The sequence below is a fragment of the Simochromis diagramma genome, unplaced genomic scaffold (genome assembly GCF_900408965.1).
Source record: "Simochromis diagramma unplaced genomic scaffold, fSimDia1.1 OVJJ01000371.1, whole genome shotgun sequence".
NCBI classification, from domain to species: domain Eukaryota; kingdom Metazoa; phylum Chordata; class Actinopteri; order Cichliformes; family Cichlidae; genus Simochromis; species Simochromis diagramma.
This window is the reverse complement of record NW_024386920.1, coordinates 3,076,647-3,220,825: the sequence shown is the minus strand read 5'-3', so window position 1 is coordinate 3,220,825 and position 144,179 is coordinate 3,076,647. Positions and strand designations below refer to the sequence as shown.

The following is a 144,179-nucleotide window of genomic DNA, read 5'->3' as shown; positions in this document are numbered from 1 at the left end:
AGTTTTGCGAGATCTCGCAAAACGTTTGCGAGATCCCGAGTTAGTTTTGCGAGATCTCGCAAAAGTCCGTCTTAATTTTTTTTTCTCCCATGTCCCCTGCGGGGCTCCGTACTTTTTCATTGTAGCTGAAGTCCAGGACAAAATTTTCCTTTTCACCTCAATACGAAACCTGTAATATTTTCTCTGAATACGAGATGATTCTGTTTTTTACGGGATGGTTGGCAACTCTAATAATTAACCTATGAACAAAATAAAGTTCAACATCAGTAACATAGCACCACCCAGCTGTATAGAAACTCTGTCATGCTAGCTAGCACGCAGTACGAAAAAGTCAGCATAACGAAAATAAACTCCACCTAAACTTGGTTCATATCTGACCCAGATAGACTGCAGGTCATAACTTCTTACCTGAAGTTCAGTTCACCTGATGCTCTCGGACCAGCGGCCGCTTCGGGTCTCTCCTCTTGCCTCCCTTTTCCTTCATCCACCTGCTGGCCTCCACCACTTGCTAATGTTATTGAATCTGTGGAAGCTCCGCGATAGCCACCACACGAAGTAACGAATAACGAGCCTATTTAAATCCCAGTAACGAGTAACGCGTTCCTGGTTTTGGCATAATAACTAGTTACCGTGCTCGTTACCACAATAATAACGTAGTTACTGTAACGCGTTACTTAATAACGCGTTAGTCCCAACACTAGTGTTCAGGATACAATGATTAGAGAGAGCCTGGGCAAAAACTGCATCGATGGGAAAGTTGAGGTGAAAACCGCCGTTGACAAAAAAGAACACAAAGGCTCACATTTGCAAAAAAAAAAAAAAAGGTTTTGAAGACTCCAAAGGCTTCTGGGAAAATGTTTCATCGACTGACCAGACAAAAGTCAAACTTTTTAAAAGCTGGAAGTTCTGTTACTTCTGCTGCAAAACTGACACTGCGTTTATATACAGAAAATCACCAACGAAGAAGTTCTGCAAAGAACAGAAGGTTTCTCCTACTTTCTTACCTTCTGGAGATCTTTGGTTGTGGCTGACTTTCATGCATTTTCATCTTGGGCTACCAGGGTACTTGTAGCTGTCCTGTATAAGTACTATTCTGCTTTCTGGCAACTCCAGACCGTCATTTAAGATCATCTTCCCTCTCTTTTTGCAACCATTTGGTGACTCTTACCCAGTCTGAATAACATCCAAATGTCCTTGTTGTAGATCCCGGTGATCCTGATGGATCAGTTAGTCAACATCTCTCTCCCTTATGGCATATAGCTTTTTTGCAGTTTCTCTTAGCATTGCACAGACTTATAACCAGCAAACTGCACAAATCTCTGCTTTTACAGAAGTGCATTTGATCACCTGACTCTGCCAAACATTTATATTTTTACTACTTGTTTCAATTTGAGAGAATGTTAACATCTCAGTCTGGAACTCATTTTTCCAAAATCAAGTCACTATAATTGAAAAGCTTCTTTTAACCTTTTAGTGCTACCAGATTCCCTTAGCTTGCTATGCTAAGCTAAATAAAAGCTGCAATGCAATAGTAACTGTAAAGACAGGAGCAAGAAAGTCAACAATCATAAAATAAAGAACAAAAAGTGTCCCACTTCATTCAGTTGCATGGAAAAGTATGAATCTTTAAATCTTTAAATCTGGATGTGAACAGGTAATTTTGTCAAAGTAAGCTAACCCCCTGCTACTTAGTATGAATTCATAAAGAGTTCCTATCTTTCTACGTATCTAAATCTTGGCACAAAAGCAAATGCATTTAGAAATGTCAGTCTTTTTTATTAAATTTCAACTCAAGGTTATTTCAGCCCTTATTGCTCCTTATTGTAACATCAAACACAGGCAAAGAAACACCCTTCAAAACAAACACTAGTCCTACGGCACACTACACGGCTGGGCATGCCAGAGATACAGTATGATAAGGCCCTTTGAGTAATAAATGCAGTTCATGTCAGGAATGTATCTGGAGGGGGGCACACTGTGGAACAGACAAGATGGAGTCACAGCAAGGCAACACCCCTCACCACGGGGGTCTCCCAGCTGGTGTGACACCAGACCATCTGTGGACCTGTTTATCCCAGAGAGCTGAGGTGGTCATGTGGAACCGAATGTGTGTGTGTGTGTGTGTTCTGAATATTGTTTTCCACTTAGATTGCAAGGCTTCATCAACTTCATTGCCTATATTGTAATGCAACGGTTTAAGCTGAGGACTAAAATAGTTTCTCTGGTACATGCTGACCCAGTAAACTAGAGCAGTGCACAGTGTGCAAAATGGACTTGCTCCACACCTAGTTAAATGTTCCTGTATTTACTGAGCATACAACACTCACTTTAATGCATCCAGAATTTCAGGAGCGTGTTATCGGACAAAAAAAAGGGAAGAGCAGGGTGTTTCTGCAAAAAAAGAAGAAAAAAAAAAGCACTGACATTACTCAGAGCCGAGAATGTTTCCAGTACAACTGTGTCTCACAAGGGTGGAATCGAAACTAGCAAAAATCGCTTTTCCCTCTAATCCTCCGCAAGCTACTCCCACTGAGCCCTGCAGGAATTAATTTGCAATGCTGGGGATTCTGAGCAATTTATTTGCCACAGCAATCTTAACTGAGATTTGGATTTCATTATAGCAAACAAGAATTCAGAAACAGATGTATACCACTAAGGCCTTTTCCAGTGTTTCAGCTCTGTGCAAGGCTGCATAAGACATTACTGAGGGTTGCCATGATGCCATGTACATGATCATCCAGAAATGTAGCAGTGGAAAGCACGTTTACTGAATACTGAGTACAAATTTGAAATACTTGTAGGTATTTATAGTTAATGCACAAGGGAATGATACACTTAAACACACTGAACACATTACAAACACTGACAGGCACAGTGATAACTGTTGTTGTTCTCACTAAAACACAAAGATCTTTTGTAATATAACATTCATATAGACGTTACTATTAAAATTACTATTACAACCTAAATATTGTTGCACAACGCTCATGGCAAAAGCACTCGCAGATGGCAGCAGCCTCCCCCAGCAGGATAATTCCTCCACCACACCACAAAAAATACTCCAGGAATGGAGAGTCCAGGGTGTTGACGTGGCCACCAAGCTACCTAAATTCAACATAGGATGACCCGATGGACCCGATTACAACACACAGGAAGCAAAGAAGGCCATATTCCTTGTGCCAGACACTACAGAACACCCTTAGAGGTCCCATGTGACCCACATATATGCACAAAGGTGACCCACACAATTTTAGGCAGCAAGTTTTAATGTTATGGCTGATTCTTGTATAGTAAGCTTATTAAACCACAGACAGTGCCTCCAAACTATTTTAATCTTTAAGACTTTAAAAACAGCATCAACTACATGTCTATTGGTCATTTCAATTCCAAAAGACATAAAGAAGAAAATATGTCACCCCCAAAATGTTTTGAGTAGTCAAACATGTCTAAAAATATGAGAAGAATAAGACTGACTTATATATAAACAAAAGGTGAGACAAAGAGTGTGGTTGGGTTGGACAATAGGATGCATTTCTTACCTGCTAAACTAGTCTAAGATTTTGGGAACTATGCACTATGGAACTGGTTTGTCAGGAACAAATGGACGTCATTTTATTTAATCCATCTATAGCCTCCTGAAACCTGAGTGCTTGTTTGGCATGCATTTTTTTATTTCTTCTAGCTGTTGTTGGGACTGATAGTCACCTAAGAGCTGTTTGTCAAACTTTCCCAAAGTCCTTCTTTAGATTATTTTTATATTTGTGTGCAAATATAAAAAAAAATTAAAGTCATCTTCTCATTAAGACATGGCACAAAACTCTGCTGTGCAAAGATGTGCTTTAAGTTTGCAATGCTCAAAGCTTATAAAGTGAAGTTAAACCTCAGGGTTATCTTCCAGTGTACATGTACTATAAAAATGTCAGCAAGTGTTTGAGCTGTCACTCGAGAAAGCATCTCGCCAAAAACAAAAGAAATCCGTTTAGACTTGAGAAATAGAATTGTTGATGCTCACAAAGCAGGAGAGAGACATACAAAGTTATCAGAGCGTTTCCAAGTGTCAAGAACTGGAGTGAGAAGCATCGTCAAGAAATTCAAAGACGAGTACAGAACAAGCCCGGCAGAGATAGAAAGCAAAGGATTTCAAAGACTTCAAGCCAGACTGAACTATGCTAAGAAAAAACCTGTGGAAAGACTACGCATACTGGAAACGCTGGGTATGGATCGTCGCTTTGTCTTTCAACACGACAACAACCCAAAACGTTTGCTGCTCCTGGCGAGGAATTACCTCCAGAAGACCAAAGTGAAGGTTACTGACATGACTTTAATCCTACTGAAAATCTGTGAGCTGAACTGAAGATGAAAGTCCCCGCCAGAAGAAATTTGAGAGATTTCCCAACACGCCTTTCAAAGTAAAATAACGTAAGCGTCGAAAATGATACTAGGATGTTTGGAACAGCTGTGTTAAATATTCCTTGCTCTGCTTGACAGCACTTGGGGAATACTCTTTTTAACATGAATTTTTTTATAGGGAGGCTAATAATGCTGTCGTCATCTGAATTTTAAAGTATAACACAAAAAAATCGCAATTTTAATACAGGGTAAAACCCTTTATTAAGCATAGTGAAGTATAAGGTGCAGAAAAGTCAAAATTTAATATCTCCATATGCAGACGCAAGGGTCTCAGCAGGGCGGGTAAATGACTAAACCTGAAACGAAGCTGAGCATAAACTGAGAATTCTCCTCTCCTGGCCTCGTGTCATTATAATTAGCTTTCCAATCGTTGTTGTAACTGAATTTTCTTTTCATTGTGATGCTTTCCATGATTTTTGCATTCTTTACAACCACTGGATAAAAAGACTGTCGAGCAATGTTGACTTTTGAACATCAGACCTGATCAAAATGTGGGACACTGCCTTAATATGTGGGAAAAGCAAGCAAGGTATTAAAAGTTCTGAAATCCCGCTCTCTTAGGAACTAAAAGATCAAGCAATCACACTCAAATGTTAAAGCCCATCTCCATTTTAGCTAGCTAAAACAGGAACATGATATCAGTCGTTGCCTTTGTCTGTGCAATCAAGTCACTAACCAGAGCAACACTTGTTTTCCTTTATTATAGTGACACTAACCCAAACATTCCTCAAAATGAAGGACAGGCTGGGTGACATTTCTATTTGTGTGACGTTTCATTCTGTGACACATGACACACACAGAAAAAACAAAACCAACACACTCCACCCATCTTCACAGCCATGATGACAAAGACAATAACAGATCATAAACTAATCCAAAGTTTACTGCCAGTTTTAACCTTGTTACCCTTTGATAGGGCAGCACCACCATAGCCACTCACACACGCTAAATATTAAAGACAAGTCGGCATATAAGAGGTAATAAATAAGTCCATATCCCACAGATCATGTTCAACTGTAGTTTATTTTATTAAAAAGACCAGGGTGCAAATATGAAATTAAAAAAAATAAAGACAAGCATATAATTTTTAAGCATTTAATACAAACTTAACAATATAAACTATTTCAGTCCCTCTTGACATGTAAGACACTGACTCAAAATACTTTGTTATACCTTAATGTTTTTGTTTGTTTTTTTTATCAAGTATTGCACAATGTAGGTACAAAATTAATATTCATACGATTACATTTTGTCCATAGTATAGCAAAATCTTTTAACCTCTTAACAGAAAATACAATTCATCTTCCAGAAAAAGCAAATATTCCTACACTTTACTTCCACCACTAAGGAATACTCTGTACACAATCTTCAGAATATTTGATGTATAGTTTGTTTTTTTTTAAAGATGGATTTCTTTAACAATTATCTTTTTAAAAAAAGAGAAAGAAAAATAAGGAAAAGCTGCTGCAGCCATCACAGATCACTGGAGTAGTAAAAAGATATAAATGCAACACCATGTCATAGAAACAATATATACTCTGATATCTTACAAACTCTGTACTAAATTAAATTATACAATTAGAAAAAGACCAAGTAACCCCACTTAGAAGTGCCAATTCATAAAAATCAGCCTTGTCTTACTACCTGTAAAATACTGTAAGAGGCCAGAACTTGAAGCTTGTATTTTTTTATAATTTTTTTTTTTAACTTTATTTTAAAGTTATTTTCCTCAACATAGTAAAAAACTTTGTGCTTGGTTGGCAAAAAGAAATCAAGAAAAACAATGATGCATGTTGAATTGAAGTAACCAAGCTTGGATGTGTTTGTACAACAAGCTTTTAGTAGAAACTAACTCAAGGGGGCGTGGTCAAAACACCCTTGGGCACATGCGCTTTATTGACTAGACACTACATCCTTAAAGTCCAGTTGCTAAGTGTGCGTTTTGTTTTTCCTTCTTTTTGAAGCCACCGTCATTCATAAATAGCATCTTCTGATGATGAGCTTAGTTAGCCATGACTGGCTGGAATTGCTGGTTAGAATACTGCATGTTGCTCAGACTGAAGTTGAGGCCATCCATAAGAGACTTGTCGTTGAGGCTTCCGTAGGCTGCAAACATGTCAAAGGCATTGTTGTACTGCAGTGGGCCAAGCCCCAGGGAGCCCTCCCCGGGGAACACAGCTCCAGGGCTGGACTGGCCCTGGAGACTGGGGAACACAAACTCCTTGGCGTTGGGAGAGAGAGCAGAGGCTTTCTGCTGCTGCTGCTGCTGCTGCTGCTGACTCAGGCCGAGCCCGTACAGCGAGTGCATGGAGGTGGAGATGGCTTTCTGCTTCAATAGGGTGTTGACATTCAGACCAAGGTTGTTGGTAGGGGAGGTGCGGGCCACCTTGCTGCTACTGCCGCTGTTGCCGTTACTGCGTCCGCTGCTCTTCATCTTAGTGGAGCCAAATTTGGTGGCGGCGAAGGTGGCAGTGGTGAAGGTTAAGGGCTGGGTGGAGCGTGGCATAAAAGATGGGCTTACCGCAGCAGACTGCCCAAAAGGAGGGGAGGGGGAGCTGGACTCTGAAGAAGCCCCGACAGGGTCGTTGATTGGCATGAAGACCTGGGCCTCAGGATTAAAGCTGTTCTTGATCTCCTTGTCCAACTCTGAGCCATTTTCATTGTTATCATCCACATACAGCACCTTAACCGGTCCCTTTTCCCCGATCTGGTAGGAAACCTCAAACGGGTCAATCCACACGCTAAGGTCCTGAGGAAGATTATTCCGGACGTCTTCGATATCCAGCCCGCTCTCTTTGGCTGCCTGCTCCACCACGGGGTCCACCTTCTCCCCTACATGGATGCACCTGAACCCTGACCCTTTGTATGGCTTATCCGGATACCAGTGGCCTTCATATTTTTTCTTCAGCTGCCTCTCAAGCTCTTCGCCAAAGATATTTACTCGTCGTCGAGGGAGTTTGTTGTATAAATAGGAAATAATAAAGTTGAGGGCTACTTGAATTTCAAGCTGCATAGCTGCTTTCAGTGGCAAGAGGGCTTCTTTTACTGTCACAGGTTTGCTTTTTCCTCCCACAAAGCGTTGCAAAAAACCTCCAAGGCAGCAGTGATGAGTGTAATGAAAAAGCTCAGCACGCGTTGCCGAAACAAATATACGTCCTGCAGCAGAGTCGAAGTCAGGACCCTGAAATGGAAAGAAAAGGGGAGGAGTTATAGATGTGCAGCTGTTCACAGCATAACACAAGAAAAGCAAAACAGTTATCAGTTTGGGCCCATTTAAAAACAAAACAAAAAACAACATTTTAATCACTATCCACTTCCTCCCCCTCTCTCTGCACAGCAGTGCTGGCATCGCAGCTGTACAACAGCTATAAATACATACAGGCCACTGACTCAGATGGTGTCAGCAGTGCATGCTCCCCAGCGGTCTAGTGTGACAGATAAGTGCACCCATGGTTGACCTCTGCAGAGGGCGGTGGATGTAATGGCAGGTGTCAATAGTGAGACGGATTTTCGATCGCTTCCTATTCGCACTGGACATGTTTAGACAAACTCCAGCCTTCTTTAGTTGGATAAGCGTCATTTTAAATAACCCAGCCGGGCTATTCCAGCACTTTCACCCCTGCTGAGCTACAGTAGGTAGAGGAGCACGTACACACTCGCGAGGAGAATTGTTACATAATCATCATTCAAAGTCTAACCACGGCCATAAAACCCTCTGTTACAGCAGAGCAAGAGCGTACGTGACCCTGTCAGCGCTGTATACACAAACTGTCCGCTTTCTCACCCCGTCGGCTCTGTCGCTGTCGTCCACCTAGCATTAGCTGGCCAACTTAATGATGGGTGTGAACTGAAATGTGGCAAGCTAGCTATCAAGAAGGCAGATAGTGTTAATGTTTAGCTCGCCCAGCTGCTTATCAGCATTACCTCGCGGTGACATCGCGTGTGCCAACCGCAAGATATGCGCACAATGAAAGTCGATCGTAAGAGGCAGTCAATGTCACTGTTAACGGCAACATAAGATGGAAATTGGCGTTTTAGCCGGACTCTGGTCGACACCAAGCGGTGTAGCATTTTAATTAGCTAGGAAGCTACAGCTCGCATACTCGACAAAAATACTTTCGTTTAATAACATCACTGACTGCGACACTTAGAAAACTAACAAGAGATATAGGAGGAGTGATGCACGGCTGTGTCAGAGTCCGAGAAATTGACGTTACGTTAATATTTACCTTACATGGAATCAGCAGGTCCTTCTTGCACGAACCAGAGTCCGCTCCAGGAAACGCTAGAATCTACACAGCTTCTAGTGTCACTTTCTAAAGAAGATAGAAAATATTGTAGCGCTCCAGGCGATTTTCTTTCTTCCGTGGGGTTACAGCTGAATTCCGACTTGCAGGCTTCCAAGCTTACTCCCCACAGCCTGGGAGTTTTTACAACTCTGCCCTTTAAAACTTGGGCTTGTTTGTTTTTATAGTAGTCCTCCGCCACGGACATGGAATGGGGTGGTGATGCGGCTCACAGGGGTCAACACCCAGTAACGCGCTTCTATTGGCCGAGCGCTTCGTCGTCATGAACAACCACACCAACTAAAGCTGTGACTGGATGATTTTGTGTTCAGTCAAACACAGGGTTCTATTTACGGTAGTGGTTTGCCTTTCATCTGTTATGGACTACTTTATCGGAGAAAGGGTATTAACTAAAAACCATTTGAAACCCGTGCGGAGAAATATGATTTTTTTTTTTAAACAAAAACTATTAAAAATATAATACCTGCATGGCTGAAAGGTAAAGAACTGACACTGACGGTCTGTTTTATGTGACATATGCTCTTGAGGGTTCTACATTTCAGTGATTGTGCTCAGTTGTGCATAAAACGTACTGCTGGTTATATTTATTATGATTAGAATTTCGAATAGTCAGTATAGTTATTGCTGAGAGCGAGGAACAAGGCTGAAATGAGACCACACTTGGCACCACTTCTGCCACTACAGGGTTAAAGGAAGCTAGGATAACCACTGTGGCGGAGGGACACACCTGTCACTGGCTTTGTTCCCTGCTCCTCACCAATGACATTTTGATGTTCCTTGAGTGTAAACCTTGCTGAACAGCATTCTCTTACTATTAAACAACACAATTCAAACAAAACAGATTTTGTAATTGTAAAATTAAAATAATAATGCTATATCATTTTTCAATCTGTGTCCCTGCCATTGAATTCTCTTCATTATAATGCCTGTGGACTGTGAAATTCATTAGTTACACATTGAATCCTGGCTGCTCTCCTGCCTACGTGCAGGCTACTTGTTTTTAGCAGCTGTGCAGTGCGGGGCTTACACTCTCCGCTGTCAGACCCAAGGTGTTTGACGCCACACTCTGCTCTTACCCAACATGGGCTCCCGCACTCCCATGTTTGCACAATAAATACAATGCCACATGAATTATACAGCTGTGAGGGAGGGAGAGGGGCAGGAGAGTAAGAGAGGAGGAGGGAGAGAGGACAGACTGTTCTTTAGAAAGGGGGGAAATGACTGAGAAACAAAAGTATCTCTTCCTGACTCAAAAAATATCCCACTCAGTGCTGTATGCCATGTCTGTTAAATCTGAAAGCTGATTTATAGCTGCCAGCTGCTTACAGGCTCTCTAGAGGGAACAGCGGGGAAGTCAATATAATTTCAGAGGCATATACGATTGATCTGAATCAATCATAATTCATTTAGATAGTCTGTTGTTTGAGTATGTACCATGCCAAATCATATAGCAGTAATAAAAAATAGACACATTCCTGTTCTCGTTCCCTGTTCAGATATATATAAAATTCATTTCTAATAAAGTGTGTGTTTGTATTGCTGATTACTTCATTTCTTACTCGTGACTTGTTTCTAAAAATAATCTCTTAAAAATCACGTATAAGTTAACCCATGTGTCCACTCAGAGGTTAATTGTGGCTTATCAACAGGACGGTTGATGTTTAGCCCAGCATCACATCCCAGCACCGTAAACAGCGCTAGAAAATGCAGTCAGATCATAGCCAGAGGGCTGCAGGGTGCTGCGGGCACAATGGAGAGTTCTTCCAGCCTCCAGATTGAGACTCAGCAGGGGTGAGAGATGAGCCCCCACACACCAACGAGGAGCATGTGTGATGGATGACCTGACTAGAAACTAAACACACCGTGGGGGCCTTGGAGACACATCAAGGCCACCAGAGCAGGGCAGGCTTTGGGTTTTTTTTTTTTTTTTAGCCTCCCCTTTTCAAAGCACAGAAAATGTGCGACTATGACCAAATGTTCAGGCATGTTTCAATTTGCACTCAACTGCATCACTCTTCAGCAAGAAATACGTGTCTCCAGCGCCGTACCAAAAGAAGGGCCTGCCTATCCTCCCACTGTGTATACTCGATACACAAGTGTTAGTTTTGGCGGTGGACAGGTGGAAAAATAGCCCCACACCGTGCTTAACAATGACTTATTTGTTATTCTCCACTAGAGTATGGATCTGGAGCGCAGGGAAAGTTTCCTCCTCTTGTTGCAAGTCTGCCTGGCTGGAACCCGGAGGTAAACACAGTTAATGAAGTAAGATGTTTTAGCGTGATTCGTGCAGATTTTTTTTTTAAGTGAAGTCCACATCAAAGTTTTTCAGCACTTCTCTTCACAAAGCCGTGAAATCCTTTCTTCCTCTCTGGCTTTGCGGCTGCACACGAAATAAATTTCCAGATGCACTCAATGGATTTTAATTTGTTATGCGTAACCTTATGTGATTGATATCTGAGATAGAATGAAATGCAACACTGGGCAGAAGAATATCTGCCACTATTTGCTTCCTTAGTGCAACAATATGAATAAAAAAATGCTCCAAAGACCACGTTTTATGGGAAGTATGTGGCTTTTGGCACATGAAATTAATAGAACTGGCACAAAAGCAATGCTCATGTGAACGTGGTGTATAATGAAATGTTTCACAGGCTGCATTCATTTCTTTTGGTTATTGGACTAACACTGAGATGGCTTGGATAGATGTATTAGATCCTGTTCTTACCAGCAGACTTCAAAGCTCAAACACTCTTCTGAACAACGATTTACTCTTTCATGCCTCACACGAGGGCTTCCTTTCTATCTTGTTTTCTGAATTTTTACCTGTAGGGAGGAAAAAAACTGACTTTTTTATAACCCCTTTCAATCTCAAGTTATAGTAACTCTTTGAGCTGTATTTCTTTTTCAGCTGGTTGTGTTTTTAGCAGAAAATAAAAAGGTATCATTTGAAATAAATAGGCTGCGCTAACAACTACCGACTTTTACATTTCCATTACTTCTTCATTAAAGGCTGTGCCTCAGATTAATATCTTTTTAATTCAGCCTTTTTTTGCTCTTTTGGTAACAGCAGCATAAATATTGATGTTTAAACAGGAACAGCAACCAAAGCATGTTTTTTATTAAAGCAGCCATAATCAATATATTTATGTTAACAAGGGATTAGAGTGTGTGTGTGTGTGTGTGTGTGTGTGTGTGTGTGTGTGTGTGTGTGTGTGTGTGTGTGTGTGTGTGTGTGTGTGTACCCACCCTCAAGTCTTACTCTCACTGTCCCTCTTTAGTGTGATTTCTGGCAGAAAGGTATCTGTGTGAATTGAAAAAGCTTTGTTAGACTGTACCTTGTGATACCCATTCCATAGCAAATACTTAACAGAGCAAGCTGGTGACTAGCTACTGAACATTTAGCAACACAGACAGAAGTTATATCTCACTGGAGCTCATTGCAACCAACAGCTAAAGCATTTGAATACTGGATTTAGTGCCAAATAAGAGAACCTATAGGGTGCAAGCACAGCATATGTACACTTTGTTCCTGCAATGCTACTGTTTGCATTAAAGCGCCATGGAGGTGGAATTAGTGCCATCATGCAGTCAAATTGTATCCATATGATGAACTAAACTATCCTCTCATTGATTTTCTTAACCACTCATCCAATCCAGGGTCATAGGGTTCTTATCCTGCCATAGAATTAGGCCAGATAAACCCTGGTCCATCACAGCAAACCAAACTAATGACTGGTAAATGGTGAATGGATCAGTATGTATACTGGTATGTATTTCCACTTACATATGCAACTCAGAACTCTAAGTGCTTTTTACTGCAAGTCTCGTTCACCCAGTAACAGACACATATAAGTGCCTTTTTCTATACCTGAGCATACACACTTACACTTCATGTTTCAGTATCTTACCCAAGGATACTTTGACATGCAGACTGGAGTAGTCGGGAATCGATTTACATCCCTCAGAGCTATTTGTTCTTCATTAAATGCTGTGCCTCAGATTAATTCATTTACATGTTTTAATTTAGCATGGCACTTTCAACATGAAAGTTGCAGTTCATCCACTGGCCACTTGAGGCTGGCTTCAAAAATGAGTCAATCCACGCCCACAATAAAAAGATTATATCTTTGATAGATTTATCTGACAAATTTTTATGTCCTCGTGTACACTTGAACCTTTCAAGAAATCTGCATTTCAGTTAAATTCTTCCACTGTGTTAGTGTGGAGCTTGCTAACCAAACTTGCAAATATTAAGTGATAACTTAAGAGCACTCCACCCTTGTCAGTTTTGGCTCTACAAAACAAATATGGCAGCAGGCAAACGGCCAGCATTCGGGCTTCACAATGTGCAGGGCAGCGGGTGATGTCAAAGTGTCCATCCTTTATATACAGTCTTGGCATTAAACGCATTTTTACAAAGCTTGTTTACCTATGTTAGAGCGCAGTTCCACCTTATCTAATGATTCACTCAGCTGTTAGAGATGGCTCTACTTTCAAACATTAGCTCACTGGTTGATTTCTAGGAGATGACTGTCACAACCTTTTTAATGTGCTCAGCATTATGGCTCAATTAAGTGCGGAAAGATAAGCAATACCCGTGTGGAATTGTGGACCTATTTAGGTGTCTGTAAATATGATTTTGTTGCATATTTAGATGCTAAATAGATGCGATCCTCCATGGAACTGAAGTTATGCTGCCACGTTACTGAAATGCAGTCTTACCACAGAAGAGGAGGTGATGCTCAATTAGTATTCATTGCAGCTCTGTAGTGATGGCAATCTAAGATTACGCTGCACACTGGAATTTATAGCTTCATGCACACACGCACAAGCATCTGCTTTATTCTTCTTCCTAAATTCAAAGGAATGACAGTCTTTAAGCACTCCACTGCGATGAAGAAAGCAGGCAGAGCTGATTTTTACACGTGTGTTTACGCAGGTTAAGCATCTAAAAGTTTAGAAAATGAGTCCTTGCGGCAGTACGTGACAGCCTTCTTGAGGGTGGAGTGCGTGGGGATCAGGTATTACGTGCCGCTTCCTCTTGAGTTGTTTACAAATGTAAGCGGGGGGAGGCCAGAGAGTTCTTTTTCACACCAGTGCCAGGAATGTCATCAATATATGCACTGGTAATATTTGTCCCTCCTCCCTCCCCAGATGTACTCTCATGCCTACATGCATGGATAAACACAGACATTTCTCTGAGTCTGAGCCTCTAAGCTTACCATGCATCTGCAGAGTGGGAGGATGGGAGGTTAGGGGGGGTTAAGGCCATGTTTATGTGGAATAATGAGCATATTCATGCCACATAGCACCCAGCGGTTTCACATTTGAGCCGGGTTGCAGTGTTTTGACCCCTGGAAAGATTCATATCAAGCCATCTGGAGGACAAGGAAGGTTACACAATAGGGGATCAGCTGCACTCCTCCTATTTAAATACCATTCTGCTCTGCTATTTGGTTTCATGTCGGGGGATTATGTTTAGCATGCCGGGTGCTGTGTCATGAATCAGGCAGCAGAACAGAACAGAGTTGCATTAAGCTTAATAACACGGGCATGGCGCGGAGACAAGATCACTTTTTGCTGCCGGCCTGGCGCACGCGGCACGCTACATGGCAAAGCTGTGCCCTTGCAGTCAGATCGACTTTTTGAGAAATTCAATTACGCTCTGAAATGAACAGCCAAGGCTTGTGGATAGAATGGGTTTTAGACTGAGAGCCATCCATTGCAACAGGAATGTGCCACATACCCATGAATACTGAATGGAGTGTGCTACTGTAGGCAGGCTGTCCCTGTCATTTTGATTTGTATTTTAGCCCTCCTCCACCTCAACTCACCCGCCACTGCTCTTCTTCCATTTGGACTATAACCTTCTCCCCCACACCTGCTGCGCACTCCTTAAAACAGATTTCTGTCTTTTCCCCTCATCTACGTGGGTGAGATCCTTCCCTGGGCAGGCACTGCTACGGATGATGTCAGGTTATGTGAACACCGTGCATCATCATCGTCATCGGAGGATATTAACAAAAACATTTGCATCTACGAGCCTCGAAGATATCCTCGAAACACAGGCTGTTAACAAATATGCACAGCTCCTCTATTGAGAAGCCTTCAATTCTGTTTGCCAGAAATGATGTCAGTGTAGTCATGGCAACTATTCTTACACATTACCCCATGCTCTTCCACAGTTAGAGTAGCACTCAAGTGCTATTTTTCTGACAAATGTCAGATCTCATCTCTTAAATGGCAATGGGGATTTTTTTTTCACCACTTTGAAAAGCAGAGGAGGAAGGATGGGCCACGGAGACAAATGTGATTGCTTCGTTCTGCCTTCATAAGCAGCTGACGCGGATGAGATGGAATAATGAGCCTGAAGTCATGATCTTTCATGTGCAGAGAGGCCAAAGAGTGCTTCTGTCTATATAAGTGTTGTAAATGTCCATAACAGGATAATTATCATTTAAGAAGATAATTTTGCTAACGATAAACACGCACGGCATTGGAGTGTGCGTTTTTTTTTTTAACCTTCTCGGCAGCACAAGCAGCAGTCTGTGCTCTCTGACTTGGAGAGCTGACACAGTGCTGTTGGGGTAACAAGAGAAGGTGGAGCCATATTTCGCTGATGGATGTCCTTTCATAGAAATGGAGAAAGGTGATAGGCTGGGCGAAAAAGAGCGTGAGAACACAAAAAAGAGCCGCGGTGCAGAAAAAGGAGTGTTTCAGAGGCCCGATCTGTACTGAACGCAACTGCATCAGCAGCTCAATGTTGTAATCTCCAGGGAAAGGGGGAGGAGAGTAATTGTGACATTGCTCTTTGGCTCGAAAATGCTACTCTGTGCGATTCAGCCCAGTAATCAGAAAGCGCAGGGGTGAATAGTCAAAGCGGTCAATTCAATTCGTTTAGATGATTAATGGAAAAGCAACACCTCTCTGTATTACACCTTAATGATAAAGACCCAGTCCTTTAGCAGCATTTGGTCTAATTAGACTAAATGTTCATAACTTTATTCCGATGCTTGCGTAAACAATGCTTGTTACATGGTTGACGAGTCAATTCACTTATATTACTTTCAAACATATCTCTATATCGGGTGGTATTTACCCACCCATGCAGATGGTTTTGCGTGCCTGGGTTCTGAGATAGAGTTTTTGTTTACTTTCAACTGAAGAAATAGATCCTCAAAATGGTCCCGGGAAAAAAAATGTTGGCAGGGTATTATTTGTCATAGCTTTGAGCATTGAAAAATGACATTCGCCTCTGCTGTACTGCAGTGGTGGCAGAGACGGATTTCTCAACATTCGAGCACATAACACTCACACCATCTGCACACTGGAAGTTTAAGTAATGGTGTAACACTTGGGAAATGTGTTTTCTTAAATATCCGACCAGCGCTGAGGAGTAAGGATGGACCAGTCTCATGACTGCCGATTACATACGAGTACAGAGCTGGGAGGCAAATTAGCATAGGTTAGAGACAAATTCAAATAAAAAGTCCAAAAAAACCTAGACCTGTCAGGGTCCTGGATCTCTTGACCCAGTGTTTTGAGTTCCCTGTGTCTTTATAATTTTGTATTGTGTTTCATGTTTAAGATTTTCTTTGTTCATCGTGGTTTATTCCATAGTGTCTAGTGTTCTAGTTTAGTTCCCTGAATAGGTTCTCCTCGTGCCTCCTGTGTGTCTGTGTTTATATTGTGGTGTTAGTTCTGGTGCCGTGTTCCCACTCCTTGTGTTCTGTTTTCTCATCCCATCATGTGCTCCTCCATATTCTCTTTCTTCCTCCAGGCTGTCCCTGTATACTTCCTGTTTTACTTTGAAGGTCTGTGTCTTATGTTAGTGTATTCTGCTTTGCGCCCTTGTCTCGTCAGCTCTGATTTCTCCGGGCTGTGTTTCCCTCCCGTTTCCAGCTCCCTGATTGCCGGTTCATCTGTGATGTCTGCCCGAGCCTCACTGTTTCTTCCTGTGTTCCTTTGCATGTCATCCCGTGAGTTTTTCATGTGTGTAGGTTTTCCCAGTTTAGTTATTTCTTAGTTCCTGTCCTCACCATCTCCACTTAAATATATTCACTTCTCATATCAACTTCTGCCTGCACTTGGGTCCTTACTTCACCTCCACACGTCTGCCATTGCAGAAAAAACTATCACTTGTGTTTTTAGTGGGAGTACAGATGCTATTTTACTTTTTAGCATGGCTAACTAAGAGTTCATATATTTAGATGACATGTTTAAATTAACTCATTTGTATTTGAATCGTTCTCATCAAAAGAAAAAAGTTAGCTATAAATCATCAAACTAGTAAGTACATTATTAAAGAGAAAGGGATGTTTATGCTCATCATAAACCTGAAAGCACAATTTTTTTAGGTCTTCATTTTAGGTGAGCACAAAGAAAAAAGAAGTCTTTAGATAACTTTTTTCAAGCTAGAAGAATTTTTTTTTACATTCTCATAAATTCTCTTACATCTATCCATCTAGTCATACGTTTTCTTCTGCTCATTTAATTCAGATTCTTCGAGGGAATGAACGTACTCCAGCTGTCACAGGACGAACAGACAACCATTCATGCTCTCATTTATAGCCTAACATGCACATGTTTGGACATGCGTGTCCGCACTGCAAAGGAGGAACAGACATTACATTTCCAAAAGTATTTAATCACCATTCCAAATGATTGAATTCAGGTGTTACGATCACTTTCATGGCCCCAGGTGGATAAAATCAAGCATGCATTTTTGAAAGAATGTGTCACTCTCAGGAGATTAATTCCAGTGTGGTATTGTGATGGGATGACATCTGTGCAACAAGCCAATTTTCTCATTACTAATTATTCACCTTTACTAAATATTTCACAGTCCACTGTTAGTGGTATTATAACAAAGAAGAAGAAACGGGAACGAAACCCACTCAGCCACAATGTGGCCTTCAAAATTAGCTCAAGAACAGTGCGTGGAGAGCTCCATGGAATTGGTTCCCAGCCTTACATCACAAAGAACAATGTAAAGAGTCGGATGCAGTAATGTAAAACACAGTGGCACAAGTGTTCTCTGGAATGACAAATCACGTTTCTCTTTCTGGCAATCCGATGAGAAGGTCTGGGTTTGGTGGTTGCCAGGAGAACAGTATTTGTCTGACTACATTGTGCTAAGTGTAAAGTTTGGTGGAGGAGGGATTATGGCCCCTAAGTTCCAGTGAAAAGAACTCTTAATGCTTCAGCATGCCGAGGCATTTTCTGGACACTTTCATGGTCCCAACTTTGTGGAACTAGTTTGGAGATGCCCCCTTCCTGTTTCAACATGACTGCACACCGCTACAAAAAGCAAGGCCCGGAAAGACATGGATGAGCGATTTTGGTGTGGAAGAACTTGACTGACCTGCACAGAGTCCTGACCCCAACCTGAGAGAACACTTTTGGGATGAATTAGACCGAGGACTGCAGGCAGGGTGTGTGGGTCACAGCATGTAAGTCTAAATATTCCGAAATGTTACCTTAGTGGGTCAGTTCACCTTCTCCCATATCTCTTACCATCTGTTCCCAACGTCATGAGCCTCTTTGTTGCACCACATTCTACAATAAAAAAGGCTACTTAAGGCCAGTCCAGTACAATACAACTGAGCTGTGTCAATCCCACAAAGCTGCTGGTGTTAGGAAATACTCACATGGTAGTGGGACTGAGGGACTCAGTATCCGCATCAACAGCTTAGCTTACACTGTGAGGAAAGGGAAATTCCTGTGTCCTGGTTAGTATAGTAAATACTGCTGTATTAGAAATGCCACACAGTTGAACTTTCCTTCACAGTAGTTATTCATATATCATTAGTGGCATGACTCAACATGTAGCCTCAGCTAAAGAGAAATAGCTCAATAGCTACTGGACATTTCGTTCACCGTGAATATATCCCAGTGACGTTGGCTTTTTACTAGTATCACCATCACTGTTTTTGTTTGTTTTTTGTTTGTTTGGGGTTTTTTGTGTATAGAAACTTCAAAACAACTTTTACTAAAACATTTGTCCACACATTCATGTTCACTGTGGTGACAGCCACCACCTTGTATTCACGAGCTCTCTTGAGGTCTGTAATTAGTGACAACCCCAAACCTAATCCTAATGGTAACTAGAGGCAATCACAACATCTAAATGTTACTTAAATTATTCTCCCAACTGACACACATCAACAGCTATTCTTCCCCCCCCCCCCCCAAAAAGTCCTGTTGTCGTCACCAATGATGACTTAGGGTAGGGGAACTCAAGGGCTGGTGTCCTGCTGGTAATCAGCTGTGTCCTTGATCCATCACAGCTCATTTAAATGGCTCAACTATGTCCTTAACATGTCTTGAAGTTCTCCAGAGGCCTGATAATGAACTAATCATTTGATTCAGGTGTGCTGACCCAGGGTGATATCTAAAACCTGCAGGACACTGGTCCCTGAGGCCTGGAGTTCCCCAAATAAAAAGCTCCTTTGGTAAATGTAAAAATCCTAGCAGTCAACCAGAAGAATGTTGAGTAATTCTATAGTTGTATAACAAGCAGTGCCTGTCAAAGAAATGTATTCACAGCACAGCTTGAAAAACAAGTGTTAACTGCATGTGTTTAATAAGAGTTTGGTGTATGCCTCAGCTTACAGAGGTGTTAATAAATAAGCTTGAGCATATACACGTCGATGCAGCTAACCTTCTGCCTCTGAGCTGAGTCCCATCCGACTTTTACTTAGCACAGTGTTTACCGTCTGCTATGGCCCACACTGTGGGTGGAGAAATACCCACAGCCTTGAAATGGGAGCCTGGAAGGGGATTGGGAAAAATGTCACGGGAAAGTGGCAAATGATTTCATGTCCCTGTGAAAATCCATTAATCACATATTTGCCCCGATCGAAGCGAGAGGTCAAAGAACCCAAACATGGCCCTCTGTGCTGCCTCCCCCACCTCTGACCAGGTCTTTCTCTGTTTATTCCTGTTTCTTAACTCTGTTGTGTAAGCATTTTCTATTCGACACTTAACTCAGTAATGTTTGCCCTTTCTCCCTGTGACAGTTTGTTCATCTTATCTGTGCCTTTTTTTTCCATAAAATGTTCCGTATTTTCCCCCTTCTGCTTTCAGTCACAGCGTGAGTGGCTGTAGTCTGGAGCAATGCCAGTACAAACAGCTTGGGCAAACCTACTTTCAGAGCGGGGTCCGTATGAGTATTCTTTCCCCGGTATAGTCCACATGAGTGTGTGTGTGTTTGTGTGACATGGTCAAATACAGGACATAGTGCCATGAGTCCATGAGGTCACAGGCATACAATCTCCCTTCTGTTGGCTTAGCTTGATGTTGTGTGTGTCAGGAAACAATGCGCACATCCTGGCATAATCAGCTGTAATATTGATAATTGCTCCAAGGCCTGCCATTACTTACTAAAGCAGCAGTACCAGCAACACACAATGACCATTATCTATAGGAAAAGCACTTCCTCAGATGCAATTACAGGCACAATCAATATGGTTAGCAATAAGGGCAGGAATCTTATATTTACATTTTAAACCTGCTTGTTTATGTTGAGAATCTACCGCTGAGCAAGCAGGGCTGTTTAAGTTAATACATCTAAATGTAACATTAAAAAGTGAGGGTAGCAAAGATTTAAAGGACTGCATTGATGATCTACCTCAAGCAGCAAATAAATGTCATTATAGATCACTTGCTTTGTTGTCTGGTTTAATCTTTGTTTGCAAATCTGATAACAACATGTCCCAACATGTTTACAAAATTAAAAATGAAAGAGAAGAATGGGATTATTTTAAAGCTGCATTAGCTGTTGTTGGCCAAGCAGGTTAGTACAAGCTATAACCACTGTTAATGTAATCACAGAATAATAATGCAGGCCCAAGGGACTTTCCACTTATTTTCACATTTCAGAATTGGACACTGTGTCCATCATTATTAATAATAAAAAATATATGTTTGATGCTCTAATCAGAGCTTTTTTTTTTAGTCTACCGTATTTTTCAGACCATAACGCACAACAACGCATAACCCTTGTATCAGCCTGGCGGTATGGTTCGACCTCCACCCTTACCATTGAATTTTGACCCTCGGTGGATGATGATGCCCTACATGGACCCTCGTATGATACATTCTAAGGCGCATTAAGCAAAACAAAACAGTCAGATAAGTCAAACTTTACTCAGCTCATTCTTCTTGCATTGATTCATTAATGCTGTATTCTCTCTATTCCCATGTTGTTGCAGTATATTAATGACTAACCTCGTATTGTGGATGGATTATCTCAGTTGTTCTCCTGACTGAAGTTTGGTCAGTTTACAGCATCCTGCCATGCGATTGCATTTGTCTCTAACCATCGGGAACCCTCACCTTAACTTTTATCAAGTGGAAAAAAGTTAGCGTTCATCCTCCAGCTTCACTGTTTATATTATGCTAACATAGCTGTGTTGCTAGCGATCACGTAGCACATCATTAAATGCCAGCTAGCCCAACTTCAGTAACCCTACAAACGTCACTGCTGTTTAGTTTTCTGTCTTCATTTACGTTGGAAGTGATAACAGAGCTGTACGTTTGAATTTTTCCAAAATCTCTTAGTCAGAACATACTATATCATGTTTAGGTGGAAACTAGCGAGCTAACTTCTTGCTAACTTCTAACTCCATTAAATTTAATAAAAGCTGTTTTCATGGATTCCTGGATGTTAAACTTAACTGTTATACCTGGTAAAGCAGCAACGCTGACCATTTTATTAAAGATGAAAGAATTTAGAGTCTCAGTGATGCTGCAGTGTTCATTTGACTTTAGGACCTGAAGTGGACGGAGTTTTAGACCCAGATTACTCCACAAGGCTCCTGACTAGCCGTTATGCTCCGACAATCCATCAAGCAGTGCGTCTTCGTAAGTTACCAAAGCCGTACTAAAACATTTTCTGACACTTTTTTGAGCGCCATGTACCACATAAAATCGGTTTAAGGTCAGTAAGCACAACCAGAATTCATATATAAGGCACACCGGATTATAACGCACACTGTCGATTTTTGAGAAAATTAAAGGATTTTAAGTGCGCCTTATAGTGCGGAAAATACAGTTCCAGTTATTATTTTAGAGCTGTGTTTGCTCACTTTACTGACTGATTTTGTCGTCTTCTTGAGATTAGCAAACACGGTTGGACTGAAAAATCTCTCGATTGCATCTAAACGGTGAGCTTTACAGTGCCCAGATACCGGCAGCTTCACCTTTCCCTGGTGAACATTCCACCACTCAGTCAACCTGCTCTCTCTACTGTAGAAAAAAATAAAAGAAATACAAGAACGTAACCCAGGAGATTACTAATCACACACAGCAATCTGCGGTTCGTCTCCATATCTAAAGCCTGCATCTGTGCTCCTGAACGAGCCAGATTGCTGTTGTTAATGGCGGAAAATAAAGAAATAAAAATACAAGCATGTCACTCAAGCTGCTTAACAAAAACCACCTCCAACAACAGTGAGTCATCACGGCAAACTCCCTGACTAAAACTCCAGACTAAAGGCGTGATAGAGGAGGGGTAGAGAAAGAGGAAGGGAGGCAGATTGTCACATCTTTCATGCCTTGGACTTAAGAGTGAGATTTTGAATACTGTTAGTAATAATATACTCAAAGCTACTTTCTTTTGCTTTGAAGTTTGAGGGGTGAATTCTTAAACAGGCTCTGACGTAAGTTTCTCCGACACACCAACCCAAAGGCAAAAAGCAGCCCACGAGCCGAGAGAGGGAGCTTTATTCCCTTCAGAGAAACCAAAACAAAAGCGATGCTACATCTTGTTTCATGCAGCCATATTTTCAACATCTATTTAGGGGAAACTGGCCTGACGAACACAAGACATCACTGTGAAGCTGCAGACTTTCTCAGCAGGACAGTGGGCAGCTTATGCAAGCGGAGCTCCACTTTCAACAGCAGCTGTTATCGAATGCTAATTCACAATCCCATCTTGTGTTTGTGTATCCATGTATTCATTATTGGCACAGGACAGGCTGAGCACAGGATCATAATTGTATACAGCCACTGGTGCCGTGAACGGTTTCAGGCAGAGTTGTCCTCTTCAGTAGAGTGGCGCTGAGTTGCCACAATGCGGTATTGTTCTGCTACATGCTGATATGAGCTTTCCTGTTATCCATTTTCACCTGAGCAATAACAAAATATGGAGGGGTCGCATAGAGAAATCAATAATGTGTTTCTAGAGGGAATCAAAGTCTGTGATGGGAGAGGTTAGGATTTCACCGGGCCAGACTCGGGTGAAACTCCAGCCCAGGCCTGATCTCTGTGGGAAAGAGGCAGAGGCAGCACTGAATACTCCCTATTCATGGACGATGCCCTTGCTCTCTGTCTTTCTGTCTCTGAATCCCTGTAACATGTTAACTGTGTGATGTCCAGGCCTGATCCAAGAGGTAGCTTGGGGTGGGGAATGAGACAGAAGAGGCATATGGACATTTATGAATATATTTAAGGATTATAAAAATATGGATTTGTAATCATTTGAGAATATAGGCTGCATATAGGAGATGGTCCATTGGATGGATGGATGTTGTATATTGAAAGATGCCTGTAGTTTCATTGTTAGCCTTTGAGTTAGAGCAACCCCTAACAACAATGGCTATCTTACTGTTGCATTGACAGAAAACATGAAGTACAATTTATCAAACCAAAACATGTTTCATTATCAGTCAGACTGAAATTTTAACGTTATCATTTATTTATTTATTTATTTATTTATTTATTTATGTATTTACAGTGCTCCTATATTTTTAATTATCAAGGCTGTCATGCATTCTTAAACAGCCACTTTAGTCAGCTAAAACCTTTTTGATGTCTAATTTTTTTTTAAAGTACAAAAACTCCAAACATTGTGATGTTTAAATTATATGAAACTAATTCAATGCAAGTGAGCAAAAATATATTTGGATTTTTTTTTTTCATCTTGTCCTTAAGTTCTTGTGCTCACCCATTAGATTGATTAGAAACCTTAGGAAGTCCTTCCATAAGCATGTTTTGGGTTCAGCCATTTTTTTATTATCATTAATATTATTTTCCATCTTGAATAGACACCTTTTATCTTTAGTCCTTCAGACTTTGTCAATTCAGAATTTATTGAGTGCCATAACCTCTCCTTATATAATGTCTCTGCAAAAGGTCGTGGCTGCATGGCTACATGAATCAGAGCATTCATGTGGTGATCTTGGTTCTGTCCAGTTAGCCTTTTCAACAGTTTTTCACAACAAAAACAAAAAACATCCCAGCTAATGTCACAGATAGTACGAGATCAGCACTAGCATTAGCTTGTCTACTTTTGAAACACTAAATGGTTACAGCCAAAATTACAACTGTAATTATAAGCATGTCTGGACACTGACATGATGTTTGCAGTTTTACCTCTGGCCACCGCCTGTTTAAGCTTTGAAATTATAGTCTGCAAACTAGTGACTTCACAGTGGCTGCGTCCGTCTTTCATATACAGTCAGTGCTTAAAAAACAGTCTCATCCAGTCACAGTCGTAAAACAACCAACAGTGAATGTGGGTTTTTTAGATAACAGTCTTAAACAGAGCACTAATACAACATTCATAGATAAAAAAGTCTTATATATCTAAGCAGTAAAAGTACACTGTACACCAGTTGTGCTACAAATAGCGCCTGCTAATGTTATGTAGTATTAGCTAAGCCTTGTGTATGTAACTTATGTCTATAATGTAGCTAAAAGAGAAAATTTGCTGTATGAATTTTATTGTCAGATGTTTTTATCCATTAATTTGGACCAAGACGCTTCACCTGTCCATATCTGTCACTCCCAACACTAGCTTTAAGTGACACAGGCCTGCAAGCTAATACTACAGCTGTGTCTGGCAAACTGTACACAGTCTTTTATTATTGACATGTAAATATTTTAACAGTTTTATCACAAGATTAAGCAAGAAGTAAACTCGTAAATGCATCGTCTCATGGGATTTTTGTGTGCTTGTGTTTCTGTTGTGTTTCCTCTGCATTCTTAAGGGTCCAGAATGCATTCTGAGATGTAAGATTCGAGCCATTATTACCAATAAAAGTTGCTCACCCAGTGCATAAGGCTAAAATGGTTTCCCTGTTTTTTATTTTGCCTTACTTCCACATTATGCGGCCCACTGCCCATGTGGATTAGTGACTCGCTTCCTGGTCTTGCCCACTCAACACACAGAATTTAAATAGAAATTACATCATGAAAATAAAAATACCTTTCCAAGCAGTGAACCCGATTTTTGAATGCTTTCAAGCTTAATAATATTTATAATACAAGGAGTGAAAACTGAAGGCTGCCCTTCGAGTCGACCTGAACAGCTTTAACGTGTAATCTTTACAGCAATTGCACTGCCACTCAGCACCCAGCCCTCATAATAAATCTTTTGTGGTCCCGTTCCTTTCTCTCATAGCCATGCCGAATAATGATGGTATCTTTACAGCAGCTAAATGTGGGAAACAAAGTGGAAATATAATCCTGTAATTACAACTTGTGGCCAAAGTGGATGGTGCTCAGCAAAACCCATATTCACACATCTTTGGGCCAATTCGCTTAGCTAACAGTCGCCTATTCACACACACAGCACACAGAGTTACGCTAGTGGTTCTGGTCACTTGATCTGTACCGGTATTGCTCTCCACCAACTCCTCAGGGGAAAAATTTGCTACTTTAATTTCTAAACGCTCCACTGTTTTCACAAGTTTGTTGTTAACTTTGTTTTCAGTTTGTTCTGTGCTTCTTTACAAACCTTTTCATGCTGATGTAAAAAATAGTGCAGTAAAAAGTACTATTCTCACTCCGATCCTCAACAAGTACACCATGCACACGGGACAAAAACTTACAGAACAGGTAAGCAAAACATGCCGCATGCATATCAGAGAATGCATTGCACTCCCGCATGAGTCTGTGTGTGTATGCAGATTTCTGTACGAGACAGCGTGTCCCTACCGTGCTCCTCTTTAGTTTCCACCCTGTGCTCAGTTTCACTCTATTTCAGAGTTGGCTAATTAATCATGCATTATTGAGAGACAGAACCAGTGAGTGTAATAGCCTTCACTGCAGTCCCAGCACAACGCAAAGTCGGGTCTTAACGACCACGTGTGTGTGTGTGTGGGAGCCGCTCAAGGTCGGGTAGAGAGAAACTTTGGATTTCTTTGATTTTCCTGCCCATTTTCAATTATTTAAGGATGAGTTCACACAAATGTGGGTACATCAGCCAGCACCTGTTACCTAAGAGTCTGCTTTGTCTGTTCTACTCTCTGCTGTTCTGCTTTTTTGTGTTCTCCCACATTTGCTGGTGACTGGCTGTCTGTGTTTGCAGTGACTCAAGACAGAGCACTCTAATCCCTCTTCATCATCTTCCAGGTGGGGATTCCTGGTTAGGTGCAGTTAGCCAGTTAGTTTATTGATCCACGGCACTTGGACGTGGCATGGGTCACCTGCACGTTCCTCTTCATATGCTTCATCTCTCTTTTCCTCTGTCAGCAGGCACCGCGGTGGACGGATGAACCGGCAGACTGCCCTCCCCATCTCCTCCTCCTCCTACCTCGGTACATAACGTGGGTCGGCACACACGTGCACACTGAGCTCTGCCGCTACGTACCTTCCTCTCTCATTCGCCTCACACAAACGGACGTGCTCTTTCTTTTCCACACACACACAAGCACGCACAATTTCTTGGCAGGATGAAGACCTTGCTTCAAGGGTTTAATCACAGTCGAAGGGACTCTCGTCTGCAGGCAGCCGTTCTGAGAAATAACACATAAACCGAACGGCAGTGAGGTTCAGCAGCCCACTTTGCAATCAGGCATTTCAAATACTAATCAAACATGAGGCAGAAAATTTGAATTTAACTGAAGTGATGTTGAGGAGCCATCTGCCCATTGATTAGCAGGACACCGCAGAGATCAGTCTCCTCCAGGATGGCAGACGAGATCTGCATATTAGAAATATTATTGATTCGGCTGTTTTTATCATAAATTAGTGTGATTTCTGTGTCTAAGAAGGACACGGGTGACATTTAACACTGACTGACTGCTGCTGACCTCTCCCCCATGTCCCTTGATAGACAATTTAAAAATTGAATTTTATTATCTCAATTATTGTTGCGACGTTACATTAAAACATCCCCTAACCCTGAGTTTTTCACCAATCTGAATAGCCACAAACACTTCCAGGCTGGTTTATCGTCTCAGAAATAATTCTTAGGAAGTGCTCTCCAACCAAGTTGGAAAAGAAATAGTGAGAATAGTTACACCATTTAGTCACAACAATAAAACCACTGGTAAGTTAAACAAATAACACTGATAATGTCATTAGAATGCAATGTTCTGCTGACATGTACCACCCTCCTAAGCCGTGCATGGGTCCCTCATGGAAGCACAGAAGCAGGGAAGACTGGAAAAACTGCTCAGGAAACTGCTTGCCACAGCCACATGACCCAGAGGACACCCCCAAAGTGAACCTTTGGACCTGAAAAATACAGAAAGCATCAACAATTCCAGTTAAATTGCTTTCTACTTTCTACTCTGTAGCCATTTAAAGTACTTCTTATTACAAGCCATGTCTATCTGTTCATAAACATGCCTTCAAGTGTTTTCTTATTATCAAACACACACTCACACAGGAGCTATCTGGCATTTCGTATTTTGCCCATGGGCACTTTAGCATGTGATCTGAAGGAACTGAGGTTAGAATCGCCGCCTTCTGATTAATGAATAATCCGCTCTAACTCTCGAGCCACAGCCGCAAAGGATCAAAAGACCCAAAACTAATTTATCAAACAGTGGCCTATACTGGCCACATGTACTTAGACCTCCATGGTTTAAACTTCAAGACAACCAACTGCAACTATCAGGATCACCCAGGTTACCTCTCTGGGAAATGCCCATGCTGGACACACTCAAAGAGCTTCTGGGGTACAACCACAAACAGAGATCTCAACTACTGTATGTTTGTGCTGTAGACACTGCATCCACATCACCTACTGCTGCTTTCTAGACTCAAGACTCATCTAGTCTCATTTTAAGCTTAAAACTTCATTTCACTCTTGGCATGTTTTTTACTCTGGCAGCAGAAGTTGACATATTTTGAGTAAAGAGTGCCAAGCTTCTTTAAGAATCTGCATTCATAAACTGCATGGGACATTGCTTTTTAGTCCTAAACAATAGCTTTAGACGTGTGCACTCACCAAAGCTTGAATACAAACTTCTCGGGCTGTTTGTGCCACACAGAAACTTTATGTCTGACAGTTCCAATAAAAATGTTCCAAAAGGTACTGAAAGTACAAATATGGTTAAGTAGGCTCTGTCAATGACTCAAAATTGGCAAATTTGCAAATATATTTTATATATATATATATATATATATACATATATATATATATTACATATATACATACACATATATATATGTGTGCCATGTATAATGCTGTGATGTTGAAAACATTTTAAACATGGGAGTCTAAAAAGACGCTTTTGTTGCCAAGCACAAATGGTGATTAGAGGAACTGTTTTTGGCACTTGGACATTGGCTTCATTTTCAGCCCATGAGATTGCCGTTTGGTTTAATTACAGTCAGTGTGAGTTCTCAACAAAGTCTGACAGGAAAGGAAAAACCATAGGCGTGTGTTTTAAAGAGACTTTGGAAATGGACACGTGTTCTACATGTGCTGCTGTGTGTTGGGCTTCCAAAATCCAGCTGATGTCACCCTTAATACTGCGCCTGACAGCCTCTTATCACATTTACTGCAACTTATCACAAGTGATAGAGCATTGCTTGCAAAGCAGACGGCACTTGAAACCGTTGGAATGGAGTGGAATTTTCCTTTAACTACCAGCCTCGCTCTTTGATCGTGACTGGTGTAAATTTCAAGCTCCCTTGTTGAACCGTGTTAAATGCCCTCCCTTGTCTCACATGCAACTCGTCATACTTTTAAATTTAACTGCACTTTGACCCCTTGTGGCACATGATCCTTTGTTGCTATATGTAAGCTCTATCCTGCAGTTCTCCTCCCCGGCTGTTTTCTTCCACTTGTGTGCATTTATACAGCGCTAAATCTGCGAAATGCTGTGAAAGCCTCACCTGACCTCGCCACACTCTGAAGGCGTACAGCCCTGCTCAGCCCTGGATAATCTGGAGCCAAAAGGGAACAAAGTCAAGCCCACAGAGAACGAGCGAGATAGAGAGGGGATAAGAGAGAAGCAGCTGATCTATATGTCAGGCTCCAGTTACATGAGAGGTGAGCTCTCTTAATGCCTCACTGCTCCCCATCACAAGGAAGTGGTCACACAGATCGCTGACAGAGCGAGTGACCCGGAAAACGTGACTCGCTAATAAACACACTGCAGTGTTTGGCACAGTGATAACGTGAGAGTGGAACATAATACACTGCTTTTTTTCTTCTTTTTTTCAGTGACTAATCTGTAACCTCTGAGATCATCTACTGAAGGGATGTCATGGAAAAACCAACAGCTCGCTAATAAGCTGAGAAATCTCTTGTCTGCCCATCTGTCAATCATCCAGGTGTCTGGGGGGGGCACACATGCACATGTAAGATTGTTGTGAGGACATTTTGTTAAATTATTGTTTATTCTGAAGTTTAACCACCATAATTAAGTGTCAAACGCTTAGGTAAACCTAATTTTAACTTTAATCCTAAAACAAGTCTTAAAAACAGAGGCGACCAGGCCAAAAACTGGACAAACTTTCTTAAATTTGATGGTCTAAAAACTCAAAGTAGTTCAGCTAGACATTATTCAATATTCATTTATTGGATATATGTATTGTCATTGATTTTGTGTCTTTGGTTTCCTGTTACAAATGTCTCAGACTTGTGTTACTTGGGAAAGAGGTCCTCGAAAAAGCTGCAACCCACAGTCTTATGCACACATTCCCTGAGAGAGCTGAGTTTGAGAGACATCCTTACACATGTCCTGTTTTCATAAAAGTAACTTTTTATATGATTAATTAAAGCTGCAAAACCATTGCTTACCCTCCACTAGGACTGCCACATTTCAAAGCATCACGGAGGTGTTTTTCTGTCTTTTAATAGCGCAGAGATGGAGAGGGGGAATCCTGGTGGTCAGCAGAAGACTATTCCTGCAAGGGACCTCTTAGATTACAGCACAAGACCCCCTCAAGTGACTGCTGACATCCAAACATCAGGTGATATCACCTTAAACCACCCTGCTTGAGCTTCTTACGAGACTGTAAAAGATCGTTTATGGGGACTTGAGCAATAAAGCTGTTCAAGTTGGAACCTTGACTGGTAATCAGCTGTGTACAGCTGGAGGCAACACTTCAGACATTAATGAGAATATGATTGATCATATGGGGGGTAATTGAAATTGATTTCTCATTGGAAAGTTGGGACTTAATCCTTGAGGTCTCCAGGAGTTATGAGGGTTATGAGATAGTGGTGAGATTCTGCATTATCATGCACGCCGTAGGCATGCCAACAGAGGTCAGCAGAGCAGACTGTGATCAATACTAGCAGAGACAGACCTGGCGGAGAGTGCTGAGGTATTTGTCGACATCTTTGACGTGTACCTCCAGGATACAGTTGAGTTGATGGATAATGTGCCAGGTATGGACAGAGAAGTTGTTGTGTAATTTGATGTTGCATGCCAGGATTTGAAGATTTCAGCAATAAACACTCAGAGGCAGATATGTGCACACACCCACAACATCTGGCTCATCTGGCTCAGGCCCTGACAGGAAGTGGATTAGAGGAATGGTTGGTTTGATGAGGACAAGCCAACAGAGAATATCTATAATCTGCACAACTACAAATCCGATAGAGATCATGGCAGCAGCCACAAGTTACACTAACATCTGATTGAGGCAACCAGCTGTTGTGGGGACCCAGCGTATTCCGGCTAAAGACACAGCATAATGAGTGCATAGGAAAAACAGGACTCAAACACAGCAAGTATCTCTTCGCACCAATTAGCTCTTGATTCATGACATCAAACAAAGGTGCATTGTGACCATATGTTATCTGTGTGCAAACTGCAATAGCAGGGGACAACGTTAAATGCCCTCCTGGATTGTTGGAGCATCCATTTGCATTTTAGAGTTGCTGTGTTCTCTTGGCACATGATAGGTCCATGACTAAAATAAACCATCTGAAAGCTCTGAGGCTTACAGCCCTTCTGTCGCTCACATATTAGGTGGGCAGAGGCAATTTTTTAAAGATAATTCAAATCCTATTTGTCTAAAGCCTTAAACCTGAATGAAGAAAAATTCTCAACTAACAAAGAGATTGTAAGAGAATGCATCTCTTGCAGTTCAAGGATTATTTATAATATTTAAGGGGTTATTTCTGTCGGTGTCTATTCATCTAAAATTTACACAGGGTCGAGAAATGAGCAGTCAGTCAAACAGCTCCCAAATTATTTGAAGGTAAAACTGAGAGAAACTGCAGTCAAAATGTCAGATATAAAACTGCACTGCACATGAGCACAAAGTCTAATCATAACTGAGGTCAAAGTTAAGCAAAAGAAAGTTTGGTAATCATTTCCCATTAAAGTAAACACTTCTTAAGTCTAGGAGCTCCTAACACGAGTTTTTGGATTTCAAAAAGTTCTTTCAAGTCTTTCAGAACAAAAGATGAAGATTCCAACTGACACACATCACGAACTACACACTTTTCTTTCCCCAAAGAAGTTCTTTGTGTTTTTCTCCAAGAACATTGAGTTAGGGTCACTCAGAGTTTCCCGTTATTTATTACTTTGACTTCACATGGTCAAACTGAAGGGAAAAAACAAACCTGCACACCTATTTTATATCACGTCCAAAGTAAGACAACTGAAAACAAACAAAAGTTGAAAACCAGCACAAGATTTAGTGACTCAGTCAGTTACATATTCAGTAGACTGCTGAGGCTGGAGAACGTGAAATAGTAAACTCACCAAACGAAAAGTATAACTCGTGATTTGTCCAATAGAGTATTAAGTGTTAAGACACAAGGGGTGTGAGTGTTTAAGAACTCAGTAGGCATAAATGTCACTCTATCACAGTAGCCTCTTTTACGATGTGTTGAAGGTGAGAATGTTAACCTACAATTCTGCTTCAATGTTCTGTAAAAAAGGTATAAAGGTGAAACGGAGAGGTTTTATTGTTGCAGCAGATATAATGGTAACTGTGGGACAATGTGAGTTTATTGCACATGGGAACAATTTGCCTTTTGTTCACTTTATTTAACTTTGTAAAAGTGTAAAACTGAATCCGAACAATTTAATAAACTTACTCATGTGGTCTTTGTACTAAAACTAACTTCATAGTAACATAGTAACATAGTAACTCTATATTTTAACCTATATTTGAATATTTTTGATGTGTTTCAGTTAGAAGTATTATTTTTTTGTTCCCTGATTGCCAAGATTTGGGAGAACAACTTAATAAAAAAAAATAAAAAAAACTTATTCTGATTGGTTAAGGTTTACACATTTACACACTAAGCTTGTAGCAAAACAGCAACACAGAATTCCAAATTTGGGGGTTGCAAACGTCTCATCCAACATAAATACACACTAAACACGCGGCCTTTTTGCAAAAAATGTGTCCTTAAAAAAACACACTGTGACCAAAAAGCCGTTTGCGTCAAGCAAAATAACCTGGTCTTAATGTTTCTAAACAAGAAAAAGGAAGAAACAAAGATTTTAGGTTGATCCAGTTCTCAACAGAAGACAGCAGTGGGAGAATTTCAGAGTTTGGTCCAGGAGTTGAAGCTGTATTACGACTGCTTTCGTACATATTTCATCTGAGGAGGCAGAGAAATCATTTCAAAGAGTTGGGAAGAGTCTAGCTACGTGTCTGAGGTAAAATAGTATTATTTTATGATTTCCATGTCATTACAACAAGTGCATTTGTTACCAAATGTTCAGATTTGCTTTTGTATGTGAAAATTGTAATTTAAAAAAAAAAGAAAAATCTAGCTTTATCTGAAAAAATAAATTCCTGCAAATCTAGTTTATTGTCCTGCATGTCTAAACAATCACTGCTGAAGATCCCGGAGGTTTAGGAAAAGTCAGAAATGTGAAAAACGTGGAAAAGTCGTCTGCTGAATGATACAAGGAGAATCCCACTGAACTGGAATACAAAGTGCACAGAGGTATGGACTTTGGAAAGTTCATGTGTATGTAAAAACTCAGTAGCATGAATATGTTGTTAAATAAATGAAGAAGCAGTGGTGTGGCTGAAAGGCATCATGAAGAGGGGTATTCTGAACACAGTTCAGACAAACCAGCTATAAAAAGGATTAAGGCTTAATGTTGCAGGCTTTGAAGAATTCATAGTATTGACAAAAAAACAACAAATGTAATAGAAAAACCTTTTGCAAGCCTGCTCTTTGTTTTTCAGTTAAGATTTCCAAGAGCAATGGTGAAATTTCATGCTCAAGATCCCAGTCGTAATACACTGAAATCATCCTGTGTGAAGATCCAGACAGGACTGACTGCAGGCAATCTTCATCCAGCGTGCACAGAATCAGATCCCACAAAGCCGTGTGTTTTTTTTTTTTTCTTGTTCTCGCATATTTTTTGCAAAAATCATTTCCTGCTTCTGTCGCTTCCTCTCGTAAATCACAGCGACACTTCTTTTTGCCATTTCCCTAAAGCATGTTCCTCAAAAAGGCTTCCCTCCCTGCTTCTCATTCATGCCTCAGGTTTAATGTTGTCTGCTCTGTGGTGTTTTTTTTAAGCCTCAAACCACTGCTCAACTTTCCATCCTCCAACTCAAAACGAATACACTACGGGATGGTGCATTCAACAGTGTATCAGGATAAAAGTTTCATTTTTTTTACTTTTAAATAGAGTGAAATAGATGTTCCTGGCAGATGATGAAGCTTAAATGTGATTGATATTTCCTCAAGCACACAAAAATCAAGCTTGTCTCAAGTGAATAAGGTCTGCTGGAGCTGGAATAGATCTAACATGTATAGCAGGGCTCCAAAGAATAGGAAATCACTTTGAAGGCATGCATTTTCAAATAATATGGTGCACAGTCATGCTAAGTTTCATTTTAATGCAATGTACTGCTGTCCCAATTAAAAAGCTCCTTCAATCAAACAGCATGAGCCCCCAGGCATGTGGCTCATTAGCTCTTGGGCTTCTAAAGTTAGCTGTTCTGATTGTTCTTTTCAGTGATTTCGAGTTTAAAGTTACTTATAAGCAAGTACGTTTTTAATTGTTATCTGTGTTACTTTGTAAAAGCTACACTTTTGTATTTTGTTCTTATTAGGCACTGAACAGAGAGCTGAACAGTGTATTTTTGGACAATTAAAACTTTAAGAGACACCATCAGATTCTGAGACGATGGCAATTTGTATGACTGTATATTTAGGGCATTGAAATTTCATGCCTGCAGTGGTGAATGTTCCCTGGTTTTCTGCTTCTATATTAGCTTTGCAGTATCCTGTAGTATCTTCTTTACTAATCCCAAAAGGTTGATTCTGTTCATCTGGACGCAGCGTTTTCAGTGGGGGAAGCGTTTCATCACTCATCCACGTGACTTCTTCAGTGTCAGCTGACTGCAGGTTTCCCCCAAACTTATAAACAGTACACTTGCACAATGACTGAAAACAGCCCACTGAGTGAACAATGGGCTGGGAGGTCCATTGATCAGTGACCACTGATCAATAGCTATGAGTACCACAGAGTTCCCCAACTCACAGAGAGTTGGGGAACGGCTGCAATCACAGCATTGTGAGATGGTGAAAATTCACCATCAGTGGTTGTTGATCAATAGTCATGACAATTTGCATATTGATTAATTGGAAGCTGAAAACAGTTCACCCAATGACAAATAAAGGAGGACTCAACACTAGCCAAAGAACAGCATGGCCAGGATCAGTGTCCTGGCCATGCTATATATATTTTGCTATATATATTTTATACCATTATAGCATTGCAGTCAACTTAAAAATACTATAAATTTAAGAGGCTATTCCCTGTTTCTCTAGTGATTGATTATAGAAATTTGAAATACGTCTTATCCTGTCTTTTGTCCCCTAACCTCCACCAGGTGATCCCTGAGCCTGGTTCGACCAGAGGTATCTTCCTGTTAAAGGGGATTTTTTTCCTTCCCACTATTGCCGAGTACTTACACACAGGTGCCCGTGTGATTGTTGTTGTTTTCTTTGTATTATTGTAGAATCTTTGCTTTACAGTATAAAGCAATTTGAGGTCACTGATGTTGTGATTTGGTGCTATATAAACAAAACTGAATTTGCATTGGATTGGATTGAATTGAATTAAAATACCTTTCACATGGGAGTTAGTTAGATTGGACAACATGTAAGCCTTAAGATGAAAAGAGAGTGTGATGAATGTGGTTCCGTCTGATATCAGGCTATTAAAGCCTCAGGAGGAACATTTGAGTAACTAGAACAGGAGTTCTCAGAGTTTTTAAGACTAAGTGCCAATTAAGGGAGCCAGCATGTGGACAACGCAGACATGAAACACTTAGATTTAGTGTTTGTAATATTTCTGCTCCGAGACTGTGCTTATGCCTAAGACCTGATTTAGACTGGGGAGCGTCTTCGTAGAGCCTACAACATAATCTACACAAGTGACTGACATCGTTACCATCATTATGCTTGTGCTGATGCATCATCTGTTAATTACCTCGTGTTTACATCCTAATGTTTTATAGACAGTGGCAGTCAATTTTCTCTTTGTACATTCTCTCACATCAATTCTGATAGTTTCTCCAGCAAGTCCGGATGCTTTTCTTTCCAAGATTTTACACATTATATTTTCCCCTATTTATTTGGGTACCGGTACTTGGTTTTGTTAGCCCCAAGCATGGCTACCAAATGTCGGGTTCTAGCGGTTAAATTCTGTTGCGGACACGTAGTGTACATGGACAGCTGGCTACTCAGATGTGTAGTCACTCCTGTTACGGTTCTTTAAAATTCACCTGAAGGTCAAATGCATAGTTGGTGCATTGCAGTGTTGTGTCTCCATGAACAAATATGCACGATTACAAAAGGTTAGCAGGGGCGCAGATGTCCTCTCAGAGCTTTACACTCTCTATGTTACTTGGACCCAAGCTGACCTTACAATACTTGGATGCAGAAACTATAACACACTCTTTGGTTTCTCAAAGATGCCATTCACAAACATGTGTGTCACCAACAACGCACAATGGATGTTAACACTGTCTTACTTAATGGATATTCAGTTATAAACCAATCGCCTGATTAGACTCCATCAATGTAAAACTTTATGATAACCCACCAGTACTAAAACCGATCATGGCTATCATGTTTTTTTTAAAACCCAGATGTTTTATAAGGGTTATTGCTGCTAGAAGGAAAATATGGTTGAATAGTTAAGAGGTTATACAGTTATCGCCTTAGTTCTTTTCTGAGTCTCTAGCCCCCGTGAGTCAAGAGGATTGTGGAGCTGTTGTGGCTGTTAATAAAGTATTTGGTGTATATGCGAATGCATCAAAGATGGTAAAAGTTGGTTCTCATGACTCAGTTTTCATAAATAATTTTCAAGTTCAAGTTTTATCCATCATTGGTGGAAATGTCTTGAGACAGAGAGAGGCAGGCAGAGAGGAGGGAGTATCCAACTGTAGTTAAGGTGAACTGAGGTTTGTTTATGATTTTCTATTGCATGTTTTTCACTCGCTGAATGTATTCTTTTGTTATTGTCTGATCATGCTGTCTAACAAAAATGGACAGTAATACTGTCAAGGTTCACATTCCAAGGTGTTGGGGGGGAAAAAATCTCAATGCAATAATCGCCAGCAGGACTCTTTGTAGTTTTCCTGACAGTTTTACTAATTAAGTTAGATTAGTCTCTGAATACAAGAAATAAATATCTGCTGGCTCATGGTTTGATAAGCAAAACAACACTGGGCTCCCTGGAGGCTGTGAGTGAAGCTCTGTCTGGCCCATGAGGCTCACAGTCAACAGTCTGATTCAGGCTGACAGCCTTCTGTGGAATTGGTCTGAGGAAAAGAAAAACAGCACAGCAACAAGGTGAATCACAAACGCGACAAGGCCGTGTAAGGATACGATCAAACGGCAACACTCCCTTTACCCCGGCATGTCTGCGAAGGCCGCGCTGTAATTGGATGAGCAGCCTGCATTTGAAGAAATCCTCCTTCCTGATAGAAATGTTGAGGGACCCTTCAAAAAGGTGTTGCCTAATTTAAATTGCATGCTGGCAAAAAGCCTTAAAACAAAGGGCTTATTTAGTGCTTTAGAAATTTTTGAGGCAGTTCTCTTTTGACCTGTCAAAACTAATGAAACAAGTGACTCCAAAGGCTTGTTTTCATTCATATATGTAAATAGCTTGATCTACAGAGGAGGGGAAAAGCCTGAATAAGGAGTGCAGTTTGTTTTCAGCATCATTATTGCCTGTCAAATGAGGGCTTGTTCTAATACTTTAGATGTACAAAGAACTCAGTTTAAAACCAAAGTTTTTAAACCAGTAATCAAATCCTCTCTCCAGAGGAAGAATATGATTTATCTGGGTTTTAAAAAGTGAAGCGTCATGCGGGCGTTAGTATAACAAGTAACCAGTACAGCGTTGATGCCGTGCCTGCCAGTTGTCAGCTTTTACTAACAAGACAGCCAGCAGCTGATTCTAACGAAAGCCGAGTGCTTCAAAAAGCAACAGGTGAAGCGGACGACATCTGAGATCAAATCAGCCACAACGGCTGACAGAACCGAGCATTCAGAAGGATTGCTGCTCCTGAAACTGCTGCAGCATCGTCAGCAAAGTCAAAACTGAAATGATCTAATGCAAACGATCTGCAGCACTATCATCACACAGCGGGCTACAAGGGAGGCAACTGCTCATGCCAATTTTATGACCTGAAGTGTCCTTTATTTTGTGAATCTTTTTTTTTTTTTTTTTGTTCCTTCAGTGCAACTGGAAGATTTCAGCTTTGGAACTCGGGCAACTTGCACATTTGAATTTTTCCCTGATGTCCCCGTAAAGCTGTTTTCACGCATGAAGTTCAGACGATTTCAGGGGAATCGTTTTGGGATTTTTGCTACAGCTGTCTGACCCACATGTAGCACTCAGCAGGAAATAGTCCGCTTCAGATGCATTCACTATACTTGAAACAGGGTGAGGGAGCTCCCTGATAGAGTAGCTACCAGAATGTTGTCTGCCATAGAATCCACTTTTAGTTTTAGAATAACATTTCCTTATCTCCGTCATTGTTTATGGTTTATATTAATTATAAGTCGCCCTATTAGTATTCCTGATTTGTTAAACTCTGTCTTGTATCAGGTTGTTTATGACTCTTTGTTTAATCTGTCTTCACTTTTAGTTATTGTTATGTTGTATTCTGATATTTTGATTCTTCTGTTAGTGCAGGGCTCTCAAACTCCAGTCCTCGAGGGCCGGTGTCCTGCAACTTTTCCATGTGTCCCTGTTGCAACACGCCTGAATACAATTAGTAGGTCATTAGCAAGACTCTATAGAAGGTGGCAATTCAGCCATTTGATTCATGTTACAGCAGCTCATGAGTGAATGAACATGGTGCAGTAAAAGTACTTTTAAAAGTACATTTTTGAAGACACTTATATTTACTTAAGTACGGTTAGGGGTTGCCACTTCAGCATGCAGTCAAGTTCTATGCTCTTGCTAATTTTATTTTGGTGTGTTGCAACATGGAAGAGTTTCAGGACGCCGGTCCTCGAGGACTGGAGTTTGTTTGTTTGTTAGCTGTTAGCGTCAGAGATGTTTGGTTTTTGTATGTCGTAGTTTATTCTCTCTCTGTCTCTTTGGTGTATCTCCATGTTTCTTTTTAGTAAGCATTTGTCTCATGTCTTGTGTTCAGTTTTACTTCCCTCATCTCATTAGCGTCTCCTGTTCCTCATTTGCTCAGCTGTATTTCGTTCCCCTGATTGGCTTCTAGTGTGAGTATTTAAATCCTTTTTTCCCCAGAGTAGTCTTTAGAGTATCTCCTCCTGTTGTCATGTCTCATATTTGTGGGTCCCTGCTTTATATTGTGGACAGTTACTGACTTTGCTGGTCGTTCTCTTTCAGCCATAAAAAAGGTTGTGTTTTTATTTTATTTATTCTTTAAACCTGACTTGTAAGGGCTAATGTCTGCAGTGCGTTTGATTGAACTGTAACGTACGCCGCAGTTCAAAGACCTCTCTATGTAGCCTCAGAGCAACTGCGGCCTGAGAAGATGTTACTTTGATGTGACCTTCATCTACAGCGTGTGCTCTGTTAATGTATCCCACAGCTTCTCTTGTGATCCGTGCATGTTGCAGTCAGGGGTAGTTACTGTAAGAAAGCACAACGCGGTGCCACAGACACCTGGGTCATAATCTAACAAAAACAATTACACTTGAAGACATACCAGTATTTCATTGAGGCATTGATTAATCACTGGAGTGCTTTGACCTCATTTCTGTTGTCGTGTCAGCATGCACCTTTGGACGATATAAACAGTGATGTTGTGACATGTGATACCAAGTAAAGTTCAGGCTCTTATCAATGATACTGATCTGATACATTGTATTTAAAAACTTAATGTGTCTGAAAAATCAAAAGTAATATAGTTTTACATCTCTATAATGAATATAAGATATCAGGCTACTTGTGAGTTATTACTTGTGACTTAACTGTGAGTAGTTTACTCACAATCTAAGACTGCACATGGAATACATTACACATTAATGCAGTGAAGCATTATTGTACTAAAGGCAGTTATCAAATTAGATTTCCAGTTGTTACTGGTTCTTCAGTAACCAAACACTTGAGGATAGCAAAAGTATCAAACGTGCCATTTTCTTCCTGTGCAGCAATGTTACAATGTTACAGTTAGTGTGCAGGGAGGAGCAAAACAGTGCAGGGCTCTACAACTTTTGAACTTTCGGAGGTTTTTATTTACATTGCAGAAAAGGACAAGAGCATGGTAGTAAGGTGTAAACTGCATGCAAGAGAGAAATAACTGCATTATACTGCCGATGCAATATCAGCTCTTTGCATCAACACAGAGAGCATGCTAACACACAAGCAAAGAACCCGGAGTGAGTGTATGCTAACGCCAGCTGCAGCCTAAGGTTTATATGGTAACTGGTAATTTCAGCAAATGTTTTTGAGACTGTTCAATTGTAGTACTTCCATTAGTTCGCGTCTATGTACTACACTACATATTTATGGTCTGTGTTTGTGTCTGTGTGTGTGTTTCAAAAGTTAGATTCAGCTGAAATTAAATAAACCAAATTATGCACATACTGACATTTGGAATGACTGACTAGAAATACCATAATAGGGCAGCATTTGCAATGTGTTGTTTAGTGTTTGTGGTCAGAGGCACAGCACTAATTATAAATACTATTGTATGTGTTCTGCTAGAATATATGAGTAATTTTTTTCTTTTTCTTTTTGTAAGTATTTGTATTGTCAGTGTGACTGATTCACATGTTTGTGTCTTTGGGGTTTTGTTTTGTTTTATTTTTTTAGACTAACATGTAGGAGTGACCAGCCACTCTGCACTCCCAACCACAGAGCCTTGCAGCCAATGTGACTAAAATCAATAAGCTTTTGCTTACATTAGCACATAGCTAAGCTTAGCCTCTGGCAAAAGTAAATGAAACAATGGTTGAAAAATGACTGTGACAAAGCAGTAATGAGGAAAAGGACAATTTAGCATAGCCAACTGCAGTTCATTCTTCAGACAAGTCCAGTTTGCCCAGTTTAGGATTACTGACTGAGCATCATAGATATTCTTCTGACTTTTGACCTTGGGCTGCACATCTCAGATTTTATTTATGCCAAGTCATAAACTGCATGGAAGCAGAAACCCAGAATGCTAACCAGTGAGTGGGCCCTGTGCGTTTGCACTAGAAGAAAACCCAAACGCCTCGAAACGCTCCTACTTAAAAGCTGCAGGAACAAGCACAATACGGAAAACTGAAGTTGACTCAAGCGTGGTAAATATCTCTCAACCAATTCACACAATACACCATCCAGCCACAATTCCCCTGCCTCTCAAACACTCGTGCAGATATCCTGTTTGTGTAAAGACGGCGCGTCTCATCAGTGTGGCATTATACCCACAAAAGTCCACATTAGCACATGAATAGGCATTAAAACAGTGAATTAGAGCTCCCGTGATGCTTTCAACGTGTCCTTCTATCTCTTCAATCCACAAACTCAAGGCCCTCCTCAGACTCCTCTCTCTCTCTCTCTCTCTTTGTGAGATGAAAGGATGAAAGCGACGAGGATGAGGGGGTGGACTATTCCTGTCAGAAGAGGGCAAGCCTCAGTGAGTAGACTGTGCGTCACAGGTGTTTGTGTTTTTTCTGGTGCTTCTCTCTGGCTGCGCGAGAACGACATTTGTTTTGCTCTTTTTTTCAGAAATGCTGAGCGCATTTATTGGCTTGTTCTCACAGCACTCCAAGGAATCAAGAGGGGAGTGGGAAAAACAAGGTGAAGGAGAGCTACACAGAGAAATAAAACATAAGGGAGTTGGGGAGGCGAGGGACCGTGGTAAATGAGAACATAAATCATCCGAATGAGACACATGAGTCAGTAGGCAGAATTATGCTCTGAATCTTACCATCAGCAGCTTATTGCAGTCACTGGTTGGGCAGTTGCTACTGCACTTGAGTAGTTTGGGGGGTGGGGGTGGGAACCATCCATGTCTGGATTCCCTACAGCAATTACAGGCCAGGCTGAGTCAGAGAGAAGGACGATTCTGGATTCATATCACATGGGCTTTAGCTTTGTAGATGTGTTCATCATCCCTGTGATAATTGCAATATGCTTATAAGGAAGGCATCATGGGTGAGACGCAGCCATTTGCTGCAAGGCTGAAAAGCAGCAGCCTGGCTTCAAGTCTACGTCTTTGCTGCATGTCTTCCCCGAGTCCCTCTCCTGGTCCAACTGTGGACCCTCCAATGATGCAAAAGGCAAAAAAATAATATATATATTAAAAAAACAAAGGTGCCAATTGCAGCAAGGGTTCGATTTGCAGGCCCTTCTCTCCCCCCTGTTTGTCCCCCAACCTTACTGTCTGACTGTCCTATAAAATAAGGGCAAATATGTCCAGAAAATACTGTATCCACACACATGTGTATACATAAAAAATTGAAAGTAGAAGTAGCATCTCGTGCGTCAGCAACTTCTATCCACTTCTGCTCAGACCTGATTTTTGGCCCTTTCGAGATAAATTATTAATACTTGAGCAGTCTATGCTATCAGACATCTCTGTAAAATGCTTTCCAAATGCAGCCACAGTTATAGAAGCGCAAACATGTTTGTCTTAGATTGCAGACGTAAAGCAGGAGACAAACAGGAACAGCGATATTATCTCTATTTGTAGAAGTGGATCAGTGAATTCACCAAACAATAGGACAGTGCGCTGAGGAGGAATATTTTCAACAAAGTTCTTTTTGTGGTTATGATTTTTGAGACTACACCATAAGCAAAAAAAAAAGTACTGGGCCACTTACAGATTACACCTACGGGAGCTGCTCGGCCATGGAAACCCACGAAGCTCCCAGCACACAGTTTCTGTGCTGCTCTGCTTTGAAGCCTGCAGTTAGTGCGTCAGCAGAGCATCGCCAACCTATATGCACTATACACCATACTCTTTAACTTTCCACTTTGCAAGAATACCATTTACAGCTGATAGTGAAATACCTGGGAGGGAAGACATTGCACAAACTGACTTGTTGCAGCGGTGGTACCCTACTACAGAACCACACTCAGATTTAGCTCTTTAGAACGATCCATTCTGTCATACATGTTTATGAAGGCAGACTGCATGGGCTTGATTTTATGCACCTGTTGCAGTAGGACTGAAAACATCTGAATGCACTAACAGTGCGGCTCAACACAGTTCTCATTTGGTCAGTGTCTTCCTCAGTCATTGCTACAGAACCAATAAACTACCTTTAACTTAATAATCACCTGGAGTTTGTAGAATTCAGCTAAAGGAGAATGGTGACCTGTATTTGTGTGCACTCGCTTTTCCTATATATTGTTAGACTGTTTTAAACATGGCAGGTTTGGAAGCTTAAGCTCTAATTCCAAATAAAGTGACTCATATATCAAGCGAAGTGGTGCTTGCTGAAATCCATCTGAAACTTAAAACAGCAGCAGTGGTATGTCCTCGTGCACTTTTTAACCAGTATTTATGTCAGCTTGGCCTCTTGTAACCGTGCGAACAGTGTTTGTTGTCACTGAGAAGTGAAGCTGCCGTAGCATTGCATTGTTTGTGGTGAATGCTTGAGCGTACAAATCGCATGACTTTGAACCCAGACTTCTTGATTCACATTGGTCTGCTAGCAAAAAACCAAGACAAAGGTTTATTTCAATAGATGCATTCAACAAACACATCTGGGTGTCTAAAGAAAAATAGACTTGCTTTAATATATTAAGGCTTTTATATAAATATGTAAAAAACGGCTTTCTTCAGGAAAAACTTTGTCTGGAAGCCTTCAAGGTTAAAGTTTTCCACCAAACCTCAACTGATGTCAGAAAACATTCGGAAGGTAACAACAAGAGTTTATCTCTCCGGATGCTGAACGTATTTCCTTTACTTAGAGAGCAGAATAAGGTAGCCTGTGTTTGTGTGCACAGGATATATCTTTATGGAAGGGTTACTTGGTCAGCCATATCTGACTCTCAGCGACTGTCCCCCTCAGAGGCGAGTCCCCCTCCCTGGCAGCCAGTGCAATCCTCAGCTGGTGGGTAGAGAGGGATACCATGCTCACCCCAGCGTCATAACTTTGTGACCTGGAACTTTTTGATTGACCTTGTGGGGATTTGGGATTAAAGCGGTGTGTGTGTGTGTGTGTGTGTGTGTGTGTGTGTGTGTGTGTGTGTGTGTGTGTGTGTGTGTGTGGGAGGTGGTATTAAGGTAATCCTGCTGGAATCTGTATATAAACCGTACAAACTACACAATGATGGCCGAGCACAGACGGATAGACTGAGATCATGGTGGCTGTGTGCAAATGTTAAGTCACGAGTTATGTAAGAGATATATGCACACACAGTATACACCATCCCACCATCACTATCTCCCGCTTACCTTCCCCCCTCTCTCTCACACTCCTACACGTGCAGAGTATGCAGGACCCGAGGCTCTCGGAGAGGTTAATATATTTTGACCGATCGCCATTCCAACCTACACAAAAACCTCAAATAGACTCGGGACATGTAGCATGTGTACGTTCTAAAAATAACATCAGAATGAATGTTATAAGCTTAGGAGAGATGCGATCATATGACTGCCTCTGCTAAGAACACTGCAGAAATATTCCAGCAATTCTTAAATTGAATTATTGAAATTTCACCCTTACTTTCTGTTTCTTGACTCATTTCTTGGTCATCAAATAATCCTCTAGCATGCTGACAACACTCCATGACTCAGGGCTTTCAGTTTATTAATGCAGAAATTTAATAGGCATAATAAATGTAATCATCTAAATGAATCTAATCTATCTAATAAGAAATCAGATGATAGGTCAGTGGTTTTAAGATTGAATTTGGGGATTCTGCACATTGACGTGCTCTGTTTATGATCTGTTTAAAATCACAACAGACTGACACAGAGGGAGAAACATCAGTGGTTAGACTTCTCTCTTATTGATTGGCACCAAAAACTGTTTGCATTGTTTTGCAAAATTGTGTTTCTTGCTTGTCTTTGAGTTACGTTGGGATTGCATCACCGCTGATGATGGCTCAGACCTCAAAGGGCTAAGGCCAGATACCACAGCACAACCTCAGGGGTCTAGCAGAGCGCAGGGCTGTTTTGCCAGTAAAAGTTGGACTAACACAATATCAGGCAGGTGATCGTAATTTTACGCCTGATCAGTGCATAACGGATTTCTTCTCGAACGTTACATTGTAACTAAGCTAAAGTAAAGGCCTATTATTCATCCGTCTTCAGTTTGGCTTATATGCCACCATAATTTCAAGAAGATTTAGTGTGTATTTTTCACATTTTTCTCAAGTTTTGTTTTTGCAAGTGTTAAGGTGAATCCATGCTTTTGTATGATTCATGCTTCTTTCAGTAACTCAGACTAACGAGGCAGATAAGGCATGAGGGCAACCAAACAGATGGCTGGACCTGCCACCGTCCCCTAACTAATGGTGCATAAGATTTTCAGCTTTGTGTATGAGACTATTATTTCACATTAACCAGGAAGAAAGGAAAAAATGGATTATTCTTCCTTTTTTAATCAAACTGTAGATTTAATAAATGCACAAAACAGCTTTTTTTACTTCCTTGGCAGGAACATGATTCCAGCAGTGGCCACTAATCTTGGCTCCTGCGCCACAATCACTTCGTCATCCCATGTTTTCCTCTCTCTCTCTCTCTCTCTCTCTCTCTCTCTCTCTCTGGAGTGTTTTTGTGTGGGGTTACATGCTACTTAGCATGGCAACCTAGTGACGCTCTGAGCCTCTTACACAAGTCCATTAGCAAGCTCATGTGTGCATACAAACGCAGGCATACAAACGCACACAGGGATTAGCTGTCGTCACAGCGAGCAGAACCCGTCACGGCTGCTGGAATGGGTACAGGGTTTCCTCCTACGAAGAGGCTTAAATTAGGAAAGGAAATAAGAAGTGAAGTCAGGTGGGGGCTGAAAGGTTAAAGATACAAGAAAAGCCCTGACGACAGGGCAGCTTTACACTCGCGCACACATAAGAGCTGTGCATCATAAACAAGTATCTGAGTTGACCCCGGTTGGGTAAAATTAGAACCAGACACTCAGATGGCCACACTCTTAAATTGTATCACTGCTGTTGCAATCGCTGGCTTTAGTGATCTCGCCGTGTTAATAAACTCTGCAAAGAGTAGCTCCTCTCTGAGCTGAGAGGAGATTGATTGCAGCTTTTGTCCAGCAGCTCTTTACAGTGTTTGATATCTGCTTGTGTATGCAGCGGCAGTTCTTCTTTCTCCGCTCTCTGTCTTTGACCAAGGTGAAACACGGCTTGATGGGGTTTGCTCTCTCTCTGTGTCGGACTGTGACAGACGTGGATCGGCTCTCTTTGCTACACCGATCAGCATGGATGCGGCTCTTGGGGGTGGGGGTGAAACTGTAGCAACAGGATGGAATTTCAACCTCAAACTTGGCATCGGGTGATTAAAATAAAAATCTGTGCCGCGTTCTCCACATCGCCATCTCTGGTGATTTACAGCGTTAAATATGCTACAGTCATCCTGTCTCTGACTGAGAAGCTGCTCGAGAAAAACCTCACGTCGTCTTCTTCTCCCAGAAAAAAAGTGACTGTTTTCTGCTCGCTCCATTTGTTCCCTCACACTTAAATAGCCTTCATCGTTCTCTTCTAACACTTCCCGATTGTTCTCATGGGAATATTTAAAGCCATTACGACGGGAATCTTTAACCTCTCAGCACTGGTTCCTTTGTAATGTTGCTGATCTCGGTGTTAAATCTTTTTAATGTTGCACTAAGTCTATGCTCACGTACAAAAAAGATCTATAAACGAAGCTGAGGTGAAACAGTTTAGTGTTTGTGCTCTAACAGAGCATTAAAATCTTTATATTGCGTCATGTGACTCTAAGTTGGGTATTAGGGGGGTATTAGCTGGTGTTTACTACATTCGGGAAATTGCATAAACAACAGAAACGGAAGGTAAAAAGTTCAGCATGTAGCCATAACACAGTGATTTAGGGTTTGTACACTTATGCAAACATTTTGCAATATTAAAGGTTAGCAGCATGGTGAGAATTAAGCCACAATGCAAGCAAAATATTCTTTTCCACAGTTTCTCAAAGAGCAAACGACAGATGATTAATAATGAAAATATCCCTGCTGTAATTTTTAGATATTACAAGCAAGTACAAACAAGGCAAAGTGGGAAAATGCATCAGAGCGACTGGATGCTCTAGGCTTCCTGTGGCAATTAATTTGAGGTGTTTTAATTCTAAATCTGGCTTTTCCTGAAAATACAGGAGCAAGACATATTCCTGAACTCCTGCATCTCATAGGAATAAAAACAAAAATGAGTGAGGTTTGGACCATCAAATGAATTTGCAAAAAATGTAACTAGGCCTCGGTCAAAATCAGCCACTCTTGACAGATCAGCTTATTTCAAAGTATGGAAAAATCTGTGTGGCAAATCTCATACAGGCTGTGCAATTTCAGCTGCTACAGCCTGCACAGGCGTTGCACATCTGCAAGCTGCTTTGCAACACACATTTGCTTCAGTTTTAATTCTGAGTCTGACTTCATCGCTTTCATATCTGTTGCCCGCTCTGTGCTGATGTCTGGTTGCTCCCCCTGCCTCTGGCTTTTCATGCGTGCACATGAAAGGTCCCAGAAGATAGAAAGTACGTGGGGGGGATTCATTAATTCAATCTCTGGATTGATTATAGCAGCATCCTGCCTTATCTGCCCTGCCCTGCTTGACTCATCTTAAAAAATAGACCTGGTACTTCTGGGAGTTCTGGGTTACACCATTGCATGACTGCAGGAATCACAAACATTGTTTTGGGTGGGTTCAATCATCTCTAGTTGCCTCTGGTGGCCACATGTAGCCAGAATGTAGAGCAGCCATGTTCAGTGTTTCCCCAGATGTTGGTCAGGAGAGGTATATCTACAGTATATATACTATCTATGTACCTATGATTTGGACAGAGGACCTGGGCACTTTGCAGTGATTGGTCAGTATTCCGGAGTCAAATGTGAGGCCACTTATCCTGATCCCAAACAAATCTATAAAAGAATGACCGACAAAGAAAATAATTACAATGATCTAGTCAAACACTAGACCTCAACCTGATTGAAATGTTTTGATGGGACTTTAAGAGAGTTGTACATAAACAAACCTGCAAACTTCAGTGAACTGAACTAATGTTGTAGAGAAGGACGGGTCAAAATACATCCACAGTGATGTGAGAAACTGATAAACTCATACAGAAAACAGTTACTTCAACGTATTCTCGCTAACAATAGTTCTATAAACTACTCAGTCTGCACACCACTTTCAATATCTATATATCTACCACTAGTAACCTGAGTTATCCTCAGTTAGCTGAAGGTTTTTTCTTTGTTTTTTCCAGTAAAATTCCATTGATTTCCATCAGTGTTGTCTCCTTGTAGGGCTGACCTTGACCTGTGGTAAAGGAATAGGTCCTAGAAGTCTATGTATCTTTGCTGATGTGGCAGATTATCTAAATTTCATCAATATATGAAAATCAGGATCACAGCAAGTAATATGAGAGGTGCTAGAATTACTTTGAAAACTTTTAAAGAATCCTCCAATTTCGAGCTGATTGCTAGAAGTTATCAGTTAAGCACTGCTGGCATTGAACATGAGAGTTTACAGATCAATAGAGTCAATGGTGTGAGTAAAAACACAAGCACTCAGGTTGACATTGAAGGAGAGCCTGGGTACTGTTTTGCCCTGTTCTCTCTAACCTGCTATACAAACAGCATGGTGTCGGGGGGGCGGCCGGGACGCTGCAGCACTCTGTCGAGTCCTGGAGGACAGCACAAGTCCATCTCATCTCTTAATTACTGTTGTCCCTGAGAACCAGCCGGCTAATAACTGCCCCACTGCTGCAGCAGGCGGAGGACTCCACTGAGCACGAGCAGATGGAGGAAGAGAGAGAAAGCCTCTGCTTCACAGCGAGCCAGAAGAGAGAAGGCTCAACTAGGCCTTTCTTGACCATCTGGACTAGCATGCAAAACACAGTTCATGCGCACAAGCAGGCACGCACTTTATTTTTGTAATAACACAGGCCATGCTACACCCTGTTCCCAGTCACAGCTGATTTGTAAGAACATTTGTCATCATCATCACCTCTGAACACCTCCATTAGAGACGCCCTTGTCAGAGAGCCAGCGGCAGCAGTACCAGGTAGAGAAAGTACAGTACATATACTGCTCTATAATTAGCAAAACAAGCCCTGCTATTGCTGGTCCGTGCTATACGTGGATAGCCAGATACAGTAGCAGCCACACTGTAAATAGCAGTGCATTACTGTAAATACACACAGCTTTAACCTGGTCAGCGTGCAGAACTCCTTTTGCTGCTTCCTTTTCTAGGAACATATGTGCTGATGAGGATCAGTGGCAGATATGGGGCAGTATTAGCACGGACACTGATGCGGCTAATCTCCCTAACTTTCTAAGATGTTCTTCCCGTCGGCGTGGACAAGAGCGCGCACACTGGCACGCAAGCCGACCTCAATCCTCCCCTTTCTCTAGGCCGGTGGATCCAAGGGCACAGGTTTTATTTCAGTGCACTCTTGATGAAGATCTGGCCAGCACACCACTGCCACCACAGTGCGGGTGTGCAGTAGTCTTTTTCTCCTGTGTGACTGGGAAGACTGAGACAGAAGAAACACATTTATATATGAGGAGACTCTGCAGTGGAGAGAAATACTGTCCAGGCTGCAAGACTTTCTGGAGGCTTTCATCTCATCTCAAAGCACACACCATCCAGAATATTAACACTGTGGATTTCATCCAAACCCTAAAAAGAAAAATCTGTCAGATCACCGCAGGGGGATAAATGTAAAACCAGGAACACTTCGGGATACATTAATTAGAGATAATTAACACCTTCCTTAAAATTGAAGGGGATGATAAAGATGCTCACCGCTCAACGCTTCAGTGTGAGGGGATAAACACAAGGGGAACCTGCAAAGTATTAGACAGATGGTTTTAATCATGCAGCTCATTGGTGTATGCCGCAGTTGCCTTGTCATCTTGAGGTGAAAGAGGCTGAATAAGTTTTCAAAGTAATCTATGTTCTCCTGTGCTTTTGTGAGAAGTTCAAATGTGTTCTGATACTACAGGAAGGTAGGGAGATCGAACGACTAACTGCAATATCCAGATGACAAAACTCAAAAACTAAAAGCCTTAAAAACATCTTTTCTTCCTCCTGCCAAGTCTTTCCTTGACAAGAAAAGAAAGTCAGTGTTGCTGCCTTGCCAGCTCAGGTTCATCTCTGCTTGTTATGCGCAACCTTGATCAAACTATGAAAATAATTTATAAGACTGGCAATTCGAAGAGGCGAGAGCGCAGGCTTTTATTTTCTCCTTCCCTGCCAATCACGGCTTCTGAAGGAATTCTCGCCGTTTGCTGTTCAGCTGGTGTCGAGTCAGGTCATCTGTCAGTCTGCTGAGATTCCTGAAGCCCGTTCACCGCAGGTAAGGTCACCAGTCACCGTGGAAACGCCAAACACTCATTTACACGGATGGGGTAATGTTTTTATTTGGGGTTTCTTTTTTTTCTTCTTCTCCATCAACAGATGCTGACCGTTAAAGAATAGCATGCTGCCTGCACTGTAAGAAGACTAGTATCTCTCGGGTATAGTGAACTGAACAGGTGCTGCAGACGGTGACAGGAACTCGATTTCTGCTCACCTCTCTCTCTCTTACACACACACACACACACACACACACACACACACACACACACACACACACACACACACACACACACACAGAAAACAGTGGCCCGCACAAACAACAGCAGCCCAGAGGTAATGCAGATAAGTCCTATTATCCTTTGCACGCTCGCACTCGCTGCCTCTCCTCCTGTATCCCCGGCTCCACACTGTCCTTCAGTGTTTCCATCTCACTCATGAATGTTTGATGGTGCTGCCAGCTGCTCTCTAGTCTGAGGGCGGCACGTGCTCTCGCTCACAAACACAGGCTCTGTATTGTTTGTGGCCTCAGTGGCTCCTGGAAAACAACGGCTGCATGCATGTGTAAAATAGGCACTTTTATGATAACCGTGGAATCGCACAAGAGCGCTTTTTAAAATACACAGGAAAGTCATTGTTTTGTGTCCAAACGCGGGTAATGGCATGAGGCTCATTCATTGGTGAAATCTTATACAAATGAAGTGTGGGCAACTTTCCCTCCCACACAAATCACTCATTTGTCTCCTTCTTTCTCCATCCTCTTGTTTTTCCTGATTTTCAGAGTGCAGCATCCTCGGTCATATATTCCTGAGCGCCTGTTTGCCAGGAAAGATCAGTTGAGGAGGTAGTGGTGGCAGGTGGAAGGGTGGGGCTGTTGGCACACACTAAAACATTTGCACTGTGCATCAGGATGCTCGATAGCACAAAAGGACCAAAAGATTTCTCTCATTCGCCCCACCTTGCGCGAAACACTCAGCGAGAGCTTCCACCTTTTCTGACACCCTGAGGATTCTCTGAAAGAGCCATATGTCTCCTCTGCGTTGTCACAGCAACAATATCGTGCATTTCTCCCTTATCATGCAAATGAAGTGGAGATCCAGACCTACTGCCCTGCAGGGAAAATACGAGAGTTGACCGGTTGCCTTATGCTCGCATACTGTCTGGGCCATAGAAATAAGCCAGGTGTTCAGTTTACAACTTGCATATTCTCTCCTCCTATATTCATCCTTCAGTGGTGTTCATTTGTTTAGAATGGATTATAATCCACTCTTATTATTACTTTTAAATCCCTATCAGATTTGTCAGTGAAGCATTTAGATATTTCATCTTCTGGTTATGAGCAGCAGCTAGTTTTCTAGCTGTTTTATATTTATGTTAACACATGTGTAGTCAGACAATGAAACAACCTATACAACCAGGCTTTGCTGTATGTATTTTACACTTTTAAAATAATAATTAAGCTGCTTTAGCCGGCTCGCTATTCAAATTGAAAGCCACTTTGCAACCCACATAAACCCCAGCCGTTCCTTTCATCCTGTGTCCGACAGTGTCGTATCTGGTGTCACTGTTGGCCTCCGGTCTGTGCCTCTGGTCTGTGCCTCTTGCTTTCCATGTCTGTGTGTGGCAGGGCCGGCAGGTCCCAGAACACAGCCATACTACCGCATATAGATTAATGCAGGTGTAAATAATCTTCTCTTGACTATAGTTGTCCTAACTGAAATCTAATGAGCAGAAAACTGTTTCTAGTAGTCTGCAAACTTACCATTTTAAATTGTTTTCTATTTTTCTTCCAAATCTTGTTCAGCGCATTGCTGATTAACCTCGATTCTTTTCTGACACCAAAGCAAACTGAAAGTTTTTAGTAGCGAGTATTTCTGAGTCGTAGAGTGTGCATTTGCTGGCTTTTGGTACGTACAGTGCACCCTGATATTATTCAAGCACTTCACTTGTTCCACAGTTTGTCATGTTACAGCCTTATTCTAAAGTTGATCAAATAAATTTTTCACATCAGAATTCTGCAGCACTCCTCCAATCAGGCTTCTATGCTAGAGTGGCCAGACAGAAGCCCCTCCTCAGTGGCCCACCTGTAGAGAATTTCGTTTCTCATGATCTGAGAGTCTTTCGAGTGTTTTCTGGCCAAAATTTAACTCTTTGGTCTGAATACCAAGCGGCATGTCTGGAGGAAACCAGACAATGCTCATTATCTGGCTGATACTGTTCCTACTCTAAAGCACGGTGGTGGCGGCATCATGCTGTGGGATGTTTCTCAGCAGCAGCAACTGGGAGGCTAGTCAGGGACGAGGCAAGGATGAATGCAGCAATGTACAGAGTCTTGACGATAACCTGCTCCAGAGCACTATTGACCTTCCAACAGGACAACAACCCTAAGCACACAGCAAAGATAACAAAGAAATGGCTTTCGGACCACACTGTGAATGTCTTTGAGTGACCCAGCCAGAACACAGACTGTATTTGAACATCTCTGTGCACCGACCATCCAACCTGATAAAGCTTGAGAAGTTCTGCAAAAAACAATGGAAGAAGCCTAAAAATAGGTGTGCCAAGCTTATAGCATTATCTTTAAAGACTTGATGCTGTAATTGCTGCTGAAGGTGCTTCAACAAAGTAATGAGCAAAAACTTCAACATGACAAAATGTGGAACAAATGATCTTGCTGTGATGGATGAATATATAATTGTTTTATCTGCATGTATCTGACAACTTGTTCCAAGTCATGAACCAGCCAAGAAGAAGGCCAAGGACAAAACGCTGTAAAATTCTTCCCTACAGACAGTCTTATTGTTCACATTTAGAAATGTTTCTGTCTGCTGTAAAAGTAGTTGTTATCCACCCCTACAGCTGCTTTCACTATTCAGAAATAATTATATATATATATCTCTAAATCAAAGAGGAACCAGTCCTATCGTTATCCCTATGCTAAACTGTTTTGGATGTGAAAAGCCCAAAGAAATAAAATTTGAGGAAGAACTTTTTCACCTTTTGTATTACGTATTTAAAGTGTTTTGGACACTGACACTGGCTCCTTGACATTTTTCAGGGGAGGAAACTGCTTTTCTCATTTACTAAAGCAAAACACATATAGTTGCCAATCTGGGGAGCTGAAAGGAAAAATAACAGTGACTGTTTTGGCCCCCTACTGCCAGTGAAACAGGCAATAACTCATTAGTGTTATTTTAAATCTTTGCATTGCTTGAAAGCGGTATGTTGGGGGTATAAATAGCTATGCAGTACCCTAAATAAAACTCTGCTCTCTAGTCCAATGAAATCTCTTTTCTCTTAACCCAGTCTCTCATGTCTAGTGTTCGTCTCCTCAACAAACCTCCACTCAGCCAACTGTCCAGACAACAGGAAGACAGAACTGGGTCATGGCAAACCTGAGGCTTGAAGCTCTGGTTATGTTACCTCCAGAGTCGGGACCTCAAGGCCTTGAACGGGATCCAAACGTCAAAGTCTGGCTCCATCAGCTGAGCTGGTCAGCAGAGCTGCTTCCTTAGAGCAGTTAACAGAAATTATGATTTTTGGAACCAACTCTTGGGTCAATAACAGACTTTTCCAACTCTAGACAAGTGATTGCGTAGTGGCTCGTTCTGCTGATGTGAGCTCAGTGTGTTTTATTTGGGTCACGGTTGTGCAAACCTTTGGTCTGGGCTGCAGGTGTTCTAATGGTGATAGATTCACAGAGCCGAAATTTACTTAATTTTTTCCAAAAGCAAGTGTTAGAGGTTCTTTGTTAAAACCTAGTACGTGCAGTACAGTTATCAAACTACTTTGAAATCTGACACTGTGTAAGATCACTTTACAGGATTCTTGAGCACAAGAATACACAAATGGTTTTCAGCTGCCTATAGATCTTTGTGAAGATACCAGAATAGATCAAATGCAACAAACGTCGAGTGCGACGTTCGTGACAACAGCTGTGTGCAGATAAACAATGGATCACATATCGATTGTGGGAGAGAGTATGAGCGTGCAGCGTTTAAAGCGTGGAAGTACTGACCTTATTTTGAGTTTGATTCCATAAAAAGTGACAAAAACATTAGCGTCCGTTGTCTGTGGGAAGAAAACTTCTTTTTAAAGCGAAAAAAAAACCCCTAAACTTCCAAGCAAGCACCGAGTGCACAACTACGTAATGGGAAATTCACAGAGAAACTCGCGGATTCTTCCACTGACCGCTGCGGCACACCTGCACCAGGGTAAACCTCCGCCTACCCAACCCCTGCTTTACAGGTGAAAATAGAGCAACAGGACCGCTAGTCTTTGATTTTATTTATTTTCTGCTGCGTTTTACTTGCATCTATTTGAAAGACTGAGTGTAAACACAAAAAAAATTATTTTATGTGCTGGAATGTGCAGAAAATAGGTTTAAATATTAAACAAATTTCTTCCAGTCAGAGAATGTTGCATATAATTAAATTTTTGCTTGATGCATAAAGTTAAAAGATTAAAACTAATAAAACAAGTTTTAAAAAGGGACTATTCCATTTGATTACATTTTGTATGATGGATTATGTAGAAAAAGTAGAATTGGGCTGAAAGAGCTATCGCTTTATCACCTATTCAGGTTGTAAATCGTGTTTTTAAAAAGTAACTAAGTAATTAATTACTTTTGAAAATAAGCAGAGGTGTGGACTCGAGTCACATGACTTGGACTCGAGTCAGACTCGAGTCATTAATTTTATGACTTTAGACTTGACTTGAAAAAATGTTCTAAGACTTGTGACTTGACTCGGACTTTTACAGCAATGACCTGGGACTTGAATTGGACTTGAACCGGTTTACTTGAAAAGACTTGATATTTTACCCCAAATATAAAATTTAACATGCATATTATATAGAGATTGAAAATGTGACGTCATTCACGGGTAGAACCGCAAAGGATTCTGGGAACTCGTGGCAAGCGGTACTAGCGCACGCAGGCTTTCAATTGAAATCAGTTATACAGCGATAAAAAGAAACACAAAAATGTCAAGAAGCTGTTGTATTATTAACTGCAATAGCCGGTCGCATGACAGCCACGGGAAGCCGACGGGTAAAGAGATCGGTTGTTATCGGATTACGTCGTTGAAGAGAAATTGTTCGAGCCATGTTTCCGAAGTAACAAAGAGCCGACTGGATTGCAGCCATTCAAAGACAAAATATAACGTCCCAGAACACTCCAGCTCACAGGTTAGTCTGCTCCAAGCATTTCCACAAAGGTCAGTCTGCTGTTGTAGTTAATGCGTCATTTTTCTTAACATAATTGGTGATATAGGTTACAAGCAAGTCTGGCGCTGAACAGAAATTGTTGCGCTATGCTCCTTTGTTTATTGTGCATAAATAGTGAATTGTCCTGACACAATATTGTGTTTCGCTTCTGTTATTATGGTACATTGACAAAAACATATACTTTTATTCACAGGGTAAAACAGTTGTTTTGTATCACTAATTGTCCAGTGCGATTACAGCATACAGTATTATTGTCACTGCTACATTTCTGTGATGCTACCAGAAATTATTTCCACTGCTAATTAATTACCATTGAGCTCAAAGGTCCTATTAATAAACGGTTAACGAATGTGTATTTATGACGACAATTTGTGAGACTGGTAAACTTATGATACGTACAATGGTCTTTACTTTCTACACGGTGCATTTCAAGGTCCTGCACCCATCCGTCGGTAAACTGTACCTGGGCTTGTTGCAGTGACCGGAAGTTACTAAACTTCACGAGTGTATGCACTCACTCCAAGAAGCGTATAATTATAAATATGCATATAAATATGCTACGATGAGATAGCTGACTTCATCTAACTAGCAAATGTTTTCCAGGCTACGTTGGTGATGCAGTTTTTTTTTTTAAATGATATTTTAAAAAAAATATCATTTATTTATGTATGATATTTTTGTCATGCGATTTTAAAGCTGGTCCTACAACTGCATCCAAGAATAACATGCAGCTTATCTCAGAACTGTCGGTGAAAATTATTCTTGGAGCTAGGTTTAATTGAGCTGCATTTTAAAGAGGTGCAATTTCACAATTTGTGTATATTTTCTAAGTTCACTATTTTGTCATGTGTTGAGAAAAACACAGATTTAAAAATTACATGGTCTAATATTTACATTTAGCATATAACTGCAACATGCTTTTTTCGTTTTTTTTTAAAGACTCGAAAGGACTTGAAATTCAAAATTTCAGACTTGTGACTTTACTTGGACTTTTACACCAGTGACTTGAGACTCGACTCTGATTTGCCTGACATTACTTGAGACTTGACTTGAGACTTGAGGATAAAGACTTGAGACTTACTTGAGACTTGCAAAACAATGACTTGGTCCCACCTCTGAAAATAAGTGATCAGTAAAGAAACGGGATTACTTTTGGGGGGAAGTAATCAGTAATTAGTTACTGATTACCTTTTTCAAGTAACTTGACCAACACTGCTAAGGACCTTCGCAATAAAACGCTAATATATTATCAATAGGTGATAAGACATTGCAAGGTTTTATGATAAATATGCATGAGTGTAGTAGGGGTGGGTTTTTATAATCGATTTATCGATTAAAATCGATTCTGGCTTGGATAACGTAAAATCGATTCATTAAAATCCTGAATCGATTTTTTAATATTAATTTATTTTGCCCGAAATGCCAGAATCTCAGGTGAAAGATCACAAAATTTCAACAACCACCAAACAGCTAAGACAGTAAATGAGAGCAGGAACACGGCTTCTGCACAAAGACGTAAACACACAGCGCAGACCCGCGGATCAGAATCAGTGAGATGTCGCCTTTCTCAGCTGACGGTCGGGGCTGAAAGCCGACAGCTCGCTGATTCTGATCCGTGGGTCCGCGCTGTGTGTTTACGCCCTTTTTGCGCTGATCATATGGCTGTTAGTTTTATCTCTCTCCAAACAATATTGACCGAACCAGCAGCAAAAGAAGATCCAAACTACGCTTCACATAAACATCGTCATGAATTCCCTCTGACTTTTGCTGACTTTTCAGGATAAAAATCACACTTCATGCACAGCTCTCTCTCTCTCTCTCCTGCATTATTCGCTTGCTTGTTACGCACAAGTCTACCGTTGTTTACAGCGCTGTCGGCCGACGTTTTTTTTTCCCTTTTACTTACTTCCGAAAAGTAAACCTATTTTCTGCCGTTCAATACTGAACAAATTTAAACTTTTTAAAATTAAGCAAAATGCAAAACGCTTAGCCGTGTCTCTAATAAAACCGCTGTAACTTCAGAGGTAATGTTCATGTGTTGATTAATGGTTTTCTTTCGTTTTTGATGTACTGCAGAATATTTTTATAAAATCCAGGCCAGGAAAATCACCTTCATGTTTTTCTGTGTTTTATCTTCAGCTACTTTGACACAAAGGCCTCTGCTGTGATGCTCACACCTTTGATAAAGTCTTGCGTGTGTCAGCTTCCTTTTAATAGATACAAAAATATGTAAATGTACTGATCTGAATTATAATATTTCTGACTGTCAAAATTTCCCAGATTCAAATCGAATCGAATCGAATTAAATCGAATCGTGGATCGAATCGATTCGGGACCTTGTGAATCGGAATTGAATCGATTCTAGAAATCAGTGACGATACCCAGCCCTAGAGTGTAGCCATCTTTTACCCTTCTAGCAGACCCACAGCAACATTCGCAGTTATGAGCAGCTATGTTTTCCATCAAGAAAACCAAAATATGTCTGATATCTGCTCTTTTTTAATTTGTTTTGGTCTCATTTATAACTTATGAGAGAAATATCAGCTATTTAATGTCGACATTTACTGACTGCCTTTACCTGTATCCCATTTGTTCCTCAGTGAGAAGTGTACAGTGTGTTTACCACACATAGGTAGCATGACCAGGTGACCAGTGGAGTTGTCAGCTAATGCTAGCAAGCTGCATATGCAAACTCAGTGCAAGCAAACACAGACTTACATATAATAAAACCAGCTACAAGTTACAGTTCATATGAAAAACACTTTCAAGAGGTCCAGTTTAGTGTCTTGTACGAGAAGAAGAGAAGCTCAGCAGACAAGAATTGGCAACACTGGCCTGTGTTAGCACACCAGTACAGCTAACAGTACTAGCTAGTGTTAGCAGCTACACCCCATTACATGAATAGCATCCAAATAATGAGCTATGGAAAACACTTTGTTCAGTTCTTATTAAACAGGAATTATGAGAGCTCTCTAGTTTTAAAAATTTAGCTTAAAATTTAGCTTGTTTTTTGATAAAGCTTATGGTAGTGCTGGATCAGGTGACCCTGAACCTTCTGCAAAAGGCCTAGGTTGCTGAGGCCTTCCCATTACCCACCGAGTATTTCATCTTCACTCACCTTTTTTTCCCAACCCTATATGTTTATACACCACTCTGCATTTAATCATTAGTTATTATTTATCTCTGGAGTTTTTCCTTCCACTGTCGCCAAGTGCTTGCTCATATTTGGTTATCTGATTGTTGGGGTTTTCTCTATTATTGAAAGGTCTTTACTGCACAATATAAATTGAAATTGAGTGCAAAGGTGGGTTGTTGTTTTTTTGTGTGTGTGTTTGTTTGTGTGTGTGTTTTGAGTAGGCTATAAATGAATTATTTTTACAGTTGAAGGTGAGCATTTTTACATTGGAGTATATGGAAATACACTCACTTCTGAAGCATGGCTCAAGTGGCCATTAGAGAAACTGCTTTTTTTTTTCCCCTTTTTCCAGTCCACAGCTTGCCCTTGATTTATTACAGACAAATAAATAATTACATGGTTTGTCGCCAAGAATGGAGTTTTAGCTATTCGACATGAAGAGAAGACTGAAGGGTCAAATCATCCCTGTTTTAGGTTTTAGTGTTGTTAAGATTGACAACTAAGGCTGAACATCCCAGCAGTGCATGCTGGGATGTGTTTGATTCCCATAAACAAACATCAGCAATCATGTCACTGAGTGATGTTGAGTATGCTACAGCATATAATAAACTATATCTTCTTCAAATGCTGTGGGGAAATTGTATTTCACAATATGTAAGCTTATAGACAGGAGCCCAAATGTTCCTTAAAATGAGGTGATTGCCCATAATATTGCTCAATCAGTTAACTGATGCATTGCTGTGACTAAGCGGGCAAACATATAACTGAACAGTGTGAAATTGTGGTCTATTATTGCACTCCACATGCATAATCTTGTGTCATCAAGACTCCACTCTCCATGGTTATTTGCAGTATTTTAAGAGAGAGGTTTGCAGTCAAATCAGAGGTTGCTCACATCGATTAACCCAACAATCTAGATATGTGCTCATGCCCAGCTCCCCGTGGCCATCCTTAAAACAGTGTTTAAAACTTGTTGACTTTAAATTGGAGCTTCTGCACTGTAATACCATTTTCCTTGTTGCACAGCAAACATTCACTAAAGTTAAGACACTGTATACTTGACATTTACAAGGCCAGAAAGTGGACAAACCAAAGGTTATTGTATATAGTACAATCTTTTTTGAATAACTCTCTCTGCAGACATTTTCTCCCAACAAGGTTGCATGTTGTTTTCTAAATAAAGTGCTATGCATTTGACCTTGAGGCAAGGTCAAATGGACTGAAAATGACAACAGGAGAAAGTGTTAGTGTTACAGGAATCCTGATCTCACATAGCACAGATGGATCATTTGAAGATTGGTGACTTTCTTCCCCTGGAAAATGATCCATTAATATATGTCAGGCATGCAAAACAATTTACAGATCCAACAACTATGTGATCAAATTTCCAACAAACAACCCAACAACCCAACTAAGGGCACAGGAAGATGATGCAGTGGGAAGGAGGACGGATGGTAAATAGCCCAGAAAAGACGGCCGGGTACACACACACAGAGTATGTGACTAGGAGTTGTGTGTTTTTACGCTCTGTAGGCCAGAGGTAAGGACAGACTGTTTTCTTCTCTTTTACCCCAACTTCCAAAACAGCAGTGCTCCCTGCAGGCCTCAGTCGTACCTCACTGTGAAGGCAGAGACCATGAAACCCACGCACCGTCCTCAGAGAGGCCTTGAAGGCATCGAATACCAACCAAAGTAGGAAGTAACCATAACTACTTCAAAGCCGAGCGTTATGGACCCTGCGCTGCCTCCGCTGAGTGTATCTGTGACAGCACACAGCGCCATAGGATGGGTCAGAGAACAGTTCACCATGGCGACCGCCTCCAGGGTTCAAAAGAGCGGATACATTAGTGACTCTGCGTCTGCTGAGTCAGCCTGAGGACTAGCAGCGCTCGGTACATCTATACCCGCAGCTTTCTTATGAGGACAAACAGCATTGCATGTGATATGACACTACTGTATGTAAAAAAACAAAAAAGAGGAGCGGGGGTGACAGACGGATGATTGTATTTGCCCTCTGTGTGAGTGTTATGTAACTTATACGCAAAAATTCTCCTCTGAGGATTAGACTGAATAGAATGATATTCACGGTTTAATGTGGCTGAAAATTAAATCGACGAGAGTGGGAGAGACTCATTTTTGCTAATCAAAGGGACTTGAGAAGATGTAATATTGTGTGCTCCATGTCGATGTGGCGTATCATTAGATTACATTTGGTCACGCTGTGAGTGACGAATCACTGGGAGCACCACAATGGCACGCTGTGCAGCTGACAGGTCGAGTGCAGCTCTCGAGTGTTTGAGTGCGTGAACCACTGTGTGGATGAAAGTTAGAGCACAGCAAGGACGGTGTGTGTGTGCGCAGACGAGCTGTGTTTGACTCCACTGAGCCCAAAGGGTTTCGGAGGGTGAAGTGACTCATATCTCACCCTTGGGCTCTGACTCTCAAAATGCATTTATTCCGCTTTTCCCTTCTAACCTTTTTTTTCTCCAGTGTTCGTTTTTATATCTCATCAGCAAACTTCACTGCGATCTGAACTCGGGAGCGATTTAAAATCATCTTTCCACATCATGTTGAGTGAAAGAAGAGGGAGGGGGAGTGGGGATGACGAAAAGCGAGACAGACAGGCAGACAGACGAGCAACGGCGAGGGCAGAGAATGGAGCAATTGCTAAAGGCTCATTCATCCTGACAGTGTTCATGGCACCAGTCAGAGCGTCCCAAAAGACAGAAGGAGGATGGACCAGACCTCTGACACACAGACAGCCTGTCCTCGCTGACCGGCTTCACCTCATCTGAACAGGCGGTCGCATTGGGAAACTTATCCGGGTTCTGAGGAGAGGGTTGATACGACAGCCACATAGTTTTACAATTTGCATTCGAGCAGCCTGAGCATTTTCATAACCTTTTCATGTCATTTGCCTACATTTTGTTTTTCTGATGACTGAATTCAATGTAAGCCATATTTGAACACTTCATTTTCACTTTGTCCACATGTTCAGGAGCTACTTGTGATTTTTTTAGTCAGTTTGAGTGGCTACAAAATGTCAGTGTCTCTCTATGAAGACCTTCCATCAGCACGTTTTCATGTAGTACACTATGAGCACTATGTACTTGTGTAGTAAGTACATCTCATTGTCATTAGTCTTGCCATTAAATATAATAGCCACTGCTATTTTGTGAACTTTTTCCAATTGTCTTGCCTCTAAACAACATTAAGACATGATAGAAATCCTTCTACAGGGAAGAGAAAATTCAATTCAATTTTATTTCTACAGCGCCAAACCACAACAACAGTCGCCTCAAGGCGCTTTATATTGTAAGGTAGACCCTACAATAATACATACAGGAAGAAACCTCTGGCAGAACTAGGCTCAGGGAGGGGCGGGGCCATCTACTGTGACCGGTTGAGGTGAGAGAAGGAAGACAGGATAAAGACTTGTACAGTAAAGTGTGTTACATTACAGCTGCTGCTGTTAGCTAGCTAGCATTGGCAGAGATGTAGTTCTTTTTATTTTAACTGAACACAAAAATAATAACTAATACATTAATATCAAATAATAATACCGTCAGCCGAGACAGGACTCACATATTCTTATATCATGCCTGATCCTTCTGACTTCACTGCGGCACAAGTCACTTTAACACCCAACTTACACAATGTGCATTCACAAATTTCGAACTGGAAATTTCCAGATTGTTTTATTTTATTTAACTTACTTAATGTATATAATTCACTCACTTATTGCACATAATGTCCTCTTTATATATATGTACTTACTTACTGTATATAATGTTTTTCTCTCACTATTTTGCACAGTCGAGGAGCGTATTAGGTCACATTTCACTGTGTGTTATACTCGTATAACTATTCACATGACAAATAAAAGATCTTGAATCTTGAAAAATAAATATGACTGAATATTACACAAGCATGTGAACAAAAAAACACAAGGCTGACAAAGCTGGCCTGACACGAGGTACAGAAAATATCTACTGCACAGTCTATAGTCTGAACCCAGCATCACAGATTTGGGTTCTTTGATCAAACCAACTCTAGGTTTCCTTCACTTCACGTGGTTGATGGTACCTTGTCAATTAGCAATCATCACTTAGCCTTGATTTGTAGAGGGGTTCCTAATCAAACTATACAACTTTTTTTCTCTGTTAAAAGAAATCAAATGATCAATCGCTTATCAAACTGGCAATTAATCCATGTCAGTCAACTCATGCGTTAACTAATTGGTTTTAAGGGGAAGTAATGAAGCTGAGTTGTTTATTTGAGGTCAACAACTCCTTGAATATACTCAATATGCAATTAGGTGAATCGAGCCTTGATATGTTCTATTAATTGTACAGGTGAGGTGTTAAGAAATCTCCATAATTATCATTAAAAAACTGAGATTACAAGGCTTTGGGGGATACTTGCCTCATTTTTTTTTAAATAAAAAATATGACAGCTGGTATTAATCCTGATTTAATTGTCTTCCTTTCATGGGATTACTGATATCCTGTTTGAAATCAAAATTTCACTTCTCCTTTTCCCTTTTCCTCATCTTTCTTGTCATGTTATGAGAGCAGAGCACTCACCAGTGCCGCACTTTTTTCAACCTTTGCATCTAAAGCCTTATTATTTTTAAAAGCTACTTAACTGTTACATTTATGCATTTATCAGTCATATCAAATGTTTACATCTGCAATAGTCATACTCATGCATTTAGGGAAAAGGTGAACTTTCCATGTATCATTTACCTATCTACCTATCTTGTTAATAGATGAGATTGATAAATCTCAACACTACCTGCTAGATGTTGTCATATAAGGACCATGAAGGAAGGTGTACGTGGACAATAGCTTATACAGGTGGTGCAATCTGAAAGAGATACGAGAGTGCAAGATGGAGGCAAGGGAGAATGTATCTGGGCAGCATCAGATGGTAGCATGTAGGATGAAAACCAAGAAGAGGAAGTGAGTGAAGGCAGAGCCAAGAATTAAATGGTGGAAGTCGTAGAGGGAAGAGTTGAGACAGGCTCTGGGGAATAGGGAAGTGTTACCAGATGACTGGGAAAGTACAGCTGCAGTGCTGAGAGAAACTGCCAAGAAGGTGTTTAGTGTATCCTCTGGAAGGATGAAAGACGACAAGGACACTTGAATGAAAGAGAATGATTGTGGAAGTACAGGAAAGGACTCAAATAAAGAGGTTAGCAAAGAAAAAGTGGGATAGCCAGAAAGAAAGTAGACACAAGTACTGAGAGCCCAGGCATATAACTAAGAAAGAGGTGGGAAAGCCAAAGGAAAATACTTACAGTGAGTTATATATGAGGCAGGTCACTAAGAAAGCAGAAAGGGACGAATCAATTGGCAAACCAGAGAGATCAAGCTTGAAAGGATGTGCAGCAGGTTAGGGTGAAAATAGATCGAGATGGAAATGTACTAGCAAGTGAAGGGAGCGTGCCGAGGAACAGGTGAAGCTATGAAGAGTGGAACGGTGGTTGGTCCTGATGACATACCTGTGGAGGTATGGAGCTGTATAAGACAGAGAGCTGTGGACCTTTTAACAAAATTCTTTAACGTGATCTTACATGATCTGGTCATGCCTGCCTGAGAAGAAGTGTACTGGTATCGAATTTTCAAGAACAAGGCTGATGTGCAGAGGTGTGGTATCTACAGAGAGATAAAGCTAATGAACTATAGCATGAAGATATGGGAAAGAGTTGGTGAAGCTAAGCTAGGACAGAGGAGGACGCTCAGTATAGGGTGAGATCGAGGCATCCACTGTTGATCTTTTTAATGCTCTTCTTCTTGTCTATAATCAAAACAGTCATTTTCAGATCTCTCTTGCATTCATTCTCACTAAAAATCTTTCTTTTCACTAAATACACAGCATACATGTACAACAAATAAACTCTAAATAAAGCCTATGCTAGCCAACTACTTATGAGGCTTAATTTGCTGCTCAGTCCTCCAAAAATAGTTAAAATAGTTTCAGTGTTTCATAAATCAGTTGCATGTGATTCATAAAAGTTTGTCATGAATTTGAATTCTTTCATTCGCCAGGAAGACTCTTCTGCTGGACATTTCAAGTATTTATTTTGTGAAAAAGAACTGCACGGCACAAGGAACGAATTGACAACTTATTAGCATTTATGACTCAAAGACTCAATGCTCAACAGCTGTTAGGCCTGAATACAATACAAAGAATGCAACAGAAATATGCCTTTATGGGTTATTCATTCATTTATTTTAATTAAATTCCACATTTTATCAATCCTACCCTGTTTTCCTGTTTTTCATAATTTTAGATCCCATTTTTGGGCTGTTGAAGGAATATATTGACACTTTTTTGCCAGGAGTTTTCAATAGAAGATTTCTTTCATTCTATTTGTACAACGCAAAGCTAGTGAGTTGCCACCTGTGCAACGAGTCCAAACGTGAAATTTCCTCGCTACTAAATATTCTCCCGTCAACTGTAGGTGGTATTATAACTACGAACTTCGTGTACCCTTCAGATTATTATTGCCTTTCTGATGGGCAAGTCTGGGTTTGGTGGTTGTCAAGAGTACGGTACTTGTCTGACTGACTACGTTGTGCCAAGTGTAAAGTTTGGTGGAGGGGAGATTACGGTGTGGGGGGCTTTTAGAAGTTGGGCTCAGCCCCTTAGTTTCAGTGAAAGGAACTCTTAATGCTTCAGCATACCAACACGGTGGAGCCTGCGAGCCAGGACTTCTTGTCCAACATCAGTGTCTGACTTCACAAATGTGCTTCTGGAAGAATGATAAAAGATTCCCATAAACACTCCCAAACATTGTGGAAAGCCTTCCCAGAAGAGTCTACATCATATTGAGCCCTATGGATTAAGAATGGGATGTCGCTCAAGTTCGCATGCATGTGAAGGCAGACAATGTAGTGTATATGACAGCCAAAGTTCAAAGTCTGAGCAAAATAAATGCTGCAAGTTAGCATATCTGGAGGAGAGATTTGATAAGTGAAACACAAAGTGCATGAGAGGTTCTCTCTCTTTGTCTTTGCCTCGGGCTCGCGGATGGTATAAGAGAAACGAGAGTACATGAGTGTCTGTGGATTTGCATGAACTGAATGTGTGTGCAGACCTTGCGAAGCGTGTTTTCAAATTTATTTATGTAGTTCTAAAAACCAATGGAGGCACAACAAAAGACATGTGAGGCTTGGGTTTAATTATTCCTGATATCTTCATCCACACTGTCATCTCACACAAAGGGAAAAAGCCCCACTGATGAATGCGATCATCATGGGAAGGGAGACCTGTCGTCATATAAAGAAAAACACAAAGAAAGACGTGAACTAACAAAGTGGAGCGTGAAAAGAGCAATGAGAAACGTGGAGAGGACGGAAATAGATGGTGGGGCACTCCAGCTGTGTGTTTATCCTGCACCCGGGAAGGCTGTGTCAAGCCAACTGAGATGACATAGCACATGAGGGCCATGCAGCACAGGCGACAGACTGCGTTAAAAGCACACACTAGCAAGGTGGGTGCTTGTGTGTGTTTGTGAGTCACTCACGATTCATGCTGAATAGATGCACAACAGCAAATCTGTCTCGAGGAGATGGGAATTTTTGGAAAGCAGCAATTTCTACTTTGCACATTTGCCTTCTCGTGGCAAAACAGTGGCATTCAGCAAACTCAGCGCCCACCTCATTACACCCCTCTGACCTTCTTTGAAATATTGCCTGTGAGACCACAAGCACACACAAAGACGCGGTTTAAAACCTCATTTTACGGCATTTTCTTGGCTGGATTTCACCTCAGAGCAATTCTGTGTTACTGTAAACAGACATGTGCGGCGGTATCAGTAGGTCAGTGGACCTGGAGCATCCAGGGCAGCTGTTACCACGAGAGGATCCAGAGGTCATGGTAGTGATGAGACCTGGATAACCCACCATCTGGCTATTTTACGTAACTGTGGAATAGACTCTAAAATGGTAGTTTGGTTATGCAAAATGTCAGAAGAAAATTTCTCTCCCGTTTTCAGGCTGATATTAATGTTTGTGACCTTTTCAGGAAACGCATGATTGAAGGGAATATTAAAATTATTAATTTTATCATGTGGGCAGCTTGGTCTTAAAGGTTGCATTCTGGAGACTGAAACTATACAACTTACATGGCTTAAAAAAAAGGAAGAAAAGAAGATTTTTTCCTAAGTGAAACAGAAAGATTAACTATAAAATAGATTTGTTAATGTCAGTACACTCACAGGTTACAGCTTTCATTAGTTATTGTAAGCAAGTGTTAGATATTGCTGTGTAACTGGCATTATTGATCCAGTTCACTGAACAATATAAAGTTTCCATGAAGGGGCAAGCTTTAGAGCAGAGGTTTCAAAACCTACAGAGCTCCACAGGCCACTATGTAGTTGGCTCTGGAAATATGAAATATGTACATGCTAGTACAGAGAATGGTTTTAGTCTGTTTAGCTGAATTACACGCTCACTGAAACTAAACATTGTTTAGGTTTGCTAGCCAAAGTTAGCATAAAATGTTAGCAGTGAATCCTTACAGACACATTAGACATTACTAGCATTAGCTGGTAACGCCCATGCTGAACCCATACACAGTATGGGATAGATGTAGCTAATGAGTCTGTTTAGCTAAATCCCATGCTCACTAAAACTGCACAAGTTGTAATCTTTTTATTTAGCTTACTCATTTATATTGTATTAAGACCTAAAGGTATCCAATGTTTAGGTTTGCTAGCCAACGTTAGCATCAAATGTTAGCAGTGAATGCTTATAGACACAGTAGACATTGCTAGCATTAGCTGGTAACGTCCATGCTGAACCCATACACAGTATAAAAAAATGGATGTGGCTTATGAGTCTGAAAAGTGAAGACAGCAGAGAAGCGCCCTAAACCTGTATTATTTTTAATGACCACCAGGGGACAAGACGTTTATGAAAAAATGGCTTTTTAACTTGACATTTTAAAACACAGTCCCTCATTTAGGGTCATATCACATAAATTATTAAATGTATTTTGTAAATTTTGGTTACACTGCATTTTACAAAGGAGGATTATTTTTTATTTTAGATATAGCTAGAGTTGTAGTTGACATGTTGTTAGCCAGTGAGCAAGCAGTTTCACACTCAGACTCACCCTTTTCTCATCACATCCAGTTTCAAAATTACTAAATGGCAATAGTAGAAATGCACAGAACAGGACTTCAAATATCAGGGTAACTACATCCGTCTGTTTATGCCTCTATTTACCCCTCCATCCAAACATGTTAAGTTGCACAAAAACAAGATGTTGACTCAAAAGTTTAACCTCAACAGTGACGATGTCACAGTGACTAGGACCATCTTTTATTTGCAGTCTGTTTTTTCTTTGTTTGTTTCTTGTCAATAGTAGTCCTGTATTGCTAAAGGTTAAGTATTACTCTGTTTTATTAAAAAAAAAAAAAAAAAAACTGGTGTGAAAAGCAAAGAGTCAGCAAACCTTTCTACTCTCAGCAAGAATAAATATCCTTTTAAAATCTCTGGGTTTTACTAGACTGTTGTTTAGGCTGTACTAAGGTTAAGGCCACAAATATGAACCTTGTTTGGAACATACTTTTAATCCTTGGTTAAGTGAATTTTTAAAAATTCTACAATATGGTGTGTTTTTATTGTTTCTAGGATCCTATTTATATATTTTGATGGGCAGGTTACTTGAAAAAAACATAATGCTAAAATCTTTACATGCGATTTAAATGCTGTTGTGTAGAAGCCTTAATTTAGTGCGAATATACTCTTTTCCTTGAGCGCTATCGGTCCTCTCAGATAACTATTTAGCTGGGTTGATTTTCCCCCAAAATGTCAAACATCTAACTTAAGGTTACATCTTCCGTGCAACAGCTGTCATATTCTCTGTCTGAAGGTCATGACAGGGAGTACAAAATCAAGGTTGAGGGAGGGAAAAAAGGAAATCCGCTGTATATGCATCACTTAACCTCCTACTCCGCTATCATGACTGTGATCCATGACAGCCAGGCATTCTCCAAAGAGCTTGGGAAGAGATTAAAGCCTCTCTGTCTGTCTCTCATGCTGCTAAGCACCAGTTCCCCCTCATTCAAAGGGCTGAAACCAAGGCTTTGAATAGAACAGTCACGGACCAATCGCAGGCAGGGGAGGGGTGCCTCTGTCCTTCTAATAAAGTCACTGAGAAAACATTCACACTCTGTAGGTCGAGCACTCCACCTAGTGTTTGTGAAGAAACACAATCAGACTCTCTGAGGTGATACAAATGGGTAAAAGCAAACTCCAAATGTGCCCGCACAATGAGCACATTCAGAGAAACACAAGGTGATTAAAGGAAATCCAAAAGGGCTAAGGGAAGTTTTACAAAAACAGGGCTTATTCCAGAACCTGCCACTAAATCAGGCACCTCCATAAACAGCAGAATATTTTGGCACAACATCGAACATACCGAGGAAACGTCTAAGCTGGACATCAGTCAGCTTATTTAACTATTTATTTCGATAAATTAACACCCTAAATAAGTACGTTTGATGCCAAGTAAATTTGCTCCCTGGATTGTAGAAAGTGACATAACAGCCTCCATATGGTAAAAATGTTTAAAGGGCTTCAAACTGACTGAGAGGCAGCGCTGTCTTTATCTCAGCTATGTCTTTAAGTTATTAGCCTTAATTAAACCTGACTGCACTAGAAGCACCAACACTGACTAAAGATATTCCATTCTGTTTGTTACTTCCTTCAAACTGGAGAATGTTAAATGCTCAAATGTTATTAGATGCAAGTGGCTCAAATCCTGAGAATAAAAGAGGCATTTTGTCAGAGGTATCTTCCTCCCCACTGTCGCCAAGCGCCGTCTCAGGTATGTCCTGAGGAGTCAGCTGAATGGTAAGAAGAAGATCCGGGCGTGATCAGGTACCCTGCTGGGATAATAAGCTGGCCAAAGGAAGAGAAATATCAAGATCAGAATGCTAGTGAGTGTCAGTACCACAGTCTCGATTGAGGCAACAAACATCCATGAATACATCAGGAAGATGGCCAGAACCGACCGCATGCTCAGTGAATACCAAAGGCAGCAGGAACCCAAGAAAGAGGAGGAACCATCATGGAAGGACAGGTCCCTGCACGGTATGTACCACCAGCAGATAGAGGAAGTGGCTGACATCTAGAAGTCCTGCCAGTGGTTGGACTGTTAGACAGCACAGGAACAAGCTCTGAGCACAAGATCCATAGAGTCTGGGGTCTATCACACCAGCCAAGACCCCAGGTGCAGGCTGTGTAAAGATGCCCCTGAGACAATCCAGCACATAACAGGGCGCAAGATGCTAGCAGACAGGGCATACATGGAACACCATAACCAAGTGGCCGGCGTAGTATACAGGAATATCTGTGCCGAGTATGGACTGGAAGTCCCAAGGTCAAAATGGGAGAAATGATCGAGAATGGACTGAGCTAAGATCCTGTGGGACTTCCAGATACGGACGGACAAAATAAAATTAAAAGTCTAATAAAATTAGTGTTAATAATTACCAGATTTCTTTGTTTGTTTTAAACCAGCAAGGAGTCATTGCCGATCAGTGAGCCCATCCCAGGATGTCAAATACCGCCATTTAGTTTAGGTTAAGGTTACAAAGCAACTGGCATCCTTCAGCTCATGCCTCCTGTCACAGACATTGTGAGGTCTCCTTCCTAATGGCTCAGATTTGGATCTAAACCGAAATCTTCCCCTAAATATAAACAGTTTTAGTGCCTAAATGAAATGGGACAAATGGCAGCCTGCAGGTTCAGTCTTGTGATTTTTCGCTACCATCGGGCCAACAGTGGATACAAAATGAAAGCATCTTAAGATGGTCATTGCTGTAAACTGTTATGTCCCTTTTCATCACTACCTATTCGACTTGACACAACTCGACTAAAAGAGCTACAAATAACATCGAAACTGAATAATAATCCAAATATTACAAACATTAGTTCTAATGTTTAGCAGCAATACAAATAATATTACACAGATTACAAAACACGCAACATTTCATTAATAGTTTACTGTTGGTAACAAAAGTTCAATTAGTGATTTACAGTTTAATGATGGTGTAACTAAAGTGTTAGTGGATGGATGGCTCTTCACGTAGCCTCCTTTTACAATCATTACACTTGTGATGTTATAACCTAGTCTGGCCATGATGGAAACCACAGCACAGCCGTACCATCATGGTTCATCTTGAATAGAAGTGTGCTTTTCATGTATCCCAAATCTAGATTTCTGTTCGTTTCACTTTACAAGCAGAGCCACCATGTGTATAATAACCAATAATAATAATAATCATAATAATATACCCAGCAGACCAAACTTGCCCACAAAAGTTGCTTTAATTGATTGTTAAAAATAAGTAAGGCTATAGATGCTGCAGACGTACAAGATATTTGTACTGCAAACATGGAGGAGGAGGAGCCCCTGCTGGGTTAATGAAAGCAGTCGCAGAGGGGAGGGATGACACAGCTGTGTGGAGGAGCTCTGCTGAAGGCTCTACAACAAAGTTTCCTCTGTCGTGCTGTGATGGGATGGAGCCGTCCAATCAGTGCCTCCCAGACTTCAGTTTGACTTCATTTCCCACGCTGGAGGTGGAAACTGATGCGTCTGCTGACAGGCAGCAGAGCTTCTGCTTTCAAACACCCCACGCTCACTCCGCTTCAGAGGTGCATAGCTGAGTAAAGTCATACAATAAACAAAAAACCCAAGCCACATTCATGTTTCATACATATATATCATATATATTCATATTCCATGTACAAAGATACAATCTGAATTGCAAAGGCTCAATCATTGTAAATAAATACTGAAATGGCTAAATTGCAATATAATTACTCTTCTCTCCTGGAGAGAAGACGCACAAACACACACACGCACACACCCTCGCAAAACGAGAACAGGCCTCCGCTATAGTGGTTCAATACAAAGAACAAAACAAAAGTGCAGCGTGCTGACACGCAGGCCAGAGACCGTCTCCAGTGGACATCTGACACACTGCACTCAGTGGGGACAGACATGAAAAAGAAACGTTCATATGGAACATGGCAAACGGGGCTTTGCTGCCAGGCTGCGATATTGCTAATTGACACATATGTTCCAGTTTTGACCTCCTATTAAAAAGAAGAATTTTTGAGGGTGGTTGGGGGGACACGGGGTGATAATCCTCAGTGTGGCTTTTTTTATCCTCTCAGTTTTAGGTCCAGCAGCACATTCTCTTTTCCCATACCCTAAAAATATTCCCACATATCAAAGTCTAAAAATAGATCTCATCTATACATTAGGAATTCTGTTAGAAAAACTCACACAGTATCTACATGGAGGCAGACTCACATGCTGCAGAAAGGTGCCATCACTTAAACCAGACACAACTATTGTTTTAGCATGTGGAAAACTTTATATTCTTTAACCTTTGGTAACAATCAGAGCATTGTTTTGAGAAAAAAATTAATACTCTGTTACACTCAAAGCCTTTAAATCAGTCCTCACGCATATCAAAGAGCCAAAGGACTCGACCTCATCCTGGATTCAGTACAAGTCTGTGGTGTGTAAACCTAAAGAAAGTCCTTTCTTTAGGTTTATACAGACACAGCAGCTTCTGCTTGTTATGTCATCAAATGTTCTGTGAGTGAGTTAAAATGGTAGCTGCTACTGCAACTCCGTTAGAGCTGCAGTTTGTGCCTCTCATTCATTAACACTGGGTTCAGTCACAGAGCTAAGCATCGGATTTTCAGGAAACACAACAACCCCAACCATGCAGAGTCTAAAGACACGTCCTGGGAGGGGGGGAAAAAATCTCAAAATCAAATTATGTCCCAAGATTCATACAGACGAAGCAGCACTACATGAAGTGCCAGGAAACATTTTCAAGAGGACCGTGAATACCTGTGCAAAACGAGACATTTTATAGTTGTTATAGAGCAACATTTGCTGCTGCAAATGCTGCAAACTGCTGCTGCTGCTGCATCTATAAATTGTGCAGGTGTAACTACAGACACTACAGTAAGACTAATCAAATGCTAGAATTTCACCAAAACCAAAGCAGAAACAGCCTGTACCTCACAGCATGAAATTATTTGTCTGATAAAATTGGAAGGACAAACAGCACAAACATGATGCAGAAGTTCATTTCAGTGACTCGAAATTTGAGAATGTAAAACTCAGCAGCCTGATTGGTCACATTCCTCATTCAGCAGAGTCCAGAATTATAAGTTGCATATTTAAAAAAACAACAAACAAAAAAACACTGATTGTATGCGTTTGTGTTGAACGGACTAATTAGCTGTACAGGCTTCGAAGTTATTCATGGGTGAAGTTGGGAATAATAACATGGAAGTCTGTGGCACCTCTAGTGGCCATTAGAAGAACTACAATCTTTGGTGCTTCCACATGGGCTCCTTTTTTCCAGGGCTCGGTTCTGCAGCGTGGTGCAGATCTGTGGCCTGAATGTAGCGGCAACACACGAGGCACAAACTGGGCTACCATTACTGCAAAATGATTATTAGGATAGATAAACAAAAGAGACACAAACCAGCTTGATATGTGGTGTATTGCATTTGACCTAAAGACTTTCAAAAGCAAAGTTATCAAATGAAGGCTTTCCATTTTACACTATTATGTGGCCACTTTCTGTTGTGTTTTCATTGACCAATTTTACATATGCCGAGTCCAGCATGGGCACACAGTAACTGGACTGAATGAAGGGAACCTGGAAATGTCAAATACAACAAATCAAAAGTAATTCTGTCCTCAACAACCGCTTTACATTAAATAATATTAAAAGAGGCATTATAACAGATTACATTTCAAATCCATGAAATTAAAAAGAAAAAGAAAGAAAACAATAATAAAACAACATGCATCAAGGTTAACGTTGAGGAGGAGCTCAGAGCAGTTTTTGCTTGTTTTACTCTTTCTGTCCAGGACTGAGGAAGAAAAGAAAGTGCTGATTAAACTTGTAGAGAAGCCTCGCCCACCTCGACGACTCCGTGGTTTGAGGGAAAAGGCAAATCAGGCCTCGAGAGCTCAGTCCTGAGTCACCTGCCAAACGATAAGGTGGCTGCGCTCGGCTTTAGGCTGAAGTTTGATGGGGGCGTCCTCCGCCTCCTCCATCTCTCCGTCCTCATCGCCTGCAGACACACAAGTCGTCACGTTCTCCTCTACAACCACTGCGCCGTTACCGCCTGGTCTGTAAGCACGTCATGCAATAAACTCACCCATTCTGAAGTCGATGTAGCCTTCGCCTCCGCTCATCACCAGCATACACTTAGTTCCTTCCTGAGTTGTGGCATCTGCCGCCTTGTCTCCAGCTGCTTCTCCTGCACACGATGCAGATGCAGCTGCGTGACCTAAAAGCACAGAGGGACAAACTCCAGATCGCATCTGCTCAGCCACTTTTTTCTAGTTTTCACATTTAGCCCTTGTTAATTACCAGAATTACACCCAGTCAGATTTCAGCTCACTAGTTAGTCAGCTGTTTGAGAATGACAGCAACTATAACGAAGCATTGCCTTCCCTTTTTTACTAGTAAATAAAGGACCGAGTTGTTGTGTTAAAGCATTGGATTTATGCCTACTCAGTTTTAATGCAGAGTTAAGAAACAAACACGAGCAAGGACCGAAAGCCGAGGTTTGCATCACTTGTTTTGTCATCATTTAATTAGTGCTGTCAGCGTTAATCTCGTTAAAATGACGTTAACGCCATAACTGCATTAACCCGGCAAATCTCCGTTAGCGAGTTAGCGCTGATCGGCCCGTGCGTGGGGCTTCACGGAGCGAACGCGTTAATGAGTTAACCGCGCTAACGCGTTGTTGACAGACTGGCTGCGGTCCGTAATGTGAACTTGAACTTGAAGGGAGGCCCCTCAAAGAAAGAGCCGCAGGTGTCGTCACTGGCAGCCGCGACGCGGTAAGGGTCCTTCTGCCTTATGTTTGGGAGGGATCTAGAGTCCTTTCACTTTTCCTCATTGAATCTTTACAATCTCATACCACAATACTTTCATTTGTTAGATTTTAATGATTAAACTCCCTATATTTTGCTTTTTTCTATATTCTGTAACTATTTTGTTGTATCTTTTTCCATCAGGTTTCTGGTCCCTCCTGGTTGTTAGCAGGCCAGATGAGATATATAATCTCCTTGGTCAGTTCTGGGTGTATCCTACTCTGTGAAGTGGAGATTTACTTATTAATTTTCCAGTTTTGGGGGATTAGTTGACCTGCTGCTCTTTCCTCTAACCAAGAACAGTTTTGGAGAAAATGTAACTCTGCAGTAAATAAAGACTGCCGTAATATCACATGTCTATTTAACAACGATTTGACACCATTAATCACATTGTTCAACTAAACTAAACCCTCAGGTTGTGAGTGGTTTAGAGCAGAGGATTTGGGCATCTGCAGTTTGTTTAGTCCATTTCTGCTTGCTCACCTGGAACAGCTGTGAAGAACTTGACAGCATCACGGTGACCATGGAAAGAGAGCTGAGCGTGAGCCATGGAGCAGTACGGGACAAACGTCCCTGCTGTGACTTTGTCGCCACTGTCGTCACCATAAACATGGACTGCACTTCCTGGTTGGTTACCTGCTGCCTTGGTAACCTTGCTGGCTGCTAATGATAGAGCAGGAGTGAATCAACTATTAAGCAACATAATGTCATTACTACACTGCAACAGCTCATTCAGAGATCACACATAAAGGCAGCAACACATACAGAACAAATAAGCATAACCAAAGTCTCAACTAACAGGTTAGAAAAGAACTAAACAGATCCAGCTCAGACTCACCCTCTGTCAGAGGGATGGAGATGATAACGCCATTGCCAGTTCCGATCCACAGACGGTTACACGACACCATCAGAGCCGTGATTCTGACAAATGAGAAGCCCAGTTTGCCCGTGCCTGGAACACAGACAAAACCTTTATCTCTGCATTTTCAAAACATGCTGCTGTTGTCAAGACGGACGATTGTAGAACTGACCCAACATTTTGCTGACATAGGGCTCGATGTCGACATCCTGGAGGTGCTGGTAGGTGTGAGCGTGGAACAGCCTGAGGGTGGAGTCGAGTCTGATGGACACCCAGATACCGTCGCCGTCCCAGGCCAGCAGACGTACCTGACTGTCCTTACGAGGGTGGGCATCAAATGATTTCTGCAGTGTACAAAGACATTAGCAGTTTAGACATGAAGCAAAGGGAAGATTTCAGAAGTGCTAATCATTACCACGAGGTTACTGTACCTCTATCTTCATGGCTTTAGGTTGCACCACATAGATCTTGTTCCTGAAGCCACACCACACCTTATCATGCACTACTGTCATGCAGCGGATGGAGTGGTGAGGCCTCCCCAAGTCTAACAGATGGTAGTTTGTCAGGTCCCACTGTCCATCTTACAAAATAAACTCAAGTTAGACACCTGGATACTGTGTACACACGTTAAAGAAGGAAGTGGCAACAGCTCAACTCTCTCACCTACACCTCTGTGGAAAATGGCTAACGTGCCATCAGAGAGGCCGACTAGCACACGCCCTTTCACGTGTCTGTGGGAGGAAATGTGTGAGAATTACATGTTTAAACAGGCAAATAGGAAGGAAATAAACTCCAGCTGCCACCTGTCTGAATGCACTTACACTATGCCGAGCACAGAGTCCTTCAGCTTTATAGAGTGAAGACACTTCTTCCACTGAGCCACGGAGGAGTGCACGTACACACTGGAATCACAGCAGGTGCATCGATTTAGACAGAGGGTTTTTTTTCTGTTTTTAAATTCAGTCACATACAAAAGTGCTGAGTGAAAGAAAAATGAAAAAAAAAATCTCACTATCCATTCTGTGCGCCCAGCCACATAGTGGGAAGAACACTGCTCATTTTCTGAGCCTCTTCTCTCATCAGGTCCTGCTCCTCTGCGCTGGGGTTCAAGCTCACGCCATCCTTCAGCAGATCGCTCTCCCTGCTCGTCAGGGAACACAGTAAATACAGTGTTTACATCAGACGTCTGCACTGGGACACTTTAATCTTATGTGTTTGGACCCGAGTGTCCAAGAAGGACTGATTGTGTGTGTTTGTTGTACTTCAAAAGAGCAAAAAGTCAGTTATCGTCGTTATGCTTGATCACCAAAAGGACAAAGTTTTCTAAATGAGTCCTGTTTGTCGTCTGTCACTGTAAGTCTTAAATTTAAAAAGTGAGTGGATTAGTCACGCCGCTTCAATCAAAAGGAGACAAATAAAAATCTTGGACTGATTTTACCAACTTTCTTTTCAAGGAATAATGGATTAAATGTTTCACTGCGATGCACTGGGGATTAAGATACAGGACTGAGCAAAAGTCTCAAATGGTCCCACATTTCTTTCCCTTTTGCTCTCAACAAGCAGCCAGATTTCAAAGGGTCCGGAGCAATAGTTCTCCAAGTTTGCTGAAGATCTTTCAAAGTTCTTCTTTGCACATTAGCTGATTAACAAAGGAATAAAGTGCGTGCCGGATATGCAGCCATTAAACATGCAGATCAGACAGTATATAATTCAGTATAGATCACGTTTCAAGGTAAAAGGCACACAGTCGATGAGTGATGCAGAAACAGAGCCTGACCTGAAGCTCTGATGCACTGCAGTAATCGTTCACTAATGTTTACATGCAGCTCACGATACAGTAAATGGTTTACAGCAAGCTATTGTTGCTGCTCTGTGGTTTGTTTATGGCTCTGAAACAAAGTGAAGCTTTTATTAGCAAGACTGGATCACAACACCACTTTGCCTCTTGATGTTACCTCTGAGAGTAGTTGGCTGGCGTCTCTACTTTGTGCTGAGCTCCCAGTGGATCTGTGAAGACGTGCTCAGTGTAGATTTCCCGCAGGCTTTCTCGTTGGTCAGCAGATTCTGCACTGGTCTCTGTCGCCTCTGTGGCTTCTTCCGCTGGTCTGGATTCTGGGGGAAACCAATCATGCAGAAGCACAGTAGTTTTATTTTTGCAAATGTATCAGAAGAAGACTCCTTTGCAGTGATCCCGATAGCTCTTACCGGCTTCTCCATCTTTTCCTGCTGTCTGAGGAACAGCTGTTACTCCCTCAGCTTCACAGCCCACCACTGTGATGCCTCCCAGCACGCTATCGCCACCTGTTGAGCTGGTACTGGTTGCTGAAGAGTTGCCATCTCCCACCGGTCCCACCTCAGAGTTTGGAGGCACTTCTTCTCCAGCTGGGTAGTCTGTCTCTCTCGCACCTGAAGAAAATTAATAGAGAAATCGTGCTGTTCTTTATAACTGATGTGCGTTTTCTGCAGGCCAGTGAATTATCTCCACAAAAAGGACAATAAAAGAAAAAACGTCTCCAACTGTGGGATACAAATACACTGATTAACTGACCTGGCACGCTTGCGATGCAGAGGATGTGAGAGTTACAAACAAAGAAGCTCTCCAGGATGTTCCCAGGCTGGTTGGCATCAATGACGACAGCTTTAGTAGTAGACTTGGTGGTGGTGCAAATCCACACGAGTGACGACAACTCCTCCTGGTGCCGCTGCTCTTTCTGCTGGTCCTGGATCCACAAAAACAGAGAAGCGGAAAATAAATTACTTATTAACAAACCTTTAGTTTCCAAAAGACAACAGCAAGACCCATCGGAATTCAAATAAAGATTAATTTGAACAAAGTTACTTTAATAGAATCAAAGAATAAAAAAAAATACAAATTTGGAAGTCAGCATTTTAGGTCAAAGATCACATCAAAGTGTGTGCGTATGTACCCTGAGTTCTTGATCCAGCTTATCCAGACTGCTCTGAGATCCAATCTTCTTTTTCGGGCTCTCTGGTCCTGACACGTCACTATAAAACACACTGGCCCCGACTATTGAACCTCCATCTCTGGTTTTACCTCCAGAAAGATTCACACAGGTAGCACACCACAGCTGAAGCACAGACACACAGATACAGCAGTCAGACATATGAATAATAAGCTAATAATTTACACCACACTACTGAGACAAAAGTCTCAAAATGTTGACATTTCCTGTTGTGAACCAAATCTTTAAAACCTTCATAGAAGCATCTTTCTCATCTAGCGGTCTGAGGAAGACAGGAACAGGTAGACTCTTCGTCTTGCTCTCTGCCTGACCACCGTTAGCCTGAAAAGCCAAACACACAAACAGTCACTGCATTTAACGCTTTGTTCTAGTGTGAACTTCCCTTTGGTACAATTAATATTCTCCTTTCCTTACTTTGTACTTCTTAGGGAGGCTCCAGCCGTACGCCTGCAGTCTGCCATCCTCCTTCTGGACGTGGGCTTTGACCTGCTGGTATTGAGCCCTCTTCTGTTCTCGCCTGGATACCACACTATCAGCTGGCGCTCTGCGGGACAAAATAGCCGCTATTAACTCGACTCCATGTTGCATTTCCCCATCTCTCTTCTGCGCTAAACTTTGCTCCTCTTCCCCTGCTACATACGGTCACAGCCACTGAATGAAGTTCAGAGACAGCAGACAAGAAAAGTTATGAGAAATTATTGAACTCATAGATGACTAAAGGCTAAATAAAAGAAAAGAACATTTTTCTTAGATCATTTTTCTTTTTTCCTCTTCAACTGAAGATTTGCCTTCTTTCATGTCAGTAGCCACTATACTACCGCCTCAGCTCCTCTGCACAGTTTATGGCTGACTAAAGAAAGGTGACTACAGATCAGGGCATCTGCTTCTCAGTCAGACTGAGGTGCAGGTAGGCTGCTATGATTTCGAGCGAGGTACAGGAAACTGCTGAAACACTGATGACTTACTCCTTGATTTAATTACTGATTTGTTGTCCATTGTGTCTTTCTGCACATTCTCAACTTGTCTCACTTCTCCTCAACTCACATGTGTTTCTGTGGCTGCACTGACCAGAGCTCAAATCTTGACAGCCTAAATGTTTCATTTATCAAATGTGTGTTGAAGGGCAGCGAGGTGACGCGGTGGTTAGCAGTGCTGCTTTACAGCAAGAAGGTTCTGGGTTCAGCACCACGTGGCCGGAGCCTTTCTTGGATTTTGCATGTTCTCCTCATGTTCGTGTGGGTTCTTTCCGGGTACTCGGGTTTCCTCCCACAGTCCATAGACATGCAGTTAGTGGGGTTGGGTTAACTGGTGATTCTAAATTAACCATAAGTGTTAATGTGAGTGTGAATGATCGTCTGTCTTTATGTGTTAGCCCTGCGACAGACTGGCGACCTGTCCAGGGTCTACCCCGCCTCTCGCCCTATGACAGCTGGGATAGGCAACCCTGAAGTGGAAGAGCATGGATGAATGGAACATTTGAAGTGGGATTTTTATTTCCTAGTGTAAAAGTTCAATAGCAACGCTAAAACAAGCTGAATACTTTTGGACACTTGGATCAAAGAATTTATCACTGAAGAAAATATTTGGAAAAATTAACAATGAATATGAGTGGGATGTTTGTGATCTTTGGTCAGTGCTCCAAAAGTAATCTCAGCAAACACGACTAACAGCGTGTGTGTTTTCTGACTTACTCCTCATTGAGGAAGTCAAAGGCTTTGCTCTTGTCACTGGGCAGCTGCTGCAGGGTGCTGCTCTTCTTCTTGACGGACGGCTGAATCTGAGAGGTGGGTGCGTTGTACTTGACGTTTACTGGGGCCTCCGCTGCCGGCTTCTTGGCTCCTCCGCCCGACGAGCTGAACAAACGGCTGAAACTGGAGGTGTAAGGGCAGGGAAGTGGAAAGGGAAAAAGGGGGGGAGGAGGGAAAAAAAAAGCACACAGACAAACATATAGAGGGGCGGACACAAAAGCAGTAGCTCCAGCAACACAGGTAGGGTTTAAGAATAAAAAAAGGTTCCTCTCCCAGTGCCAACACGCCATGCTAGCTTTCATTCAAACCAGGGAATTAATTCGTCTTCTAAACAGAAAAGCATCAGAGCACCTGTAAATCCAGAATACTGGAGAGCAGGGAAGTGCGGGGTTAATACTGAGCACCGACTAGGATGTTAGTCAACACAGAGCAAACAGGCCTGACCAAAAACAACTTCACATTCCCACAACTCCCCTACAGTAAGCAAACAAGCTTTTTAGCTATCTACATGCAGTGATACATTTTTACCATTTTTCTAATTAACATAGGAAAATATCTGTCAATTAAAGTGGACCAATTATGCTTTTCTTTAGTGTATATATGATATATATAATTAATGTATGTGCAAGCAAATCCTCTGAGGCTGAAGCTGTGGCCTCACACTGCTCTAAATTCTTCCTTTCAGACTGTTTTCTTTCTACTTTTGGACTTTTGTCAGAGAGACTGGAAAACCCTAATATGGTCATCTCTGGAAAACTGCCCACTGTGAGCACACCAGCTCCAACTGCTATTTATATCCTTTGTCTGTAAGGGACAGCCAATCAGGAGAAAGCTGGCTTAAATGGATGGAGAAGGGAGCTAAAAGTGCTCGTTACACACAGTGGCACAGTACCAGATAAATAAGAATCGCTTTAAACTGTAAATCATGCAAAGCTACTTTAATTTTTTTATTTTTTAAATGTGGTGTTAGATTCTATTAAATCTATTATATCTTTAACTGTTTCAACCAAAACACTCCACCCATATTTCTGAGTTCCCTCCCCACTCTACACAAACCCTCCCAACACACCTCCTGCACACAGACGTCACAACATCAGGCAGAATAGAGGGACACACAGGAAAAAGGCAGAGATGCACATTTGTCAGATACGGTTTTATAAGTGCAGTTATTCCAGTCCCAAAGAACTGCTTCAAATAGTGCCCAGCCTCAAACCAAACTCAATCCTTATGGACTCTAACAAAGGAGAACAACAGCTGCCTCGGAAGCTTCTGTGGTTGATTTTTACAACCCGTTTTAAAACACAATCAAGAATCTACGACTGGTCTGAGCACTGAAATCAGAGGCACTGCTCTCTGGATTCCTCTCCTCTGTTAGGGGTTTGTTATAAGATGAGAGCTTCAATGGTCAGTTATGTTTATCATGTCAGATTTACCTACATCCTGGAGAAACCATTCAAACATGGAATACAGAAGAAGAGCAATAAATATCAACAATCATGGTAGTCGTGATTTAAGTCCTCAAGTTAAAAAAAAACAAACATAAAAACACTTGAGCTTACAACTGCCAGAGGCTGGACTTCTTTTTCTCTGGAAGAGTTGGGTTCTCCTTTGAAGCCCTGAAAGAAAAAAAACAAACAAAAAATTCTAACAATTTCTAACAAACTTCCTGTCTTAACATATATTTTACTGTGTGCAGAAGAACATTTATATATGGACTCAGATGATCATGTTACCGGATCATCTCCGTCCATCTGACGGCCTCCTGCAGCTCCATGAGTCTCTCCTTGTACTGGTTCCTCTCCATCAGCACTCTGGCCATCTCCACCCTGGTGAAGCGCTTCCTCTGTGCTGTAGGCACATCACTCTGCAGGCAGGAGACCAATCTTTACTTAAAGATAATCGATACTTATAGCAAGTCAAATACCTCGACATTCTACGCTGCTCAGACTTGTATACGAATGCAACAAGCAGAAATAACAAGCGCCAAGGACTCACATCATCCTCATTGTCATTCTTGACCTTCTGTTTGGCTTCGTCCAGCTCTGCTCGAACTCTGCGACCGAGTAACAAAGTACACACTCAGTCTGTCACAACTGTAAAAGTGCAGACCCTCGACTGGTGGGCAATTCATTTATACATTGTGTTTTGAAGCCGACTCACTTTTTAAGTTCTTCCTCTAATTCTTTGTTTTTTTCCTCCAGTTTGGTCTTAGCATGTGTGACAGCATTCAGCTCTCCTTGCAGTACCTCCTTCTCACACGACAGCTCATCCACACGAGATATCAGGTCATTCTTCACCACATTCAAAGCATTTCTGAAAAGTAATACATATGCAGAAAAACACACAATCTGCTGTAATATCAATTTTAAACACAAGGGGGCACCATCGCTCTGTTCCTCAATATTGGTTGTTTCTATATTCATTTATCCATAAACTGACAAATTTTAACTCTGTGGTAAAAGTCTATCAAGTAGAGTCAAAAAATGCCCAGCTGGTTATTTTAAAGGTGGAAACATGACTCCACTCATCAGCCATTTTTAAAATGAAGTAAAGTGGAATTTATGGTCCCGCATACGTGTCCATCCGTATACTCTTTTCGGTTGGAGAGAGTGCAGGAGAGAGATCCTGACTGCCGCTGGAAGGCAGATGATGAATCATGTATGCATCTGTCAAATGTTAACTGGTGCCAAAGTAGAGCAGGGAGTAATAGCACAGTTCATCGGGAATGGGAGAAACACGTACCTCAAAGATCCAAAAATAAAGCATGAAAAGCAGAGACAGTGGCTGCAGAGGACGATTTTCATTGTTTTTAACACTTTCAGCTGTTGCTCTGCTGCTGTTTCACTTCAGTGCTTTGCATGTTACAACTCCGCTCTTTTTTGCAGGTGCCTCACGGACCAACAATAACACGAGCAAGAAAAGCCCACAGACCGGCTGTAACCAAACCATAACTCACTGCAGACAGACAGGCGGACAGCGAACACACTGTCTGCATGACCATAAATTCATCTGCAGCCACATTGTGCCTCCTGGTGCACGCACAGTGACATATTGGACCACAGATTTATTAACAGCTTGTGACAAAATAAGACCCTCTTATGTCTTTAGAAATAAATAAATAAATAAATACTTATCTGGCTTTAACTAGCGAGGCACAGTGTCAGTTTATGACATGTCTGTGCTCACTGGTGTCAGAAGCTGTGAGTACAAAAGGTCCAAACTGTGGGCTGTAACTGAGTCCTCACACTGTATTATAACTGCACTGTTGTAGGCTCATTAGTGATTCTAAATTAACCGCAGGTTTGAATGTGAGTGTGAGTGATTGTCTGTCTGCAGACAACCACAGCGGCTCACCTGTCCAGGCGCCTCTCGCCCTGTGGCAGCTGGCAGGTTTGCAGCACTCTGGGATACACTTATTTCTGCTGCTCTTAATAGTCTGCATTGGTCACCATTGAAATAAAATACTTGTGTACTAAACTGGCACAGCTTGAACAGCTCGCCTCCAAAACTTTTCAGTGATTACTCACTTGGTCTCTAGCAGCTGGGTGTTCTCATGGATAAGGTGTTCAACTTCTCGCCCCATACCTGAAAATGATCAGAGACCGATATTAAATCAAAATATCAATCAAAATCTTACTGACACCTATTTTTTTTATTCTATATTGTTTAGTATTTTTAAGTTCTTACATGTGTATGTCTATCCTACACACTAACTCTCTCAGTCTTACCTAAAAAGTTGTAGTCTGAGAGTCATGCAAAGGGGAATAAGAAAGCGCTTTATGAGACTCTGCAAGTAGGTTAAGTGCTCTCATTTTAACACGTCTAATTTATAACATCACGGCTCTTCACAGCACAGTAGATGCACTATAATTTACTCTGCCTATCCAGGAAAGAAACGTCACAGAGGGGACACATTATACACACAAATGAGGAAATCGATGAGCTAGTTAATAGAGAGAGAAATTCACTGACACACACCAGAAAACTCATCTGTATAGATGATAATGCCCGACAGCCAAAGAAAAGACAATTCAGAGAATACGAGAGGAGGGTAAAATTGGTAGTAAAATTAAAGACTGAGGCTACATCGTTACTCCTGACAGAGTGAGACTTCTTACCCAGCAGGTCAGCTCCTTCATCCACATCTCCTATGAGGTCATTTCCTGCAGACGACAGCTCCTCAAACAGAGAGTCTGTGTTGCGGTCGAATGCTAGATTCTCTACGCCACCTTTAGTTGGTGTGCTGAAAGGACAGGTGGGACACAGAGGAAAGGGAGAAAAGGATTATTATCATGAAGAAGAATGCGTGATTTTGCAATACTTTAGCACTTTTATCAGCAATAAAGAGGACTGATAAGGTGAGGCTCATTAGCGAGGTTACAATGAATATGATGGACATGAGTGTAATTGTATATATATATTTTAATAGTTATGTAAAAGCTCACAGATAACCTGATGAATACATATAACTTCATATTATTCATTGATAAACATAATTATTGCTTATGCTCTTAGGTTACTGCTGTACCTTGTTCCTCTGCAGCCAGCGAGGTCCATGTCCAGCTCAGGGGTGGACTCTATGATAGCCTGCACCTCAGACTTCTCCAGGCTATCTGCTCCATCTATAACCAGCACAGATTTAATACTGGCACAGTCTTAACTGAGAACAATTACAAGGGAGTGCAGTCATGTTACCGCAACAGAGAAGCTGTGATAAGAGAAGCACTGACCATCCTCTTTAAGAGGTGTAGTATCAGACTCAGGACCCTTCTGCTGTCCTTCCTGCACCGCTGCTATGTTCTTATTGCTCTCTGGCTTTCCACTGCTCCGGTCCAGGTTTTTGTTGTGGCCATCTGAAGTTTCCTGGTCCTTTAAGGGGGTGTCCACAGACTCCATGGCAACATCAGAAGCAGACCCTCTCCCAAGACTAGACATGGGACTCATGCCAGTGGAACCACCATCAAAAGGAGACAGTGGTGTGGTGGACTGAGAATTATTGCTGTAGTTAGATGTGGGGGTGTTTGATTTAGAGGCACCCCCCAGCGAGGGAGTGGTGGATTTGGACCCTCCATCTTGTAAAGACACAGGTGTTCCGTTTTTAGAGACGCTTCCCTGGTTGGTTTGCGTGTTGGACCTGGAACTCCCACAGTTCAGTTGGGACAGTTCATCCTTAAGGTGAAGGAGGAAAACGGCAATCAGAAGACACGAGGTAGCAAAAAATAAAACTATGAGCCTCAGGAAGTCTTTAAAACTTTAAAATTCACTCCTTATCAACTGTAAAAAGTAGGTTATGTGCACCTCACTGCATTCATAACAAAGCCAAGCAAAGTTCACATAAAAATGACTGTCATTCAATTGTAGTTCCACTAGGACATCATCAGTAAGGATGATCTACATTTCCTCCATTCAAACAGAACATTATGTGTTAACCATGTTAAAATGGGAACATTTTACCATGCAGCTAAACACACGGATACACACAAAAACCCAACCCAGAATGCAACATGCTAAACAAACCCTTTATTCAATTAAAGCTAAAATATTACAATACCATAGACGAACAAGGCATCAAACAAGTCTAAAAAACAAGAAGAGTAAGATCATGGAGTGGCCGAGCCAGTTTCCAGACCTCAATCCTGCCATAAAAATCTGTGGACGGAGCTGAAGCTTCGAGTCGCCAAGCAGCAGATTTAAAGAGTTTCTGTAAAGACGAGTGGGCCAAACTCGTTACGGAGATGTGCGAAAACCTGGTGACCAACTACAAGAAATGTCTTACTGTTCAAAGTGCGCGCCAAACAGGATTTCTCCACCAAGTACTGTCATGTTTTGCTTTGGGATTAAATGCTTATTTCACTTAATGACATGCAAATCTTTTTATGACTTGTGTAATTTGATTTTGGGGTTTGTTTGTTTTTTATTTGTGGTTCATGTTCTTTCTCTTTCTCACTCTCCATTAAAATGAAATTAACAGAAAAACAGACTGTTCATTACTTTAAGTGAACATACTTACAAATTCAGCAGGATAGCAGATAATTATTTCCCCCACTGTACATATACTTCACTAGGCTTATACTGTAAATACGCCAAACTACTTTTTTCCTCTGTATTATGACTGTGCTCCAAGTGTTGTTGAAACTACTCCATCCTGCAGTTTTCATCATCTTGTTTGATGTCATCTTTACTAAAAACCAAAAATGTATCTCAATGACAGAAAACACATTTTTATTTTGGCACAAGCTGCTCGAGCTTTCCAGTCAATGGGCATGGGCAGGATTATTCAGATATAAGAAACGTCACTTTTGACTGATTTTCAGTTACTTATCTGACCTCACCTCCGACAGGCTTCAGTTTATACTGTATATTCCGCTACAAGGCATTTTTTGCTGCTGTAATTACTAAAAGTCTATAAAGGACATCAATCCAAGTTTAGTGGATGCCGCATGTAGTTATCTGCCAATTAACTGGATCACTTGATTACCAGCTTCTTGATCAGTTTTCTAGGATCCTCAATGCCAGGAGTGGTGCACTGTTACAGGTCTGGTGCAGAGTCCATTCTGCCTCAAAGAATCATTCCACATTTAAACAGGTTTAAGTTTCCCTCAATCTGGGATGCAGGCCCCAAACAGCTCAACTTCACAAATCTTTTAAAATGTCATTAAACCTGAATTATTGTTTCTAGTTCATTTAATAAAAGAGGCACTTCCCCTTCTGATACTGCTAAAACACTCTGTTGCTAGGCAAGCATCGTGCATTATCACTGGGACTTAAAGTATTTTTAGTTTTTAGCATGAGCAAATATTAAAACACACAAACACACACACAAACACACACACACACACACAGTGCAAAACCTGCAAACCACCTAAGACACAGAGCACAGAACTACATTAGCCTGGTGGATGCACAGGCTATAGTTTCTACCTGGTCCTGATCAACATCCACATTGGGAACATTCTGTGGTGAACTTTCACCTTCCACTGTGACTGGAGAAAACAGTTCTTCAAGCTGAGAAACATTGGAAATGAATTATTCACTAAACACACTATGTAGTTTTACTGCTATATAGTGGCCACGCTAATGTGAAACCACTCTAAGGAAGATGAAAAGCTCAAAAGCCAACAACAGGAAAAGTGTGGGAAAGGCCTGAACTTATGAAACATAGCAGTGAGTCCTGTTCAAGGCTTCCTTTGGCAGTAAAGGTCAAAATGTCTCTGTAAAAGTCAATCAAATCAAAACTTTCAAGTATTACGTTCGTCCTCTAAAGTTCACGAGCACTTAGCAGAGGCATTTCGATTTTCTAAGCCTCAATTGTTTTGATCCTCTAATGCCGGAGACCTCTATCCCATAAATAGGACAGTGCTGATGCAAAAGAATCAATCAGGACAATAACGCCATCATCCAGATCCCTCTGTCATCTTAACAAACACAAAAGGGATAAAGAGGCGTTCGCAGACAGTATTAGAGAATTATATCCATGCTACAGTTTCCTCTAACATAATCCCTCTTCCCTCTTCCCTCTCCGAGTCCACCTATTCTCCTCCCTCTGCACCGGTGGGAGTATTTCCTTTCAGGTTACTTGTCTGCACAATGGCGTCACTCCATTGTTGCTATAGTTACACTGTACAGCCAATTGGGGGAGAACAGTGCTCAACTGTTGACTGTGGCTCTTTCCTAAGCTTCCAAAAAAACATCTGCACACAAACACATACAAGCTGCTGAACGTGGCGGGAGAATGGGATCATTAACTCTAAATCTTCTGAAAAGGTCAACTAAGAGGACAAAACACAAAGGCGCTGCTGTGCAGCTGGACTAAGAGTGAAGTGTAAAACTGTGTCATTGTGTAAAAGCTAAGTTGGAAAAAGGATACACTGGGATATGCCAGCATTGCAAAACTTTGATAACTGAATGTTATTTCACTTTCACACTCTTAAAATGTCCTCTTGACCCAGTACTAGTGTAATAACTACAAATGAATACTTATTAGATGCTCATAAATATTCATGATGGAGCTTTGCTGGAAGCATGGTTACCAACAGCAACAATGTGAAGACACACTGTCCTTTCTACCCTCCCCTGAGGTTAAAGGCAGGCCCCCGAATGGTACCACTTTCCCTGTTTCCTGGGCTCCACGCCACCCCATCTCGCTCTCTCTCGCACGCGCTGTTAAAAATTCTGGGCACACTGAACAACCCTTTCTCTCTGGATGGAAATGTAGTCTTTCTTTGGTGTTTCTGCTGGCACTGGATGCTTTCGATTTAGCTTCACAAACTCTTAAGCGAACACGAGATGATGTCATGGATCTGATCCGTGGGAAGCTTGCTAACTTTACACTTTGGAATTGTTGATATGAAGAAAAGTCTTTCTTTGGAATGAATTAACAGTGCAAACCGTGACCTGCCTACGTCATACCTTGAGGCTGGTGTTAGACCGTGGATGGCTAAGGTTGTTGAATCTCCATGGTTCAGATGGGGTGTCCACGGGTTCTCTGTGGAGGTCAGGGGTCATGCCATCAGCTGCAGGAAGTTGGAACAGGCCCATGGAGACTGGACGCTCCTTCCTGGAGACGGAGAGACGCAGAAAGAGGGATAACTCAAACGTGATGAGAACAACTTTGGAAGGAGTGAACGATTTTCTAAGGGGCTGGTCTGTTAATGTTTTACAATTAGCCATGCCAACGTTAAAAATCCCAACTGAAAATGTGAAAATCATCCAAACACTTTCATTAAAACACTGAAACAAGATGTAAATGAATAATTTCCTTCAATACATAAAAGGTAGAAAAGAGGTTCAGAATAAAAAAAAAATTTAAAGGAATGAGACATATTTTTCAAATACCAGCAGTTTGTTTTTATTTGTTCAAATACTAAATATTTAAACATAAAGCCTTTCATAGTAGAAAATGAAAGCTCTTTATTTCTTACTGGAAATTAACTGCTGCAGCATACCTACCTACATATGTCCTCAGAGACTTATGTGAGCTGGTCTCTGAGGTCAATCTTTAGCTACGTCCACATTAATCATTTTAATTTTCAAAGGCATAACCTTTGCACAAAAACAATAGTGCCGCATTATCGGAACAATAAAACTCCGGGTCTACGTTTTAGTCTGGCTGCTCAGCATGTGAGGCTTTAAAAACAAAGCCACATACACTGACGTTAGCTGCCACATGGGTACTGTGGGTCACTCCCACAGACTGTATAAAAAAATATCTTCCGAGTTTAAAAAGTAAAGTGTTTTAAGCCTGCATTCTTTCTACTGACCACAACAGCAACACCTGTAGTTACAAATATACTTCCAAGCTCTACAGAAAGGCCATTGGTCATTCCCATAGCAAAGAATTATCCATGCACACGTTTGTCTTGGCAATCACAAGTTGTAAGCTAATAATTATTTAGTAGTTGGTCTTAAACTACAGCATTAATTAATTAAAATTAAAATTCTGACCTGATTATAGTGCTCATAAAGAAAAAGGTGAAGGTATCACTAAAGTTAACAACTTATCCCAAGAATATTATTCCCTTAGCAAGTGACTGACAAGGTCTGTATGATAGAGGATTTTACGCTTTGTGCAAATCCACCTTGAATTGGCTTAGTAAGTTCATCATGACTGAATTTGATAAGCTCCATGAATATCTATACCAAATTTTACAATGTTTAATCCATTAGTTGCTGAGATATTGTAGTCACACTGCTAGCAGAGCTAAAGATTACATTTATTTTGCAGCAGAGGTCTTAATTAAAAAGGAACCACAGAAAAATGCAGGATGTGTACATTAATGAGTGTAGTTTATGTGATACTATACAAACCATGGGTTCTTACTGAATCCTTTTTGCTCTGTTTTGTTAAACAGTTACTGTTATACTCCTCCAAAAAAATCTTCCATTTAATTTGATCTTGCTAAATTAAATGGACATTTTCCAGTGCAGTGAAAGCAGATCGTCATGATGTAATCAGTTAGACAAAACAACACAAAGTGTGTGACAAAATTGAATGGGGATTTCACAGAGAGGTGTTGTAGCAAAGACTCCCTTGGCACTGAAGTGGTGGGAGGAGAAAAATAACTTGTTGCCTCATAAACTCAATTAGCTCCCAACTGCTAGGCTCAGGCAAGTCACACAAAACCAACTTTACCAGCCTCTATCAGAGAAAAGGTGCATTTTGTCATCTGTGTTATTAATGTACAGCTTAGGAAGAAATCATCTTCAGCTTCAATAAATAAACTCTGGCAGCTCAGCTGCCTGGAAGTGATGCACACAAACTTTGACAACAACTGTAACACAGCGTTCTCCACTGCATCGAGCTAATACACACAAGCAGCTTTTCACACTACAGTGACCAAAAAAAAAAAAAAAAAAACTGTTGTAGAGTGAAGAGAACAATGGCTGCCATGGGGAATAAAGCAGCCGGCAAGCAGCGATTAAAAGCAGCCCTAAAAAAAAAACAATAGACACAGCAGTCACACGCAGGCCCACTGATGGTGAGCGGCACTCGTTTTTGTTTTTTGAAACATAACAGGGGGAAAAATATATTTTACATGTTAAGCTTACCAGCGCCAGTTTTCAGTTTTACTTTCAAAAGATGGTTATTATCAACTGGTACATCCACCAAAACCACCAATTTCAAAGGTGAAATTGGGAAAGATGATTTAGTCAAGATATGACTCATGCCACTCACATCCCTCTCTCTCTTTTGACCTACTTTTAGAGTGCAGTCTGATAGTGTCAGACAAACGCACCCACATGGCAGCAACACTGCAAGGTTTCAAAGACTCTGTAGCTACAATTACTGATTTCACATAACTACGCAACTCACATAACACAAACAAACATATTTTGTACCTGCTGGGTCTGGGTAAGGAGGGTAAGGAAGGCAGGGCAGGTAAGCCTCCGGTAGAAACAGAGTAGTGAACCAGCAGCAGCACTGATAGAGAGACTAGCACAGCAGAATTGATGACCACCGCTCCCCCTACAAAGCCAAAAACAAACAGCAGCATACACCCGGGGCTCATGGCCCCCCCCAAATCATGGCCCCTCGCCGGAGACAGGTAACCGCACTCTGCTGTTTTCGGTTTTACTACTGCGGGTACATCTACGGCAGAAGTCAAAGATGTTGTATCCTCCTAGGTCAAAGTCCCCAATGAGTGCAGAGCTGTGGGCTCTGCAGCTCAGTGCTGAGGCACCAAGAGACAGTGGGAGCAGGTCAGAAGCGCAGCAATGTGTCAGCAACAATCACAACAACAGTAATCCTGGTGGCTTCAGCACCAGTCAGAGATTAGAGCAGCGCGGCAGATGATCCGGAGCAGAGAGAGACTGGTAGCTTCAGCTCTCGTTTCACTGTACTCCACTGGAAGGTGATTGTTTTTCTTGCTCCTTTCCTCTTCCTATCCTCTGCAGAGATGCCACACTGCAGCCACTGTGCAGTCTAGAACACTCTGACGCTTTCCCTCTCTCCGTGCGATAGCACCCACTACCACCCCTCCCTCTCCGTCTCTCTCTCCATCTCCCTTTTGGATGCTGAGGCAGCTCGTTCCATATGCCTCTTCTCAGGCTGCAGCTTACTGGCTGCAAAATGAGGAGACTGATCAAAAAGAGCGTGCGTGTGTGTGTGTGAGAGTGCGTGCATCTGCATGCGAGGGTGTGAGTGAGAAACTGCATTCACTGAATGCATCAGGTATCTAATGTTAAATTTTGTCAACAGTAAAAAATGCTGGACGAAAAAATAAATATGGGGGGGGCCTTCAGTTTAGCTCAGTGGGTGTTCAGGTGACTACAGGCTGTGTGGCCACAAAGCAGCGGCCCAGGTTTGAGTCCAAAGTTCAAGTCCAAGTTATAATAAAATTAGATTACTACATTTAGATTATATATGTAAGCTCAGTATAGCAATCTGTATGCATCTGTGCCTGGAACATGTTGCATGTTCAATTATTTGAGCACAGCCATGTTAGGTTGAGCTAAACGCTAATGTCACAAGGCTAACATGCTTCATGCTGATGTTGTAGGCATCTTATTCTGCTCATTTTCAGCTCAATAGTTTAAGTCCTGGACTCCGCTAGAGCAGCTCTGTGTGATTAGCTCTTCATAATAATCCTTATTGTATATATGCCCCTTCACTTTAAGCCAACTGCTTTCTGATTGGCTGCCCTTTGTAAAGAGAAAGTTTGAACAGGAGGTGGGTGGGGCTTCTGGACAGAGATGTGTGCACGAGCTGCCCAGATTAACCCTTTATCTCTTGAAAAGCTACTAGCTGTAACCTTTGAGGCTCTTTTCTGAAATGAGCAGCCTCTGCCTATGCAGCTACCCTTGATTCTATTCAAATGGTCAAAGTTTTTATTGATATACACTGAGGTGTCAAAACCATCATTAAGGGTACAAGTGAGGCTGTCATTTGACAACTTCCCCTGTACTCTTAATGATGAGCACAGTAATATCTGTTGTGTTATAAATAACATCATACAAAGTCAAGAAAAGAGGGGAAAAAAACTGAAACCACAGCTTTGGATCATTTGTGCTTAGACTGACCTCAGAAAATAATAATAAAATAATATTGTAAGCAGATAGATTATAAACCACACTGAATAAAAAGTTGTGTTGCAGCTATTTGACCTTAAACCAGTCTACTGTGGTAATAAAAGCTTCTGACTTCACAGAGTACCCCAGTCATATGTTACCATCATTTGAGTCCTAAGCCTGTCTTTATAATGCCTCCATGCAGTTTATGGATGTCTACCAAGCTTGTTAGCCTTGGCGGATAATTTAGCACTCCACCTCCCACAATGGTGGGTCGAAAGTAGTGTTTCAACTTTTATGGCTACACTTTTCAAATTTTGACGCAGATGTTTGTAGATCAAAATGCAAAGCTGGTTATGGAAACACGTCTAATCTGAGAAAATATCTGGACAACCAAACACTTGTCAAAGTTGAATGTACCAACGTCTGACAGCATGAATGTCAAATTCACAGAAGGACTAAAGGCTAAATTTTAAGGCTAAATTTTGCACTTATTTGAGGATGATGGTGATGATGAAGCTTTTAGAGAGGCAGCGATAGCTTCCAATCCTGTAGCAGGATAAGTTATCACAGAAATTGGACTGTTTACCCTGCTTGTAAATGTTTTAACTTAACAGTTAACAGCATGGACTCACCATGTTTACAGCATGTTGTAAGTGCAATGAAGACTCTCCGCTGGGTAAAAAAAAAAAATCATCTTAAATGTGCAAATTGTTAAGCTGGACCTCACTAACATGAAGCTGTAAAGTTACAGCAGCACAAACTGTGCACTCCCACTGTTTGAGATGATGATGCAGAAAATATAAATGCTGTTGTACTTGGTTCCAAGTCTCTTTTACATCACTGGAATAACAGCGCGCACACACACACACACACACACAATACTTGTCCAATAAATAAAATACATTTTACATTTCCACGTCTTTAGTGGGCTGTGCGACTGTAACCTTCACTGTTTTTAATGAATCCAGTTTAAAGTGTCAGAACTCTCATGTACGCCTTTCACCTGAGAAATAAACAGCAGCGCCGACAACACACTCAGCTAAATAGTAAGCTGCTATTTCACTGCTCATGTTCACTGCTAAACACCAATATTAACTAATCTCATTAACTTCTTGTCTCTTTTGCAACAGTGCTGCTGTGTCGTAATACTGTTATTTTTTTAAAATAGATTTTATAGAAAATGTTTAAAAATCACAATTTCATCAGCATCACCTTGTTACATCATGTGTGGCTCGAGTAGGCAACACTCCTAATGATCATTTTGCAGAGTAATAGGAGGCATGGATTCGCCCATTTGTGGGTGAGCACGTGCAGAGCCCAAAGCAGAAAGCCCGGGTTAACAGAGAAAGTTGGTAATCATCACCGTGACACCAATTATCTCCTACTGGGATTTTGGGGTTTTTTTTTTAAGCCTGACTGTTTGAACTTCCTTTTTATTATATCCCTGTGGTGAGGAAGGTAAAAAGTTTTCAATAAATAAAAAGTCTCAAATGTGAAATATGGACTCTCAGGTACCTGTGCTGGTTCAGATATTGAAGGTACCCAACTGTCTCCAACTATAATATGAAACAAGAAAAGAAAAGAGGAAAAAAAAGAAAAACAGTGCGGTTGTCTAACCGTGTCCTGACTGATGTTCCTGTATCTGAGGGCTCTGCTGTCATCGCTGCATGTTGGTGTTTAGTCCGCTCCAGATGCTCCATGTAGCTGTGGATCATCTAAAAGATATACAAGCGAGACGATCGTTAGGACATGAAGTGATCTCACTGATACAAACTGCACTAATGAATATGAAGTGCTTTGGGTCAACAGCTGTGACAGTCAGCCTTACAAAGAACCATGTTGATGCAGTGTGTAGGTGACAGCCTTCATTAGGCTTTCATCTCCCCTGTTCAACATTATTCAGATTAGCAGTTGGCTGCTGAGGCCTCAGAGGTTTATTTGGACATTGAGGCAACAGTTAGTGATAAATAATGAACAACAGACAGGGACAGACTGAAGGCTCAGCAAAAACCTCATTTACAGTCAGATTCTTCATGTTTAAAATCATTCTTTTCTTCTTTCCTCAACATTTTGTTGTTACATTTGTTTTTCCATTTAAGACTCAAACCGATTCTTGATGGTCTCCTGAAAAAAAGAAAAGGCTCGACTTTTGATGTGCAGTTACTTATGATCCATTACTTATCACGGTGTTTGAAAACACTCCACTGTGTGGTCACAGGTAAGTCCTCCCCACACATGAATGCAGATGAATAACCTTATAAACTTGAATATGCAGGTAAAGAACAGCATATGTTAAATGTACACACAGACACACACATTAGTTCAGTGAAACATTCTGTCATGCTGAGATTATAACCTGTTACTTATGATGTTTTTTGGGATAATGAGACATATTTATTATCATTACACTGCAAAATAATCTGATCTTAAAAATGACTAACATACAGAAAACAGCTATCAACCAATCAAATCTTAAGGATATGTAAACCATATGGAGTTTCTTGGCTGCTTATCCCAGCACGTTTTCACTTATTCTTTATTTATATGCTGTGCAAGTTATAAAAATAATAATATTACAGATTTTTTCCCCACAGCTTACTGTAAAAGCATCCATACAAACATCTCCTCACACTCTTACCTCAGTGTGTCTCTGATGAAGGGCATTGTACTCTTTTTTGAGCTCTGCTTCTCTCTCCTCCAATCTGCTAACTGGATAAGAAACAAAGTTCATATAATGAAAACAGGAACAGGACTAGAACAAACTTTACTGAAAATACTGAAAGACTAGACTCTATGAGAGTGGAAAATCCAATGTTTTTACATGTTATGTCACTGAGCATGATACAGTTATCTGCTGCAGTAATATCTCAGAGCCAGAAGAGGGCTGCCATGCACCAACAAAATCCTCCCGAGTGCCACCAAAGAACTGGGGGCAGATGTACCCACAGCTCTGAATACACAACATCAAGTCCAAAAGGCATCCTTTTTGCTTTTCCACTACTAAAAATAATAATGAAATTAATAAAAAAATAAATCATCATCACTCTGAATGTGTATTTCCTGCATGTTGAGTAGCTCAGTTGGATAAAAGACAAATGCTGCTGATTCCAGCTGTTTGTAGTTTTATTTCATTTTTTTTGGAGTCTTTCTTCTGAGTTTTTACTACAGGGCTGATCTAACAGCAAATGACACTGAAATCCTCAGAGTTGAGCTTTCAGGCACAGTCACAATTAAGAAGCTGGAATAAGTTTTCAATGTAACTTATAGAAATTAATAAACTTTACGTATAAGCCTAAATTTAATATTTGATATATCTACTTAAGTGTGTATCAGTGTGCTAACAAAGTAAATGTAGAACTTGACTTTTTTAATTATAAAAATAGATTACCTTTATTAAGAAGGCCGAGTTGTGCGTCAGGTGTCGCTAGATCTAAAACCTCATTCATAGACAATATAGTGCAACTACTGTCAGTGTCATGGAGATGAACCTGTTAGCATCATGACTGTTTACACCTTCATATTAAACACAGAAAGAGGTCTGCAGTAGCTGTATCCATGTCTGACAAAAGCTAAAGGAACTTCAAGGAATAAGAATGGAAATGATGCATCTTTATAATTAGTAAAAAATAAATAAACACATAAACATTGCTCTGAGTTCTATCCAGCCAGTTGAGGACAACTTACTGATTCCAGTGTTTGTGGCTCTCAGGTGGCCCTGCTCATTCAGGGCCAAACAGTCGGGCAGTAGTTTAGTGTGTTATTCAGATTCCAGCCATGCAAGTGCACTCCGTCAAAGGTGGCCCTAAAGGTTTGCTGAAGCCTGAGCACTAGCAGCACCCTCTGCCTTGAACATGCACAAAGTTTGAAGTCCAAATCCGCAGATGTTTAGCAAAGCTTGATTCAAGAATTCTTGAGAATTAACATGCACGTTGGCAATGACGAGCACCAGAGCAGCTGCATATTGTGGGGAAAACTGTGATTTAGTTTGGGTTTTTTGAGGGGGCTCATAGAGGAAGTAGATGTGAAAGAGTGCAGCAGAAATAACTGCGGTGTTATTTACAGGTGTGTTCACAAAACAGTGTGATTGTTAAGGAAAGCCCCACATGCAAACAATTAATCCTCTCACAAATAAAACAAGACTTGATCTGGTTCTGATCGTGACTTGTGTTAAAATCTGGCTCACTTGTGTGTCAGAATTTGCACATAGTCTACATGAATTCACAGTTTTCTACATAAAAAAACAAACAAAAAAAACATTGTCAGATTTTTAAATCAGTTTTCCAATTCAGATGTCATTTAGTCAAACGTCGTCATGCCTATTAAGGCCTGTTATGTGCCAGGAAATAATATAAACATGAAAACTCCTGATAACAAATGTCTTGTTGTAAAAACACATTATCCAATTAGAGCTTGGAGCTAAATTTGGCGCTTTACACAGACGTGTTTCCACTGACAGGAACACAGTGCAGTGATGCAGTTCTCTCTGCTGCCAATTCTGACCATGAACATAAATTACAGACTAAATGAAACTGGCACAATGACATAACCAGAAAAAAGAGGAAGCGTCAGATCGAAAGAATTAAAAAGAGATTTGCTGAGAATTCGCAAATTTCCCCTGAGCATGGAAGAAGAGGAATGTGCTGCGATACTGTGGTGGACCAAACAGACAGTGACACACTATGTCGCCAGCGGAGTAATGCCCACATCACGAAGGTTTTTTTTTTTTCATCCCTCCCACACTGTGAGGGATGGTATCGTTCTTAAGTACTACTTCAGAAATGAACTTATTATATTACATCTAAAATATATTATTTTTTTAGATTAAAGCCCAGTAAAACTTTCCTGGGCTTTAAACGTACTCTATTTGAGCTCATTTAGTAAGTTAAGCACTTCACAGTATGTCACTAATAGCCTTCATTCAGGTGGTCTTTTTGCCCTGTGGCACATCAGGAAAATAAACATTCACAAAAGCTTCAAACTGTGGATGCTGTTCACAGGGTGTGTGTGTGTGTGTGTGTATGTCGTTACAGATAAAACGCAAATTCAACTTACTCTGATCTGCATAGTTTCTAGTTTTTAGCTCTAGCTGCCGTGTGTGAGATTCCAACGTCACCAGTCGACACTGGAGATCCTTCTTCTCGCCATCCTGGGAGTCTTCCAAGGTGATGTACCTCTGCAGATTGACACAGTGAAAACAGATATTTATTACCACAGCACTGACATTAACAAGAGTACTGTAAGCTACTGTAAGCACGAGAACATCCACTGATGATTTGTTTATGACAGCATCAGGAGGAATAAATGTCACACATGCATGTGAGCGGTCAGCTTCCTTAGCCAGTCAAGCAATCATTGGCATCTGTTACACAAGAATGCCTGAAAGAGAAGAATGAAATAGAGCTGTGTGGACTAAATGTTGCATCTGTGTGTACTTGATAACAATCTGGGCGATACTAATACTATCAATACAAATAGGAAACAAAGCACAGCGTCTGTCTTCTGTTCATTATCAAAGTTATCCAACATCTCAGCACAACAGGTGCAAAGCAACAGCTTCCTCACAGCTTGTGCTTGAGTGCTTTTCTGTGTACTATTTGATATCCGTATCAGGATTGGTTTTGCAGCCTTCACAGCAGCAGCTGTCAGCAACCTCAGTCCTCTAAAACAGTCCTGGACATGCAATCATGTTAAATCATTACTATGATAAACACATAAGATGAAACTGTAAAGATATCTGGTAAAGTGGGTTTCTAAAGGATCCAATAACAAAAAAGAAGTAAATGAAATTCTTTAAAAAAGCAAATAAGACGAAATATGACTCAAAAGACGACAAGAATTCTCAAAACAGGTTTATGAACTTGGAGTGAACTCCAGTACGACATAAACAAAACTACCTTATACTGTTTAACTACAAGCACGAACCTTGTGGCACCAGTACGAAAGTCAGGAAATCACCATAGGTGCTGACACTGACTGTTTACCAAGGTGGTGGAGTAACCAAGCCAGCAGAGCCACATTACTAGTGTGACCATAAAATCTTCAGTTATTTCAGTCTAGCACTCATCATTTTGCTCTTGTGGTGTAACATACTGTGCAGCAGTATGTTACAATAAAGCAAGACTCTTATTACATTATAAAATAGAAATCAGTAATGCTGATTCATGTAGCACTATCAGTCTGCTACAGCGGTTATAATGAAGAACAGAACAGCAAACCTCAGTATTCACATGATAGGGTGGGGCTAGGTTTCACAATGAGTTCACTCAAAGCCTTGGCTGATTGTGACCCACACCCATTTTCACACCTTGGCTTGTGTGATTAGGTGGAGGATCAATAGGGGGTCCATGACCCTCTTGCAGACTCTCCACCAGTTGGTCTTAGAACTGAGGAAGCTTCTCAGATGAGAGGCGAAACGTCTTCAAGGAAACTTAAAGTCCAGATGCTTTTCTTTCCAGCTCTTTAGACTACAATGACCTGGATGACTGAGAACCTTCACAGACAGAACAGCAAAGCGTTTTGGCCTAAGTGCATTTCTGCACACACAGTGGATGACAAAGAGAGAGACAAGAAAGTTTACTTCCTACTTTACTGTTTATACCAGCAACAAAACAGAGTTAACATTGTTCATACACAACAAATAAGGAACTAGTCGACTCTGTTTTATTAACGGACTTAACTGAAACGGTACGAGCTGAACATATAAAATGTTTGAAGTTAGAAAATCTGTCTGGTTCTGTATTCTTTTTTCAAGCTGGCAACAGTAGACTAATAAGACACATTATAAGGTAAATTAGGGGTTGCACATCTTGTATTAGCCAAACGGGCAACTAAGTATAGGCACTTATCCAGTGCATCGGATCAGCATGTGTTTAGGCTTTGCTGCTAATGCGGCTAAAAAAAAAAAAAAAAAAAAAAGGTTATTGTTTCTTACATGAATATTTTCTATGTCTACAGCAGAGATCAAATGTTTCAGTAGATCACTGAACAAATAATTAAAATAATAAAATGCTGCATTACTCAGATCTTTGGGAAAGTAAGAAGGTGGGGAACTGTTAAGATTGCATTTACAGTTACAAGAGAACTTAAAAACTTAAAGGAATGGGGAATCTTATAGCTACAGGTCAGAATAACTGCAACAATAAAATACAGTAGGTCCCATTAGACAGCATCAAACATGACAGACAGCATCACTGTTAGAACTGTTTTGATAACTAAAGGTTAAAGGCTACAGCCAAACTTCTAGTAAAAGGGAATACACAGGGTACTGCTGGCCTCTTTGTCTCATTTGTACTGATACTTCAGCTGAATCAGGTGTCTGATGCTGTAAACATGCAGTCTTGTGATGCAGATGTGAATTAGACACCCTGCAGTAGAGCCCCGGGCTGGTGGTGAGTATCATCTGCAGAGAGATGAGGGTCACCTGAGAAGCCTATTACAAGCAGCCTCTTATTTAAACATGTCCCATTAAGACCTGAGGTGTATAAAAAAGGTGGTTCATCAAGAAAACTTTGTTATTTTTTAAAAATAACACGGTCAGATGTCTCTATCTGTGGTGCCGCAGTCTGCACGTGTACATAACAAAGACACGAGGTAAATAGGTGAAGCAGCAGGGGTCTGTGTTTTAAAAACCTTCTCCAGTTCCCCCCTAAGACTTTCAACAATTAACTTTAAAAGACACCATTTACCACCATAAAGGACTAACTGACTCTACAGCTGACATATGTTGACCCCCACCCACCCAACACACACACACACACACACACACACACTGCAGCAACACATTTATCTACATAACTCCCAAACTCTTTCTCACCACGCTGCTCCTCATATGACCTGGGAAGGAGGCTTGCACATATGACAGCGCTCCAGAGAATAAGTGTTCCAGCGTTTGACCATGCACTCTTCCCCCTACGCTACATGGATAATGATCTCTTTGTCCCTGGGTGCCAACACACACTCTCCTACTAACAAACACATGTGCTTCCAGAACAAGTGTGTGCCTACCCCCACACAGGGCTTCACTGTATTGGCACTCAATTGACAGAGACTGAAATCAGCTCCTTTTTAGAGCTTTTGGCTACAGATTCCTGCTGGGATGTTTAGGACAGCTGGGGGCGTTTGAGGTCCTGGACACCAGATGCAGTAAAGGGTTAGATGATCTCCTGCAGTAATCTAATAGATTTCCAAAGGTCATGGTAAAATAATTTGTCTTGTAGATAACACTGCTTTGACAACATACTGTGGGATCCTACTCATCTTTCTTAGAACTGCAATGAGTCGATTTATTAGTCAAACAAAACACCAACTACTTTCATAATTTATCTTCACACAAAATTTCAACCAAAACCACTAAAACTATTCTCAGATGCCAGAAATGCATCGCAGTGAATTATTATTAATATTACAATAATCACTGGTAGCATGCAGTGTATGAGAGGCTGTATTTACTTCAGACTAATCAGCGCTTTGAGCTAATACTAGCATGCCATCCCTATTGTCAGACTGCTGTTGTGCTCTTTTGGTAGTTTGGTTAATGACGAATGAACACACAAACAAACACACCCTGACCTGATAACAGACTTTTGCAGTGCTTACGACTCATTCTGAGGGAACGATAAATATGCGTGCACCAAATTTCAGGTGATCACCTGACATAATCATAGACTGTGAATGGCACAAAACTGTGTGGCAATTACACAGCAGATGTTGTGTTATTTCTCTAGATGGGGGAAGACTTGGACTTTTTAGCAGCACTGGAAAGGATCAGATTTCCAGAATCAGATTTCCATCATGATGGAGCTAGAGGAAAACATGGAATATAACTCAAGTCTGAAAGGATTCATCTACTTGAGACAATTTAAAATTGTGCACAATCAGTTCAACAGTGATTGACACATTTCTATCCCAGACATGTGTCTAAGATTTGGTTATAGGCCTATTTGTTTGGCAGATATTCAGGTTTCACTTTGGGTATTGGGATATTTGATATTTTTCAATGCTGAAATAGGTACCATGTCACATTTCTAATGTTACAGCAGTAATCAACATGCTTTTGTTCACCTCACTTTTGCTCATTTTCATCCATAGTGGAAGCTGATTTGCTTGTCGCGCAAACAGAGTATTACAGACTGATATAGCTACAGCAACATCACTAGTTGGTTTTGTGAACTCCTGTTTTAAAGCCCAGGTTCCTCTTGCCTATGTAACCTCCTAATGTACTTAGCATCAGCTCATATGTCCATGACCAGTATTCACTCTCATTGACAGTTGCTTCAGTCGCTCGCCTGAAAACTGCGAAAAGTTTATCTTGGGTTCACTTTTCCAGCAGTTTAACTAATATGGCCAGACACATCTGTCACAATTCAGTCTTTTCTTCTTTAAGACACAGTCAAACGGACCCATTCAACAGTATGCTGAACCCAGTATTGGTGGCTCCTGGTACATGTTAGTGATTCACGGTGATCAATCAGTTGGCATTACTCGTCAGTAGTGCGCGACCTCTCCCACATCAGCAGCAGATAACCATGGACGGACAAAAGAACTGAGGGAAGTGCCGTTTTTCCCAAAGAATTTCCTGCCTTGCCTTTTCCTCCTTTCGCTGAGGCAAGCCAATGAGAGGAATTCCTCTGAGCTTGAAGGACAGAAAAGCAGGACTTGGCCTATACGGCGTTGATTTGGTGAGATTAATCTGATTCTTTTTTCCGAGAGTGACTTTTTTAAATGAGCAGCTTCATAAATGAATCTGTGCCACACTGCTCATTAGCCTTAGAGAAGGCAGTTGCTTTGGTGTGGGCTGTGTGCATCTACACGTGGGTGTAAATGTGAAAATCACAGCTATCTGCACTGGAACCATCTACAGAGAGAGCAGGTGTATCCCTACAAAAAAATAATGCATTGATGAGTGTTTTTCTGGGTGACGGCACCTATCATTCAGCAGAAGAATACATTTTGCTGTATGTGCAGTATCAACAATTTTCACACATTCAAGTCACGATCATGTTGCTGTGTGCAGACTGACATGTGCTGCTTGTGACCCTGTTCGCTCAAACTTTCTGAAATCTGTCTCCTTCTATAACAGAGCATGAGATAAGTGGTGAATAAGAACAAGGGAGACTTTCAAAAGCAATCACAAAAACATCACTTGCTATTTAAACAGCTCATGTAGTAGGATCAGTCATCCTGCATAGCTTAAGGATCAGCTGGTAATATGTTTGCTATGATGGTTCTCCGTCATCTGAGCACGTCAGTATTTATGTTTATGAAAATATGAGAATAACACAAGTTTCTTTGTTACAGTCTATTTGACATTTTTGACAGCGATTTTGTAAAGGTGTGCCATTTGTTGTGAAATAACAAGAGAGCAGGTCCTGAAACTGCATGATAATTGTCCCATTAATTTGGAACCTGTTAAACTAGGCGACTGTGTATAAAAACATCTGCCATTCACACACATATTGGTTTGTCTGTGTGTCTGTGTCCAAACATTACAGAGGGCACTGTATAGCAGAGGTGAGAAATTTCACACAGCTGGATGAAAAAAAACCCTCAGCATACTGATGGAAAATGTCATCTGCAGGTCTCAAAGCTGAGGGAACATGTTACAACATGACATCAATTATTAATGCACTTCTCTGTGACCTGTTGCGCTTGTCATTCAACATTTAACCGTCAAGGCAAATGTCAACAACTGGGATTAAAAAAACAGGACCTATTCACACATGCAACAATGGTTTACTAATGCAATCTAAAATAATGTAACAAATTTTTGCAGGGAAGTATTACTGCAACGTCTATTCCAGTTATCGGTTGTGAGTAATTCAGCTTGGATTGTTAGCATACTGTCTGGCAAAAAAGTCAGATGAGCAAACCTCTGCAGCAGTTCACAACTCTTGAGTTTCATGGAGACTGCTCATGTGAATAACGGTCAAAAATGAAGATGCAACTATAACCACAAAAAAAAAAAAAAAAAAAAAAAAAATGTAAGACTTGCAAGGATAATGTATGACTTCTGTTGAGAAGGCGTAAATTATCTTTAAAATTCTCCTCAGTTATAATTAACTTTATTTGTTTTTATTTTCTGTTTATCTAGTATTTAATTTATGATTTTATTTCTAAGTACATCTTAAGTCCAAGTGATCATCAGCTAAATAGAACAAAGCCTGCATTCAAGGCCTCGTTGCCTCTGCGAGCCCTAATACAAGATACATAACGAATGTAACAGTGACGATCACTTGTTTTTGCTGTTATTTATATAAATGTTAGCTTTGGTAAACTGTATCCAAGTGATTTGGACAATGACTAAACAGAGCTTAAGCAGATATAATTGAGTAAATCCAGCAGCAGTCATTCACAGTACCTCATTCAACACAGAAGCTCAAGGCTGCATCAAATCTGTACAGTAAAATATATATGAGTATAATACTTATTATGTGCTAATAGCTATGTGTTACCATAGCAAAGTACAGGTACCCGAATCACAGAATGAAACTGAAATTGTACTGCAAAGATTTTTCCATGTAAGAGTTCATTGATTTAATGATTCTCTCCACCGGATTTCTGTGTTATTTTAAGGGACCTCTGTCTGTGTCTTAATTAGACTCTTTTTAACATTTTGCACACTTGGAATTTAACAATACAGTATTAGGAACCTCTTGATATACCTGGTTTAAACACAAAAAATGTGGGAAATGGCAAATGGATGAGTTCTTATATAGCACTTCTCTACTCTGAGCACTCAAAGCAATTTACACAACTTGCCTGATTTACATAAACACTTATCTATGCAAGTGCTTTTTAGGTAACAGTCACACACATTCATACGCAGACAGATGCTTGCAAGGATATCTGGCTTGCAGACTGAAGCAGACGGGGATTGAACTGATGTATTAGATGATAACATTTTCAGAATGTTACCTATTTATGTGAAGGCCCTCGCACACTTATAATACAGAATATAATCCACCCACTGTTATCATCTTCAATGCCCTGTACCAACATAGAGCAGAGCAGCTACCTGAACGCTACTCCAACAGAGGTCGATTATCTTGTTAATAATTTTACCTCCTCACTACGTACGACTCTGGATACTGTAGCTCCTCTGAAAACTAAGGTCTCAAATGAGAAGTACCTGACTCCGTGGTATAATTCTCAAACACGTAGCCTATAGCAGATAACTCGTAAGCTGGAGAGGAAATGGCGTGTCACAAATTTAGAGGATCATCATTTAGCCTGGAGAAATAGTTTGCTGCTTTATAAGAAAGCCCTCCACAAAGCCAGAACATCTTACTATTCGTCACTGATTGAAGAAAATAAGAACAACCCCAGGTTTCTCTTCAGCTCTGTAGCCAGGCTGACAAACAGTCAGAGCTCTTTTGAGCCAACCATCCCTTTAATGTTAACTAGTAATGACTTCATGAACTTCTTCACAAATAAAATTTTTATCATTAAAGAAAATATTATCAGTAATCATCCCACAGATGTAATATTATCTACAGCTACTCTTAGACTCTTTTTCTCCAATAAATCTTTCTGAGTTAACTTCAATAATTACTTCCTCCAAACCATCAACGTGTCTTTTAGACCCCATTCCTACAAAACTGCTCAAAGAAGTCCTGCCATTAATTAATTCTTCGATCTTAAATATGATCAACCTATCTCTAATAATCTGCTATGTACCACAGGCCTTCCAAGCTAGCTGTAGTTAAACCTTTACTCAAAAAGCCATCTCTAGACCCAGCAGTCTTAGCTAATTATAGGCCAATCTCCAACCTTCCTTTCATATCAAAAATCCTTGAAAGAGTAGTTGTCAAACAGCTAACAGATCATCTGCAGAGGAATGGTTTATTTGAAGAGTTTCAGTCAGGTTTCAGAGCTCAGCACAGAAACAGCTTTAGTGAAGGTTACAAATGATCTTCTTATGGCCTCTGACAGTGGACTCATCTCTGTGCTTGTCCTGCTAGACCTTAGTGCAGCGTTCGATACTGTTGACCATAATATCCTATTAGAGCGATTAGAACATGCTGTAGGTATTACAGGTACTGCGCTGCAGTGGTTTGTATCATATCTATCTAATAGACTCCAATTTGTACATGTAAATGGAGAGTCCTCTTCACACACTGAGGTTAATTATGGAGTTCCACAGGGTTCAGTGCTAGGACCAATTCTGTTTACATTATACATGCTTCCCTTAGGCAGTATCATTAGAAGACATAGCATACATTTTCACTGCTATGCTGATGACACCCAGCTCTACCTGTCCATGAAGCCAGATAACACACACCAATTAGTTAAACTGCAGGAATGTCTTAAAGACATAAAGACCTGGATGGCCGCTAACTTTCTGCTTCTTAATTCAGATCAAACTGAGGTTATTGTACTCGGCCCTGAAAATCTTAGAAATATGGTATCTAACCAGATTCTTACTCTGGATGGCATTACCTTGGCCTCCAGTAACGCTGTGAGGAACCCTGGAGTCATTTTTGACCAGGACATGTCCTTCAACGCACATATTAAACAAATATGTAAGACTGCTTTCCTCCATTTGCGCAACAACTCTAAAATTAGAAATATCCTGTCTCAGAGTGACGCTGAAAAACTAGTTCATGCATTTATTACTTCCAGGCTGGACGACTGTAATTCATTATTATCAGGATGTCCCAAAAACTCACTGAAAAGCCTTCAGCTAATCCAAAATGCTGCAGCAAGAGTCCTGACAGGGACTAGAAAGAGAGAGCAGATTTCTCCTGTTTTGGCTTCACTTCATTGGCTTCCTGTTAAATCCAGAATTGAATTCAAAATCCTGCTCCTCACATACAAGGTCTTAAATAATCAGGCCCCATCTTATCTTAATGACCTTGTAGTACCAGATCACCCTGTTAGAGCACTTCGCTCTCGCTCTGCAGGCCTACTTGTTGTTCCTAGAGTATTTAAAAGTAGAATGGGAGGGAGAGCCTTCAGTTTTCAGGCCCCTCTTCTGTGGAACCAGCTTCCAGTTTGGATTCGGGAGACAGACACTATCTCTACTTTCAAGATTAGGCTTAAGACTTTCCTTTTTGCTAAAGCATATAGTTAGGGCTGGACCAGGTGACCCTGAATCCTCCCTTAGTTATGCTGCAATAGACGTAGGCTGCCGGGGATTCCCATGATGCATTGAGTTTTTCCTTTCCAGTCACCTTTCTCACTCACTATGTGTTAATAGACCTCTCTGCATCGAATCATATCTGTTATTAGTCTCTGTCTCTCTTCCACAGCATGTCTTTATCCTGTTTTCCTTCTCTCACCCCAACCAGTCGCCGCAGATGGCCCCGCCCCTCCCTGTGCCTGGTTCTGCCAGAGGTTTCTTCCTGTTAAAAGGGAGTTTTTCCTTCCCACTGTCGCCAAAGTGCTTGCTCATAGGGGGTCATATGATTGTTGGGTTTTTCTCTGTATTTATTATTATGCGATCTACTGTACAATATAAAGCGCCTTGAGGCGACTTTTGTTGTGATTTGGTGCTATATAAATAAATTTGAATTGAACTTAAGATTACATTGGATTGTATATGGCCCACAAACTAAAAACAACTTTAACAGTCCTGATTCAGCTCTTTGAAGGAAAGTGAACTTTTAGAATGTGTACTTATGGCTAACAATAGACACTGAAAGTGAAAGACAAAGGGGAGCACACATGTACACAGAAGCACAGATAAGAGTGCCTGTAGACAGCCAATCAAACTCATGAGCATGCCTACAGCTGCAAAGAAACAGCCCCAAATTTACCCAGCTCACAAAAGCAAGAATAAGGAGTGCAAGCCACAATGCACCAGGGCCACACTGAAGCGGTTACAGCATACTACATAGCTGCAGGTTTTACACCAACTCTCTTAAATAAGACGACGTGATGAGGAAACTGAGTAAAAGACAATACAACACTGATCATCTTTTCACTTGCTTCAGTTTTACTCCAAACTTCAATCTGAGGTAATTGTAGACGTTCAGGTACACGCCCATGCAACATGCCCCAAAGTTCCCAGCAATAAATAAGAAAAGCAACCACTAACACTAAGTGCTGCACAGTGGTGATGCTTGTAACAAATCTAGCCAGAGTTTCAAATAATGAGGTCAGGTTATCATGTGAACTAAAAGCTCAATCCTCAGACAGTTTAAATCCTATGTGTCAGACAGTTTTTCTACTATTGGATCTTTACAATATCAGAGAGGAGCCATCTTTAAAAGGCCATCTCAGGGATGCAGCACTGGTCCACAGTCCACCTGTTGTTGAAACTTTGTGTTTCTGAAGAGCAGCCAATCATAACTCTTTAAGGCAGGGCAGACCTCAAAGAGTGGTTGAACTGAAGGGCTGCAGCAAAGCTAACTATGAATTACTTAAAAACCAAATTGTGTGAAACTCATGCAAAGCTACTCTAGCAGTCAAATGCGGGAAAAATGTATAAGTACCAATCTGCATAAGCCTGGGTTTCAGACCCAGTGTGCAAGACTGTGGCACCTAAACAAGTGTTTCCAACACAAACCGCCCTGTAGTCATGAAGAGCATGGCAACGGGGGTGTCATTTGGGCGGAATCAAATGCAGGGTCAGTGAGACAGCCATGAGTCATGAAGCTGAATCTGATCACTGAGATTCAAACTTGTTTTTGGTTGAGGCAAGAGCAGCCAGCTGGCAAATAGATCACTGACTGGTTTGCATATATCTGACACTGCCAGGTTATGCGAAGTACAACAAACTACACAGTGGTGCATAAACCCATCATATAATGCAACTACTGGTCCAAGGAGACCCTAATGTTGCAACAAAACTTGAGCACTGTAGTGTCTCAGAGCTGACCATAAGGGATGGCCGATCTTTATAAGACAATAAAACGCAAGTGTACCGAATAATTATATACTTTATAAAAAGTACAAAAGGATAAGTAATGCGCTTATGTGTACTTGAAAAGCATTGCAACAGTAAAGTGGCCAGATTTTCCAACTGACTGTGGCACAAATCCTTTCATCGAGCGCATAATACACGCCTTTAATCTTTAATCCCGCTTGTAAATTAGTTTGGCGCTGTTGCTGCTTGTTTTGTTTTTTTAAAATCAGACCCACCTCTTCTGTGTGTTTTCTCAGTGCCTTCTCTCGCTCATACTGGGTAACGAGCTGCTCGTTGTCCTCTTTCAGCAGCTCCAGCTCCACTTCGTGCTCCTGGTTGACAGCGAACACCGAGTCCAAGTTCTCCAGCACGGCGACGACCAGCGGCATCAGCTCCTTTACCACATCCTCGTCGTATTTTTCTATGAGCCGTTCAAACTCCCTGTATATTGAACTGGCCAGACCTGAGACCCGCTCAGACATCATGGTCGAGTTGCCCGAGTCGTCCTGATACAGGACTACGTCGTCCAGCTCCATTTTCCCGATTCCACTTGCACTTCTTTCCCAGCTAACGTTAATGAGCTAGCCGCAAGCTTCGGCTGACCAGAGGCTACCCACCTTCTACTTTCGCGGCAACAACAAAACTGTGCTCCTAAAACATCGCTCGAATGTTGTTTCTCATGCAGCGAAGACGCTGTACTTCATTAACAAAGTCCTATCCCTTAGTCGTGTGGACGGCAGACTTTAAAACCTTGCTAGCCTAGAAGCTAGCAGTACTGAAAAGTCTTTACTTGGCTCCTGATTAGTTTCCCTATCCAACAGATGGGCTTCTGCTGCTGCGTTCACGCGCTGTTGGAAAGATGGGAACAAGCGAAGTTCAACGAATCAAAAAAGTAGTAAGCGCAACATAACAGAACAAATTATTTAGCAGGAAAATGGAAAAACAAAACACTAAAAGGTGACAGTATAGCCCAATAGCCCATGCTAGCAAATATAGCTTGTGCTTACAGAGCTAAAAAAATAATAATAATGGGATTTTAACTATTGCTCATATATAGTTACTTTTAAGTGACGTTTGAGGGGCGGAGAAAAAATCGTATCAAAAACTGGTTTAAAGAAAAACACTTGTAGCTTCGCCTTCTTGCATATGCATAAAATGCAGAATTTACCCGTAATTTTCCCGTTAAATGATATCGATAATTATTTAAATTATTTAATTGACCGAGTTAGTACACACTTCCAACTTCTAATTCTAGCACTGCAGCACAAACAAAGCAGTTATGTAGGCGTACCATTTGATTCCCTTCATAAGTCAAACCTGGGATGATGTCGTTTGGGCAGCGTTAGTAACGCATTGAATAACCGCTCTGTCATTTCCCGAGTCAGTTTGGAAATATGAGCTCACAGGGATCACTTGAAGATGTCATGCTGGTGACGCTGATGTCACATCCCAAAGTGGGCTGCGGGGACAGAGTGTGAAAAACTGAAAGTAAGACACTTTTTTAAAAAAAAATGAAAAGATGGTTCGATAAAAGAATGTGCCCGTCTCACCAACTCCTTCATCCACACGGTATTTTACTTTCATGTTCAAAATTTACATCCCTTTAGATTTCCAGTACTATCAAGAGAATATGCAGTTGTTTCTAATGCGGTCAGTTGTGCAGTCAGCGTTTCAGCCTCTCCTGCCACTGCATCACATCATCTTTTCATCCAAGCACATATAGTGACCATTGCTGCAGTTTTCACAATAACAAAGCATCCAACAAAATGAGCAGAAACTTCACCCTCATTCTATCAGCTCTCCATACTGTGATCTCCTTTTGATGTAATACTTGTTAAATTATTAAGTGGATTTGGTCATGGCTTTTACCTAGAGGTGGGATTTAAGATTATTTACAGCTGTTTCTACCTGTGAAGATGTTCTTTAATCTGACGTTGGGTCTGTTCCCCAAACGGTCAAGGTAGATGAGGTTTCTGCTGGAGGTTTCTTCCTGTTAAAAGGGAGTTTTTTCCTCCCACTGTCACCGAGTGCTTACTTATAGGGGGTCTTCTGATCTTTGCCGTTTCCTCTGTATTCCTGTGGGTTCTTTACTTCACATTATAAAGCACCATGAGGCGACTGTTGTTGCTATATGGCACTAGTTAAGCAAAGATCAACTGAACTGAATGTGTTTACAGGACAAATTTATCCAATTTGGAACAGAAAAAAGTGTTTTTAGGGATAATATGTTGTTAATTTATTTTTTATTTATGGTAAACACTTCCATAAAAGCAACCTTTTATACCAAACATCAAAGTTTAACACATTTTATGTTTCTTTCAGCCTTTATGTAATATATAGCCTTAAGTATAGCATTAATGCAGAGGTTCTAAAAAGAATCTCTGCACTAATTTCATATATATATATATATATATATATTAGTTAAAACTCTTTATTATTGCTTACATTGATCTCGCTGCCTCTTTCAAATGAGCTGTCTGCATTACATAATAATAGTCATACTTTTTTTTTTCTTGAATTTGTGTTTAAAGTTAAAAATAGGGTAAGAACTAATGCCTCCTGGCCTGTTCATAATTACATCCCCCCAACTGACTCCTGTGGCTTCAGTCCGTGGATTAATCCCATTGTTAAGCTTTATAAAACTTGCTGGCTCTAAGATCAACAGGCTCCTCTCACTGAGAAACCCATTGTTTATTCAGAAGAGGGGAAAAATGAAAGAATAAAAAAGGTGTGCTTCACAAAAGAGTTTAATTGCATCCAGGAGTCCAATGCTTTCTATTGAGGATTTGAGATTGTTATGCAGGCATATTATAATATAATATATATATATATATATATATCACCTGAAATGAGCAATATCCATGGCAAGTAAACAGGTTCCCACCTTTTGTGTAAGTACAATCTTTCTACTTCTTACACCAACACATTTATGTCAAACACCATGCACTATTCAAACTGCACTGAAGAAAAAAAAAAAATCTCACTGTAAACAAGCTGTGCTCATCACCGTGTCTCTCAGCTTGGTTTCTGTAATGCATAGGCACTGTTCACCCTGATGTCTCAAGACATTAAACACAGGACAAGCTAACCGCAGCTACTACACAATGAAGGTGTGAATCCGGTACAGGTTTCTGTGGCGAAAGCTACCCCTTTATCACTCTGACTCAGTCTGCTCTCACTCTCTGAAGAGAAAGAAGATAAGAAAGGAGGGGGCAGCCTCTTCCAACCACACACCGCTCACACAGACATAAAAATCAACAACACCGGCATCACGGTAAAAACTGCAGCACTGTCAAATATTGTACACAACGCACATTCAAAGATCATGGCATTCAGATGCTCAAGGAGTAACTCAAAGTCAAAATACATAAAATTATTTGATATAAATCATTAAAAGTGCAATTAAACAAATGAAACTTGTGCTCCAGAGTTTTTCTTTACAAATAAGGTTCCCTCCATGGCGATCATAACAGGCAGCTCTCTACGCTTTCACGTATTCTCTGATCAAATACTTGTATATTTGAAATTTCATAAGGCTTGGAGCCAAAATATGAGGAAATGGTGTGATTACAGGCCACGCGAACTACCTGAAGCAGTCCTTTATCAGGCATCGACACACAGAAAACAAATGATCGGCAGGTGGTTTAAACATTGCGGAGGCTGGGAGTGAAGACACAAGGAAACAGTCTCTATGGTACATTTCAGATAGCGTTGTGCTGGCTGTCGCTTAAAGATGAAGGGCACAGGGAAAAGGGCTTGTCCTTGGTCAGAGTGCCGAGTGCTCGGAGCACAATGTCGGGCATGTGATCCGTAAGCATCCTGGGGCTGATCAAAATACTCCGGAATGCCATTTCATTTGACCAGTCTGCACGGTACCGGACCTGGGAAAAGCAGGATCTAAGGAAAGTAGAGGACAGAGTGACCAAATAATTTATGTGCTTATCTCTCATAACACTATACGCATCTAAAATTATTAGTTAGGCTTAGGGGTTATAATGAACATGAACACATGACAGCCTAAACACAGTTTACAGACTACAGATAAATAATGGAAGTAGCTTGTTTAAAAGAATGGGGGTATTTTTTCTAACGTCCAGCAGGGGGCGACTCCTCTGGTTGTAAAATGAACTGCATAGGAAAACTGCTCTCAGCTGTTTGATCCATGCCATCAGTAAATATTTTTCTGATGAGTTTATGTCTTCAGTTTCAAGTCTTACTAAATGCAACACGATGTTGACTTTGGACATAACTTCTCTCATTAGTGTCCCAAAGAATTCGAATTGTCTATGCACAGTCGTACTCCATCAGTATGCAGTAACCCTTGGTCCTTCCCCCACACATCTAGTTTGAAACACTAGCATAGTGATCAAAAATACACAACTGGTCCTCATATGCTAAGCTAGCAAAATTGCCATTGGGTTCCCTAATTGCTTTACTGTTGATGGGGATATGAAGTACTTTTGAACCGCAAATCAGTCAGTGATCAACCAAGAATGCGTCAAGAACTTTTGCCTTTCTTGAAAAAGAATTACAAGATACACAAAGTCATCAACACTTGGAAAGTCTGCTGTGAATCTGCTCATTGGAAACATGAAACATTTGCAGACCCACCTCCGTGTCGGCCCATCTTCTGTGATATGCAGAATGCGTCCCGGCAGGAAGAGAGGCAAGTGTGCAGGTGTGTGGGCGGGTGATTCATCCGACCCCAGGCTCTGATAGGAGGATGAGTGGCGAACGATTAGAGACTCCTCTCCCAGGAGGGGCTGGCTAAGCTCTTGCTCCCTCCTGTTATCCATCTCAGTGGGGCAGTCATCCGGGTCTCCGCCAAACAACTCATACCAACATCCCTGCAGCAGGATGCGGTACTGCAATGCAAACATGAAAAAGGGTCCAAAATTCACAAGTGCAACTTCATTTCCAGATAGTCTAAAGGCATAGGGCTATATGAAGGGTTCTTACTTTGGGTTTATTGCAGTTTGAAACTATTTTCAGTAGCTTTCTCTTCAGATCCTCCATGTTTGGAATGCTCAGTCTTAGCGGAAAACAAAACAAACAGAGACAGTTAATTGATTATAAGGTTGTCTGTGCAACATTCATAAAAACTCAAAAGATCACGTTTGTCTGCAAACATTCACTAAAACAACTTGAGAAACTGGAGATTTTGTGTCGTACTCTGGTCCATCCATGCTTTTTTCCCCCCCTAGTGACAGGTGGTTGCCTGGGGGTCACTGACCAGTCAGTAGGCCTGTGTGATTGGGGCTTTAGCAATCATTTTCCCAGCAAATGTCATCGAACTCCAGCGAACTTTCCCTGGTGGCTCATAAACCCTTTTTATTGCTCGATGAACTGGTTTGAAAGAGGACAACAGTGAAAGATCCATGTTGGGTGGTAGCAAAATGTCTAAATTCACAAGCTGACATTTCCCTTGAGTAGCTTATAATCATAGGTGTGTAATTAAAAGTGACACGCTTTTGAGAGTGACTTGTTGTTTTTTGTTTTTTTTCTTGCCTGTGCTGTCCGGCAGTGTAGTGATCAGAATTGTTGTCTGAAGGCCAAACAAATTTATTTCCCCAAGTGGACCATTACGGCTTTTGCTATACTGGTCCACTATTTTATTAGATTTTTATAAGGATTTTTTTTTTTTTGAGTTAATATATTTTACAAATAGGGAATATTTTTTTCCCCCCCTCACATTTTTTTCCTCGATCAAATGAGTGTAGATTGGATTTTTTTTAACAAACAAACAAACACACACATAAAAAAAACTCTACCATCAATATTATTTATGAAAAGTCTGGAATTTATTTTACTGTTTGTTTGATCTTTGTACTGGTAACCCAGAAGTGGAAAAAGTTTATGATTAGAATATGTTTTAAGAAAAAAGCAAGTTACAACCTAATATAACCTTCCGGTTATATTCTTCACATGAAACTTAATTCCTAAAGAAATGATTATTATTATCATCAGCATCATCATTTTCTAAGGTACTCTTACCATAATACAAAAAAAAAAAAAAAATGTTGGTAGAGTACAGGGAAGAAAATACTGATGGATCACAGACTGACGTGCGCGCTGTTTGTGAAATAAATGTAGTAATGTACCCACTTATCTGTTACAGCAGATATACTGCTAGCAATATGAACAGACAGAGCGATGGTTAGCCAGCAGCTGTAATGCTGCCGTGACATCGTTATTTCACAAAATTAGCTCATAGAATAACTTGAAAATAAACAGCTGCATTAATTAGCCAAATTAGCTGATGTTACTTACTTAAGATAGGAATTTGCTACTTTACACTGTTAGCAGCTAGTCTATGTTAGCAGGTGAGCTAGCATTAGTTAACAATGACATATTGCTAGTGACTGAACTAGCTCTTCCTCGTTGTCTTACTTATAGCACGAAAACAAACATCACTTTTTCTTTTTTGTCCTGATTTGAAGTTGGTTTGAGACTAAGTGGACAGAGAGAACAGACTTCTTAGATTCTAAATATTTCAAGTACATAAAATAAAAACACTCACGGTTGTTATATTACTTGATCACATTTTTGATTCCTTAATATTTAGATCACTTTAATAGCATCATGCATACAAACACATGATAATATATTATTAGAAATCAACTTAGAGGAAATACTACAGAGTCTGAAAATGTTCAGTTTTTTAAAACATGTCACCATCTGTTCACACAAGTTTACATCCTTAGATATAGAAATTTGAGTTAAAATTTTGACGAAGGCTTAGAAAGTAAAGGAGTGTGTCAGTTACACTTGTATTCTCCTATGTGAGTAATAACAGGGTAGAGCCAAATATAGAATCTCCATCATGCAGTAGTCTATAGTTTCACCACAGGACATTCATGCAGGCTTTTTGAAGACAGCACTGCTGTGTGCTAACACACAAATATACACGACCTTTAATGATCCACTGTGAACAGTGAAGATCAGTGTCACAAGCATCTATTCAGCATCACATACTGACTATGAGCTCTGAATTTAGTTACTCAATACATTCTGATTACTAAGAAGTAAATAAAGTAACGAGCTTTCCTGTGTTACCTGGGAACCAGATCCTTTCCCAGGACCACTGAGACCACAAAGTCCTTGGAGTAATCAGCTAAAGCTTTACTGCACACAGAGAGGAAGTAGAACAAAAAACACATTAAGAAAACTGTCCCATACCTGACAGTTTACAAGCGTAATCAACTATTTAAATATGACATTACATACATCACATTAGCTGGGTGGCAAAGCAGTTTTTCTAATTACTGCTCAGCCACCCAGCTCTTCCACCAGATCTGTCCACAGACAGCTGCCTGTAGCTGCCAATTAAAATCGGTCCTGACCTCAGACTTTGTCAGCCTTACCTTAGGAGGCCCCCTGGTGGAGAGAATGCATAGCACTGCAGGGTGGGGAAGGAATTGCGCAAGAGGATAGCCAGCACTGAGGCTGCACCAGCACCCAAACTGTGACCGGTGATCACCAATTTATACTCCTACGAAAAACAGGAACACAAACACGTCATCTGTGTGGCTTCAAACAGAAGAAGGGAGACAACTGCCCGTGTGCACACACACAGAAAGCAGAGCTGTTATTTTTCCATATAGGAGGCAAAAAAGCAGGCCAGTTTTATATTTTCAGATTATCTCACAAATAAAATCTTGTGAGTTTTTTTAAATCGAGTTTCCAGCTGAAACACACATTTAAGCAATCAAACCAACTTTGCAGCCACTTCAAACTTTAAGCTCATTTTCTGAGAATCCACAAGTGAAAACTTCAGAAAGTGTTTTTTGGGTAAATTTTCAAGGGTGTTGACATCACCACGTGGGATAAAAATGAACGTTACATTTGAAATTCTCTGCACTCAAGGTTGCAAAACTGAGAAGGCTGAGTTAGAGCGAATTAGGTGTGGTTTGCAAGTTTAACTGACAACTTATGGTGACACTGTGAGACACATGCAAATTCTTGATAATCGCAGTATCATATATGGTTTTACCAACTGGTTATCATGAGCATGTGAAGCTTAGCTGGTGCCGCAGAATGAATCCAAAGGAAAATATACTTCGAGTAGTAAAAATGTTTTTTCCACCAAGAATATTTGCAACAACCTACTAACAACTTTCTGATGTTGAAAAAAAGTTGTTTTTCCTTCATGTTGGGCTTGGTTTGGAGCCACAACCCTGTGATTGTTCTCTTGGCTCTTGCATCACACGTTTTACCAGATTAAAAAGCAGAACTGTTATAAAGCTTTAAGTATAAGTGGATTGAGCACATTGGATAATTGAATAATTCTTTATTATATGACTAAATTCAAAGATACCATTGACTCTTAAGGAATCATGTGTTGAAGATGAGTCTCGTTTCACAATGTAGGTAAAAAGGACACCTTTGAGATCACATAACTTGTTCTGACCAAACACCAATCCCCCATTGGGATTTGGCCCCTGAGAGTTTAACCAAAATGGGGTTTTTTTTTTCTTTTCAATGAATTATCAGAAAACAGCTCAAACATCCAGGATAGCAACGTTTGTTTTCTGTTCTTCTTGCCATTAAATCGGTGCAGTTTTTATACAAGTCCCGTGACACTGATGTTCAGGTGGTTATGAGGAAAAAAACCTGGTTTTTAGCCTGGAAAAGGTTATGTTGCTCTCTCTTGTGGCCAAGCATCAAGGATCACAAATGGTGGCCATTTGGACACACCCTTGTGTACTTCAAGCACCAGTAACTCAGACTGACTTCATAAAATTCAAGTCAGTTTTGTTTATGAAGTGTCAGTTCACAAGAACAGTCGCCTCAGGGCGTTTTATATTGGAAAGACCCTAAAATATTAGAATAAAAAAAGAAAAATCAAATGACCCTCTATTAGCAAGCACTTGGAAGGAAGGGAAGGGAAAAAAAAAACCCTTTTAACAGGAAAAAAAACAAACAAAACCCCCAAAAGAAAACTACTGATTCTCAGGTGGTTTAGTGGGAAGTACTACCTGATCTTTGATGAAATGATCTAGTTGTGATAAAACTAAAATAACCTAAAGTGTAACTGAAAGGTAGCCTCTGCCCCAGTTACATTTCTTACCGGTGCAATGGAGAAAGCCTGGTTCAGGATGCCATCGTTCACCAGCCTCTTGTAGACGTAACCCGCTGCCTGGCTGATGCCCTGCAGGAGACACAGACATCTGCTGAATCTGGCAGGAACCTCAACAATGACAACCTTGGAGAGCTGTATTTAAATGAATGTTCACCTTGTGGGCGTAGCAGGCTCCCAACACTCCTTCTACAGGCAGGTTCTCACATTCAGCAGACAGGTCTGTGAGGACATCCTGCAGGAGACATGAAGTTTAACTCTCTTGTGGGTAAAAATCATTCAGCTCCTTCCTGAAGCTCCAGACTCATAAGAAGAAATGTTAAATTATTCCAAATCTAATCACCATTTCACCTACATCACTCACATGTGTCGACACTCAGTGATGCAAACACACCTTCTTTCACTTCAACTTTGTTTTTGTATAAGTGCTATTGAGTGAGTGCTGAAGGGTCACATGGCATCAGATGGGGACATGAGACCTATATTTATCAGTCTATCCTTTCACTGACTTTTCACTTCGTTGAACACAAAAAGAGGGAAGTGATACTGAAAATTAAGAGACAAGAATAGACAGTAAGCATTACAAATGTGGCTCTGAGTGTATTCTTTGGATTTTGTATCTGTCACACAGAAAAGGTCGGTACAAAAACTGCTTTTTTCAAAATATGAACAAAGGGAATGTCCACTATTAATGTGATGGTGGATAGCTCTGTTCTCTCGGAGGGATGAAAAAGAAAATGAGTTGAAAATACACATGGGTTAGCCACTTAAAGTCTGTGTATGAGGAAAGCACCACGCATGGATCAGTCATGATTCTAAAATCACCACCAATTGTATCGTTTCATATCTCATGCTGCCAGAAAAAGACTTCTGAAGGTGTCCTGTGATATAAAGCAAGGACACAAAGGCAGATTAGTGGAGTGACATCAAAGCCTGCCAGCAAGTAAACACAAGACAGGAAAGCTCATGTCTAGCTGGTTAGCATCAACTTTCAAAATAAGAATGAGAGGGCTGTCTGTGGGGAAGGGAAGAAAAAAAACCCAAACATACAACAAACAATCCATACTCAGACAGCTGATACCCCATACTATTTTTGGCAAGGGAAAAGGGGGGGAAAAAAATAGGTCCCAACTCACTTTCAGTGAAAGAGTTCCTCTGACAGCCACCAGAATCGCCTCCCTCTTATGATCCAGAGCCACGAAGAAGGGGATCTCATAGATCTGCAACATACCACGTGTGCTTAGATGTGCTGTCGTGAGGCTGGAGGTGGCCTTCAACTTGAACCTTATGTAACGTAAATGACGAGTGAAACCCCCACCTGGTTGTGGAAGCTGACGTGGATAAAGTCTCTGTACTGCAAACCAGTGGTTTGTAGGATGGATGAGAAGTGGCAGCCGAGGTGATCTCCTCCAACGATTTCGTCCTCGGCTACGCGACTCCTGCAGCTGAAACACGTGCACGCATTAGGATTTGGGTTACTCGTCTCACCAAAGGTTCCGCTGATTCCAACGCGCACAGCATCTTACCAGTCTCCACTGAGCTTGCAGGGCCCGGTAAAGAGGTTGGAGTAAATGTACAGCGGCCAGCCGTAAGCCGCCGCAGCAAACCGCATCCAGTGGGTGGCTTTCTCCAGCTCGGCCTCCAGATCTTCTCCCTTGAAATGGTAAAAGACAAATAAGTAGGACTCTGCTTTGCTGGTTTCACAGCATGAGCTCGACTTCATCTACATGACTTACTACAGGAGAGGAAGGGCTGTGAGGGACTACGACATCAGGATCTCTGCTTCGCTCCATCTTATCCTGCTCCTGGTGCAGCAGAGCCAAACCGGCTGCTATGTCACTTGGAACCAGATCTGTGTCCTGCAGCATGACAGAGAGGATCTCACAGTGGGTTTTGCATCAGTGGAAATTATATTCGACGCAGCTTATTTTAATGTTAAATACATTCTTTTTTTCAGCCTGTATTCTGCTTCGTTTCAAAAATCTCTTACAGAGAAGAAGCTGCTGAAGAGCTGAGAGATGCTGGAAAACGCTGCCCGGGAGCTCTCGTCCTGCGGCAGGCAGCAGCATAGGAGCCGCAGCCTGCTCTCCCAAACTTTAACAGCGAGTGAGCGAGCCGTGGATAGAAACTGGGTGCCCTCGCTGCTCTGCATGTCTCGCACTCCCAGCGGCTCCATGGCAGGAGGCTGAGGACGAGGGTTTCCCAGTGGGTCAAAAACAAACACTACCCCCACGGCCGTGAACAGCAGGATGATCCAGCTGTTGCCACAACAGAAACAAGCGGGGGGAAAAAGGTTGATCAAAGCAACGTTAACTAATTAACTAGTTGAATAAACCAAAATCCTCACACCTGAACAACCTACCTGGCGACAACTGCCGAGATAACGGCTCCTACCGTGGCAGGATCACAGCCACGGCCATCATCCGACACCCAGACAGCTCCCAGACAGGCCCACACCAGCTCAGGGACATACAGTATCGCCCGCAGGTACACCAGCGCAGGCATAGAGCGCCGCGGGCCGGGGTTTGTAATGGTACCTGACAGAGTAAAAATTAATTTACACTAAAGATACAGAAAGAAACTTCCATAACAGACAGGCAGATCTTTAAATGTGCAACATATAAGAGTGTTAGTTTGAAAACTTTCAAATCAGTAAAATTGTTTCTGCAAAGAGCCAATCACCAGCCAAACCAGAAAACATTTGAGCCAATCACGTGTTGGACTGATGCATGCTATGGTCTGCGACAGTTTTAACTGTTTTCATCTAAAGTTAGTATTCTAACCAGCTATCCCTTAGCCAACATCTTTTAGAAAACGCAACTTGATGCGACAACAAGTTAGTCCAGCATTCGGTCAGGTCTCCGCCCAACATGAAGAAGGAAAAGGCAGGAGAATTAAATCAAAATATTCTTCACAGCTGTCCTTTCTCACATGTAGCACACAGCATGAAAAATGTACACTTCAGAAGTATCCACACTACCCCAAATTCTCCATTAGATTTAAGTCAAGAAGCTGCCAGAACAGAGCATGCAGGGAGCTTACAGGATGCCCACTCGCTAGCTGCTCCATTTCCCCATCATATGTACTCTGTACTAGGGAGCTAGCCCGTAAAAGACTACTCATATCTGAATGACTAGTGATACACTCCTCTGTTGGGCATTTTTTAGAAAAGTGCAGGTGTGGAAAAGACACACTCCTTCTCGAGCACGGTCTAATGCATGGGTTAGGATTTGCCAATTTTCCCCATCAGAAAACTTTTACACAATAAAAAGGAGATGCTCAATATATGTTGCTAAAGAAGCAAACGGGAAATGACTCAATGGCATTGTTCAGTTTAGGGTTCACTTCAGTTGATCTAAAATGCTGCTGCAAGAGTACTGACAGGGACTAGAACGAGACAGCATATTTCTCCGATACTGGCTTCTCTTCATTGGCTTCCTGTTAAATCCAGAACTGAATTTAAAATCCTGCTCCTCACATTTAAGGTCTTGAATAATCAGGCCCCAAATTATCTTAATGACCTTATAGTACTGGGTACAGCATCACCCAATTAGAGCTCTTCGCTCTTAGACTGCAGGCTTACTTGCAGTTCCTAGGTTGCTCTGTTACAGTTCAGTCATTTTCAGGTTAAGGTTGTGGCCCTTGTGTGTGCACTAAGGAGGCAGACCTCTAATGAACCCCAACTAATTTACCTTGAGCACTGATGTAGACAATAGCACACAGTGAGAGGATGATGAGTGCCAGCACAGCCAGCAGTCCAACCAGGTAGCTATGAAGAACTGCTCTCCCGTTACATTCGAAGTGACCCTTGTGATAAATGAATAACACCATGGTGCCAATCCACCTGGAGAAAAACAACAACCAAGTCAGTTATATTAATGCGCCGAGTTAGGCAGGCTTAGGTTAGCAAAGGTGTTTCAGTATTCACGAGAGTAATCAACATACCAAAGTATACGGATGAACAGTTCAAAGGAGCCCGGGAAGACCAGGTCGTCGCTGGCTATCCCCCAGCGCCGACCAAACACCACCATTCCAGGCATTTTGCAGGTAAACAGCGGAGATCTCTCACTGAGGATGGCTTCGGCGCTACACGGTGGAAAGGCTTCTCTTGAGCAACACAAAGTTCACGTCATGCATGACTTCACTGACAAAGCAACAGCCAACCCAGCTGGCAACGATCTTCACCCACTGGTGTCTCATCAAAATTCCAACGTTGCATAATTATCCAATACGATCTAGACCCCACACCGTTAACTCCACCCTGGCGCTTGTGTCAGCTACACCCGACAAGACCGACCTGTGACTCTGTTGTTCTAAGACGTATGCGACCTGCTGGCACTTGGTTTGGCTAGCATTAGACCGTGCAACTAATGCTGTTAATGGGACAGCCTGCAGGATGTTACGCGATTAGCATCTAACCTTAGCTAAAAATACTATCGAGCTATTCCGAGAAACTAAACACAAATACCAATGACAAGGACTAGCTACTTAGCTAGTAATGTGTCAGCATATTACTGAGTACGCCATGTCGCCTGATAAATGTTAGGGAAACAAAAAACGGATACATTTGAGTAGGTTTGGGTTTGTTTTGTCAGGAAAATTAGCAGTGTCCGTCCGCATATGTTTTCCGGTGAAACAGGGACAAACTAGAGTTCCGCTTTCTTGTTCACCATACAGACAGAAATATAGCTCTCTTCTGTTGAGAGTTTCCAGCTGAAGCACGATTTCATAACACGAGATACTGGAGGAAGTATTGTCGATACCGATACAGATACTTTTAACTTAAAGGCAGCTTAAGAGCAGCATGACATGACTTATGAACTAAATTATCATCAACCTGTCAAAACACGTTTTTAATGACTATTCATTATTATTTGAATGCCTGAATAGCATGACATGACTTATGAACTAAATTATCATCAACCTGTCAAAACACGTTTTTAATGACTGTTCATTATTATTTGAATGCCTGAATAGTTAATAGGTAATCAGTCTTCTAAAGCAACAGCTATCACAAAAATAAAACTTGTTAAGTGTGACTTATTGAAAGGACCAGTATTTACACAGACGTGTCTCCTTTCTGATGAATGTATGTATCTAAGTATAGATCCTATCGCACAGTATCGATCCAATACATATGCCAGTGTTGGTATTGATTCTACCAATATTTGGATACCACTTCTAGTAATGGCTGCATGGTACAAATGGGCTTCCTTCTTTGATTTCTCAAGAGCATTTTATACAATATAGCCGCTCCTGAGAGAGAAGCTACGGGAAATGCCAGAAACATTATCCCACCATCTCTTGGATTACTGACTGCCTGACAGATTTTAGATGAGTAAATTATCATTTTGCCACATTGCCACAGGGGGTGACAAAGATTATGTGTGTGTAATGTATGGCTTTAATTCAATTCAATTTTATTTACATAGCGCCAAATCACAACAACAGTCGCCTCAAGGTGCTTTATATTGTAAGGTAGACCCTACAATAACAGGGTCAATAAATCAATCAATAAACACTCTCCTGTGAAGTTTATGGTCTTAGTCATTAGTTACAGTTCTTATTTGGTTCCTCATGAAGAGTTAAACTGATTATGAAAAAGACTGGGCATGTTTTAGAGCATTGTGGTTTTGTGACTCTTACATATGAGCATGCGGTGTCCTTCATTCATAAATCAGAGCCACCAGTTAAAATGAGCTAAAATAGATAAATAAATAAATGTGGGGGGAAAAGAGCTGGTGATAATCAAAATACACAAGTTGAGGCTTCAAACGCATAATGCGGTTTCCATCTTTATTACACAGTATATGGTTTTGTTGCTATATTTTTATGTCACTCAAGAGATACCATACTTACATACATATGACTCTCACTGCAGTTTGTTGTTTGTCTACAATATTATTTGCACGCACGTCTTTGGATGTACATTTAGTTTCAGGATATGATGAAACCATCGAGGATCCAAAAAAAACTTGACAGCTTACTCTGATCCATGTTCAATGTTTTATTACAATAGTCCAAATATAACAAATCCTCCTTAAATCCTTCAAGGTAAACATTACTTAAAAAAAAGACAAATTTAATAGCTCATCTTCAGATCTCTCAGGATAAATATTAGAGAAGGGGGGCAATCATAAATTGAGGCTTGCCATTAAAGAAATCACGTCTTTGGCATTCGCTGGTGACAAAGTTGTCACCAAATCTCTTTTTTACAGCAGAAGCCATGGAGGACAGCCTCTTCCGGACACCATCACCCTTTCTGTTCATCAAAGATGGAATCGGTTTTCCATCGTCCTGGCTGTTTTCATCAGTGTGACGTGATTTCACATCTCTGAACGGAGCAACCTTGGATGACCTCTTGGAGAAAAGCCTCTTCAACAGGTTGTCAGGTTTCCGTGCAGACGCTGTTAGCCGTGTTTTCAGTCCTTCTGCAACAGCTGCTTCAAAGGCAACATCCCCAGAGTCCAGGGCAGCAAGCAGAAGGTATTTGGAGCCAAACTGTGTGCAAAGGTCTTTGTAGATGGGGATGAGCATTTTGTCAAAGGCTTTTGGGTCAGTAAACCGTAAGTCAAGAGGGGTTCTCTCTCTCACACGTGCCTCTAATTTACTCAAGTCCACATTGCTTTTTGGTGTGTGGGTCTTTATCTCAATGTGAGCCACCAACTGCTCGATAAACAACTTGAGGAAAAACCTCTCCTCCTCTATCAGCTCCTCTGAAGAAGCCGTGCCACAATTAAAAGGTTGTGGAAGTGTATTTGGACGATCTGAGACGTTTGAGCTCTGTAACGGAGGGCAAATGATGTCTTCCAATTCTGGCTCGACACATCCAGGTAAATACATCTGCAGCCTAGAATAAACAATTAAAAATGATTAAGAAAACCAAATAAGTATATGCTCATAATTTCAATTTCTGGGTGTACTGATGAGTTTAGACTTGTTTCTTACACATGTGACACATCTCGCAGGCATGGGGTGGCGATTGTTTCACAGTCCAACTGAGCAGGCCCCAGTCCTCCAGCTCCATCAGAGGGAATCTAGAAAAGAAAGACAACCACATTTCAGCAAGCAAGAGATCTCGAAAAGCTCTCACTTTTACACTTTTAAATCATCACTTTAAAATCAGCCGCTGCTTCATGCGGCCGCTCACGAACCAAATCTGGGAGCAGGCTGCATTGAAACACCACATATAAACCCCAGTGACACCGTGTGCTAAGATTATATAGCAGAAATAAATAAAGACTACATTTTATATTTTCATTTTTTCATGTAAGAAGTCAGTGTTACTATGGCCCCTTTGATGGGGGCAAATGTTTTTGAGATGGATTAATGATACATCAAGAACATACATCAAAAAGTCAAGAACACTTTTTGTCTAAATATAGATAACAGATATAAAAATATATTACTACACTAAAATCATGTTAACAGAATCATGCAATAAGATCACATAGACAATATACATATATATTTTTTTAAAAGTAACCAAAACTTTTAAATAAAGCTTTCGTTGCTATGGGGGCATTTGTTTATTTTTTTGCAAATCTTCTACTGTTTCTATTGTTTGAAATGAGTTAAAAGTACATTTTACTCAAACAGATTGATGATTTGATGAGTCTTACATTGATACAGACAACAGATGTTAACAGAAGTTGCAATATTACCAGATTTAACAACAGATCATAACAGAAATACGCAAAAAGATCGTGTAAAGACCACATTTGAATAATTATTTAAAATGAAGAGAAACAAAATCCCTCATATGTTCTTCTTCATTTTTAGGTATCATTTTAAATTTAAATGTAGTCACCGTTTGATGGTAATGCCATTAATACAAACAAGATGCCTGTAGTTGTTTGCTAGCTAGCAACCCTGACATTACCATGGGTTGTTCATATTCAGTTTAAACAAATAACCTAGAGATACAATTAATTTAAGTTTAAGTTTACAGGTAGCAGAGGAAACATACTAAATATCCCAAAAAGTTCCCTCCTTATCTCATAATCACTTATAAAGGATTTTATCGAAAGACAAATATGAGTGGCCCTATGTTTTGATTCAAATGTGTGCGATAAATCAAAGTGTGTATCTTTTACCTTGTTCATTTTAGAGCCGCTGTTTAATCTGAGCAATTCAGCACTTTGTCCAAAAGGTAAATTTCTCCTTCTGTCAGTTTTGCACAATCTGCACTTTTTCCAGCTAGCCGTCTCCTCCGAGTACTTTCCACAACGAAGGTCAGTGAGAAAGTGAGATCCGTTCCATTTGCGTCATTTAAAAGGTCAGGGTCGCCTTCCAGATACATCGGAACCCTAATGTCAGAACCTAGTTCAGACTAAAGCGGGAAAAATAGGATTTGTTCGTAGCAACAGGTGACATGGTAATATGCCAGCTGGTGGAGCCATTAAACAAACTCAGGCCTCTGCATCATGTGAGATAACATTGTATTAATAATTTATGTGTCAACGGTAGTAGCGTGACCTTTCTTTTTCGTGGTTGAATACATAAAAAATTGACACTCGCACGTGTGGTTCCATGGTGTAATGGTTAGCACTCTGGACTCTGAATCCAGCGATCCGAGTTCAAATCTCGGTGGAACCTGACTTTTTCTTAATGTTTCTGCTTGCAAACATGTGGACCAAACCCAAATGTAAATTAACATGTATCTCACTAGCACACACACAGCTTTAATACTACTAACAAACCCCGACGTTTGGTGTGGAATATACCAGCACACATACATGTGCTACCGTCACGAGACGCAGCAACAGCTACACGACGTTCTTTCGACCGTCGTGAAGACGTCACTCCAACATGGCGGCCTCCATTGCGCGACGTTCCTATGTGTTTTGTCGTTGTGTAGGAATAAACGTGATTAGGCAGCATGTAACATTACGGAATGTTGTACTGAGGCACACTAACAACACTTTTCAGTCGAGTGTTAGTTACGGGACTCGAGAGGCAGACGGCACACAGGTCAGTAAAATAAACGCGAACAGTTTCTGTCTTTCTGTTGTAGGAAGAATGCCTCTGAAAAGTCCCTTAAAAGGGACTAGTTTACCTACTGTTTCCGAATAAAACTTATTGGACGTATTGAACGTAGGGTGTGTTTAGTTTGAATAGTTTAAGTTGTTGCCATCGAGAAACAGGTTTTATTTTGACTTTTTTCAGGAAACCCAAGTTCACATTCCAGTAGGTAAGGACAAACAAACATATTTTCAAGAGGAATCACATATAAATGTCATGTCATTTATACGGTGTATTAATCCATTTGGTCTTGTGTTATGTATTAGAACGTTTGACGGTATCTTACAGCAGAAGCAGCGGTCCTGGGGGTCAGCATGTCAACAAAGGTTACCACAGTTTAATTTTAAATGAAAAATAAATGCTTTCTGGTGCATAATTAGTGCATAACATAGTGCATGTTAATAAGATGGTCTACCATTTTCAATCCACAGTCAGCACAAAAGCAGAAGTCCGATTCCATGTGCAAACAGCAGAATGGATCCCAGAAGATGTTCGGAAAAAAATCCTTGAAAAGGTTTGTTTTCACATACTGTGAGTTAAGAAATATGTCTGACTTGTTGATGTCAATTTCATTCATTTCTACTCTTGCATCACAGTTAACAGAAAATACAGTTATTCTCTTTGCAGATTATTTTTTTTTAACTTTTTAATTTTCACCCCTCACTTTGATGTTGCTGTGCAGAACAAAACCCGAATCACTAAGGCCGGGGAACTGCTGGTGACCTCAGAGCTGAGTAGGAGTCAGCAGAGAAACCTTTCTGACTGCATACAGAAGATCTCTGCTATCATAGCAGAAGCCAGTGAGAAGCCCCATGAGCCAACAGCTGAAGACATCGCTCTCAGGGCAGCAAGGTACTGCTTAGAGTGGCGTTATTTGGTTATTGATCTACTTTAAAAATGGCTAAATTTGACCTGAAATGTGTTGTGCAGGTTGGAAAAGAGGAACAAGGAGCGCCTCAGAAAGAAGAAGATTCATTCAGCTACCAAGCAGAACAGACGTGTGGATTTTGACTAAGTGGATGACTGTTATACTTCTCCCTCCTGCGATTTAGTGGCTATAATAATCAATCCTGTGATTTTATACTTATACTATTTATTAAGTGGTTGATGTACATATTCGGTTTTTGTTGTTGTTTTTGTTGTTGTTTTTGTTGTTGTTTGTAAAATAAACACTGAAAGCCTTTCATAATAAACATCAACAATGTTTTAAGTGAAGACTACTTTTAACTAAGAATGCTACTTTAACACACTAGGTTTAACGACACTTATAAAATTACGCTTATAGTAATAATAAACAGCACTTTGTTGACGAGAGAAGAGCCAAGGGTTATTCTTTCATGAAAAAAAAAAGAAGGCTTAGCAGAGGATGGTTTCGATCCATCGACCTCTGGGTTATGGGCCCAGCACGCTTCCGCTGCGCCACTCTGCTGCCGATGGTGAGGGGAGTGATTATTTCTGTATTTAACTCATTGTTGTACGTGTTTGTTGTTGCCAGAACTGACTGGTAAGATTGCTAGCTTTTGTAACATTAGTGTCTTAATCTTAAGGAATAATCGTTTTCGCTAGTAAGTTAACCATAACGTTAGCGTTCGCTTGGACGGATACCATCAATCATTATTAGCTTCAGTAGGAGTTCCGTTTCACATACATAACATCTTCATTTCGTTTGGCTTTTAATTTTAACATTGACTCAAGGACACAAACATTCCAAAAAACTGCTGTCGTTTGGTGGTGGAAGGTTAGCTGTCTAAAGAGCAACTGAATCGAAAGCGAATTTGGCGGCTGCGACGTAAGCAAAAGTCGACCACGAAGGGACTCGAACCCTCAATCTTCTGATCCGAAGTCAGACGCCTTATCCATTAGGCCACGCGGTCAGATTGATAGACGAGGAACCCAAGTATATCCAAATACCTAAATATATAACTATACGACGTCGGTACTTTATTTTCTACCACTATTTCAACCTCTATTACAACACAAATGATGTTATACCTTATAGAACAGCAGCGTTTTATCAGTAGCTGTTGATGAGAAAACTTTCCCTGTACTCACAAAATGTGCTGAAGTCTTGTGGTTTTTTACTACTCCAATAATACATCAGCTAAAGTCACTTTAAAAAGTGGCACAGAGGTGGGAAGCAACAAAGTACAAATACTTTGTTACTGTTTACTTTCTTCGTTAACTTTTCAGATACCTGTACTTTACTTAAGTAGTTATTTTTCTGACAACCTTTTACTTTAGCTCCCTATATTTTTAAACAAATACCTACACTTTATATATCTGACTTGTATATGGCCCACAATGCAAAATGAGTTTAACATCCCTGCCCATATCTGGTTTATGCAGTCAATTCTCTGGGCAGGGGATAACCTAGCCTTCCTCTTACCAGCCATCACCTCCAACTCATCCTATGGTGTGCTGGAGTGTTCCCAACTCAGTATTGTGATAGAATTTCTCCAGCTTCCCCAGGGTCTCCTTCCAGTTTTGTATGACTGAAACACCTCACTTGGTGGAACGATCAGTAGACAATAGAGTTGGGCCTATAAATCCAAATATCAATGGTGTGGATCAATACAAGCGCGACAGGATCGATACTTTATTTCTATGCTTCTGAACGCTTCCTGGATGACCAAACTCTTCCTATCTTGTGGCCACTTCCATAGTCTTATTATTTCCGTCATAACCAACAGCTTGCAGCCACCAAAAAAAAGGAATGGAGATCAACTAATTTGTGTGACTGACATGACATCATCTCACCTGCAATAGGATTACTGGGTCAGGGAGAGACGTTTGTGTGAGAGGAGACCTTAGGGTCTGATCCGCACATGCATAAACTATTTCTAGAGTCAGGAAGTGTTACTTACTCAGTTTAATTATACAACAAATACAAAGAGACTGAATGCATTATATAAATGCTTTATTAACAGGGTAAAGTAAGTCTTAGTTCAGTAATAATAGGAACTAATACCAGATTAGACTAAACATTAATGCAAATGTCTTATGAAGTAATAATGCACAAGTTTCAACTGGATAATAAAAGTAAAGCAAATTAAATAAATTTATTCTGACAGTATGTTATCAACATTCACATATCGGCACTGAAAATTAAAGAAAGAAAGAAAAAAGAAAAAATTAAAAATTCACACAAAAAAATCAAAATACAGGTACAGTTTTAATGTTACCTATCCTAAATATGAAAAGATGAGGCGTCAGACATTTTAAGTGCAATAGGTAAGTCATTACAGTACAGAAACCCCATGAACCTGGTAGAATAATAACAGGCTCTGGTTTGGCATTGCTAACACGTGTTCTCTCATTGCGCTTGGATCATTCGAAATGACACGAGCGCCGACCTCAAACGCACCACAGTTTGTTCACTAACTGTTTTCTGGGTTGCACACAAAATCCATTATCCACAGTGGGGTTTTTTTCTCTTCCTAAAAACACACATGAGCCTTAAACACTAGTTTACGATCCCTCCGGTGTTAGCTGTGTCCATTTGTCCTCCACGACGCTGAAAAGCTGTGTATAAAATATATAACCGTAATAACATTCATTATAACAAAGGTTTACATATAGGAGGTTACCAAGAAAAAAGGCATAGTTATTGTATATTGTGAAAAAGGTGCAATATGTTGCAGGTTAGCTTTATAGTTTGGTAAGACTGCTAGGTGTTAGAAAAAGCCCTGGTTTGAAGCCTTATACCGGTTACACATCAGCTATTAAGTGTGAATGACTAACTATATAAAATCTACTTCCTCACAAACCTTCATGCCGTCTTCATTCAGTTGTCACCCCAGCAACCAGAAATCCTCATGCTTTATATTTACTGTATTCTGTATGAAAGCTCATAATGCCCAGGAAACAGTGAAAACAGCTATCTGCAGAGATTCTCCTTTTGCAACTCATCTCTAAGTCAGAAGCTTTGTAGCATTTACTGGGCCTATCACAGATCAGTCGGTATTAGCATTTTTGTTGTCAGATTTGTGCCAATATGCAAACTTTAAACAGAACATAGGTAGAAAAATATTACTGGGGTAATTTGGAAATGGTAGCGATGGGCTCTGAAGAAGCTCTCAGTACTGCCTGCAGCCAGGGTTGCCAGGTCTTTCATTTTCCTGCACGTACTTTTTAAGTACTGTTGCAAACAGCTGGTTGGGAACAGATATTCCTTATGAACCTCGACTTTAGCATTTTGGCTGTTGCTGTCTTGTTAGATATATAGTATTAATAATACTAGCATTTCAATCAACGAAGGAGGTGCACAAGCTGTTAGTAGAATTAATCAACAGCAAGTCATGCTATTTTTTATGAAAGGGAGACAGGTGAATCGGTGAAGATGCAAGGAGTTTTGAACGTAGAGGAGTTTAAAATCATCCAAAGCAGCAGAGTGCACAAGAGAGGAGAAGAAGAGAGTGCAGGGAAGGTGGAGTGAGTAGATTTGTGACAGGAAGATAACAGTAACAGTGAAAGCTGATAACAAAAAGACAGGCAGTGGAGCTGGAGGTAGCAGAGTTGAAGATACAGAGCCTTTATTTGGGTGACCAGGAGGGGACAGGATCAGAAGGGAGTGAATTAGAGGAAAAGCTCAGGTTTTAAGTGAGGTAAGGCTGATAAGGTTTGTACAGACAGAAAGGCGTAATAGTGGACAAAGGATGCTGAAGATGGCGCTGCCAGGTTGGAAAGGAGGAAGAGCACAGAAAATATTCATGGACGCAGTGACGGAGGACATGCAGATGGTTAGTGTGACAGAAGAGGGTGCTAGGGACAGGGTGAGAGATCGAGGCAGATGATCCACTGTGGCCGAAGAGCAGACCAAAATGGGTTTTAGTACCAAATTGTAAACGTGTATTTCCTCCAGAGGTGGGCATTTTTCCATCAGAGTTTAGGGGGACTGACTTGCTTTTGCAGCCTCAATTTTGGACCCTTTTGGCCCTTTTTGTTTTAATGTTTTATCACATACTAGAAACCCTGTCTGCAGTACCTGCACCGTGTTACGTTCAAATAAAATCTTAAACAAGTACTAGTTGTATATATATGCTGATCTATGCTATACAAACTGTGGATATATGCAATGTTGTCCAAATGGTTACTTAATCTTATCTTATATAAATGGATTTTGGCAGCTACCAGCTATGTTAGTGTCAGCTGGACAAAAGCCAGTGTGAAATGTATTGCTTGATAGTTAATTTACAAAAAAAAAAAAGTGACCCCAACGTTTCAAACACTTTCAACATAACTGTCATTTCACTAGTGCTCATCTCTGCTTTTGACCTGCTAGCAAGGCAACTGGCCAGCTATAGGTTTTTAGTGCACTCAGTAATGTAGAAGACTGAAAGATAAAGAATATAACCAGGTATAAAGATAATTATTTTACTACCTAGTATTAGCAACAATAATCCAGTATCAGTCAGTAATCTCTGTATTATATTCATTCACAACACTTTTGCTCCCCAAAACCCACAACTTGTTATGACAAGAGTCGGGTTAGTGTTTATGTTAAATGAGCGGTGGCTTAATAACATACAAACACAGCACTGGTATGGATCTTTTCATCACTTTCCCAAAATCTCAAACTATTGAAGGCGAAGCCCCGTAAACTTTCACTAAGCCAAAGTAAGGTCACACACAGGAAGGAGGAATCTCATCCAGACAAAAATGCTTCACTAGAGTTAATGCGACTAGTGATATTAGTAAAAGTAGCACCTCCAGGTCATCCTTGACATCCTCGGCTTGTGAGGTGAGGAATCAATCTTTGTCTTATTATAAATCACAGAAATGCTAGTTTAGTTCTCTATGTTAAAAGCAACACATGACAGACATTGATTTGTACTCGTGTTTCTCAGATATGCAGTTTTATTAGTTTTTGTGAAACTTTAGCTTTTGGTGTACTGGTCAGGCCCACAAGCTGTGTAATAGTGTTTTAAGTATAGTTAGTAAGGCAGTGAAGCCAGAACAGACTTTGGACCAGGCTGAAATTAAATTGTTTATGTTTTTATGCTTAAGTTCTCCAACTTTTACAGATTGATCGCATGCAAATCAGAAGGTTTCAGCTCTCGATAGTAGTAGTAGTATTTATTTATTGTCATTGTCAAGAACAATGAAATTGCGTTTGGGGCTTCCATACAACCCAAAAAAGAAGAAAATAATAAATACCCCTTAAAACCCAAGTGTACATATTTAACCCAGTGTGACTCCAATGCAATAGACAATCCTTAGCAATAACATGAGAACCTGACAAGTAATGTTGGTAGAAATTCAGACAAAGACCTGAGAAACATGACAAAGTACAACAGTGCAACCCATTCAATATTATTGTACTGTGAGATATGATATCGATCACAAGAGTCTGACGTGACCTCAGTCAACCTGAACCATAATTCAATTTAGTGGTTTTAAAAGTAGCACCCTCTGTAAGAATGTTCGTACCGGGCACCTTCGCAACCTAACACTGAACAAGCAATGATGCCACCGTCTCCAGAGCCAGTCGGTGTAAATTTAGTGTTTACTAGATTTACCAGATTTACCAGGTTTGCTAGTTTTTGCAGCTTTGGTAGCTTTGATGTCCATCTTAGTCTTCTGGATACGAGAGAAGATCTCCTTAAAAAGGGCTTTGTACTCTGGAGTGTTCTGCCCCAGCCGCTTATCCACCGCCTCCACCTGTTTGCTGATGCTCTCGATGGCTTCAGGGGTGGACGGCGATTGGGTGGGAGTAGGGGGAGGTGCCACGATGGGGCCCATGGCACAGTCTTTCATAGACGGGTCCCTGGAGACGGGCCGGGAAGTCTGGACGCCGGCGTGACACAGGCTCTCTTCGTGTCGTCGACACTTCCCCAACAGCTCCTCGTACTTCTCCAGCAGGGCGTGGTACTGCTCATCCACCTCTCTTAGGATGGACATCCCTCTTTTCCTCACGCTATTGGCGTGCAGAGCGTAGCTGCCTCTCCTTCTGCCGGACGCATCCCGGGCCACGATGGCATTGAGCGCCGTGTCGCTGCAGCTTTTCCTCACAGGACTGGAATCCGGTAACGCCTCACCTCCAACACCTCCTCCACCTGCTGTCTCCTCCCTGACGCCTCCTCCCGTCTCCCCGACCTCCACTTCCAAAAAGGTGTCGGTCTCCGGGGTAATACTGAGGACAGTCTGGGTAAGAGCCACACCATCATCCTCACTGCTCAGGAGGAAAGTTCGAGCTCGGCGCAGCTGCTGCAGCTCCTGCAGCTCCACCTCCAGCTCCCGCACTCTCGCCTGGCAGCTCTCAGCATCCTGTGAGCACAACCAGTTAGTTTTATTTCAAATAAAATTCATTACCCACACTCCAAATAAAGACATAAATAGCACATCATAGCAAAATTCTCCTCCACTTAATTGTCTTTAATTTATAATCAACAAATCATCATTTTTGGATCAGTTGATCAAGTTACAAGGTAGTTTAATAAACTGCACACAGATCAGATTTAAAGAACATTTTACCCCTTTCCATAATCAATGACTATCTAGTCTGACAGATGCAGAAACCTTAGGCTGAAGTGGCTGGAAAAAAAGAAGCCAGTGTGCTGAAGTGCAGAAATCTGCAGTTCTGCTAATGGCCACTTGAGGCCGCTCAAGCGAGCATGTACACATGGACTTCTACTTTAAAAAGAAAAAAAACAACAACAACTTTCTTGCAGGAAAAATAAACATGCTTACCACTTGGTTATTTAAAAAAAAAAAAAAAAAAAAAAAAAAAAAAAAAAAAAAAGCTGAGTGGCATCTTGTTAATACTCTATTTATGAGCACTAATTATGTGGTATCAGCATCTGTGACGTACCTCAGCAACATATACATGCAGCTAGCTCACCAAGCCTCGCTGTTCACATGTGGTCACACTTTTGACCACATTTGAATAGAACAATATGATTATGATTATGATTAAGGCCATAATTCTAAATTTGAAATTAGTTTGAATATTCAAAACGACACTCCATTAGTCAGTCGTTTTCATTAGGGATGATCAGCATTGAAGACATAATTAAATGTAATAACCAATGAAATCAAATGGACTCTGACAAATTAGCACTGTCCCTGCTAGCAGTTAAAAAAAAATAAAAAACCAACTTGCTGATATCATCTTTTCTGCTTGTATGTTTTCCTGTATCTTAACAGCCAAACATGCTTAGTGCATTATTTTTGCACCCCACCTGCACCCGTGTCTGCAGCCGGGAGAACTCCGATATCAGGAGGTTGCACTCCCTCTCCACCCCTTCCCTGCGACTCCTCTCGGCCCGGACAGCAGCTCTCAGAGCCGACACCGCTTCCCTCAGGTGCTGGTTCTCTTCTTCAAATGGCTGACGCTTGGCTTCCATAGTAAAACTTTCAGCCCTGCCCACTACAAACTCATCCTCATACCTGACAAAATAACAGATGAGACAAATATTTAGCAGTTTGATGCTGGCATGCAGTGTTTAAGTGTGACTTTAAATAACTACTTTCCTCTTCTTTCTCATTCTATGGAAGACAAAACAGGTACCTGGGTGCTGTGCAAAGCTCCCTCAGGCAAGGGAATGAGTGGATGGTCTTGCGTCGCTCTCTCTTCTCCCTCCTGACCCGCAGTTGCTCCATGGAGCGAAGTTGCTCCACCTGCCCTGACAGAGACTCCACCTGGTTCTGCAAAGTCTCAATAGTCCCCGTTAACCTGGTGCATAAGAGAGGGCAAAGATTTATAAATGAATGAAAGAAGGCCAAAAACATGGAAAAAGGAGCGCTCCCAGTCCCGTTCACCTCTCGATCTTTTGCTGCGAGGACTTGCTGTCCATCACCAGCGTGTGGTTGGTGCGTTCCAGCTCTCTGGCAGTCCCGTCCAGCTGCTCGTACACTTTGGCATGCTGCTCGTTCATGTCCCGAAGAACCTCCAGCTGCTTTGACAAGTACTGGAAACAAACGCATACACATATTTAGCGCAAATAAAAATGCACAACTTCAGGTAAAGTTCCAACAATCTCTTAGATCTCTGAAGCTAGAAGCTTTTAACGGTCACTTAAATTTGGCTTTCATTTACTTTTTACAGCACATATGTAGGATTTATCACTGCAACCTAACTTCCTGAGCCACTAAACACCTGCTGTACAGCTTCACACCATACTGCATGATATCATTCAGCAGATGGACTTCACCAGTTAGCAGAAAATTCCTTACTAAAGATAAGCACATAAATAAGCACGTTGGGTGTTTCCACCCAATTTAATTTAATTCAAGAATTGTGCTAAAGCATTGTGTTACACAGAAGAAAATAGTCTACAGCAGTGTAACAAAGGGACAGTTCACAGGTCACCTCATCCAGCTCCATTGATAAGCTTTGTCAGGAAAGAATAATAGAATAGAACAGCCCGTTATTTTCATTGTACATGCACACAGAAATTATGGGTGCCCTGTTCACCATAAGCTCAAACGTCATTCTGTTCTAAAATGCTCCATTTAAGGCTGGGTTTTAAATACTTTTGGCTCTTTGTCACTGAGAAGTGTGAGCACAAAGGCTCCACCCACCTGCTGTTCAAATACTCTCTGTACAAGGAGCAGCAAATAAATAACAAGCTGGCTCAAAGAAAACCAAAACGAAAGTTTGTTACAAACTGCGAACCAAGGATTTGCATCAAGGTCCAGTATAAGGTAATTTAATTAGATTAGATTCAGTTATTAGCCATGCAGAGCTACTTTACTAGAGTCTAGGAACAGGAATATGTGCACAGAAATGAAGAAAATAAGCCCTGTTTAAGATTAACCTTTAAAACAGAGAGAAGGCCTCCTGCCAAACATACTGTCTGGTGGTTCGACACAGAGGAATGTAACAGCGGAAGGCTGCGGAAAATGCAGAAGGAGAAACATGATCTCTCTTGTGTTTGGAAATGAAGCCTTTTAATGGATCCATTAGGACATTCTGATAATGAGAAATTACAATAGTCTAGCCAATGTGTACCAAATGCACAAAGTTGTTTTTTAGCATCACTCTGAGACAGGAAGTTCCTAGTGTAGATAACTGTTTATATGAAAAACGACTGTCTTTAAAAAAAAAAAACTTTTTATGTACAATTAAAGGACAAAAATAGTTCAACCCAGTAGTACTGGACGCCGAGGGTAATGCCATCCAGAGTAAGGTATCTGGCAAGACACCGTGTCCCCTTCGGACACGAGTAGAAACCAACAGGCTATCTGCACGTTAATGTCTTTAAGCCGACTCATGTGGCATAAGGAAAAAAAGCTGGGTGTCATCTGCATTGTCACCTAATACTATTGCAGAGTACAGAGCCCTGTGGGACTCCATAACACATTTTTTGTATTGCAGAAGAATTCACTTGTAATTGCACTTCCTGTAACAATTCTGTTCACTGCTGTTACTGAGTGCCCTTGAGCTGGCAGTCCTGTGATATTAATTAATGTAATATTTGCATTGCTCTGTGGTCCACACCTCGATCTCTTGCACTTGCTCCTCATTGGTGATGTACATTTGCTGCAGAGAGTCCTCCAGCTCTTTGTTCCTCTCCAACAGAGTCTTTCCCAGCTCTGCTGCCAAGTGGAGATCTAGAAAAAGAAGCAGATGAAACATTTTTAAAGGGAAGGAGGCAGATTGAATGAGTGAAAGCAGAGAACAGGAAGGGAGAGGTGTGAAATGAACAGTGACAGTGGGGTGGGGGGTATCTCACAGAAGAAGACATAATGCAGCTGCACAATTTAGATGACTTCTGCCACATTTAACGCCGCACACAGCTCTATTTTAAGCAAGGTTATAACTACAATGATCCATCACATCGCCTTAGTCTGCCCTGGACCAATTCAATTATAGAGGGAAGACAGCGAGGCAGCGCTCCTCCCTGCAGCACGTCTCCCTCCAAGCCTCCTACTCTCCACTGACTGAATATGAAGGTCACAGATTGGAACCCAGATTATTTGGAGTGACACATCTGAGATTAAGATGAGAATAGAGATTTCACTCGCTGGGATGCTATCTTTTTCTTAGAGAGACCATTTACTCTGACTTCAGAACATTTTAGTGTTTTATTTATACGTCCCAGCTGCTAAAATACTCCAAATTAAGATGACCAGCATCCACTTAAACCGTGCGCTGACTCAGCAGTACTGATGGCCTACATTACTGGCTCTGAGTCAGCAAAAAGTGGTTTGCAGCCTCTCAGAAAGTGAAGGACTAAACAGCCAACAAAGTCATCAGTCAAGCCTCTGGCTTAAGTAATGAATAGTGAGCAAATGGATCAATGCCAGGCCATAATACATCCAGGCAACTGATAACCTGCATCACTGCAACATTTTCCTATAGTTGCAAGCACATAAGCAGGAGTACACAGAGTAACCATGCTGTTCCCCCATTAGTATCTATAATACATGGCCTCTACCTTCGTCAATGTAGCGAAGTTGTCCTGTACCCTTAACAGGAAAACAGCCGGAAAGCATAATGTTTCCACCTCCGTGCAAACACGGTGTGTTGAGTTGATGCCAAAGAGTTTGATTTTGGTTTTGGTTGGGCTGAAGGTGACTGACTGTAATCTGTGTGCCACATGGGCACAAAGCCAGTCTGTGGGAGCCAGATTTCTGCTGGTTTGTAGGGAACCAAAAACTTATTTCAATGACGTGTAAATCAATTTATACTTTTCATGCAAAGTGTTATTTCCTGATTTGTAGGTTTATATTCTGTCTCTCTCCATCACCATGAAACTGCCATAAAAATTAGCACAATGTTACCCTAATTAGCGCTTCTCTTATAAATATAAAGAAAACGAACCTGCATTTTTCAGAAGTTGTCTTGATGATGTGAAATACAGCCCAAATAAAACCAGACAACCCAAAAGTCTTTGTGTCTACAAGATGTCGAAGGGGATTTGGCTGATGGAGGGAGAGTTAGCGCTACACAGCCTAAAGCCTCAGTATCAACACAACAACAGAGGAAGAGGGGGAGGAGAGAAAAAGATGAGGAGGAAAACAAAGGAAGAGTAGAAGTGGCGAAGAGGGCCAATCGATGAAACTCACTGCACAAGACAACAACTTTGCAAGTTAATAGCTGTCATAGACAACTGTTTGCTCCAGACAGACCTGACATTGACCCACAGGTGACATCACTGAGGCCGGAACACCGACACAATTACATCATGCATGAAGAAGCTATCCAGACAACCCATGCAGCCAGCTGCCAGTGTGTCAGTACTTCAGAGAAAAATAAAAGTTTATTTTTAAGAGTGTGTGAATGCATCTGCAGTCGAATCCATGCATTCAGTACAGCACGTAGTGATGTCTTCCACAGGCTGATTTTTGGGTAGGTGCGTATCACCCACGAGACTCACTGGAATGTGGAAAATAAGACTTCTGGTTCCTCTTTTCTAGTGTTTCAGACTAAATTTGTAACAGAAAATGCACAAGAAACATTCACCAGACAGAAGAACTACACCATAGTGCTTATCCGGGCTGTAATACTGACTGCAATGATGCATACTACATGGCAAAGTAGCAATTTATAAAAACTATTTATAAAAACATCCTGGGATATTGCTCTCTACTCCTGAGTGATGTAAACAGTTATGATGTAACAGGAGTGCTTAGAGAGCTCTCTCATCAGATGTATGCAAGCAAACAGCCCTCCAGTCTCAGCTGGTAGAGCCACTTATTAGTTTCTTGGTCATCAGCCAGGAGAGACTCAGGCTAACACACAATAAACCCAAACAAAGAAGCAACAAAGAAGCATCCCAATTACACGTCTGCATCCTTCCTGCTTTCTCCTCCTTTAAGAGTTGAAAGCTGAGACGTGACATCATGAGTAGTTTGTACAGTTACAGGCCTAGTTTAACACCTGCCACATCCAAACACACACTCAGACTTTCAGTTTGTTTTCACTTAATGTTACCCTTCATCTTTGTTGTTATTTTTGCTCATATAGCACTTTGTTCTTTTCTCTATTTAATCTATTCAACCAGTATATACACTGCTCATTATGAAAGTCACTTAAATATGAATCATGTTTATTTCTCCAGTTGGATAAAGAGTTGGGGAAATAAATCTCTGTCAAGATAATCCCACAACGCTTCAGTAATGCTGAGGTCCAGGCAAGACTCAGGTGTGTTTTTTCCATCCAAGTATGCTTTTACTGCATTGGCAGCGTGTTCGCAGTTTTTGTCATACTGAGAAATGATGCCATTTTATAGTGGTTCAAAAGCTGACTGTACTTTTTCATAATGCCATTGATTTTCATCTCCAACACCAGTCACTCAAATACAGCCCCATGATGCAACTATCATATTTTAAAATATGCACCTCTGATAAAAATCGGATTATAAGATGAAAACAGGTTCAGCCACTTCTCTTATCTTCACCGCCAATATAGACACATACACACTCATTTTCATATCTTAGTGAGGACATCTAACTGAGATAATGCTTTCCTTAGCCACTTACCCTAACCATCAAAAATGAATCCCTAACCCTCAGCCTAAACCTAACCATAACCTAATTAGAAACCTGACACTAAAACAACATTTTTAGGCTCAAAAAATGACTTCAAAATCATGGGAACAGGCATTTTGGGACTGTTGGTCCTCACAAGTATAGTAGCACAGCAATGTTCTGTCCTGAAAAAGACGTCTAAACATGCACACACAAGCCAGCAACCTCCAGGAACGACTGCCAACCAGTCTGAAAATATACATTTTTTTCCCCCATAGCACCTTTTGATTGTATCATGGTCAGTATATCTCTTGAGCAATCTGCATGTGAGCTCATGTGAGAAACCCTAAAAGGATGAGGAAGCTTTTTGCAGCTCAGTTAAAAAAAGTAAACAAATGTGATAAAGCAGGGTTGGCTTGAAGGCAGGCCTACATTGTGGCTGAGAAGGTTACCATATGAACTGACAGTGATCCTTGGTCAAAGACGGTAATGGCAAAAACAGGCAAAGACCACTATTACACAGTTAGTTTTAAACTCTTTTAGCAATTCTTATTAAAAACTACTAAAAAGAAAAATATCCTAATTTCATCCACCCACTCTCCCACCCAGCTACCAGGTAAGGAGCGGGGTACACTCTGGGCAGGTCTCTGGTGCAGAAAGAAATCCTCATTTATCCACATTTTAGCCAACACTTCTGTGGGGAAAGTCATCCCAAAGAACATCAACTTACAGTGATTCCTGCATGACAACAAGGTAATACGATGAGAGTGGTGTGCCTATCCAAAGGACTCGATGCACCTAGAAATGCCACACGACTGAAGATGAACTGGGGCAGTCAGCACTTTGTAGCCCAGCACTGTTCAGAGAGGACTGACATCCTCTCTGCTCCATCAAACTCAGATCTCTCTGCACAGAGACACAGCTCGTTTCTCTGGCTCCAGCCATTTTGACTTTCCGCTCTCACACTGTCGCTCTGATTTGCCTCGTCTTTCTTCTAATTTCACTCTCTTCTTCCTCACCATCTCCCAAAATAAAGCCAATTAAAGACCCGTTTTAACCCTCGGTTTCCCTAATGTGTGACACTTGGTGCACAGGAAACAAGTTAGCTTATCAATCGATGACATCATGATGGTAAGTGTGTTTGTTTGTGCGTCCATTGGTGTTTCTAGTCAGGTAAAATCACAGCATCAGCACCATTTAGCCTTAGGCAGGGGAAATGTAGCTTAGCATTATAATTAGATGAGCAGAGAGCAGGTGATTGAGAGATTATGCACGACAGGAAATGAGCTAAGTGGTACAGAGAATGTGAAGACTCACAGCTGTGGGTAAGTCCTAAAACATAATTATACAAGTCCCTGAATGATCAGGTTCAGACTGGTTTCAAACTGGCTCATGAATATCTGCAGATGTTCCATTCATCAATAAATAGACTGTGTGACTTCATTCAAAATGTAATTTCCTGAGTCACCGACATTTAAAAGCTCCCTGGAAATGGAATATAAAAAGCTGCCGTCATTCAGATGTAGACCAGCTGATACAGGATCCATCTGCTACAACATCAGCTGCAATTTGTATGAACACTGAAATAGATTTGAAAGGCTTAGTAAATGTTTATTGTATCTTCAGCTCGTTGGGCTTTACTAATTTTTTGTCATATATACAGTGTTATAATAGGAAATCCTCATATTAAACATGGCAAATATTTCAAATAATAAAGTCAGTGTATGTACAAGCTTCAGATTTGATGCTAAATGCACCAGTGTTGTCTCCTCTTGGCACTGTATGATGTCAGTAACAGAGGATATTCCTAATATGGTCATCCGAGACACACAGCTCCACCCACCAGCAGTTCAGACTTTATGTTTACAATGGGCAGCCAATCAGGAGAGAGTTGGCCAAACTAAACAGCAACAATAATTTCAGGGACTTCAACAAGGAATAAAATTAAAATTTGGAGCTGGAAATGAGGACATTAGGTGTTCTTTAAATATAGCAACACTGACAGTCGAGTCCCTTGTGTTGTTACTGGGCGGAGGTTATGGTGTTAATGGAAAGACACGAGTTAATTATCAAGCTTTGAACTGGAAGGTTATTGAGATTTTTCCTTCACAAAAGCTAGTTCAATCAGAATAATGTTGGCAAACTGCAATTCTATTTTTTACCATTTATTTATTTGACAGAAAAATGTTTTTTTATCTCTTTGTTTTATCTTATTTTATCATCACTAGTCACTGATAACTAGAGCTGGCCATCACTAGACATCCCACGATATGATATTATCATAGCCCCTTATTATGAAAATATTTTGATTTTTTTTGTCCTTAAAATTAAACTTTGTCAATACATTTTTTTATCCAGTAAGATAAAGCCATCTCACATCAGATAACCATCTCAACACTGTCACAAAAACCTGCCATAAATGTCACCATAACATGCAGTTAGTCTGCTATCAGTCTGGCATCAATTTGTAGTTTAATGGTTGGCAATTGCATGCTAGCTGATAATACAGCCATTAACAGTGGTAAATCATTGAAAAATCACATAGCTGTTTCCATCTACATGAACAGCAATCTAACCATTACATTTCTGCTCAGTAACCTTCCTGTTCTTGAGGAACATAACAGAATACAACCAGCTGGCAGCCTGCTGAGTTGCACTCATTGACTAAGACTCATGCAGACTGATGCCAACATGTTGGCAATCTGTCTGCATTTTTAATTAGACAGAAATCAGCCTTTGACAACCTCACTGAGAACGATTGCAGTCAGTCCGAGTCAGACTGCAACTGTTTGCAGAAAGGTTTCAAGTACCTTGCAATCAAACGGGTCCTGCTCTCTGCAGCCATTTAGTCGCTATCTATTAACTTGCTCCAAATTAGGAGCCAATTTTCTCAAGCTAGGCGTTTCTAGTGTTGGGTTACCTCAGGGTGGTGGTGCATGTCCCAAAGTATTTGAATTTCTGTAATAAAATATTGATATTTGGTTTTCCTTGTTTTTAACTATACTGTATCGATATTCCCTCTCAAACTCTACTGATAACCGCAACATAGAGGACATTTCCTGATGTCAAAATATAATAAAAATATTTGTGATGCAGAGGTTAAAAAATTGAATGGCTCAGCTATATTTTAGAATGGGGATCCCTGACACAAAGAATTTAATAAATCAATACAAAACAAGTGGAAAAATATTTTAAACACATCGACCCAGAATTGCAACATCGGTGCCTAAATATATGCGCTTTAGTTCGATTAGGACTTCCATGGTGGACCCTGACACGGGTGCATCACATTGATGCTGACTACTTCCAGCCATGCAAAGGCCCTGCTTGGCATGCTTTCAAAGCATTGTTGTCAAAGAAGCGCAGTCCGCTCCTTGGGAACTCCTTCGCTGTTTTTATTGATCGCGCTGAAGCAGAGCAAGCAAACGGCTCCAAATGACTTCTCTGTCGTATCTCACGACAACAGAGTCTTTGTTCGAAGAGGCCGGCTGAGCGGCCGGTGCCAGAAGCTGACAGAAACAAGGGATGCTGCGGGCAGGCAGGATAGGATGGTGACTTGTCTTACCCTGCTCCAGGTCCTGCTGGTCGTACCATGGCTCTTCCTCTTCGGTTACGAATTCCTCCATTCTCCCTGAGCTTAGCATGGGTTTCCCCGCGGCTCTGTCCGGACAATAGACGTCCTGCAGGAAAGGATCCTCCAGAAGACAGCGGTGGCTCCTAGAAGCCGGAGCTCTTTTCAGCGCTGTGTTGTGCCTCGACTTGTTTCCTCTTTCCTTCCTCTCCTCCGCGTTTCCTCGGTCACTCCCACTGCCCCCCTCTCATCCCCCCCACCACCACGCACCGGCTCATCCCGGTGCTCTGACCTGCCGCCTCTGCAGGCTGCGCCGCTTCAGGAGCCTACAGACGTGGCAGAGAATAACGGCACTTCCTTTGCCGCTGTTAGCGCCAGCATGCTCACGACGCCTTCACGTACCGCTCGTAACACCCGATTATCTCCACTCGTCCAGCTTTTGTTCAAGCGCGCCCTCTACATTGATGTCAAAAGACAGGTCAAGACATGCCGTCCATAATTTAAGCTCATTAACTGCAAGCGCAACTACTGCGGGGTGACAAATTAAAGGAAAAACGTTTACCCTACACCTAGGCATTTGTTGACGTGATTTGGGTCTACTTGTTCGTTTTAGAGAAGGGAATTTTACATTGTGGGCCACATACAGCCCAATTTCTGTGTAAAGAAGTTTAACTACACATTTAATCCCTGAGATGTCTTAATATATGAAAAAAAAGTGCTATTTCAGCAGTACGTCTTGGTTTTTCTGCATTGCTGTGGCCGTAAAATGAAATGGAATAAAAATAAATTGTAAAAAATAAATGTGTACACTTACAGAAAAAAGTCTGTTGCTTATATCTTGATATTCTAATGGACTCAATTCTTTATTTGTTAAGCCTGGGTATCATCTAGAATGTAAAACTGTGAAATTTTGACTTAAGTGAGGAATTTTGTGTCTCATCTCATCTCACAGGCAATATCATTAAAAGTCATCTCACTGTGTTGCACTATA

The 144,179-nt window shown here is 41.0% G+C and overlaps 6 protein-coding genes, 1 long non-coding RNA gene and 3 other non-coding genes across 16 annotated transcripts; 3 read left to right on the top strand and 7 right to left on the bottom strand.

Moving 5' to 3' along the window:
• Positions 1-5,414: 5,414 nt before the first annotated feature.
• On the bottom strand, positions 5,415-8,868 carry tob1b (transducer of ERBB2, 1b). Of its 2 annotated transcripts, none has more exons than XM_040036775.1 (2): positions 8,640-8,868; positions 5,415-7,591 (listed from the first exon to the last, which is right to left on the bottom strand). In XM_040036775.1, the coding sequence occupies exon 2, from the start codon at positions 7,421-7,423 to the stop codon at positions 6,413-6,415; it is 1,011 nt and encodes a 336-aa protein (XP_039892709.1). In that variant the 5' UTR covers positions 7,424-7,591; positions 8,640-8,868; the 3' UTR covers positions 5,415-6,412. The 2 variants fall into 2 exon arrangements, with proteins under 2 accessions (XP_039892709.1, XP_039892710.1); XM_040036776.1 differs by having other exon boundaries at positions 8,645-8,868.
• Positions 8,869-26,003: 17,135 nt separating this feature from the next.
• On the top strand, positions 26,004-31,991 carry LOC120736630. 2 transcript variants are annotated; one of them, XR_005696558.1, is made up of 3 exons: positions 26,004-28,953; positions 29,128-29,264; positions 29,767-31,991. It is a non-coding gene; the product is annotated as an uncharacterized LOC120736630 (long non-coding RNA). The 2 variants fall into 2 exon arrangements; XR_005696557.1 differs by having other exon boundaries at positions 26,004-29,264.
• A 38,225-nt stretch (positions 31,992-70,216) lies between these two features.
• spag9b (sperm associated antigen 9b) lies at positions 70,217-109,047 on the bottom strand. 5 transcript variants are annotated; one of them, XM_040036630.1, is made up of 29 exons: positions 108,335-109,047; positions 97,304-97,424; positions 94,890-94,960; positions 93,869-93,966; positions 88,151-88,298; positions 84,472-84,910; positions 84,270-84,363; positions 83,860-83,984; positions 83,269-83,326; positions 81,902-82,054; positions 81,737-81,794; positions 81,475-81,605; positions 81,300-81,357; positions 79,685-79,860; positions 78,408-78,537; positions 78,225-78,314; positions 77,937-78,098; positions 77,558-77,729; positions 77,215-77,415; positions 76,965-77,121; positions 76,022-76,150; positions 75,831-75,911; positions 75,673-75,740; positions 75,441-75,589; positions 75,182-75,353; positions 74,989-75,102; positions 74,634-74,813; positions 73,427-73,558; positions 70,217-73,339 (listed from the first exon to the last, which is right to left on the bottom strand). In XM_040036630.1, exons 1-29 carry the CDS (start codon positions 108,632-108,634, stop codon positions 73,236-73,238), a joined length of 4,071 nt encoding a protein of 1,356 aa, XP_039892564.1. In that variant the 5' UTR covers positions 108,635-109,047; the 3' UTR covers positions 70,217-73,235. The 5 variants fall into 5 exon arrangements, with proteins under 5 accessions (XP_039892564.1, XP_039892563.1, XP_039892566.1 ...); XM_040036629.1 differs by having other exon boundaries at positions 79,685-79,864; positions 81,301-81,357; XM_040036632.1 differs by having other exon boundaries at positions 74,634-74,810; positions 79,685-79,864; positions 81,301-81,357.
• A 1,553-nt stretch (positions 109,048-110,600) lies between these two features.
• On the bottom strand, positions 110,601-121,820 carry daglb (diacylglycerol lipase, beta). Its single transcript, XM_040036635.1, has 15 exons — positions 121,123-121,820; positions 120,870-121,021; positions 119,540-119,714; positions 119,168-119,435; positions 118,914-119,036; positions 118,704-118,831; positions 118,496-118,622; positions 118,314-118,397; positions 117,335-117,412; positions 117,169-117,249; positions 115,463-115,590; positions 115,155-115,223; positions 113,058-113,130; positions 112,710-112,963; positions 110,601-111,995 (listed from the first exon to the last, which is right to left on the bottom strand). Exons 1-15 carry the CDS (start codon positions 121,215-121,217, stop codon positions 111,800-111,802), a joined length of 2,031 nt encoding a protein of 676 aa, XP_039892569.1. The 5' UTR covers positions 121,218-121,820; the 3' UTR covers positions 110,601-111,799.
• A 1,455-nt stretch (positions 121,821-123,275) lies between these two features.
• LOC120736527 lies at positions 123,276-125,585 on the bottom strand. The gene is made up of 3 exons (XM_040036740.1): positions 125,274-125,585; positions 124,126-124,214; positions 123,276-124,027 (listed from the first exon to the last, which is right to left on the bottom strand). Exons 1-3 carry the CDS (start codon positions 125,280-125,282, stop codon positions 123,295-123,297), a joined length of 831 nt encoding a protein of 276 aa, XP_039892674.1. The 5' UTR covers positions 125,283-125,585; the 3' UTR covers positions 123,276-123,294.
• Positions 125,586-125,703: 118 nt separating this feature from the next.
• Positions 125,704-125,775, top strand: trnaq-cug. The gene has a single exon. It is a non-coding gene; the product is annotated as a tRNA-Gln (tRNA).
• mrpl58 (mitochondrial ribosomal protein L58) lies at positions 125,740-127,500 on the top strand. Its single transcript, XM_040036743.1, has 6 exons — positions 125,740-126,150; positions 126,346-126,370; positions 126,468-126,527; positions 126,633-126,715; positions 126,884-127,053; positions 127,132-127,500. Exons 1-6 carry the CDS (start codon positions 125,989-125,991, stop codon positions 127,214-127,216), a joined length of 585 nt encoding a protein of 194 aa, XP_039892677.1. The 5' UTR covers positions 125,740-125,988; the 3' UTR covers positions 127,217-127,500.
• A 58-nt stretch (positions 127,501-127,558) lies between these two features.
• On the bottom strand, positions 127,559-127,630 carry trnam-cau. The gene has a single exon. It is a non-coding gene; the product is annotated as a tRNA-Met (tRNA).
• A 372-nt stretch (positions 127,631-128,002) lies between these two features.
• Positions 128,003-128,075, bottom strand: trnar-ucg. Its single transcript has one exon. It is a non-coding gene; the product is annotated as a tRNA-Arg (tRNA).
• A 4,466-nt stretch (positions 128,076-132,541) lies between these two features.
• On the bottom strand, positions 132,542-143,439 carry LOC120736523 (cerebellar degeneration-related protein 2-like). Its single transcript, XM_040036734.1, has 6 exons — positions 143,183-143,439; positions 136,643-136,755; positions 134,962-135,110; positions 134,711-134,875; positions 134,382-134,589; positions 132,542-133,467 (listed from the first exon to the last, which is right to left on the bottom strand). The coding sequence occupies exons 1-6, from the start codon at positions 143,259-143,261 to the stop codon at positions 132,700-132,702; spliced, it is 1,482 nt and encodes a 493-aa protein (XP_039892668.1). The 5' UTR covers positions 143,262-143,439; the 3' UTR covers positions 132,542-132,699.
• Positions 143,440-144,179: the final 740 nt, after the last annotated feature.

Excerpts from the sequence above, each read along its gene's own strand:
- tob1b (XM_040036775.1), bottom strand. The coding sequence starts at position 7,423 with ATGCAGCTTGAAATTCAAGTAGCCCTCAACTTTATTATTTCCTATTTA.
- spag9b (XM_040036629.1), bottom strand. The coding sequence starts at position 108,634 with ATGGAGCTGGACGACGTAGTCCTGTATCAGGACGACTCGGGCAACTCG. Across the intron at positions 83,327-83,859 it reads TGAAGGAGCTGACCTGCTGG|GTATGGGGCGAGAAGTTGAA; the intron begins GTAAGAAGTCTC and ends GATCATTTTCAG. Across the intron at positions 75,912-76,021 it reads CTGGGCGCACAGAATGGATA|TGTGTACGTGCACTCCTCCG; the intron begins GTGAGATTTTTT and ends CTGTGATTCCAG.
- daglb (XM_040036635.1), bottom strand. The coding sequence starts at position 121,217 with ATGCCTGGAATGGTGGTGTTTGGTCGGCGCTGGGGGATAGCCAGCGAC. Across the intron at positions 121,022-121,122 it reads CTGTTCATCCGTATACTTTG|GTGGATTGGCACCATGGTGT; the intron begins GTATGTTGATTA and ends GTTTTTCTCCAG. Across the intron at positions 117,250-117,334 it reads GAGCCTGCTACGCCCACAAG|GGCATCAGCCAGGCAGCGGG; the intron begins GTGAACATTCAT and ends TGTCTCCTGCAG.
- LOC120736527 (XM_040036740.1), bottom strand. Across the intron at positions 124,028-124,125 it reads CTGCGAGATGTGTCACATGT|GCTGCAGATGTATTTACCTG; the intron begins GTAAGAAACAAG and ends TGTTTATTCTAG.
- mrpl58 (XM_040036743.1), top strand. The coding sequence starts at position 125,989 with ATGGCGGCCTCCATTGCGCGACGTTCCTATGTGTTTTGTCGTTGTGTA. Across the intron at positions 126,528-126,632 it reads GGGTCAGCATGTCAACAAAG|TCAGCACAAAAGCAGAAGTC; the intron begins GTTACCACAGTT and ends TTCAATCCACAG. Across the intron at positions 126,716-126,883 it reads GGAAAAAAATCCTTGAAAAG|AACAAAACCCGAATCACTAA; the intron begins GTTTGTTTTCAC and ends GTTGCTGTGCAG.
- LOC120736523 (XM_040036734.1), bottom strand. The coding sequence starts at position 143,261 with ATGCTAAGCTCAGGGAGAATGGAGGAATTCGTAACCGAAGAGGAAGAG. Across the intron at positions 136,756-143,182 it reads CCAGCAGGACCTGGAGCAGG|ATCTCCACTTGGCAGCAGAG; the intron begins GTAAGACAAGTC and ends TTCTTTTTCTAG. Across the intron at positions 134,876-134,961 it reads TCGCAGCAAAAGATCGAGAG|GTTAACGGGGACTATTGAGA; the intron begins GTGAACGGGACT and ends CTTATGCACCAG.